Raw genomic sequence first — 105,000 nt, forward strand, 5'->3', positions numbered from 1 at the left:
CGAGGGCTGTTCGATATATATGTAATATGTATTGTACGATGTCTCAAAAGCATTCGACTCAAATAGTGAAATGAACATTGCATCCCTTCAAAGTATTCTCCGCGGTTTGAAATACATAATTTCAATTTCTGAATCCATTTCTGAAATGCGTCACGGTACGCTGAATTAGGTAGACCTCTGAGGCACTGACTGATGGCTGAGCCAAGGGCTTTTCGGGACTTGCAACGACGACCAGATAAAAACTTTTTAAGTTTTGGAAAAAGTCGTATGGGGCTAGATCTGGAGAATATGGTGGGTGTGGCAAGACGGTAACCTTCTCCGACTTCAAAAATTCCTTCACAAGCTCAGATGTATGTGATGGAGCATTATCATGAAGTAGACGAACGTGCCTAAATCCTGACACAGGGCGTCGTTTATGATAATATTTCTTGAGCTTTTTTAATATAACATCTCGGTAATACCGACCTGTGACACTTTTGCCCTTCGGCACCGGAATTGTACGGCTTTACCATCACATGAGAAGAATATGCAATAACGAACCTTCTTTGTGCTTATGGTTCTTTTGGCAACTACGGGTCTTCTACCGTGTTTAGTTAGCCATATTTTGTTTCCAATTTTTCTTACTGGTTCGAAATAGTGAACCCATGTTTCGTCACCAGTAACAATGTTTGCAAATTGTCTTTGATTGAATTTGGGAAACACTTTGAGCAATTGCTTAGCGCGTTGTACTCGTACCCATTGTTGCATTGGTTATCTGTCAGTATATGCGGTATCCATCTGGCAGAAATCTTTCGTACTTTCAAAATACGCTTCAAAATGAAATGCACCCGCGATAGCGATATGCCATCAGCTTTGGCAATATCACGAATCGTGTATCTGCCATCACTTTCAATTATTTCCCTGACTTTTGAGACATTTGCCTTGCCTGTTACAGTCGCAGGTCGGCCAGATTTTGCTGCATCTTTGACGAACTCTGTGCCAGTCAGAAATTTCTTTCTCCACCTACGAACTGTCTCATAAGATACCTTATCAGACCCATAAACTTCCCCCAATTCAGTAAAAATCTGCATTACCGAATGACCGAGTTTTGTGCGAACTTTTATATAAGCTCTAATTTCTTCAATATTCTCAACTCGTTTCCCGACCATTTTTACAACAGTGGTCAACGACTGGCTCTAGTGAAATCACTATAAGTTTATAACTATGTGGAGCTGAAGGCTCGTGTTTATACCGTTAATTGGAAAGGTATTGAATAGAGCTATTAAAGAGTAGATCATCATCCACGACATCGTGCAAAGCGTTATCGCACTGTGGTTCAATACACAAATACATATCGAACAGCCCTCGTATTTACAATCAATCAATCAACCTACTGATAAATTGATTGTATATTGTTTAACGTCCCACACAAGAATTTTTCACTCATATGGAGACATCACCATTGCCGATGAAGGGCAGCAAAATTTAAGGAAATGCTCGGCGATTAATTGATTGGATGTTGTTTAACGTCACTCATATGGAGACATAAGAATTGATAGAAGAATCAATTCATGTTTGTGGTAATAACATAACGAGCTATTGAAAAATGGTGACATAGGATGTAGTACTAAAACCCTCTTGAAATTTTTCTCTCCCTTGGAACAATTATAATTTACGTCGTATATCTTGTAATAAACAATGAAGTTTAATATTCAAATTTTAAAAACATAACAAAAAAACGCCAGATGGCATCACAAAAGACATTAAAAACATGCATCGTTGCAAATTGTCAGTGTACATGTATTAGGAATGGTTGTATCCTACGTCATACTTTCATAGAATGGCTGTATCCAGCTTTATATTTTAATTATCATTGATAAACGTCTTCATCGCAAAGTTTTCGTCCTGACGTTTATGGTATAAATTTGTAATGATGTCGTTTTTCACTGATATTGAATTTTAGGTGGATTTTTCTGTTTTCTAAAAATATGAAGAAAACGAACCAATTTACACGAAATTTTCTAACTGTGTTAAGTGTTTGAGCAAATGGTAGGGAATCTGAATGTTATATTATTCAAACCAGAATTCATTGCGTCATCTGATAGGCTATATAATTCTTAAGAATTATCTATATAAAGAAAAATATAGACCACTTTCTATCCCCTCCTCAAGGACATCTACACTCTCCACAGTAAATTGCCGTAAGGGTTGATTGTACTCTGCGTTAAAAACACGATTGTATCCTGCGTAGGAATGGTTGTATCCAAATGACGTTTGGCCACGGTGAAAATATACCAAACTGAAGTTTTGGGAATTATTTTTGAGGCACTCGTACGCACCACGTAGCAGAGGAATATATCCTAAATCTACCCTCCACCCCTCCCCCGATTTAACGTCTGGAATATTTTTAGGCAATCACAATGTCACAGCAGAAGACTCTGACCCCCCCCCCCCCCCTCTCAACTGCCGATGCTTTTATGTTGTTGTTTTTTTTAAAATTTGTTTTTGTCAAAATTCTTTGAGAAACCAACTTCAAATGTCTCTGGCTTATGGAGGGGGTAGCAATATACTGGATAAAAATAAATGATTTGAGGGTTAAAGACTGATTATTTGCTTTACGTCTCAGAAGGTGGGACATACAGTGTGAAAATTAAGCTTTGCTTTATAGCATTATAATTGCTTGTTTTATAATCAATGATACCTATATTTTCAAGAAAAAATGATGCAAAGATAGTTTAACTTCTATTTTTGATTTTAGAGGCCAATTTTTGCATGTTGTATGTACCAAAAAAACTCACTTAACGGGACAGACACAAGAAAGAATTTTTATCTAATACAAAGAACCACGAAACTTACTTGACACATATTATACTTTATAATGACAAGTAATAGTGTTCTTTTTTATGACATATCCAATGGTATTTAAACTTTCTATATTTATTTGGTAATCATACTCGTTAAACATAGTCTTAAATGCAGACACTGGCAGTATATTTCTGTCAGTTTCAAAATATTGTCAAAATGTTGTACATGATGGCAATAGTATCATTCTAGACAACAGCTGCTAAACCATATCTATATTTGAAACTACATGGTGAGTAGTAGATATTTGGTATAAATGGAAAAAAGCAAAGTAATCAGAAATATAATCACGTAACAAGACAGATGTTTATCATGTTTATTGTCTTTTTTTTTTGTAAGGCAATCTCACATTATGTTTAAAGAATTTTAAAAGATATGTAATAAAGAAGTACCAAGGATATGGAGGCATACAGTTAACTCATATCCAAGATACAGGTATGAATAACCTGAGAAACATATACAGAAAACCCAAAATATACAAAACTCAAAATATTAACAAGCACAGACGGTAAGATCTCAAATTTAAGGACTGGAAACAAGTGTTTTAGAAACTGAGCACTTTCTAACACACTAGTCATGTATATCCTGGACATTTTGATTGAAATAATTCCAGTGATGGGGATAAGAGTAAGAAAATTTGAAAAATCAGTACTCATTTGAGGGTTACATTGTACATGATCCACATTTACAATGATATGGAATCTTTGTTTGACGTTTTATATATGTACCATTCTGGTCACTGTTTATGGGTTTAAAGGGGAAAAAAATGTTTAAAAATACTATTGAATAAGACAGCATCCATTAGAATCTCTATGGTTTGTATTTTTAAAAAAAACAACAATATTATGCACCCCCCCCCCCTCTAAATTTTTTTTCTTGTGCTTTTAAAATTGACAAAAGTATAGTAAAATAAATTTTAAGGGGCAATAAAATAGACAACCCCACCAACAACAAACACCCAAACAATATTGTAAAGCATCGGTGCTTGAATACCAATACACATAAAGTTATATAGCGACAGTGAATGTTTTGTGTTGATAAAAAATATTTATAGTTGCGTGAAATGTCTGGAACTGTTACGTGATGCACAAAATATATATAAAAACAATGGGATTCCGTCAGATATGAGAACAATACAATAATTTTAACATTCTATTTCCATAGTTAAAGCAATAATGATCTGGGATATATTCTGGGAACAATCAAGTCCATTGATTGGCCAACAAAGAATCTGCTATTTTTAATTACCATGGACCTCACATTTATGTATAATGTTGTCATTTTGAATTTGTATTCACTTGTTTAGAAATAAATCCAACTTTTTTTCTGTTTTCACGTAACTCATCTCTTCACGTAACATCACGTAACTCTTAGGACAGACATATTTCATGCTGATCTTGAAATTGTTGTCGATGAAGAGTGTGACGTATTTAAGCAATCTCTAACCAGAGTTATCGTTCCCGCTACGCTTCACTAATAGGTAATGTAGCATAGCGTAATACGCCCTCTGGTGAGAGATTGGTATTTAAGGTAGCTCCATCCTCATGTGACTTATCAATATTAATGGTTAAAAGTGGAAAAACTGTATTAATTTCCACTCAATATAGTTTAATTTAATTAATAACCAAAGAAAATATATATGTTGCCACCTTTTTAAAGATGTCAGACATACAAAAACAGTAGTATACATCAACATCAGAAAATTACACGTTTGCGTTAAACAGAATAATAAAAATAGATAAAAACTTGTTGAAACGACAAAATTTAAATATCAACAGTTTTAAAAAACTGATAATTCATAAATATGTATAGATTAATTGTGGATATTGGGTAAACCAATGTATAATAGACATCCATTAGAGGAAATTCCAGCATAGGAGTTATTGCCCTTGACAACATTATTTTAATCATAAATAATTGATTATCTATGGAAAATATAAACTTTTTCAGTATTAATAGTTTACCAGATTTTTTTATTATATCCAGTTAATAAAATTCCTCCGAAAGATATATTTCTATCATGCGCAAAGTTTAATTTATTAAGATTTTTGCAAAAAACTATGACATCACATGAGGATCGATCAACCTTAAGTTGAAAAGAGAGCCGGAGATACAGACTGCGCTTGAGCAACTGGATTTTCTTGAATATTTATAACATTTTTATGTCATTTGCATAATGAAAGTAGATTTCACGTAACACGAAAATCGGACAGACAATTAGTATATACTTTTTCAAAACGAGAAAATACTCGAATTAGACCTTGGATAATCATACCGTTGTACATATATAAAGAAAACAAGTTGTTCTCGAAATATTACAAGCAAAATACGGCTTAAGGAGAGTTTAATGAATAGAAAATTAGGTGTGGAAGTTGTATACCGGCATTGACAGACTCGCACGTCAAATAAACCATTTACTAAAGTCGATAATTTCGGGTAATACGGAAGAAAATTTTATTTTTTTAAAAAGATGATTTTTAAGACACAATACCAATGTTTTAAAAAACACAGATAATTATGACAAAACTTGGGACATAAAAGGGAGATTTTTGTTGAAAGTTTGTGACACTAACCATGTCCCCAAAAATGTATATGACAGGGATAAAATCGAGCTTCCAGTGTTAATTAAATTAAGACAATTCAAGTCACAACAATAATTTTATTTATTTTATTGAACAAAATTATAACAAACAGGAAAATACCATAATCTATAGGAAAAGAATTGATTTGCATGGTATATACACAGTTTTAATACCCTTGGGGATAAAATCATGTAAAGCAAATAATGAGTCTAAAATGATTTGCAATGCGAGACATGAATTAGTGTTTTGATGAGATGGAGCTGAAACAACTGCTTTGAATGACTCAACTAAGTGTCCAGGGGGAAATAATTCCATTTTTCTGCAGTACGTGGGAATGTTTTACAAGATGGAATATGAAATGAGAGTGTATGCATGATGCGTGACAGTCTGAGGGTTGAATGAGACTGTTTTATGTATGCCCACTTTTTCATTGACAATATCTTAAAGACTACTTGTTAAATGTGTGTAATCAGTGGAAACATAGACGCAACACCTATTTCGTACTGTTATCACCACAGGCACTTATATCGCTTGGGGCCTAATTACTATATATAAGAGTACTCTTATATATAGTAATTAGGCCCCAAGCGATATAAGAGCCTGTGGTTATCACAGATAAGTCGACTATGGCACGCCGTTTTTACATTTATTCCTTTTTTAAAATATCCCATAAATTTTATAAGATATCTTATAAAAGTTATAAGATATATGGCTAACCCTTTTACTATTTCTTCGAAAAATAAGATATCTCTTAAAATTAAAGAGATATCTCTTATTTTAAAGAGATTTATCTTTAAAATGAGATATATCTCTTAATTATAAGAAATATCTCCCTAAAATAGAAATACATTGTATATCTCTTTCACTTAGAGGGTTATCTCTTTCATTTAGAGAGATATCTCTTTTACTTTTAGAGATATCTCTTACACTTAAAGAGATATCTCTTTCAATTAGAGATATCTCTTTCACCTTGAGAGATATCTCCTTCACTTAAAGAGACATCTCTCTAAGAATCAAAGAGAAAGAGATATATCTTTCCAATATTTTTTATTAGTTTGAATACTTAGAATTCTCCCTAAACCGGAAACCCGCCAAAGCAAATCTTACCATGATGGCTGCAATTCCGGGCGAAGATTTTGCGTTTACTGCATGTGAAGTGTATACAGGTAACAAAAACAATGACAATAAAGTGATGAAATATGCGAGCTAGACTGGATTTAGCCTCTCGGCAACTTGATAATGTTACCCCAACCACTTCTTCAACCTTTTCCGCCATTTGTACATTAGAAGTATTTTGATTGATTAAAAAATAGGGTTAAATCATATCAATGACAAGTCAACAGGGAGAAATCCTGATGATCACCGGGGGAAAAATCTAAAGAGATATCTCTACAACCAATAGAGATATATCTCTTATCTAAAGAAATATCTTATTTTACGAATAAATAGTAAAAGGGCTTGCCGTAAAGATACCTTCTGAAGTTTATGAGAGATCTTTTATTCTTTATCAGATATCTTATAAAAGACATGAGATATCTTATGTTTTTCTTTATAAGACATCTTATAACTTTTATAAAATATCTTAAAAACGAAAGTTTAAGATATCTCATGTGTTCTATAAGATATATCTCATAAACTTTATGAGATATCTTGTTTAATGTACTGAATATCTTATAACGTTTATAAGATATCTTATACAGTTTATAAGATATTTTATGATATATCTTATAAACTGTAAATTATATGAGATATCGTAGAAACTACAAATCATATGCGATATCTTATAAAATATATGAGATATCTTATAAACAATCTTTCATAAGATATCTTATAAAAATTATCAGATATCTTATAAAAGTGATCAGATATCTTATAAAGTTTATGAGATATCTTATAACACATATAAGATATATGTTTTATAAAAATGAATTTATAAGATCTCTTCTATTTTTTTATAAGATATCTCATAAATATTATAAGATATCTTGTTTAATATACAAGATATCTTATAAATTTTATGAGATATCGCATATAGTTTATAAGATATCTTACATATTTTATGAGAAATCTTATAAACTGTAAATTATATGATATAACTTATTAAAACTATTAGATATCTTTTTAAAAATAGAAGATATCTCATAAATAGATAAGATATATTTATAGAGGAAAGAATATAGATATGGCATAAAAGACACTGTAAAATGTAAATATAACGGAATATATAGGAAAAAAATATGGAAAAACCTTTGACTCAATAGTGTACGCATTCTTCATGTAAAGGCTGTAAGGCCTATGGATTTGTTTGATCTCTATTTTTCTGAAATCAAATATCAACTTTATGGGGGAGGTTAGCAATATGTCCCCACTTTTCAAAGTAGGGGGCACATCTGTGTTTGTGCATTGCATTTTGAGGTCATGTTATTGAACCTCGTCTCATGAATAATTCAATAAATATTCGACCAATAGCTTGACAAAGAATCAAGGACCAATCACGAATCGTTTTACTGAAGCGTATTCGGGTTTGTAGGCGTCGATCTATGAAAAGTTTAAAGCAATGCAAGCTGTAACAGACGGTAGTTTTTTTGCACCAAATAACACCAATCGGTATAACTAATCTATTCCCCAAGATCTGAAGAAAAACTCAGCAAAATAAACAAGGGAATTTTGCTTGATAGCATACCTACAAAAAGCGTTTCGTATAAACCGCCATTGCGTCGTATACACGGACATGGGCAGGGGCGGATCCAGGAATTGTGGTTACGGGGGCGCCACTTCAGTGAAAGCCAAATGTCGTCGGACCGACGGACATGTCCGGTAATTTGACTCTCGGTCCGGTAAACTTCGTTATATTTTCGGTCCAAATGTCTGGTGACTTTCCGACAACGGTTTCGGAAACTACGCAGCGTTTTTCCCTTTATATAACTGGTACCGATAAATGGTACCATTTCCAATGTCAAAAACCGTTGATTTTTCCCAATTTTGAGACTAAAAATTCTCAATTCACTTGCCGCAAAATAGACCGCTGAAGTCGTAATTTTCTTAGTCTGTTTGAAACGTACGAGTTAACTAAAATGTTCACTTCCGGTATTAAATTGAAAGTACAGATTATGGCAGTGTGTTTTGTAAAGCTACGACGATTCCTTATGTCTCACAACAACAAATATTACCGTAAAAAAGTTTGTAAAGAGATGAATACTTCTTGGTTTGTTCTCTTTTTTCTTTTCTTTTAGTTGAAATTATTTGCCTATACATTGGTAGAAAATTCCCAATTTGTTCGATTTTGACGCTATTTTTCCCAATTGAATGGGTACCGGTACCAGTGGGTAGAAAAAAATCGCTGCTACGTTTCGACTTCCAGTTCCGTTTATATAAAAAAAAACAACTACAAAAACGGCAACATGTTCCAATTAAAATGGAACAGTAATGCAGTCCCCTGTAGTAAACCTTTAAAACGAAAATCCAATGACCAGGAGGCTCAAAGTCTTTCATGTTTTAATATAAAAATAATACTACTTTTTTCGGTCTGGTAAAATGTGATTCGGTCCGGTAATGTTCCTGTGTTTACCAGACCGAATGTCCTGTAAAACATTTCAACATTTCGCGATCACTGCACTTTACGAGGCAGTGGGTCCAGGGCGAAACCCTGGTGGGGATCCAGGGAGCGAAGCCCCGGAAGCTCCTGGATTTTACAGTTTTTATGGGGCTTGAAATATTTCTCTTATTAAGTCATTTGTACTACTATTTTCTATCATTTTAATAAGGTGAAATTAATAAAAATTAAGTTCTCCCAATAAAGTAATTCAAGAAATCAAAGGATTTTGTCATTTATTTCTCCTTGAGTGAAAGAAATTATTGCTTCTTTTATCGTTTAGTACATTTTCCGAAACAGGATACAGCGATTTACCTTAAATTTGAAAATTTTAGGGGGGGGGGGGGCTGCGCCCCCCTTTAAATCCGCCACTGATGGGAACGATAATTGCCGAACTTAATCGGGATGCTGAGACCGAGATCATATGCTAAGACAGAAACTGACGTGAGTAACTACAAGTGTCGTTTGTTTTAAAACATTACATCGTTTCATGAATGACAAGAAGTACTTTAAGTGCAAGAAAGTAATAATTACGCAAATATGCCACTCAAATGAAATTTTGATTGTGAATTTTCTATACATTGGCTTGTTAAATTGTTTACAAATCTGACACGTGCCCAGTGCTTCCGAACTAGTGGCATCCGAGGTCTATATGCACATCGGAGATTACGAGCTGGAATTAATGACAGGATGACAATGATTCATAAATGGACATTTTCTGCTGATTTGACGGGTTTATTGCTGCAGATTCACTCTGATTCTATGAAATTATAGGATTAAACAGTCTTTTTAAAGAATTTATTACTCATAAACTGAATAAAAGTGCGAAGTTTGTGAGTAAAATGTCCGGAGTTTACACATCGATAAATTCTTCATAAAGCATGTTTGATTCGTATAATTCCAATTCATTCACTTTAATTACAATTGCAAAAATTTGAATAGTTTCCCCGCACTATGTTATTTGTTTTCATGGGTGTATGAATACATCGCCTTTTCGGATTTATTGATGTGTAAACTCTTGTTCAGCTTTATTTTTGTCCAATCAAAACAATTGTAATAAATAACAATTTTTTCAATTTATTTGCCGCCAGTCACAGCTTGTATTGCTTTAAAATAAACGAATACCAAATATCAGCGTTAATGGATCTTAGATACTATACATTCTTTATCTTTTAACATCGTTCATAGCCCGCCATCTTCGATTATTCTCCCGTGCACCTCGGTTCCGATATTAGTCGCCCTGCTTTCTCCGTAAATATCCGACGCTCTGCAGGTTGAATATATATGTTCCGATATACCAGTAAAATCTTCATGTTAGCGAAGCCGTCATTTCATTGGTCAAGTGTGAAAGGTGAAACAACATGACCTGAAACATCCGGTTTGAGAAGGTCTAATTTTTAGTAGGTTGAACTACATGTACGGCATCTTTCAAATCAGCCTATCTCAAACATGAAAACGGAAAATATTTTTAAAACATCTTCTCCCTACATGAAACACAAATTTATTTTTACAGGTATTTTGCAAATTTATACCTAAACTTGTGTGTGTGTGTGTGTGTGGGGGGGGGGGGGGGGTGGGTGTTATTATATGTCTACAGACCAAAACACGGCTAAAACCTTCATTCGCATTATTAAGGCTATCAAATAAATCCCCCAAAATGAAGATTAACCATTTTTACTCAATAAAATAAAGAGAAATTTGACAAATTAAATGGTTATTTATTTATTTCAAGAAACATTAAAAAACATTTGACCTTTTTTAAAAACCCTGATTTTAAGGAACATATTTTTCTACCCCCTAATCAAGTGGAGAATTTGTAATTCAAAAGAGCAATTAACCAATTGATGCGGCCATGGCACAAAAGGGGCTCGAACTCATGACTTCCTATTTACGAAGCGAAAGCTCTAACACTGTATAACAATCATTCTGAACTAACTTTTCCTGTAATTTTCATGAAATCTAAAACATTTATTTTAAAACATCTGGACATAATTCTGTTCATGATTTTAAAAACTTTAATCAACAATTGTACAAATATGGCTAATATCAATTTTCAGTATTCGTACAAATATGGCTAATATCAATTTTCAGTATTCAATTTCCTTATATAAACAGTGGCGGATTTAAGGGAGGCGGGGGCCCAGTCGGCGCCCCCCCCCCCCCCCCCCCCCAATTTTTAAACTTAAGGTAAATTGTGGTATCTTGTTTAGAAAAATGTACTAAACAATGTAAGAAGCAATAATTTCTTCAATTCCTGGAGAAATAATTGACAAAATCTATTGATTTCTTGAATTACTTTATTGGGAGAACTTAATTTTTTCCAAAAACCCTTAGAATTTGCGTCATAAATATTAATTTTGCCTCATAAAAATTATAGAAAATAGTACAAAAGACTAAATAGGAGATATATATCAAGCCCTATAAAATCCAGGAGCTTCCGGGGGCTTCGCCCCCTGGGCCCCCACCAGGGCTTCGCTCCCAGACCCCATGCCTCATAAAGTGACGCCCCCCGTAACTACAATTCCTGGATCCGCCCCTGATAATCCTTTGTAAGAGTGGAACGAAAACCCCGGGTGTGATGTTCTTACAGTTGTATAGTATGTGAATGGATGTACATGAAAAATATAAGACCCAGAGCTGCAAATATTTGTGCTGTGAATGATGCAAATGTTACAATAAATTGATTTTAAAATGTAGTTGTTTTCATTAATTGTATCTACTAAAATGTATAGAAGTTGACTCATTTTATGACATTACACTGTAGTAGAATTGAACGGCAAGATTGTATGTTTGAACTGATGATTTGGACTATGTTTGAATTTGTTCGCTTCTCTTTTCCATTGAACAAGTCAATTGTTAAGTAAATTTTTCCTTCGGCTGAATTTTAACTTCATAGTGGTTGTAATCCCCCACCTCCCAACTTTTCAAGGTTGAGCTACGCCGTTGAACGTAGCCTAAATGACACTCTGGCAGTAAGAGGGTCAACAAAGGGCATGTACAAGAAGACATCTTACCTCGTCCCATTTTATGAATTCATTCCCTTTCACCAATGACTCCCGAACCTTAATCCGTTTAAGCTGTATTACATGCTGGTAGAAGCCAATTCTGGCTCCTGCCATGCTTACAGTCAATGTTAACTGGGTAGCTATAGTAAGGGTACTTGAACCTTTACGTCACTGCAACCATTATAGCGACGTCACGTCATTAAATTGTGACGTTATACCGCGAGTTTTACGCTACTGTACCATTCGACAAACTTCGGCTGATTCCGATACCCTACGAACGAGGTGATTCGAGTAGCTACTGTACCTGGTGCATTCCTGCAAACGAATGTTGCTAGCATCTAATATGTCGGCGGAGCTACCGTTAGAGCAAGTACAGCTATATGTAGGCCTATATGAGCGGATCCAGATTTTCCCCCGGGAAGTGGGATCCACCCCATGCACAAACTCCCCGTCGAGGCCTCATTACGTCACAGTGCCTACGAACAAACGAACTCTGGTGGAAGTTTGCCCCATGCATTGTCCATTTACAAAACACGGACAAGTCACGGATGCACGGAAATCGAAAATTTAGTACAAATCACGGATTCATTTTGCACGGATAATAAAATTGTCCGTGGATTTTTTATTATAAAATCAATTTATTTGTGACTTTGAATATACTTTGAATTGTTTTTGTGTACACCACAGGGAATATGTAGTTAGAATTTATTCAGTGGATTGTGACGTCATCATAATTGTTTCGTCACAAAGATTTGTCCGTGATTTGTATACAATATTTCCGTGATTCTTTCATTACATTATGTAAACATGTAATACAAGTATTTTATCATTATTTCATATAAATTCTTCAATTTACAGAATATCCGTAAACTTTATTATCCGTGACTGGAAAGAAAAATCTGTCCGTGATTTGTATGTAATATTTCTCCGATTCCTTCATCCCATTATAAACATGTGAAATTTACAGACGGAAGACTATATTTCTTTCATATTACAAGTATTTTATTGTTATTTCATATATATTCCGTAAACTATGGTATCCGTGACTGAAAAAAAATCTGTCTGTGATTTGATAAATAAGGTCACAAACTACCAGGAAATGGAGGAAAATTCGCCTTCAGAAGCCCATGTTTTAATTTTCAGATTTTATTACCATGGCAACCAATTTTCAAAAATAATGTATATGGTTCTTGAAAGTACACATGTGAAAGATTTTAAAGGTCCATCATGACATCTGATGCTAGCCTGGAAATGGGTCGAGATACACTCAGGCACCTGCCATCCTGGAAGTAAAAAAGCAACAAAAATGAGGAAAATATACCCATTTTCAACCCCTCCTAATTAAAAAAAAAATAAATTTCCCAAGTATAATGACAGATATCAACTTTCAGCAAAATTCCTAACCTTTCCAACAAGGCCAAATTTGCAATAGGGTCCTTGATTCCTTTTCGAGATATTTTACATCAAAGATGCAGCATGCTCTTTTCAACTTACCGTTTAAAGTTAAAGTAGAACTGCCCGCCTAGAAGTCAAACTCTCATACATCTCACAGTCACAGTTTCGAATCCCATAAAAAGGCACTGGATCAATGTAGAATGGTCACCTCCCTATATTAATACAGATATCAATAACAATGAAACTATTTAAATTCTATAGAATACTCTTTTAACATATTTACATTTTACCCTCGTCACTTTAGCTTCGTATTGGCAATTCGCCAGGTATATTGAGACTTAATATACAAGTCACGGATTCATTTTGCACGGATAACAATTTCCCGTGAATTTAAAAAAAAGTGTATTATATGTGTACTGACTTGTATTTGTATTCTGAACATCTGAATTCATAAAGTGAACAGTAATATTTTGTTCCGGAGAATGCATTAAATTTGCAATGCTCATTTAAATAGCGGACGAAATCGAATTTGACATTGCACTGTAATAAAGTTTTACAGATAAAGATATGAAATTGACATTCCGTTTTTAACAAATTTTACGGATCAATAAAAACTATAAACACATTCATCATTATTATTTATTACATCCGTAAACACATAAAATCACGGAAATTGCAAAAACGATAAGTCACGGACGATTTTTTTAAGTCACGGATTCACGGACGATTTTTTTTAGTCACGGATAACAAAGTTACGGAAATTCTCTAAATTGTTCTTAATGAAGAATTATAAGAAATAACGATTAAAATAAAATATTATTCAAGAAATATAGTCTACCGTCTGTAATTTAGTGTAAATTTCGCATGTTTATAACATACAGTGACGTCACAATGCACGGAAAATGTCCGCGACTGGTAGATTCTACTTACATACCCCCTACCTACATGCACAAAAAAAAAAAAAAAAAAAAAAAATTCAAAGTATGTTCAAAGTCACAAATCAATAGCATATTCTATATTTAAAAAAATGCACGGAAAATTTTATCATCCGTGCAAAATGAATCCGTGATTTGTACTATTTTTATCTATTTCCGTGCATCCGTGTTTTGTCAACCTCCCCATGCATTTTTAGGGGTTCAATTGAAACTATTTTACGCAATTGGAAGTGCATACAAACAGATATTCTCTTTAGAGAAGTAGACAGGTATAGCAGTTCCTAGATCCCTGTCCACTTCTCTAAAAATAATAACTTTAATAGGCAAATATATTTAAATTTTCTACCTACCCCATGGGTGGTGAGTTTGGACCCGGCCTCCATCGCCCCAATTATGTGTGCCTGACATCGTCTCTACCAATGGAATTAAGATATATATGTGATTTAAAAGAAAACGGGGGAAATCTGTGGTGTAATGAAAATTGCTCAATAGGATAATAAAAATCATTAAAATATCATTATTGAATGACAAGGCAGGGATTATCCTTTTAAATATTTATCTAATAATCCTTCAGTAAAAAAAAAAATCTTCATGTTTGATCCCCCCTTTTATTGTTGTAATGGCAAATTTCCGCCAGAGTTCGTTTGCTCACAAACCAAACTCTTCCAGCTAGCCATTATTATGGGATATAGCAATTTCATCCCAACGTGTGTATACGCCCACAAACTGATTATTACCTTCTATAGGGCGCAGCCATTACTCGTTTTAATTAGCCAATCAGTGACTTTATCAGAATTTCGATAAGACTCACTTTGAGTGTAAAAACAATATGGAAGAAAGAGTCCATGTTTTTGGGGAGTCGGCGTCTACACAAACGTCGGGATGATCCAGACTACGATTTCTTACGAAATTAGAGGTTGCATCAATTCTATAATTAGAGGTCGCGTCAGCACGTGACCTGTGTGTACACAATGAGGTTGCATCATCAAGCTAACGCTATGTGGGTAGCACGTGACCTGTGTGTACACAATGACGAACTACAAAACCTAGCTATGACGTCATAGCCTACTGCACTATGTTACGAAGGCTATGCAGCAAACTTCCGCCAGAGTTCGTTTGCTTACAAACCAAACTCTTCCAGATAGGCATTATGGGATAGCGATTTCTTAGACCGCATTCTATAATTAGAGGTCGCGTCATCAAGCTAGCACGTGACCTGTGTGTACACAATGCTTAGACCGCGTATATTGTATAATTTCACTGTAGAATGGCGAAAAACATAACGTCAAACGTAAACAACTTTCAAAACAAGAACGTAAACATCAAGTTCATTACTTTACACAATAATTTGAACAGTCTCCCTACTTTTTAATGATCTTTTGATCATTTTATGTTTAAAATAAAATCCATACTTTTATATTAATGCTCTTAATGTCAATGTCTTCAAACTTTTAATTACAAACTACTTCTTTAGTGTTATTTGCCTGCATGATAATCGCGGACTCACAATATACAAATCTTTATATTGTACTGCGTCACATAGGAGAGGTCTATTCGTAGGTGACGTAATGAGGCCTCGACGGGGAGTTTGGGCTATGCAGCTACTGTAGACATTGTTACTGTTGCATTATGGGTTGATATATCTAGGGTAAACAATATGGCGGGAATTTCGATAAACTATTTGCAGCAGATATTTTATTTTGGTACATCATGCTGTCTAATTAAATTGTAAGAAATGTACCAATTGATACAATTTACAGAATATATTCATATCTGCAAAACATTTCTGTTCTCAATAGAAATTGGGTTTCTGATACGGAATGGACAATGACCGGGGCATAGTGTGGACACATAAATAAGCTCCATAATTTTAAAATATACTCCAGAAATGTACATGTGTTTGAAATTGACAGATTTTATAAGCTTGGGTGTCATGTACTGTATTTTTTTTTTTAAATTACGCTCTTTGTCAGCTGGAAATTTTACTTTCACTTTTGCCTCCTAAAGTAATTTTGATAAAACGGTTTTACCATTTCCCGCCGGTAGAACAGCAAATAAATCCTTTCCTTTACAAAAGTTTTTATAAACACTCTAGTTGTAAATCCTTAAGCTAAAACGGCAAATTCAATCTATTACAAATTTCTTCGGTAGTCGTTATTTTGAAGGTGTGTTGAATCAACCAATCAAATTAAATATATACCTAAATTTTGGTAAGCCTCTTTCTGACGTTACAAACAGGCTAGTATCTTTATCAGACTCTCTGCTCTTCGGATATTTACGGAAAAAGCAGAGCGTCTGGTTGTACGAGACTACCGTTTCTACGTTTTTATGACGTAAAGGACGCGTCCGCGTATACTGTGTGACGTCACTGTAGAATGGCGGAAAAAACATAACGTCAAACATAAATGCAGTTCAAAACAAGAACCTCCCTACTTTTCATTGATCTTTTGATCATTTTATGTCTAAAATAAAATCCATACTTTTATAATATGTTGACGGTGCTACCGTTTGAGCGAGCACAGTTACATGTATGTACATACTTTGTAATGTTCATGCTTTGATCAGGTTCAATTTAAACAGTATCTATTAGCCAAATACTCAGTATATGAATGAAATTAGGCATGCAGCAGAAACAACTCATTTTAGTTTTCTCCCAGGGTTTTATATTAAATCATTAAAACACGATGAATGTGATTGAAATATTTTTATACTACATGTATATACAATGTATATATATATACATGTTTTTCTGCTGCTTTCACTGTGACTTGCTTAACCTTTGACGCAACTTTTTTAGAACTGTATGCTCTCGACTGTATGCCTCTATTCTACTTATTTCTACTCTCAATCTTTCCAAGTCACTAATTGTGTGATAAAAATGACCAAGTCTCGTTGCAAACATTTCAAGTTTGTAAAACTATGTGAACAGCACTGCCTTTGAACATAAAACGCATTTCAATATAATGATAATTTTAAATAAATCGATAAATTAAACACTATTGCACATGCATGCGCAGATCCGGCCCACCCTATGCGTACCTATCTAATCATAGTTAAAAAAAATTAAATTCATATAACAATCCCCTTGTAGCAATGGCATGGTTCAGAAGAGAACATTAGAACAATATTTATACAGTGTAATATTGTACATAATCCTAGTTGTAACACCATGATGAAATATACTACTCAAAATTTGACAAGGATCATAGATATTTTTCTGTTTAAAAAATTAATAACTGCATAACTGGCAATATTGTGTCCAAGTGAAATAAAAAACGTCTTCAACAAACTTGCACGTGCATTTCATGCCATGGGAAATGCGTTTCTCATCACAGTTTATGCTTTTGCTACCATTGCACGATTTTCACTCAGGCATCAGTGTCTGATTCTTTCTAAAATTTCAAACTCACTTGAGTGTTTACACTACGTTTATCAACACAATGCCCCCTCAACGTATAAGGCGTCGCCTGACGACAGAACAACTGGGCACATGTATTGGAATGCTTGACGCTGGCTATTCACAACGTGACGTTGTAAATGCACTAAACGCCAGCCAGAGCGTTGTAAACAGGGCCTGGAACCGACAGCAAACTTTTGGTATAGCAGCACACCGACATGGGGGTGGTCGTCAGAGGTCGACAACCCAACGCCAAGACCATTTTGTGGCTCTTCATGCACGACGCAATCCCTTCTGGACAGCAACCAGCCTACGTAACGACCTCCTGAACGCCTCGGGGGTGAATGTGTCCACTCAGACGAAACGGAATCGGCTTCACAATGCAGGTCTCAACTCGAGAAGGGCATGTGTTCGAGTCCCTCTGACTGTTCGACACCGGCGGGAGCGATTGGACTGGGCTGAAGATCATGTCACTTGGACACAGAACGATTGGGTTCAAGTTCTGTTCACCGATGAGTCCAGGTATTGTTTGGACTTTACAGACAGGAGGCACCGAGTGTGGAGACGACAACGTGAACGTTTCCATGATGCCAACATCAGTGAACATGACCGTTATGGTGGTGGTTCCATCATGGTCTGGGGTGGAATCAGCAGGGATGTAAGAACATATCTCCATGTCCTGGAGAGAGGAACAATGACGGGGGTGCGGTACCGGGATGAGATCCTCGATGTTTACGTCAGACCCTACGCTGGTGCTGTTGGCCCTGAGTTCATCCTGATGGATGATAACGCCCGTCCTCATCGCGCCAGGGTGGTGGAGCAGTACCTTCAGCAGGAGACAATTGTCCGTATGGACTGTCCAGCGCGTTCGCTGGACTTGAACCCGATTGAGCATGTATGGAACTTGCTGCAGGTTGCCCTTTCACGCCGTAGAGCACAACCCACGACTTTGGCAGAGCTTGGAAACGCCCTCGTGGAAGAGTGGAACAACCTTCCCATTGGAAACATCCGGATGCTTATTGACATCATGGCTCGACGTTGTCAAGCCGTCATTGATGCAAGGGGAGGCCATACCCGGTATTGACACTTCATCGATTAAGTGTAATGATGGACTATCCCCAAAAACTGTGTAATTCTTTCTCTGGTTTGCTGTTAACTTTTTTGTAATGAAATGCCTTTTGGTGTTGTTATAAGATTTCAAGCATTCCGTATTGATAAAAGTTCATGCCGTTCATGAATTTTCATTCATAACCTGAGTAAACACGTTTCTGAGTTAAAGAGGTATAGCGCATTTGCTGACGATACGGCCGACTCAGAAATCTAAATGGAAAACACCGGTTTCCACTAATAGACTGGCGTGTTATATTTAAATATAAGGCCAACGTTTTTAATGTTTCGTTAACCAAGATAAATAACTGCCGCATTTTAGCATTACTGACATTTATATGAGTCGTTCTTTACTTAATAAACCAATATTTTCATAGACCTGTGCATTCATATTACACAACAACCCTTTTACATATGGCATTACTTAACTCAAATGACTGCAGCGCCTTTAATAGATGTCATAAGTTCATTTGCCTTCGGTTGATAATTCGAGTGTTTAGCTTTGCCTAAATATAGTATGACAGTTGCTACATGAGTTTTTATATTTTCCTTTGAGAAGTCAAACTGTATAACAGTTCTTTTCCTACCTTGACCTATTTTTACTCATTACATGCTGTGCATTTGTGTCCTTTTTCTTGTAGTATTTGTTTAACTTTTCGTCAGCCACAATACGGTTTGAAAATCCTGTGCACACAGGAACATGTTAGTGTAAACAAACGGAACTACAATGATCTCGGAATATATTCCCTTTCTTTAAGTCGTAACTTGCAAATATTAGAAGTTATGATGAAAATGACTAATATGTGTTATAATATATGTATCAAATATTTTTTCAAATATTTGAAGAAGGTAGTCTTTTTTTCTTGTATGATTGTTAGAATAATCAATTCCTTTTGAAACAATAATATTTTAATCATATTTGTAGTTTACAGTCGATTAAACACAATTTGTATTCCATGCCATATTACGTATGCCTAGTGTTTACGTATACCTGTTTTGTCCAAATGGAAATAACAAGTATTTAGATCCGCCAATGTCAGTCTTATTATGACGTACGTCAAAACGTAGACATGACGTCACACTTCATCTTACTCTGCCTTTCGTAAACATTGCACTTCGTTAAACATTAGGAGCTAGGAGACAAGATTAGAATGATAATCCACGTAAGTTCACAATCATAGTCCATGCTGTGAATTTGCGAGATCTCAGCCACTTCTGGTCGGGGGAAACTATTACTATTCTCGGAGGAGGAAGTGCCAGTGGAGTTGCCATACCACCATTTTTTATTTTCCCCGGGAAGCGGATGAGACCAGAATTATTAAATGGGGCATCTCCAGGAACTAATGGGACTATGAGTGAAACAGGTTGGTCAAATGGTGTTATATTCCGTGAATATTTAGAAAACCATTTCTTGAAGTTTGTACCTCGGAGAGACAATGAAAAGGTTCTTCTACTTTTGGATGGACACCGCTCCCATGTTTCTGCTAATCTGGTAGAATGGGCAAAACAACAGGGCATCATCATCTTCATTTTACCTGCACATACCAGTCACATCTTGCAGCCCATGGATATCTCCTGCTATGGTCCCTTAGAGAAAATATACAACAACCTGTGACACAAATTGACGAGGGAGTCCTCTGCTAACATTACCCGATATAATGTATGTGATGTTGCTGGCAAAGCATACACTAGAGCACTTTCTCCAGAAAATATTCAGTCTGGATTCAGAAAAACAGGTATCTCCCCTTTGAATTCTGAAGCGATCAGGATGGAATGTCTGGCTCCAGCAGAGGTGTTCAAACAAATCAGCCCTGATGTAAACTCAACACTAAGTGAAAAGAATACACACAATGATAATGGCAATTCAGATACTGAGGAAGAAGACAGGGGCTTTGTAATGGAATTAGTGAACAAAGAGAAACACTTGAAGGACGTAAAGAGTGATTCAGTTCGCAAGGAGAGAAAAACATTAAGTAAGATAGTGGCAGGGAAGGAAATTTCTGATGGAGTAATTGAGAAAATGGTGGAGCATGAAAGAATCAGAAAGGATCACATGGGGGGGGGGGGGGGGGGGGGGGGGGGGGGGGGGGGGGGGAAGTCAACCAGTGTGAGGAAAGCCAAACCAAAAAAGGAAATTGTTTTCATTGATGACACTCAACAACCAGGGCCATCAGCTATAAATTTGATTTCTGATGATGCCAATAGTGACTCGGACAGTGACACTTAGAACATAGATCCATCGAAGCTTTGTTGCATTTGTCACAGATGGCAACCGGAACAGATCAAGAATTGTGTTTCTTTAGTGTTTACCGGTACCAAATGGGCACAGTGTGACAGATGTAACCACTGGGTTCATTTAATTTACTGCTCACCTGTGAGATTTGTTAGAAGGAATGACTCGTTTTTCTGTCCTCACTGTACAGAAGAGTGATTAAAATGTTTACAATTATCCCAATATGCTTTACCGTTATCATTATATTGATTAAATTTTGTTAATGTTCATTACATTGTTAAAATTGTTATCCAATGTTATTATATTTGTTAACTGAATTTGTTATATCGTGCAATTCCCCATTTATTCATTGTTGCATTATTTTTCATTATAAACGAACCTTTAGACTGCTTTGGCCTTACAGTTTTGTTTATATCTGACGTCACGACTCTGGGACCAGTTTTTCAAAATGGCGTCTCCGCTTCATTGGTGTTTGCAGTGCTCAATTATTTATTTATTAAAAGAAAAAATAATGAAAATGATGTAAAGTCCTACGAAGAAATAGAAGTCCTTTAGGTATGTTATAATAAATTTAGTGTAACAAGTTTAAACAAGCGATTAATGTGGCAAACATCCTTAGGGTAACGACTCATGGACCTCCGAGGATATTTGCTGATATTAAAGAAATAATTTTTTGATATCAAAAAGTCTATTTTTTGATATCAGAAAATTATTTTCTTATATAAGAAATTCGAATTCTTGATATCAAAATACAGTCATTTTCTAAAATCAAAAATTTGATTATTTGATATCAAAGAATCATTTTCTGATATAAAAAATTCGAATATTTGATATCAAAATATCATTTTGTGATATAAAAAAAATACATCAAATTTTCTGATATCAAAACATATAATTTTTGATATCAGAAATTCACATTCTTGATATAAAAAATGTAAGACATTTTCTGATATCAAAAATTCGAATTAAATCATTTTCTGATATAAAAAAAATCATCTTTTCTGATATCAAAAATTCAAACTTATTTCTTGATATAACAAAATATGTTTCCTGATATCAGAAAATAAAAGAAAATGGCGAAAAATCTTTACATGAATAATGAATACTCCCTTGACCCGTAGAAAATCATAGCAGAAAAACTTTGTTATTCGATTTTCATTTGACGTCAGAAGTTTTTTGCAAAATATTTTAAAAATATATTACTAGTAATCTTTTTGCATGATAGAAATATATATCTTTGGTGGGAATTTTATTCACTGAATACAATATTTTCTAGTAAACTATCTGTCATTTAACTGTCGAGGGCAATAACTCGTGCTGGCATTTTCTCTATTGTATGTTTGTTATACAATGATCTGATTTATCTCCCTGATATGTAGCAGCTTTCCATTATCCCCTGCATCTGGTGTTTATGTCTCTCAACTGATTTGATATGCTAAAGCATGTATTGTGTATGAACACTTTGTAAATCGAGACAAATAAGTTAATATCAATGGGGTTTCACCAGTCTCGTTTGAAGTGAACACTTCTTCAGGATCGACCCGTTCATTTCATAGCGACTCGCGGACAAAGCAGTGCTGACCATTGTAGATATGGAAGAATTTGCCATAATGATTTAGATTAACCATTTATTCCCCACATGCATCTACAGGTTCACAACAAATTTCAAGCGGGAAGCTGAAGGTTGTATCATAGGGATCGTAGTTTTATGAGTCTTATTTTCTGATATTAAAAAAAATCGATTTTCTGATATCACAAAATCGATTTTCTGATATCAGAAAATACAAATAATTTTTTTCATATCAAAAAATCATTTTCTGATATCAAGAAATCTAATTCCTGATATAAAAAAATCATTTTTTGAAATCAAAAGATGAAATTCTTGATATCAGAAATACAATTTATTTATTGATATCAAGAATTTGAATTTTTTATATCAAAAATCTGAATTTTTATATCAAAATTTCCAAGTTCTTTTTTGATATAAAAATTCAATTTTTGATATAAAAAATTCGATTTCTTGATATCAGAAAATGATTTTTTGATATCAAGAATTCTTATTTTTGATATTTTTAAATTAAAAAAATCTATTTATATATATATATATTTATATCAAGAATTATTTTTTTATATCAGGAATTGGAATTATTGATATCAATATTTCTTTTTTTGATATCAGAAAATACCTCAAAAATATTTAAACGGCACCTCATAGTAATGAGGCCTCGACGGGGAGTTTGGTTGTAATGATACATTGAAATCCAGTCAGAAACCTAAAATAAATCAAGTTGATCACTATCAATTGAGGCCAAACATTTTCATAGACATGTTTACAATATGGATTTCGTTGATTCCCATGCATCGTCATATGTGCTTGTATGCTAAATTCACCCTTCAACATCTATTAGATCCGCCAATACTTCATATGTATTGTGACGTCAAAACGTAGATACGTAACGTCTTGCCACAATCAGATCACACTCGTCATTTTCCATAACTACGGATATAGCCGAGTAGTTTTGTAAACTGGTACCCTGTTGACCTCGCTTCTCCAATCGGAACTCTTCGAATGTCTCGTGCACTCGACATTGATCTCAAATGTAATACAATGGCATCCATGAGTGAATTTGATGCATTGTCATCTATGACGTAACAGCTTACTGCACTACGTTACGTACGCCATACTAGCAATGCATCAAATTCACTCATGGATGCCATCCGAGATCTATGTCGAGTGTAGCCTGGTTCCGGTCTACCCATAATGCTCCGCACAGTAGCGGAGCATTATGGGTAGGCCGGAACCAGGCTATGTCGATTGCGCAAGACATTCGAAGAATTCCGATTGCTCGCTTCTCTCGTGTACCACCAATCAGGGGGGAACAAGTTTAGTAGTTAAGATGGTATCAGGACAACTTGCCCCCAAGACAAATCGCCCCCTCTTAGGGACAACTCGCCCCCTCTCTTTAGATAACTCGTCCCTTCATACCATACATGTTTACAATTATTATTTTTGGTCTAAATTCAAAAGATGTATTAGCAAAAATTAATAGAGGGCGAAGCCCTCTCACGGCCCGAAGGGCTGTGAGAGCGGAGCTCTCCCTATAGGTAACACGTATATACATGTTTAAAAGGAAAATATAGAAAACTAATGGAAAATTAAACCATACCTATGGAACTTGAAAATTTTGGTCTCAATGGCGTCAATTCGAATACTATCGAGTGGACATGTATTTCTCCATTTTGAATCTCGTGTACCCAAGTTCACGTTATTCTGAGATGTTACATATGTTTGTTTATTTGCTAAACACCGAAGCTGAATATGACGTCACAGTACACTGTTTACATCAGTTGCATAGTGTTTCCCGCGTTCAATGAATAGGCGGATCAAAAATGTCTAAAGTTAGAATACTTTGATTGAACTCTGTCCTCACACGTTAAGTGCTAATATTTCGGGATATTTTTTGTCCTGTTATGGATCTAGATACTAATGCCAATATTTTTTGCTTCGCCCTCAAATACGGTCACGCCGTAAGACAAATCAAATTTATTATGGATAGTAAATACATCACAAACAAAAAGACATGTTCACATCAACACCGAACTTCGTGTCTTTTTATGCAAAACGATAGATTTCAGTGAAAATCCAGTGTTTGGGTTCAGTAAATTCACCATCACTTTTATGAATAAGATGTACAGGGAATTGTCTGTCATTGAGTAAATTTAAAGCCATCTTTACTAATGTATACATAATATGTTTTACGGCGTTACCGTGTTTGAGGGCGAAGCAAAAAAGTTTTGACATTAGTATCTATATCCAAAACAGGACAAAAACAACCCGAAGTTAGCACGCGGACGGAGCTGTATCAAAGCATCCTAATTTTGGACATTTGATCCGCCTATATATTTAACGCGGGAAATATAACGCAATTGATGTAAACAGTACATTGTGACGTCATATTCAGCGTCGTTATTTAGCAAATTTACAAACAAGGCGTTTGAACCACAACAAAAAACATGGCGTTAATTGTGGAGTGATTATATATGATTAAGAAAATAAGATTTACATGCTTTTGCGGATTTTATGTGTAATATCTCAGAACAACATTAATATAAGCCTTTTGGCTTGTTTCTCAATTTATTTCATGTATAAGACATTGTTTGTAAACATTATCGAATTATTTACGAATAAATATTGTTTAAACTAACGACGTGAACTTGGGTAGACGAGATTCAAAATGGAGGAATACATGTCCACGCGCTAATATCCATTTGAAGCTGGGAGTTTTCAGGTCGTATGGGGCTTTAATGAATATTTGAAGGTATGTTTAGACACAAGTATAGTAGGAAAATATGTTAAGAATTTTTTGATATTAAATTTATGAGACAGCAACTCAAGAATACAACGATATAAGGCCTCAACCGTGCGCAGCTTTTTGTGCGCCGTAAATCGAAGGTTTTTATAAGGGGTGGCTCTGTAGCTCTCTGTTATGTCAAAATATTTTTTCAGAGAGCTACAGTTCTGCAGCTAGGATCAAAGGTACTGAATTAGTGCTATTTAAGAAATTGCAAAAAATCGATGGAATTCGGTCGGATTGAAAACATTTTTTTAAAAATCTTTGGTTTAAAATAATAAGTGCTTAAATCCATTTCCTTTTAACATGTCCGGTAATGCAAACCACGATGACACCCCCCCCCCCCCCCCCCCCCATGATAACCAACCATGCCACTTGCTATCAACGACTGAAAAATCATTAATTAATTCTAGTTTTGTTAATCAATCTTAATTAATGTAGCCTCACAACAGCAGTGGAGAGGGGCTGGTATCAATTATGTTGCAATTTTATTCAATGATTATATGTGAATGCTGAAATATCTCATCATTGTGTTACAACTAGGATTATGTACAATATTACAATTTTTTTTTATAGTTTTCTCTTTTGGAACATACCATTGCTACAAGGGAATTGTCATATGAATTTCATTATTTTAAAGATAGGTTCGCATAGGGGGTGGGGGGTGGGGGTTATACATGCCCAATAGTTGAATTTATCGATTTATTTTTAAAATTTCATTATATTGAAATAAAGGCAGTGCTGTTTAAACATAGTTTTACAAACTTGAAAGGTTTGGGCATTTTTATCATGCAATTAGTAACTTAAAAAGATTGAGAGTAGAAAAAAGGAAAGTAAAGGCTGAGAGCATACAGCAGAACAGGTCATGTATCAAAGGTTAAGCCAGTCACAGTGAAGGCAGCAAAAATAAAGTGTATATATAGCATATAAATATTTCAATCACATTCATGTATACACGTTTTAATGATTTTTAATATAAAACCCTGGGAGAAAATTCATGTAATGAGTATTTGGCAAATAGATATTGTTTAAATTGAACCTGATCAAAGCATGAACATTACAAAATATGTACATACATGTACATGAAGCTGCGCTCGCCCAAACGGTAGCACCGTCAACATATTAAAATTGCAACCAGCCACGTAAATGTAATGTAGGGTAAGTTTCACTACTAATGGTTAGGGGATATAGCCACCCCTTTAAGGGGGATGGCTCACTAAATGCCATAGCCAGTCGTGCGGTGGAAATTTAAAAATAAAATCCAGACCAAACACGTAGGGAGAAAGCCTCACTATTGATAGTTTGGGGGGAAGTCTCACTTTATAGCAAGACTTCCCCCTGGGGGAAACCCCACTATATAGCCAGTCTTCCGGGAGGATTCACCATGGGGGAAGTATCGCTATATATAATACCGGCAAAGTAAAGCACATTTGGGTGAACTATAGTTTTACGATTGTGACTATAGTTGGCACGCCGAACTAGGCATAATGCAGCGCACTGCATTGGGTAAAGATTTGGATGAAACTGGGATTGATTGATTGATGATTGTTTAACGTCCATCTCGAAAATATTTCACTCATATGGAGACGTCACCACTGCCGGTGAAGGGCTGCAAAATTTCGGCCTATGCTCGGCGCTTATGGCCTTTGAGCAGGGAGGGATGTTTATCGTGCCACACCTGCTGTGACACGGGGCCTCGGTTTTTGCGGTCTCATCCGAAGGACCGCCCCATTTAGTCGCCTTCTACAACAAGAAAGGGGTACTGTGGACCTATTCTAACCCGGATCCCCACGGGATCTGAAACTGGGATAATTTAAGTTCGTAATCTGAGATCAATTGGATTTGACTTTACGAAATCTCAGCCATATTTCATGATGGTCTTCTGGGTGACAAACATAATTTCTAGACGAATGTGCAGCTGCACTGGCTCGCTATTTAAAAAAATCACTGACCATAGATGTTCGCACTTTCAGCTTCGCCATGAAAGGTGAAGACAACGAACAGTGATCAATCTCAACTCCTATAAGCAATACAAACAAGAGGTACTGTGAGCAATGTTCACTAAGAATATCCCCCGCTTATCTCAATCTCCCAAAGGGTGTTGTTAATAGGTATAAATTACCTCTTTCCTGAGTGTAAAACTATGGTATGCCTTTGTAGAAGGAAATGGAAGATTTAGTCCGAACACAAATCCATGGTATCAACCTATAATTTTGACCTTGAGATCAAAGGTCAAGGTCATGAATGTACATGACACATAGTCTCATGGTGATACACCCATGTCTTATGGTATGACTATGTCCAAACCCTATAATCAGTTTTGACCTTGAGGTCAAAGTTCAAGGTCATATAGAGGTCATGAAGGTACCCGACACATCGTCTTATGGTGATACACTCATGTGTCAAATATGGTATGCCTATATCAAAGAACAAAGAAGTTATGGCCCGGACACGAATCCATTGTAAAAATAAAACCTTTAATTTTGACCTTGAGGTCAAGGTCATATGGAGGTCTTGAAGGTACTTGACACATCGTCTCATGGTGATCCACCTGTGTGCCAAATATGGTATGCCTATGTCAAAGAACAAAGAAGTTATGGCCCGGACACGAATCCATTGTAAAAATAAAACCTTTAATTTTGACCTTGAGGTCAAGGTCATATGGAGGTCTTGAAGGTACTTGACACATCGTCTCATGGTGATCCACCTGTGTGCCAAATATGGTATGCCTATGTCAAAGAACAAAGAAGTTATGGCCCGGACACGAATCTGCACAGACAGACGGATAGAGTGATTCCTATATACCCCTCTGAATTTCGTTCGGGGGGTATAAATAGAGAGTTGGGCAAACACGGACCCCTGGATATACCAGAAGTGGGATCATGTGCCTAGGAGGAGTAAGTATCCCTTGTCGACCGGTCACATCTGCCGTGAGCCCTATATCTTGGTCAGGTAAACGGAGTTATCCATAGTCAAAAATAGTGTGCCAAGAATGGCCTAACATTCAGTATGAAACAATTCAGACAGCATTTGTCCCATTTTCACAAGTCAAGGGTTATTGATTCATTACCTCGCACTAACCCAGTCCCTTGACATCAGTCGCTATATAAAAGTTGGGCTCATCAGACCATTATGCAATCCACTATAAATAAAACATCCAATGAAATCACTGCATCTTGTTGTTATGTACATGGATACAAATGACGCTATCTCATACTGCTGTATTGATAAACACGCGAAGTTGTAATATTTACACCACTAATTACGTTTATTGATAGTAGATAAAGTTTGGAAACCTTTTGCTTAATAGCCATAACTGTGGGCATCAATACACGTGTTTTTATTTGAATCTTTCGCTTCGCGTTGTTATTAATAGAACCGCATTCTCAATGGTTCCCACTCTTTTGTGGAAACAATCATCTTCGCTAGCCAAGGGTTTTCGGTCCACTCCGCTCCCCATATGGGGAGCGGAGTGGACCGAAAACCCTTGGCTAGCGAAGATGGGAAACAATCAGAACGAGCCCAACTTTTTGATAGTCACTGATATCAAGGGTTAGTGCGAGATTACGAATCAATAACCCTTGACTTGTGAACATGCATTTGACCCAATGATAGTCTGTATTGGCAAACTAGATTGTTATAACGACCATATAATTTGCAAAATGTTGACTTTAAAGGAGACTGTTGAAACCCCTGCATCATCAACTTGTTTGTCAGTAGCCTGTCCCGATTTAAAAACTGATCATATGCAGAACAAGCTCTTGCGTATCGAATCAGTTGAGACACATGCAGGTGACAATGGAATATTGATACATAGATATGGGAAGTTGACGAGGGAGAAGCTGAAATCATCCCGTTTATCATAAAGTTGAGTTATTAGTGTGCCGTTAATATCTATTTTCAATAAAATATCTAACTATGAAGTAGAAGTGGATGACTCTGTGGTGTCTTTTATTTCGAGTTCACAGGTATATGTCGAGTCGACATATGAATGAAAATTATTGTTAATAGATAAAACGTCGTCGATATATCTAAATGTCGCATCCCGTGGGGACCCGGGTTAGAATAGGTCCTCAGTACCCCTTTCTTGTCGTAAGAGGCGACCAAATGGGGCGGTCCTTCGGATGAGACCGTAAAAACCGAGTCCCCGTGTCACAGCAGGTGTGGCACGATAAAGATCCCTCCCTGCTCAAAGGCCGTTAGCGCCGAGCATAGGCCTAAATTTGAAGCCCTTCACCGGTCTTGGTCACGTCTCCATAAGGGTGAAATATTCTCGAGCGGGACGTTAAACAATATTTAATTAATCAATCAATCTAAATGTCGCATTGAAGGCCACAGCAAGATATTTTTTCTCACGTAGAAGTTTTGGAATAAATTCTGCTTCATAAGAATATAAAAACAGGCCAGCTAACAAAGGAGCACAATTCGTGCCCATGGGAATTCCAACAGACTGTTGAAAGGCCTGATCACCAAAGACCACGAAAATATTGTCAATGAGGAACTTCAGTATGTTTTTAACTTCACCTTCAGAGTACTTATGCGTGGAATCAGAGTGGTGTTTAGCAAAGTAATTTTTTGGATGACTGATTACTAGATATGAATGTTTCCGTTTTCCATTTTTGTTGAAGAAGCAACTGTCTATGACGTCAAAAAGTTTAGTTTTTAGTTTATCGTAAGGAATGGTCGTCTAAAGTGTTGAAATGTCATACGTTTTAATGTTGTTGATTTTAGAAAAGCTTTGCGATTTCAATTTTACTAAAAGTTCTTCTGGCATATGTCGTGGCATAGTACGTTTGAAGTTTCTCTTTCACAGCTATTAATATTTTCGTGAAGAGCAAAGATAGAGGCTTGGTAGAACACCTACTTGATTCAGCAATGTATCGGTGTTTGTAAGGGTTTTTATGAAGTTCAGGAATCCAGTATAGGTACGGTAACTCATATTCATTCGACCCATTGACTGGGATATTAAACAGGGGTCCGTGTTTGCCCAACTATCTATTTTGTGTTGCTTGTAGGAGTTATGAGATTGATCACTGTTCGTTATCTTCACCTTGCATGTATCTAAAACTGAAGCATGGTTTTGAAGAATTTTGTCTTTTGAAAGGGCAGTTGGAGTATAAGTATGATTACCAAAAGTAGAATTAATCCAAGTTCGTTTGAAATACAATTATAATAATGACCTTTTAGTATAAGTGATTTGAGAACCTCATTTTCAAAACTATATCAACTTCACCAGTAATGACATGTCCATCTGGACTATAGTTGAAAGAAGACGAAGAACAAGAACACGTAGGTGGATCAAATATAAGATGGTCTATATCTAGGCACTGCAAAGTTTGTTTATAATTAAAAGTTTGGATGCAATAGTAGAAGTATATTTGTAGGAAATACAGGATGTAGACTTGAACTTGAAATAAGTTGGAATAGAAGACTGAACTCTTTTATGACGAAAAATGATGCTTATGTTGACGGCATCTATTCCTTTGTTTGTAAATGTGAGCTTAAGGAACTGATGGCATGATTCGGAAGGAATATCACCCATGACCTGCGGTGGGTTTAAAGAGACTGTGATAGGCAACATACATAATCATAGAGTTCAATCTTTATTCAGTTGTTGAAAATTACAAGTATAGACTAGCTGTGGCTTCTTCAACTAACGTATGTAAAACTCTCAAAGGAACAGAGTAAAGTTTTGTGGGAATATGATGAGGACCTAATTGTCTGTTGGTATAAGGTAAAAGTGAATCAAATGTGACATCATTTATACTTGGGTCTTTTATATGAACGATGTCCATGGCTGCGTTTCCGTCTTTGGAAAGTCACATCACATTGACGTTATTTCCTTGTTGACTTGTCACATTCCCCACATCATATACATTATCATTGCATCCATATGGAAATGCAGTACCTAGAATCCCGATCCAGTGATCTTTTCGTTGCCTACGAAAAGGGGTACTTATTTGGATAGGCCATATGAAATTACCTATTTATATATGCATGTTAATGGTCATAGGGGAAAAACGATGTAATCATGGACGCCGCCTTTCGATACATGCATAAGATTTGTTTTTCCCCCAGACTTTTAAACCTTTTGCCCCGTATATTTTGACACGATATGTTTACATCATGGATACAAAGAACCAAACGATTTCTTAAGCAGATTTTATTGAAAATTCCCGTTTTGAGAAACTATTTCTCACGTTATGAAGATCCCTACTAAGATCTAAATAGATAAAAATGATAAAATAACCATTTCCACAATGAAAAGTTCGAGGCGTACAACTTACTCACTTTTATATACTGAATTTCTCTTACCAACCTCAAACTATTTATCAACATACACTGTAATTACGCAGCTGACTGAAATGATAAGTCCAACCTTTTAATGAAATCCCAATGGACACCATCAACATAATGCAACTTCTTCTAATAAAACTGTATTCAATGGAAACATCTCGCCACATTTCTGTCATTCCTTGAGGTATGTGGAGTTGTAGAAAACAACCAATTAAATTCGTTAACATACTATAGCAAAGTCTTTGTCAAATCAAAAGAGGACCTCGGAAGAACTGATATTATCACCCACAAAATAAATACTGGAAAATCAAAACCAATAAAGCAAGCCCCCAGACGAATACCTCTTGCAAAAAGATGAAGCACAGCATATACTCAAAACAGAAGTTACAGTATTAAACCATCAAAATAACCTTGGGCCAACTCGATTCGCCTTTGTATTCCTTTTTGAAAATTGAATAGTGTAACTATCAAAGACTTGTATTCACTCCTAAGGATTGATGATTCTTTAGATGCCCTCCAAAAATCAAAAAGATTTTCGGTATTGGACCTTCAAAGTGGATTTTGGCAAGCTGATCTGCACCCAATCTGATTAAAATACAGATCTCTCAAATAGGCGCTATTTGAGAGATCTGTGTTTTAATCAGATTGATCTGCACCCATCAGATAGTGGGAAAAACAGCCTTTGTAACAATTTGTGGTCTTATGAGTTCCGGACTATGCCGCTTGGCCTTTGCAACAGTCCTTAATGAATTGCATCTCCAAAGGACTCCAATGGCAGATTTGTTTGATATACATAGATGATATCATAGTTTCAAAAGATTTTGATACTTACCTCGAATTTTACAAAGAATAGGAGATGCTGGTTTGAAAATATCTCCAAAGAAATGTAAAATCTTTTTTTTTAAAAAGTAAAATGTTTAGGTCACATTGTATCAGAGAGTGGAATTGCTCTAGATTCTTAAAAGAGTCCATTAGAACATGGCCCAACCAAAAACTGTTAAAGAGCTTCACAATTTTCTTGGAGCCGTATTTTAATACAAACACTTTATCAGAGGATTTTCTACAGTTGCTAAACCACTCAACAAATGAACAGAAAAAGTTAGCTCATTTACATGGACCTCTGAATGTGAAGATATTTTTTCAAAAACTCAGAAATGCACCTGCAACTTCACCAATTTTAGTTTATCCTGATATCATACACAGTTGCTTCTTCAACAAAAATGGAAAACGGAAATATTGACATCTAGTGATCAGTCATTCAAAAACTTGCTTTGTTAAACACCACTCTGATTCCACGCACAAGTACTCTGAAGTTGAAATAAAAAATATGCTAGAGTTCCTCATTGACAATATTTTCGTGGTCTTTGGTGATCAGGTCTTCCAACAGTCTTTTGGAATTCCCATGGGCACGAATTGTGCTCCTTTGTTAGCTGACCTGTTTCTATATTCACATGAAGCAGAATTTATTCAAAAACTTCTACGCGAGAAGAAAAAATCTCTCGCTGTGGCCTTCAATTCGACATTTCGATGACTTTTTGCCTATTAACAATAATAACTTTCATTCATATGTCGATTGGATATATCCCTGTGAGCTCGAAATAAAGGACACCACAGAGTCATCCACTTCTGCTTCATACTTAGATATTTTATTGAAAGTAGACATTAAAGCTGACATGAATTAATAAATACGTACACCTTTCCCATCTTATCCGCCATATTTCTTTCAGGTAGCCTAATTTACTCTACCCGTATATACCCCAAATGTGATTGTCACACCTGAGTGATTTTTCTAGGTGGACTCGACCAGTGCACATCTCCGATAGTAATATATAGGGAATGAGAAACAAATAAAAGAACATTTTAAAACATTATGCTTTGCTCAAAATTACAAAATATTGATTGTATACTAATGCAACATTCTGGAAGTTTAGATAAGTTAGACAAAAATGCAAAAAAAAAAAAGAAGCTTTTCTTGCATACTTGTAAGTGCATGCAAGTATTTGCATTTTCTAATAAAATAAATGCGGATAAATCATTTGCCAATTACATACTGATAGAATGGAATAGGCAAAGGGCATAAAATATATTATTTATATCAATTCTTGCAAAATAAAGGTACATGCCATATGCATAATATGCAATGCACAAGGTATAATCGCCAAAAAAGTATCAAATACGGGCGTCTATTCAACAGGTATCGGAGATGTGCACTTACCGAAAATATTAGATTCTCTTTATTCTGATAAATCCACGAAACAAAATGATAAACTCCATTTGTATCTCGTTAGAACTTTACAACACGTTCTCATTCCATTATACAGACTGCGACACACTTCACCCGTGCCAAACAGTGTGTCTTCAATCAGGGGAGATGTCAGAGTAGAAAATTTTTCCTGTATTGAATGCTTGTCTGGTCGAGGTTTTGCAGTTTATAGAAATGGGGAATCTAATATCTGGTTGGATATATTGCGTGCACAATTCAAAATTTCTCGATGATCATATACAAACTTGGATATACAAATAAGGGTATAATGATCGAAAATATACATCTGTGTGCAAATGCGTGTATTACATTTGCAATACATAATAAACAGTTCATTACACAAAGACACATATGAAAGGAAATTTATAAACGAAAATATAGTTTTGTTGTCTCTTTTGGAACCACATAATCATTTACGGTCTCTGTATGTCCATATTCATTGAGAGAGAGAGAGAGAGAGAGAGAGAGAGAGAGAGAGAGAGAGAGAGAGACCGTCCTACTTCGATTTATAATATATCATTTCACAGAAGGAAAGAAAATTGATCACTTATATAAATGTAAGCTTTCAAGCATTAAAAATTTCCAGCTATTTAAAAATTTGTGATTGACAATATACAACAGGGGAAAAAATGGAAAATTGGATTCTTCAAAATAATAATTAAAAAAGATGAACGAAAACAGCAATAAAATAAAACAAAACACCCAAACAAACCAAGATGTTTTGTCCGATGTTCAAAGTCCTAATGTGGGGAGAAGGGTTAAAGAGTCTTTTACTTTGACTACCTCAATAATTTCCCCCTACACTTCATTTTCTGCAATCGTTGGGGGTCGGATGGGGTGGTTAGAGTCCTCTACTATGAGTGCCTCATATCTTCATTTTCTTAATTGGTGGTGGTGTGTCTTCTACTATTATATCAGAACTTTCAAGCTGGGGGGGTGGGGGGGGGGGGGGGTGTTGTCACTCAATGTATCTTTTATTTGCATTACAAACGAACAAAAAATGGATATTGTTATTAAAGGTGGGTGACAGACACTCCTGTCCTCTCCCCTTGATGTTTGATAGCGACGCATATGATAAACTCGATTATTACATTTTGCATTAGTACAATTTGCGTCGAGTTAGACGCAGAATGTAATAACGCAAAATGGCATAGATATACAAGATCTATTGAGCGCCAAATTAGCATAAAATGAAGAAATTGAAAATAACATTATTTAAAAATATGTTTAATTTTTAATTAATGCGTGCTTTAAATGAATCAAATAAATCTGTATTATCAATTAATGAGAGCAATATTGAGTTACTAGTACTGTTCTCTTTTTATTGAATTAACGATATCATTTGTCTTAATAAGAGCACGATTATTACAAGATCATCGGTTCTCTCTCTCTCTCTCGTCGTTATCTCTCACGTTATCTCTCTCTCTCTCTCTCTCTCTCTCTCTCTCTCTCTCTCTCTCATCCCATACACTCGTACAGTGTTGTATATGCAAATTTATGTACCTAAATGATTTCCTGATTTATAAATCTGCAATACTCTGACCAGTAAATCATATGGTATAAGGATTCATGCACAATACAGGGTAAATATTATACTCTGATATTTCCCCTGATTGAAGATAGCTGATCGGCACGGGCTAAGTGTGTCGCAGTCTGTACAATGGACAATGTTGTTTACTGTTGGAATGCAAATGGAGTTTATCGTTTTGTTTCATGGATTATGCAAATAAAGGGAGTTTTACTACTACTTAGAGTATTTTCGACAAGTGTACACGTACATCTGCGGTCCTTTACAGATATTACGAGTAGGCCCAGGTAAATAGTCGTCCGCATTCGATGCGTTTTCATGGCGAGCATACATGCCATTTTTAGTAGTAGTACATAGTAGTACAGTAGTATCTATGTCTTTGCCTTTTACTTGAAGTAATTGTGAATGGTATAGATTGTATACTCTTTGCTTATTCCATTTTATCAATAGATAAAAGATGAAATATTTCTCCGCATTTTTGTATAGTTTTGACATATTTACTGCAAATGTACGCACGTTCACGTAAAGAAAAGGCATTCTATATATATTTATCCAAATATATATATTTAGAATGATTTACTACTGTACGATATGTTTATTATAATTTTGAGCACTGCGTGGTGTTCCAAAACGTGATTTCATTTCTTTTTGATGTCCTATAAATTAGTATCGGAGATGTACGTGTTACCTGTCGAAGCTACCCGCACAGGTAAATCGAAGACACTGATGTGAAGTGAAGCGTAGCAAAGCCCGTCCCCTTATATACCATGCGAACCCCGATACATATAACAATAGAAATTCCAACTAATATGGCGGATTAGCAGAGAAATATGGCGGACAAATAGAATTATACTATATTTATTAATTCATGTCAGCTTTAACGGCAAACTGACAACTCAACTGTATGACAAACGGGATGATTTCAACTTCTCCATCGTCAACAAAAAACTTTAAATCTTGAACAGTGAATGGACAACTTAAAAAAAATGTCCCTCTAATTGCAGATATATTATGCATTACTACTTCTTTGCAGCTGCATCTGCAAGCTTGTCAAGAACACTTGTCAGTCCTGAAAGCACTTTCATCTGCTCTTTGTGCATCGTCTCTGCACGTCGTCTATCCTCTTCCTCCTTCGTTTCTCTGTGTAATATTTAAGAAAATCTATCAACTGAGATGCACCTGATGTGCGATGATGCTTTCTTTTTCTCTCCCCTGACTTCCCTTCATGAATTTGCTTTTTATTATCCTTACTTAATCTTGATTCTTCATTATTGTCAGCTCTATCACTGCTACTACTAGGACTTAGTTCTTTGGTATTGCTCTTCTGGGTTTTTTGGTGTAGAGGTACTTGTTGAACTACTTTCTACAACAAAAGCTGGGTTTGTGGAATGACTGCTTCCAAATATTTCCTCCATTTCAGATGCAAATTCGTATTCCTTTCTCTCGGACCTGTTCTTTTTTGTGCATCCTTGTACTTTCTGCACGATGAAAGCACTGTTTTAAATCTTCCTTCCACTTTCTGGCTGTTGAATGTTGATTGCGTTTCTGCATTGATCACTTGGCAAATATCCATCCATAAAGTTTTCTTCTCTGGGCTGGGCTATTGAATAGTGAATATCTCTCTTTATATTCATTTAATAGGAGTTTGGTTCTCTCTTTAGTCTAGGAACATAAGGAAGTGGCAGCCTCTCCACAAGGTTTTGGCTCCTCTACAGAATTAGAGGAAATTATGAACATATAATTCAGTAACTCCAATAGGAGACACTTTAAAATTTTTAAAGTGTTGTTTATCATTTTTCTTAAAGTTTTTCATGAGAATGAAGCTCATGCAATCTTTATAGTATAATAACACTGTAGGATTTGTTTTACAGATTAACAGGGTTTCAATGTGATATTACATGTATGTTCTTGTTTAGTAGATGAAATGAAATAAAAACAAATCATTCTATTTCCTTGGTCTATTCATTTCAATATTTGAAATTAATTGCAATTCGGATCAAAGAAATATTTGATTTTATCCCAATAAATAACACTTAACAAGACTTTACAACTGTGGCATCAGATAAAAAACAATTTGTAAAATTCCATTGTTTTGTATCACTCAGTTTACATATTTCATGATGAACAGATGAATATAAACTACACACTTACCCATTTTAGTCTCACCAGATTCTTCCTGTTCCGTGACTAGCTGAAGTACTAAGTTAATTGTATTGGGATCTAACAATAAAATCACATTGTAAACAAATTAGGCTACGTATAAAATCAAACATTTTTTTAAATGATAGTAAAAAGAGGGGTTTGAAACTTAATTTTAATGATGGATATAATATATACCATTATTCTTAAGGTTTTTCAGTCTCATCATCCAGTTTTAAAACAACAGTGTTTCCACTGTCCGTTGTAAATGAAACTGTGTTCGCTGGTTGATTGTCACTGCAATTACACAACAGAAAAAATGCTACTTAAAAGAATTATCCTTCAAAATTACAAAAATATTTTTTGCAACTGTATTTTGCTTATAATTTGGTTTATTTACAATAATAAAAGTTCTCAAAGTTTTCACCCACCTGCTCGACGCCATACCGGAATGCTATTCTTCCCTCTTTGGCGCGGGAGGCTGAGAAGGCTTTCTAAGCTTAACATACCAAACCAATCGAGTAGACAGAATGATTATTCCGGAATAAGAAGAGTGCGCCCCAGGTGAAACACCTGCTATGATGGTGTTCGGACGATAATTAGATTTACCAAATGACATGTTGTTTAGAAATTGCACTTGTGACCAAGACATGTACTTATTTAGAGACATTCTTAGAGAATGTGTGGAAAATCCATGACTTAGCACGAGAACAAATGACTAAAGCTAGTGACAAGCAGAAAAGGCAATATGACTTTAGATCTACCGGCAACACATTTTCAGTGGGAGAAGCTGTTTGGTTGTTCAACCCCTTTTCGGGAAAGGGAAGTCCTCCAAGTTGAAATGTAAATGGGATGGGCCCTATTCAGTGATTAGTGAATTACCTGGTTTAGTTTATCAGATTCAGAAAGGGACCAAATCTTTTTCAAAAGTAGTCAACATGAATAGGTTAAAGCCTATTTGGGGAAAGGTTCGAATATGGTTTGTACCCCCTGTCCCGGCTACCTAACATGGCTACGTCAACAAACGAAATCATTTGAAGCTGGAAGTTTTCAGGTCGTATGGGGCTTTAATGAATATTTGAAGGTATGTTTAGACACAAGTATAGTAGGAAAATATGTTAAGAATTTTTTGATATTAAATTTATGAGACAGCAACTCAAGAATACAACGATATAAGGCCTCAACCGTGCGCAGCTTTTTGTGCGCCGTAAATCGAAGGTTTTTATAATGGGTGACTCTGTAGCTCTCTGTTTTGTCAAAATATTTTTTCAGAGAGCTACAGTTCTGCAGCTACCCCTGTCCCTGCCCAGACTCGTTCACGACAGAAGTAGTTCCATGACCAGGATCTAGTTTTTGAACTTTTGATAAATATGGAAGGAACCTAGATGAAAGGTGAAGATAATGAACAGTGATCAATTTCATAACTACTATAAGCAATACAAAGTAGATAGTTGGGCAAACACAGACCTTTGGACACACCAGAGGTGGGATCAGGTGCCTAGGAGGAGTAAGCATCCCCTGTCGACCGGTCACATCCGCCGTGAGCCCTATATCCTGATCAGGTAAACGGAGTTATCCGTAGTCAAAATCAGTGTGCCAAGAACGGCCTAACAATCGGTAAGAAACATGTCAGACAGCATTTGACCCAATGATAGCCATCATAGGTTGTATTGACGAAGTAGATCGTTATAACGACCAAAGAATTTGCGAAATGCTGACTTCAATCGAGACTGTTGAAACCCCTGTACCATGCAAGGTGAAGATAACGAACAGTGATCAATCTCATAACTCCTACAAGCAATACAAAATAGATAGTTGGGCAAACACGGACCCCTGGACACACCAGAGGTGGGATCAGATGCCTAGGAGGAGTAAGCATCCCCTGTTGACCGGGATCATCAATTTGTTTGTCAGTAGCTTGTCTCGATTTAAATACTGACTATACGCAGATGGACTTATTCATATCAATTTTATTACTTTGGATGCATTGTTTTTAAAGAAAATATTGATTAAGAAATAATAAATGTTCCCTTTGATGTAAATATTCTAAATTTCCATTACCAGGGAAAAGATAAATTTATGTAAATGAAGATAATTTACTATAATATGTTCTCTTTTCGTCTTTCCAGCCATGTCGAGATTCCGGTATAACGATATCACTTATGCTTGTGCCTTGCCATTGGAATATTAATTCCAATGTCAGAAATGTGGGAAAAGGTTTCCGGAGAAAGCGAAACTCCTCCAGCATATTAGAACTAGCCATGGTGAACGACTAACGTGTAGAGTGCCAGGATGTGGTTAGGAATGTTCGAAGTCAAGAGCCTATGTCTTTCGGAAGTATGAAGAGATGCAGAGAAGACGCTCCACCCGGCGACCACGAGTCAAGTATGTCAACATTCAACCGCCACCTTCAAAGCCAATGACTACGACTCTGGATTCCTCATATATATACCTGTAGCGATTCCATCTACTGAAGTAGGTCTACACTAAGATCCCAAATTTGAGGCCATGAGAAACAACCTTCAGATGTCAGTGGTTGGATGGACGGAGCCGGACTACCCATTTCTTCCATTCCTGGACTCGGAAGAAGTCACGGTGCCAGATTCATAGGACCAGCCAACTCCCATGGAAGCTACGACCATCCAGACAGAACCACGGTTTGACCTGTTACCATGGTGGATTCTGAAGTCCTGACAGATGATCGGATCCCTCAACCAGTCACCATGTAGTTGATGCCTACACTGAAACCATGGAGGTATCAATCATCACCACTGCCATGGAAACAGATCCATGGGACCCCAGTTGTTTTGCAGTTGACCCCGGTTTCGCTTTGCAAATGTTCCCTGTTTGCTTATGGAGGGAAACACGGCAACGTTTCTTCAGGCCAAGCGTATAGCAGCAAAACAACATTCCCACAAATAAAAATGTAGGATTGATTGTATGTTGCTCGAGATTATTTCACACTCATATAGAGACGTCACCACTGCCGGTGAAGGGCTGCAAAATTTAGGCCTATGCTCGGTGCTTATGGCCTTTCAGCAGAGAGGCGTCTTTATCGTGCCAAACCTGCTGTGACACGGGGGTTCTAACCCGGATCCCCACGGGCATCACTGATATTTATATTCCTGGATTCTGATAATAATAGAAAATAATAAATATGTCAAAAGAGACCTTTGTTAAAAGTTATTTCCTCTGGTTACTTTCAAGTGCAAATAGATGAATCCGTCCATTTCCCAGATGGAAGAAGGTACTTACTCTCTGAGACCTGAACAAGGGATTCCCGTACCTTACAGACAAAAGAGAGGGACACCCAGACATATTGAATTCTCCATGTGAAAATACATTTCGGGGCGAAATTTCATACTTATTTCAGAATTACTGAACAAGGAAAAGTAGCCAAATTCAATGCTCTACGATGATTATGAAAATAATATTTGATGAATAACTTGATAATTTGAATAGGAATTTCAAGGGACTCGTTTGTTTTATTTACTGTCTAACAAAACGTAACTCAATTGATGCTCGTGTCGCGGTAGGAATTGGCACGTTAAAGGACCCTCACTGCTCAATGGCCTTGAGTGTCGAGTAAAGGTCTAAATTTGAAGTCCCACACCTACATCTATATATTTCAACAGTGTCACCGCTGCCTGGCTATGGGAAGTCCATACTATAGTATAGGCAGTCGTCGTTCTTGCCAAACAGTGCACAATAACTCGTCAAGGTCATTTGACCAAATTCAAAGTTATTATGATTCGAGAGGATAAATACTAAACAGTGGTATTTGCTACATAGTTTGGGACTATAATTGTAATTCAGATATGAGGTCCCATGATTAATTGTGTGTTGTTTAATGTTCCTCTCGAGAAAATTTCAGTCTTATGGAGACGCCACCGGTGTTTCAAATTTGACATTTACTTTGTACTCAAGGTCATTGAGCAGTGACACCAATATTTTGAATAATTCTCGGGCCCCCCAGAAATCCAAGATGGCGAGTGTCGTCCCTATACTTTTTTTTAATGTACACATGATACACCTTTTTTAAAACCTCGAAAACAGCGGATTTTGTGAAAGTTAATGGTAAGAAAGCAAAATTCATTGCCTTCAACAAGGCTGTGAGAATAATACAGTTTGGGTGAAAGGTAAAGATAACGAACAGTGATCCATCTCATAACTCCTGTAAAGCAATACAAAATAGATAGTTGGGGAAACACGGACCCCTGGATATACCAGAGGTGGGATTAGGTGCCTAGGAGGAGTAAGCATCCCCTGTCGACCGGTCACACCCACGGTGAGCCCTATATTCTGATCAGGTAAACGGAGTTATCCGTAGTCAAAATCAGTGTGCCAAGAACGGCCTAACAATCGGTATGAAACACCTCAGACAGTTTTTGACCCAATGAGAGGTTGTATTGACGAACTAGATCGTTATAACGACCATAGAATTTGCGAAATGCTGACTTCAATCGAGACTGTTGAAACCCCTGTACCATCAACTTGTTTGTCAGTAGCTTGCCTCGATTTAAAAACTGACCATACGTAGAACAGGCTCTTGCGTATCGAATCAGTTGAGAGATATAAACACCATATGCAAATGATAATGGAATATTGCTACACAAACATGGGAAGCTGACAATGGAGAAGCTGAAATCATCCCGTTTGTCATACAGTTGAGTTGTCAGTTTGCCATTAATGTCTACTTCCAATAAAAAAACAAGTATGAAGCAGAAGTGGACGACTCTATGGTGTCTGAAGTGAAATAACTATATGCTAACGGGCTCCAATATATTTATAAAAATAAATGTTCTTGTTTTACGTTAAAATATGCATGATTCAACTCATTAACATTTGTAATAATATGATTTGAATGTTACGCAGCACATATTTCGCCACAAACGGTACATAACTCCAAGCTTAAGCTTGAGGTTTCCTCATTAGCTGAATTTCGCATAGGCATTGGCCCCGTCCATAGTTTAACAGATCTGGAATTATATGGGCGACAGTAGGTACAGTTTCATTAAAAACTTTTTAAATTCGTATGGCGATAATTGTACCTTATAGCGATGATATTTTAAGAAAAAGGTTAGCAAAAATTTTACCAGAGCCTCTCTATCACAGAAACCTGTTGGAACTCAATGACCTATCTGGAATAGCTCGCTATATACAAAAGACGATGCTACGGGATTTGGATGCATTGCCCACTGTTTTAGGGACATAAACACGTCCTCAACGTCATCTATTCTAAATAGAGTGTATTCGATACATTTTGCAAAATGACTTGGAGACCGTTTATCAGATCATCAGGAAGCTTCGAGACGATCGAGGGCAGAACCAGAACCAACTAGTAAAGACAAAAGACGACATATCTATCGCAGAGGAGCAGCTCAAGTTTGAAAGGTAGAGGGGACACTTTCGACGGAACCTAAATCGATCGGAGCCCTTGATCCTCGCCGATATTGCTGAGGTGGAGGAAAATCTAAATAGTGAAGGGAGCCAACCACATACTCAAGAATGGCAAGGCTCCGGGACAGGACGATGTAATCGCTGATATGTTGAAAGCAGAACAACCGGAAATTCCACGCACTCTCAAGCATATCTTCCAGGACGTTTAGGACAAGGAAGACATACCTGATAACTGGAAGGGCGCTACCGTGAAGTTACTTAAGAAAGGAAACTTAGGAAACTGCTACAACTGGAGAGGCATACTTTTGTCTCTCACCAGCAAGTTCTCCAGCCGCATCCTCCTCCAGCGCATCATAAGAACAGTTGACTCCTTACTACGCCAAGGTTCTAGAAATGACATCCATGTATCGACCACATCTTTGTCCTGAGACAGATCATAAAACAGTCACATGAATGGAATAGCCCGCTATATATGGTATTTGTTGACTTTGAGAAGGCTTTCGACAGCTTACATCGTGTCTCACTCTGGAAGATCATTCGCCGCTATGGCATTCCATAGAAGTTGGTCAGCATTATAGAGTCCCTTTATGAGAATTTCGAGTGCCAAGTCATCCACAACTACCAGTTGACAGAGCCCTTCAAGGTGTACACAGGGGTCAGGCAAGGATGTATCCGATCACCACTGCTGTGATCCTTGTGAATTGACTGGCTTTTGAAACGTGTCACTCAGGGTGTGAGATAGGGAATACAATGGACCATTACCCCAGTCTTAAAGGACCTGGATTACGCGGACGACCTGGGACTGCTGTCTAACAGATACCAAGACATCAGAGTGTCTTGGTGATATAGCCAGCAACATAGATCTCAGGGTCAACGACAGGAAGAAGCAGGTATTATGTAAGAACGCCTCAACCAACAATACGGTCATAGTGGAAGTCCATTGGAGGACGTGATGGAATTGGTATACTTGGGCAACAAGATGACGACAGATAGTGACTGTGATCAGGAAATTAACACCCGGATCACCAAAGCCAACCAAACTTTCTCTATGCTCAAAACCGTCTGGAGATCCACCGGCCTCAGCACTCACACAATGGTCAGAATCTTCAAAATCAATGTTCTCGGCGTCCTCCTGTACGGCTCAGAATGTTGGAAAACCTCTACTACCATCGAAAGGAAGCAATAAGAATTCCAGGACAAGTGCCTGCGGTGCATCCTCCAGATATTCTGGCGAATTGTCATCTTCAATAAAAAATTATATTGCAAAGGCTCCAGAAACGTTGCTGGCGATGACTGGGACATGTCTACCGCATACCATTCAATTCGCTCCCCAGAGTAGCTTTACGTTGGACACCCCAAGGGAGGAAAGACAGAGTGGCCAAAGGAGACTTGGAGGCGAACTGTGGACAAAAGCCTCAAGGGTAGAGGACTCAGCTTCAACACGGCTTCCGGAGCAGCTGCAGACAGAGTTAAGTGGAGGTCGCTTTGCCATCACCTCATGCACCAACCGGCGTAGAGAGGAGTGAGTGGGTGGCAGGCTACTGACAAACAAGTTGATGGCACAAGGGTTTCAACAGTCTCCTTTTAAATAAGCATTTCGCATATTCTAATGTCAATATAACGATCTAGTTTGCCAATACAACCTATCATTGGGTCAAATGCTGTCTGACGTGTTTCATACCGATTGTTAGGCCGTTCTTGGCACACTGATTTTGACTACGGATAACTCCTTTTACCTGGCCAGGATATAGGGCTCACGGCGGGTTTGACCGGTCGACAGGGGATACTTACTCCTCCTAGGCACATAATCTTACCTCTGGTATTTCCAGGGTGGGGTCAGGTGCCTAGGAGGATTAAACATCCCCTGTCGACTGGTCATAACCGCCGTGAGGCCTATATCTTGATCAAGATTGATCACTGTTCGTTATCTTCATCATTCATATACATACATACACACACATATATGTATATATCAAAGACCGTGTAGCGTGTGGAAGCGTGGCGAGAGTTCCTCGTAATCGAAAGCAAGTTTTAAGACTTGCCTAGATGGTCGAGCTGTATAGCGCGCTGGTTACATGCTGCTAGGAGAGTTGGGTCCGCAGGTCGTGAGTTCAACCCCGGATAGGGGCGGAAGTGAGTATCTAATAAAAGTGAAAATTTCTGTGCTTTATATATATATGTATATATATATTTGTGTGTGTGTACATGCAGTAATGCTTGATTTTTAATTTGTATAAAATTATGTTATGTTGTGTTTCATTTACAGTGTGAACAATTCTAACCCCCCCCCCTTTTTTGTGGGTCTTGTGGATTAATGCAGCTACGGTAATGGAGACATGTACACATGGAATCAAGATCATGCGTTTATATATTTCATCTGTCGGTAAAACGGTTAGCATGGTCAGAATAGACAATTCCCACCTGTGTATGCTCACAGACTTCGAGGAAAAGTGTTTTAAAATATCATAACGTTGAAAGACGTGGTAACGCGAATGTAGGCATAATTATGCGGAGAAAGAGAGGAATGCCAATCCACATTGTTTTGGGTACTCATAATGAAATTTTGTTCAAATCAAATATGGTAATCTGGACCCCGCACCCTCGTGTGTAATGGAACCTTTCAATATAAATTCTGCGTTGTGCAGGCACAGGGGCTTACTCCTGTTAAAAAGAAAGTGTGAACAATATATATATTTGAAAATATTGTTGATGAGAGAGCAATAATTGAATTAATACGCGCATCAAATCAATTATTGCTCTCATCAATTCAAATAATGCGCGCATTAATTCAATTCGTGAGAGCAATAATTGAATTGAAGCGCACATTATTTCATTTGATGAGAGCAATGATAAATTTGATGTGCTCATTAATTCAAATGAAGAGAGCAATAATTGAATTGATGATATTTTCAAATGATTAAAAATATCTATGATCTTGAGTTTCTGTTAATTTGGTGTTCGATACGTTTTAATCCACGTAAATTAAGGGGTGAGATCAAAAGATCGATATCGAATAAAAATATTAAATTCAAGTAGTTAGGGGAAAAGGGTGGGAGGGGGGTGAAAACCTCTTTAATTTGTGAATAAACAGTAGAAAAGGTATGCAGAGTGTCGTTAACCTTATACTCGTTTTTTTAGCTCACCTGAGCTGAAAGCTCAAGTGAGCTATTCTGATCACCTGTTGTCCGTCGTCTGTCCGTCTGTCTGTAAACTTTTTACATTTTCTCCAGAACCACTGGGCCAATTTCAACCAAACTTGGCCAAACGTAGCTGCAGAACTGTAGCTCTCTGAAAAAATATTTTGACATAACAGAGAGCTACAGAGCCACCCCTTATAAAAACCTTCGATTTACGGCGCACAAAAAGCTGCGCACGGTTGAGGCCTTATATCGTTGTATTCTTGAGTTACTGTCTCATAAATTTAATATCAAAAAATTCTTAACATATTTTCCTACTATACTTGTGTCTAAACATACCTTCAAATATTCATTAAAGCCCCACACGACCTGAAAACTCCCAGCTTCAAATGATTTCGTTTGTTGACGTAGCCATGTTAGGTAGCCGGTCAATTCGAATCCTGATTAATTTCCATACTTGCACAATAACGTCTAGATGTGAACTAATATCCCCACAAATATTTTAGCTAAATATTTTAAATCATATATCATCCCAGTGCCTTTAAATAATAATTATTCAAATAGCTAAACTCACGACAATGCGGCTTTCATTAGTCTGGTCCGGTCTCCATCCCTGTCACACGAGTGTTAAGGACTTTAGTAGCATTTTCATGAATCAAGAGCTTATTTTACCTTTAGAAAAACTTTATTTTTTAATTTCTATAAATTATTGGTATTGATAATAAATGAAGAGCGAATATATAACATATAACGAATTTTATGAATATATACCAAAAACAACAGGGTACGAACTGATCCGGCTACCTAACATGGCTACGTCAACAAACAAAATCATTTGAAGCTGGGAGTTTTCAGGTCGTGTGGGGCTTTAATGAATATTTGAAGGTATGTTTAGACACAAGTATAGTAGGAAAATATGTTAAGAATTTTTTGATATTAAAATTATGAGACAGTAACTCAAGAATACAACGATATAAGGCCTCAACCGTGCGCAGCTTTTTGTGCGCCGTAAATCGAAGGTTTTTATAAGGGGTGGCTCTGTAGCTCTCTGTTATGTCAAAATATTTTTTCAGAGAGCTACAGTTCTGCAGCTAGGCCAAACGCATCCTTGGGTAAAGGGCTTTCAAGTTTGTTCAAATGAAGGTCCATGTCCCTTTCGAAGAGAAGATAATCACAAACATGCAAAATTAGGGTGGGGTCATTTAATAACCTTCTTCTCAAGAACTACTGAGCCAGAAGAGCTGAGATTTACATGAAAGCTTCCTGACATAGTGCAAATTCATGTTTGTTAAAATCATGGACCCCGGGGGTTGGATAGGGCCACGAGGAGGGATCAAAGTTTTACATACAAATATATAGGAAAAATCTTTAAAAATCTTCTTCTCAAGAACCACTAAGCCAGAAAAGCTGATATTTACATGAACGCTTTCTAACATAATGCAGATTCAAGTTTGTTCAAATCATGGCCCTCGGGGGTAGGATGGGGGCCACAATAGGGGATCGAAAGTTTTACATACAAATATGTACGAAAAATCTTTAAAAATCTTCTTCTCAAGAACCACTGAACCAGAAAAGCTGAGATTTACATGAAGGCTTCCTGACATAGTGCAGATTCAAGATTATTCAAATCATGGCCTCCGGGGGTTGAATGGGGCCCCAATAGGCGATCAAAGTTTTACAAATAAATATATCGGGAAAATCTTTAAAAATCTTCTTCTCAAGAACCACTGAGCCAGAAAAGTTGATTTTTACATGAAAGCTTTCTGACATAGTGCAGATTCAAGTTTGTTCAAATCATGGCCCCCGGGGGTAGGATGGGGCCACAAGGGGGAATCAAAGTTTTACATACAAATATATCGAAATCTTTAAAAATCTTCTCGTTTTTTACAATATAGTATTGTTTGCGTTTTTATGGGATCAAGTCCACGTGTTCCAACGTAAGGGTAATACATAAAGTAATATAACATGCGATAACAATTTCCAAAGCTTGAAAAACTTTATTTCTTCATTTGATAACATACTTTAGATAGAACGTACTAATGCACGGTGCCGTCAATTCTAAATATGCCAGTTTACGATACTGACTAGGTACAATCCATAACATTTCATTTCTGGTTTATATCTTCGAGTGCAGCCATAAGCAAATCCTTCGCCATCTCCCATGATCTGTTTGATAACTTGTCCTTTTTTTAAACTGAGTTGTTTGCTGCTCTGAGCTTTATAGTTGGTGTTGGCGATTACTCTTATGTCACGCATTCTTCCAATATCGTTGTTCATTACTAAGTAATCCCCTTCTGCTTTTCTGCAGGAGGGATTGTCTTCTTTCGCCTTGCTTATTTCGACCTCATCAACACAGAATCCCTTGACCTTGAATGGATTTGGTAGACGACAGTAAATCTCGTCTGGTAGTTTTAAAAAGTTTCTATGTCATCTTCCGAATATTCTGTCACTAACGGTGATGGGACTTTCATGATTAGTTTGCTTTTTAGCATTGTATTGATCAGCATTTGTAGGAGAGGCTATCGTGTTTTGAGCTGTGTGAGTACTTTTCTCTAGTAAGTCTTGCTGTCCACGGGGTAAAGGATGAGGTGGGACTATTTGTATCTTCCTGGTCTCTGTTCCCTCCCCTGTAACATATGAATCCAGATTTGAAGGACTGGTCACCAAAAACATGTCAACCCCAGTAACAAGCCCCGCCTTCTTGAGTCTTGCCTTTTCTTCTGTTTCAATCCAATTCTGGTTATGAATTGCCAGAATACCAATCTCTTGTTGGCTTTGGAAGGAGTTAGATATCTCATTTATATTTTCACGAATTAAGTCATATGGCGGAACGATATGTTTCACAAATTGTGAAATTACATCAGGAATCAAAGTAAATTTGCCCTTGTCTAATTCTTTGAGCTCTTGAAACATTGTCTGAAGAATTTCTTTTTTACTACCAATGAATGAACGTAATTCTGCCTCAGCTTCAATACATGCTGCAGAGGTTGTTTCAATGCGGTTTTTGATATCTGACATCTCTGTGTTCAAGGAATCTACCTTGCGTACGCTCTTGGTAGAATGTCTTTTGCTGCTCTTGGAAAGCTTTCTTTCCATTTCGATTAAAAGGGCTTTCATATTGTCTATCAACTGCTTCTGTTTGTTGACAGTGTTTTCTAGATTATGCCGCTGTTTGTTGTATGACGTATTAACTTTACTACCTACTCAAAACATAACCACAACACCTCAATACATAGCATAACGCTAGCCACGCACGTTGGAGGCCGTACACATTTATTATATTTAATCACAAATATGAAAAACACACCAATGTACAATAATGTTCCATACACAATATACAGTAATACTCCACACACAATATTCAGTAACGTTAATAAGCGGCAGAGTAACTTAGTTTTTTGGTTTTATAGATAAGCCTGCATGTATCTTTAGTTTTATCTTTATCTCTGCACGACCTTGCGCTTTCTGTATCTTTTTCTCGTCTTCCGAATCCGACGCTAACGGGTTTTTAATGTACTCATCCACCGCTCTCCAACCTGCCTCCGAGGAGTCCGCTAGCCTGATAAGTTTTTGCCTATTATTGACTAGTTCCACACCTTCCGAAATGTTCTGCTTGGCTTCAAGAACACGGTCTTCATTTAACTCCTCTGTCGCTTCTTTCATCTTGGTCAAAACTTTAACATTGTGCTTGAATTGTTCCTCGTTCCCGCGCTTTTTAAACTTATAGCCATCTGATAGCACGTGCTCGGTTTTCGCTTCTTGTCTATCGGATAAAAGTTGTTGGTTTTCACTAATATGTCATTGAACTGCGTTAAGCCTTCTGTCCAAGATTTCTGAAAAATTATTCAGCATTTCGTTGTTAGAACGTTGAAGCGTTTGGTTAATCTGAAGTTGCACGGCCTCTTCGTCCATAGTTTGTCCTATCTTCGTGAAGAGCGGCTAGAAACTGACCAGCCTTACAAACTTGTTTCCTGTTGTGACCCTATGCTACCTTTCTATTGGTCAATAATGGACTAAACCCCCTATAACAGAGCACGTTACTGTAACGTGAATACATCATTTTCCCGCTTTTACTAGCGAATCGCGGGAAAATACAATTAAATTCATCTTCTGTTTCTGTCAGCCTTCTATCCCTTTCCAGTCAAAGTAATAATTGCCCATCTCATGAAATGTGAAGATAACGAACAGTGATCAATCTCATACCTCCTACAAGCAATACAAAATAGATAGTTGGGCAAACACGGACCCCTGGACACACCAGAGGTGGGATCAGGTGCCTTATAGGACCATAACAATTTTCATTTTCTTTCCTAGTCTATAGGATTTTTTAATTTGGCCACTGTTCGTTATCTTCACTTGTACGTTTCAGGTTGTGGCAGTAACCTACATTAAAAAGGATAGCCAGAAAAAGAGGAATAATTATAAAAATAAAAGAAAGAAACTGATCACATTTTGGATCGAGTTTGGTGTCTGCAGTCGAACGTTTGGCACCCGAGGCTGTGCGAGTGCAAGCATTATCAGTTTTCCGGAATTTAAAAAAAAATATTTTTGGATGTACTTGCAGATATTCATATTATATTTGTACATCGCTTTGCCATAACAAGTTACAGATCAAGTTCGAATTTCATGTTGGTCTGTTGATTTTTCACTAAGTTATGGCCCTTGGACTTTGAAAAATAACACGAATTATTAGTTTTCCAGACTTTTTTTATGTGCTTGCAGATATTCATTTGATATTTGGTACATCGCTTTGTCATTATAAGTTACGGATTAAGTTCGAATTTAGTCTCCGTCCGTTGATTTTTCATTAAGTTATGGCCCTTTGACTTAGAAAAATAGCATGAATTGTCAGTTTTCCTAACTTTTTGTTTGTTTGTTTGTTATGCTTACAGATGTTCATTTGATATTCACTACATCATGATGATTGCTTTGCCATAACAAATTACAGATCGATTTTGAAGTTTTCCTGATCTAGTATTTGTACCTGAATAGTACATGTAGTTGATTTCCAACCATTCCTATCCTGGTTTCCCAATCTTCCCTTTTACCATAACCTTAGTCTCATAATGAAGGTAACCGATGACGCTAACATTTTATTTAATGGCTCGTAATAAAAAAGGTACTTTGCAAAAAAGATACTCTATAGTCCAAATTTGCTGTGATTTGATGCATAATATGAATATCTAAGAAAACATGCCTAAACGACTCAGATCGACGTTCTATTTTTTTGAATAAAAGTAAGATGCCGAAAACTGCTTGTCATAGGGTTTTTAATTCAACTGATTTTTCGGCATTCCTCACGACAGAAAACGAAGGGAACTATTGAATTTAGCTAAGTACTTCGTTACTAGCTTGAAAATACGCATGTATATTTAATTGCCGTGATAAAATTTAGAAATTCATTTCAAAATTAAGGATTATCTCCCTCGCGCATAGCTCTTATCCTTAGACGAATTTGACTCCACTTTTTGGGCACAGTTTTCCCCTATAATAGCTCTAAAACTTCATTGTTATTTCGGATTTCAAACATTTCGGTTGAGCATCACTGAAGGGACATTATTTGTCGAAATGCGCATCTGGTGCATCAAAATTGGTACCGTATAAGTTTTACATTCAGAAACCATCATCTGTGACGTCTATGTATAAAATGTTAACTTTTGTACAGTAGAATTGCTTTTGGTGAACACGGACAAGGGGCCGATTCCAATAGCTATTTTACCTGATCTTTTATATTTCAGAACAATCATATTGATGAGTACTTTAGTACCCTTTTAAAATTTCTACCTGAAGGGATTTTATAAATTGAAAAAAAAAAATATTTTTATGCTTAACACCAGGAATCAAATAATTGATAAATATTCATCTCTTTGACCACACAATAAAACTAATTCTGTTTTAATTGGGTTAAAATCACCACCATTTAATCCAGACAAACTTTTTGAATCACTTCACTGTGAGACGCAATCTAATTAAAATAAGATCCTATGATCCGCTCATCGACTATCGCTACATATAGCTAGCTAGATAGCTACCTATGTGTAGCGATAGTCGATGATCGGATCATAGGATCTAATTTTGATTAGATTATGTGAGACGCTCCATCAAATATTCTTTGTGTGCGTAAGAAAAATACAAATTTCGCTGTAACTTGTAGAAAAGGTTTTAGTACATGTTAAAATTGGATTATAGTCAATATAAATGCAAGAAAATTGTAAAGAAACTACTCTACTGAAACCTGGTACACAATAATAAGATTTTAAAAAAAATGTATTAGAAGGTATATTTGTAAATTACGGATGTCTGTATGGCACGCCGTTTTTACATCTACTCCTGTTTAAAGATATCTCATCTATTCTATAAGATATATATAAAGTTTATGAGATATATTGTATCCTTTATAAGATGTCTTATAAAAGATAGGAGATATCTTATGTGTTTTTCTTAATAAGATATCTTATAAAACATATAAGATATCTTACATGTTTTATAAGATATCTCATAAATTAACTTTTCATAAACTTTATGAGATATCTTAAAACTTTTACAAGATATCTTCCAAGATATCTTACATATTTTATTATAAGATATCTTATAAACTGTAAATTATATGAGATATTTTATAAAATATATGAGATATCTTATAAACTTTCTTTTATAAGATATCTTATAAAAGATATAAGATGGCTTATGAAATTTATGATATATCTTGTAAAAATTCATCTATGAGATATCTTATAAATCATATAAGATATCTTTATAAATAGATAAATAAATATAAATATGACGTGCCATATATCTGCTCATGAATTAATGATTGAAGTTGGTAGGTATTCTGGTATTACTAGGAATGAACGAATCTGTAACAAATATAACTCCGGTTCATTAGAAGACAAGATTCGTGTTTTAATTCAATGTAAAAAAAAATTGTTGATGAAAGAAAACCGTTTTATGATGCGATAAAAAAAAAAACTGTACAGAATTTTAGTACACTTAAATGATAAACAAAAATTCATATACATATTATGTTCTGAAGAGCCATCTATTCTAAATCTAAAGTTCTGAGAAATTTATTTTGAACAATAAATGCAATTATTAACAACAGTGACACTGTGTTCAAACTATGCGTCATGTATTCACTTATTTTACTTTGCTGATATATGTATACATAAATTTTCATGCTGCCCTTCGAGGGCCCTTGATTGGAAATAGTTCTATATCCTCTAGATAAATCCCCCACTGCAAGTTATTGCATGCAGAATTAAGTAAATAAATCATTATCAAAACAATTTTTCTTTCTAGTGTAGAGGTCAATCTTTCTAGTGTAGTGGTCAATATATTTTTCAATATATTTTTACCAATATGGTAACATGGAGAGCTAGTTTTTCACGATTTCAGTGTAAATCAAGATCATATTTGCTTTTTGGAGATATTAGGTGAATCTGCACGGTAATCTAAGTCTTTACCACGCTCTATTCGATGCTCACTTGTCATTCCGACAAAAAGAGATAAATTGACTGAAACAAAGCGGGAGAAAGAAAATGAGGAAAGCAGACAGTTTGGAGTTTTTGAAAAATCTTCCCTACAAGTTAGTTGAACAACTTATGCCGTTTCAAAGGGATGGCATACGATATGCACTGGAAAAGAATGGAAGGTTCGTTTTTTTTAAAGCATTCCTTGAGCTGAAAAGCTGAACATTGTACATAGGCCTATTGCCGTATTTTTTTTTTTTTATACAACTATTAGTAAATCACAGGACACAGTACCGTACCCCCCCCCCCCCCCCTGAGAATGTTAACCCCCGGGTCTCTTGCGACTTTATTTAGTCAACCATTCGTTTATGACATATTTTTGGTCCATCCTATGCTACAACTCCGAAAATAAACGTAAACAAACATTATATTAACAATACCACACCTGACTATTATAAACATTCATGGGGTGGGGTGGGGGTGCTGTGTCCTGTCCTCAAGCAGTTATTACATAAGTAACTCAGAGGTTACTGTATGCTTATGAAGATCGGGAAAACTAAGTGAAGTATATGGTTATCTTTTTCTATTGTAGATGTCAAAAACTGAATTGTTTGCAACTGTGAAGTGTTTGGTTTGATTAAATATTATTGAATAAAATTAATTTATGGGATCATTTTTTATTATATACTGGACGGACTAGTGAACATCAATATTCACTAGTCCGTATGGACTAGTGCTTGAAAAAGTTAATTTCGAACCCTGCTCTGAAATCTTTAATGTAGGGATTTCATGTGTTGTATATATGGAAAGACCTACATTTCACACCATGATTTTTTTTTTTAGCTTGTGACCTTGTATCATGGTTATGTCATGTTTAGATCACTGTAGCTCAATAACAAGCATTGCGATCCCATTTTTTCTATTTGATTTCCAAATTCTCCTTCAATGTAGAAATGAAAAATACACTTCCAAAAAAATTGACATTTAATACTCCAAACCTCAGTGTGAACCTTTTTAACTAAATGGTTCTGCTACAATATTTGGTTCCAAAAGTTATGAGTTCAAGCCTGGGCAGGGGCAGAAGTGCATATCCACTTGGAGCAAATTTTTCTATGCTCTGTTTTAGATATTTCTTCAATTAGAGCAGTTGTATTTTTGTGTTTCTATGCTGTTTAGTTGCTTTAATATGATTCTTTAAGTTTCTAGAAGTGGAAACGAATTAAATCCAGAATACATTGTTATGTATATACATCCGATGATCGAATATGAAAAAAAAAAATTGATCTTTGAAATTGGTAGCTTTTTTCGTCAACAATTGATGTTTTCTGATTATTGGTACAACACTGACCAATAGAACCCGTGGGCCTCTTGTTTATAAATTCTATTAACAAAACTGCTGTTGGTGTGTATGTTTTATCAACCATTGGTTTTTTTCTTTTAGGTGCCTTATTGCTGATGAGGTATGCTATTTCTTCACATTTTAAAGTAAAAGTTTTTACCTGGTATATTGTATTTCTTAAAGGACTATATATCTAAAAGGGTCCCTAAAATGATCTACAATTTTTGAAAACAGAATTTGGTTTATTTTGATGAAGCATGTATGCATATCTTTCTGATCTATGTTTAGCTCGCATAAGCTGAAAGCGCAAGTGAGCTATTCTGATAACTTTCTGTCCGTCATTAGTCTGTACGTCTATCCATAAACTTAGCATTTTCTGCTTCTCCAGAACCACAGGGCTAATTTCAGTCAAACTTGCCAAAAAGCATGCTTGGAAAAAGAGGATTCAAGTTGGTTAAAATGAAGTGGCACTCCCTTTTTGAAGTGGAGATAATCAAGAATAGTAAAAAAAAAAATAAAAATTTGTGGCATCCTTTAAAGATTTTCTCCGTGGCCGAATGGTTAGAGCACCGCGCTCAAAATCACACGGCCTCTCACCTCTGGTCAGCGCGGATTCGAATCCCGCTCACGCTGGTAAGTGAGAAAGTTTCCCAGTTTACTTTCGGAAGGTCGGTGATCTCTTCCCAGGTACATTGTATCTGGGTTCTCTCTTCCACCAATAAAAAACTGGGCGCCACCAGATAACTGAAAAATTGTTGAGTGTGGTGGAAAGCAGCAAAACAATCAATCGAGCAAAACAATCTCAAAAACCATTGGGCCAATTTTAATCAAATTTGGCACAAATCATTCTTGGGTCAAGGGGATTCAACTTTGTTCAAATAAAGGGCCATGCTTCCTCCATAATCAAGCAAAGGCAAAAATAGGGTGAGGTCATTTAAAAATCTTAAGAACCACTAGACCAGAAAAGTTGCAATTTATATACATGTAAATGCTTCTTAACATTCAACTTTGTTCAATTCATGGCCCTCAGGAGTAGGGTGGGGGCACACTAGGGGATCAAAGTTTTCTATGCTGATATGTAGGGTAAATCTTTAAAAATCATTTTCTCAAGAACAACAGGGCCATTATTAATCATGTCAATATGCAAGCATTTCCAGGTAGCACAGATTTAATTTTGTGCAAATTGTGGTCTCTAGGGGTAGGGTGAGTCACAATAGGGGACCAAAGTTTTACATAGGAATATATAGGAAAACTTTTCAAAAAATTTACAGCAGGGCCATGAATCCTCATATCAATATGCAATCATCCCCAGATAATGCAGTTTGTAGTTTATTCAAATTATGTCCCTGGGGGTAGGATGGGACCACAACAGGTGATCAGTCTTATATTGCAATATATATAGGGAAGCATCTTTAAAAATATTTTATTCAAGAACAGCAGGGCCATGATTTAGTCATATGAATATGCAAGGATCTTCTGGTAGTGCTAAATCAAGTTTGTAGTTTGTTCAATTCAGGGGCCCCAGAGGTAGGGTGGAACCATACTAGGAAATCATGATCAAAGTTTGATATGGAAATATACAAGAAATTAATGAAAACAAATTCTTTTCAAGATTAGCAGAACCACACTAAATCATATCAAAATTGGAATTTTTCTAAGCTCTATGGATCCAAGTTTTTATTATGTACCCTGGACTAAGGACTGTGTGTGTGTGTGTGTGGGGGGGGGGGGGGGGTATTGTTTTTATCCTAACTGTCTAAAATTTGAACCTTGATCATAACTTTTAAGTGGTAAGTGGTAATTGAGCTTTCACGTTTCATATGTGTATTCCTTGTGGCTAGAACTTTCTTTTGGTACCAAAGTTTTAGAACCTTGTGCATTTGACCTACTTTAAGAAAATTTAACCTAGGCAATATCTCTTGAAACTATTTAAGGTAGGGCTTTCATATTTTGTATAAGGATTCCTGATGTCGAGAAACTGCATTTGATGTCATAATGTTTGACCTTGTGACCTTGACCATGGAGTTTTACCAAAATTTTAAAACTTTAAATCTAAAGTTTTACCTGCTCATAACTTTTGAATAGTGAGTGATACGTCTTTCAGATTTCATACATGCATTTATTGCGACAAGACCTTTATTTTTAGTACCAAAGAATAAGATTGTAACATTAATCTTGGATTTTCACTGACTTTTAAGAAAACTATCCTCTAAACTCTTTAAGGTAGGGATTTCATAATTTGTATATATGGAAACACCTTATATTTCATATGATGGTGTTTTTTTTATAACCTTGTGACTTTGTATCATGGTTATGTCATGACCCTATAAGGCTAGGTTGGAATCACAATATTTTTTCATGGAAATAAAAATTGCAAAAAAAATCATTTAAAAATCGCAGTAGCTGAACAGCAACAGGGTTAAGGTGATTCATGTGGCCCATGGGCCTCTTGTTTTAAAATTAAAATGTCGGTAATCTTAAGATGTCAAAAATTCTTACGGCAACTTTTCTTAGATTTTCAGAATTTCAAGTCAAATTAAAACATACATTTCTTTTCTGCAAATATATAATGAACGTTATTGTTACTACTTATGTAATGTATAGAAATACATGAATTAATTTTGTTCAAGAAGTGGGTGTATCTTTTTGAAATATAAAGTAACTTAAGATAACATTTTCATTTTAAAAAATATGGCAAATGATAATATGCTTCATTTCTGAAGTCATATTACATGAAATGGTGTAAAATTGTGATGATGTATAATATTACAGTTTTGTTACATAAGTATTGAAGTTTAAGAAATGTATATTTAGAATTTCAAAGATAACACTTGCATTTAAACATTTTTAAGAGGCCAAATATGGTCCTTAACATATGCACTTTAATTTGTTTGAAAACCAGGATCAAGGCGTTACCTGCAGTAACTGAAATTTGACCAATTATTTATTGAAACTTGAGTGCAATTTATGCCACTTATTTCTAAATGAATAATACAAAACATCAACACTAGAACCATTTTTAGGACAAAGTAATTATTAGGTGTACTAGCTATGAATTATGTCTTCCCTTCCCAGAAGGGGGACATATTGTTTTAGTGTGAATTCTTCTTCCGCTTCTCATTCAAAGTTTTTCTGGGCCATAACTTTTTAGTGAGCTTTTCTGATCGCCTGTTCTCTGTCATCTGTCCGTCTGTAAACTTTTTAGCTCACCTGAGCTGAAACCTCAAGTGAGCTTTTCTGATCGCCTGGTGTCCGTCATCTATCTGTCTGTCTGTAAACTTCTTACATTTTCGAATTCTTCCCCAGAACCACTGGGCCAATTTCAACCAAACCTGGCAAAAAAGCATCTTTGGGTGAAGAGCTTTCAAGTTTATTCAAATGAAGGGCCATGCCCCCTTCAAAGAGGAGATAATCACAAAAATGCAAAAATAGGGTGGGGTCATTTAAAAATCTTCTCAATAATCACTGGGCCAGAAGAGCTGAAATTTACATTAAAGCTTCCTGACATAGTGCAGATTCGAATTTGTTAAAATCATGACCCCTGGGGGTAGGATGGGGCCACAATATGGGATCAAAGTTTTACATACAAATATATATAGGGAAAATCTTTAAAGATCTTCTCAAAAACCACTGGGTCAGGGAAGTACAAATTTACGTGAAAACTTCCTGACATTGTGCAGATTCAAGTTTGAAAAAATCATGGCCCCCCAGGGGTAGGGTAGGGCTACAATAGGGGATCAAATTTTTACATGCAAATATTTAGGGAAAATCTTAAAAAATCTTCTTCTCAAGAGCCATTGGGCCAAAGATGTTTACATTTGCATGAAAGCTTCATGACATAGTGCAGATTCTTGTTTGTAAAAATCATGGTCCACAGGGGTAGGTTGGGGCCACAATAGGGATCAAAAGTTTTACATGCAAATATATATAGGGAAAATCTTTAAATATGGTCCAAGGTGACTCAGTTGAGCAATGTGGCCCACGGGCCTCTTGTTTTGGTTGTGCTTGTGATGATATGTTTGAAACTTGCAGTGTAGTTTCAGAGTGGCAAACTACAAATCAAATTTTGCAACGTTTGATGAGCAGTTATGAAAGAAATTCATTTTTATATTGTTACATTTTTATATTCATCAGGATGGGGATCATGTGCCGATGGAAAGGCTGTCTAAGTAGGACATCAGAATTTGACAGCCCCAGTCAAAGAAACTTGGTCACTGATTATGTAAATAGTGACATCATCAATTTAACATTGCAAGCTCATTAATCGCAAAAGGAACATATCAATGAAAATATCTATCAAATCTGTTAATCACGGAGTAGGTTTTGAACCTTTTTTCGAAATTGGCCTTTGAACAGTTGATAGCAAGTAGTATTACGAAGTCATAAGTAATTAAAATGCAAATATGAATGTTATATCAGTGTTTTCTTTGTGTTCCATTTGCCCATTCGCTTGATTATTTCCCCCATGTTTTTGTGTGTGCAAAAATGGTGACCTAAATTTGATGTGAACTGCATTGAAACTAGGCAAATGGTATGTCACAGGATGTCAAAGTTCTGAGTTTTTATCATTATAGTTATCAAACCCAGATTTACTATGTGACATATATATAGGATATATGCTATATGTTTGTAAATTGAATTTAATAATTATATACTTCTGAGTAAGACTATTTCATCTCTGACAAAAACTACATGTGTCAACTGTATGAACAATGAAACATCAAACTGTATGAACAATGAAACATCAAACTACAGGTAAACATGGTAACTTGGTACCAATGTTTTAAGCCACAGTTCAAGGTCAAACAACATTAATAAAATGTACATTCTCTCGTCGAATATTACATCTGTCAATGAATGGGGGCACCTGTAGGGGACATGTATTGCTTATGCAATACTCTCAGAATGCTTGTTTATAATATCATGCATTTCTATAGACACACAAACTAATGTCAATATATATTATTACATCAGATGCATACATGTACATACTTTATTCCATTGCGTAATATCAAAGTTCGCTGTTGGATTAAATGTTTATGAATTTCAGATGGGTCTTGGGAAGACCTTACAAGCACTCTCAGTGGCATACATCTACAAGGCAGAGTGGCCCCTGTTGATTATTGTCCCATCTTCCTTGAGGTTTTGCTGGGTGGAGGAGATTGAAAAATGGTTTCCAGATACTAGTCCAGAAGACATCTTCATGGTACAAACAGGAAATAATGCTAGGTAATGATGTAAGACTGTAAGTTCATTGAAGAAATAAATTTCATTTTAGAAAATACTTTAGGGTATGAACTGCAATGCTTCATGCTGGCATACTTCACGAATAGGGCTGAGTATTGGTCAGAAAAATTGGATACAATATGATATCAAATTTAATGATACACGATATATTGGGTTTTATTATTTTTCAATGTAAAATCAAACAGATAACAACAAAAAATAAAAACATAAAACAAGTTTTCCTTTGTTCTTCTTCCTGAAACAAAGTAAAGAAAAGAGAATTACAATCATTCACTGAACTTCAATCAAAGTATATAAATTCACGACTTCGTGCAGAGTAGCAACTTTTTTTTTTTCAATGTCACTAAATCTGATTAATTATCTCATTAGGAATTGACGCCGTTACGAAAGTTAGAAAATCATATGCACGTACATATACATAGTCAACATCTCTGGAGGCACGAGTTGTCTAGCTGCATTTATGAAAGGTGAAGATAGCAAACAGTGATCAATCTTGTAAATCCTATAAGGAATACAAAATAGAGAGAGTTGAACAAACACAGACCCCTGGATATACCAGAGGATCAGGTTATTTAATGCAATGTTGTGATGCCAGTGCAAATGCAATATCAACACATGAACCTTGCGTTTTGCTTGTTTGTTTTGTTTTGTTTTTTGTTTTTTTTCATTGCTGATGTAGTTCCAGCATTTCGATTTTTTCGATGACATTTTGCATAACTAATATTAGGAAGGTAGATCTCGATCAAAAATATTGAAAGTTAACCCAAATACACAAAGAAATGTATTGGTAGATGTATCAAAGGTTATGTATCGATACTCAACAAAGAACTAAATATCGATAGATATCGAGATCTCGATATATCGGTGCACCCCTATTCATGAAGTGTGTTAATGCTTCATAAAAAGTATTTCAGCATGGAGCATTGCAGTTCATACCCACAGGAATTTCCAAAAATGAAGTTTATTTCTTGTATATACATTCTACTTCTATATCTTTTGGAATTCCCAGCTGTTAAAATAGATATTCTATATTTATCAAGATTCATATTTACAACTGCATCGTGTTCATGAGGAAATGGCCATCATTACAATTTGTAAGGATATTAAAGGCAAAAACATTGGAAATGTGGATATTGTAGAATGTATTCCCATTTAAGACTGAAGTGAGCATTTCTAAGGCTATTATTGTTATCATTAGTGTTGTTGTAAATATAAGTTATACTGGCATAAATCTAATAGAATGTTACAGAAAGCATTGATACAGGCCATTCATTATAAAGATACTGTAAATGAAATTAATGAGTATATGCTTGATTGATGGTGTGTACATATGCTACCATCACTTCTAGAGCTTGAGAGTGAAGTGTAATATACAAAGAGAATATTGATCATAGAAGGCTAAAATGCTTTTGATCTGTTGAGTTTGGTTTGTTTAAGTAATCTTCCTCCCCCCCCCCCCCCCCCCACACACACACACCTCCCTTCCCTAGATACATAGCTTGGTTTTTGAATTGGCACCTGATGCATAACAGAAATAAAAACTTGGGGCAATCCAAGAATATGAAAAGTAATTTACGACATTTCTTTAAACACATAAAGTAAGATCTATTTATGAAACATTTTACTTAATGTCCTAAATAAATGATTTTTTTTTTCAGTGGGATTCAGAATCGGAAGATTGTCATTACTACTTATGGTCTGTTATCTAAAACCACCAGCAAAGTTGTTCTTGAGGCCCTTACCAATCAGAGTTTTCAGGTAGTGATAGTAGACGAGTCCCACTACATAAGAAACATTAAGACAGCCTCCTGTAAAGCTATCAGTCCTCTGATCAGGAGTGCCAACAGGCGTATTCTTCTCTCAGGAACCCCATCGCTTTCCAAACCAGTAGAGGTAAGTCACTAAAAGTCAAAAATGGATTTTTAAGAAAGCTTAATGTTCGAAATCTTTGATATTGTCATATGAACATGATAAACCATCCAATTACAAAATATGCACTTCACTTACATAACAGCTTTTCTCCCAAATTGATGCTATCTGCCCTAATACGTTTGGTAGTTGGTGGACATACACTGCACACTTTTGTGATGCCAGGATCCAATACATCGGCAAAATCCGGAAAAGAAATGTGGAGTAAGAATTTAGCTACTTATACAACTTGGTACTTTTGAAGGTTTTGGATTTTTACTGTAAAAAAAGTCAAATTGATTTCTTCTTTATATTTAGATATACTGGTCTTGGCTCACCTTTTCAGTCATCTGTAAAACTTTCACATTTTCGATTTTTTTCTCAAGAACTATTTGGTCAATTTCAAGCAAGCTTACCACAAAGCATCTGTGGGTAAAGGGAATTAAATCAAAATCTGTATGAAAGCTTCCTTATGTAACGGGAGATTCTTTAACTCTGATCCCAAGGGCCAGGGTAAGGATACAATATGGGTTCTTTTTTTACATAGTTTTACATAGGAATATATAGGAATTTAAAAAAAAGATTCTTCTCAAGAACTACTAGGGCATAAATTGTAAAATTAATATGAGAGCATCATAATCTAATGTAGATTTAAGTTCGTTCACACCATGACCCCAAGGTTAGGGCAAGGCCTCAAAAGGGGTTCAAACCTTTACACAGGATCATGTATGAAAATTCTTATGAAATCTTTACTAGACCACTTTAATATGCAAGCATTCTTATGTATAGGATAGATACAAGTTTGTTCGCATCATGATCATCAGGGCAGCAGCAAGGCTGCAGAAGCAGTTAAAGTTTCACCTAGTAATAGTTAAAGTTTCACATAGTAATATGTAGGCTGCAGGAGCAGTTAAAGTTCCACATAGTAATATGTAGACTACAGAAGCAGTTAAAGTTTCACATAATAATATGTAGGCTGCAGGAGCAGTTAAAGTTTCACATAGTAATAGTTAAAGTTTCACATAGTAATACATTGTATGTAGGCCACAGGAGCAGTAAAAGTTTCAAATAGTAATATGTAGGATTTGAAAAATAAATCTTCTCAAAAACAAGAATACAATATTTCAAAGTGATGTGTATGTATCCATATGTAATGTAGATTCAAGTTTGGTCACACCATAACCTCCAGGGTTAAGGATGGGGATCACAGTTTTACATTCAAATTATCATGCAAGCTTCTTCATTTAGTGTAAGTTCAACTTTGTTTATACCATGACCCTCAAGGTTAGGACAGGTCCACAAGGGGGGGGGGGGTGCATAACTATAACTGTACATATAAATGCAGTAACCCAGATGAATTATATTGTCCATGTGCCGCTTGTTAAAAAAAATGATGTACAAAGGAAGACAGTAAAATTTATAGAATTTCGTGCCAACACAATAATCTGTATAGAATTTCTTTTATCAATATCATTGTCATAGACTAGTGATTTATATGATATGTTCAAAAGTTATGGAATTTATCATTGTGACAGTAATTCATGGAAAATGATTATAATTTTAGATTTATACAATTTCTTACTAACATAGTCACTTAGTAATATCTTAAAAACTTATAGATTTCTTACCACCATGCACCATACTACTTCTGTCTGAGTCAGAACTTTGCAGTGGAGACACAAGAAACTCATACTCGGTTATACATGACCCCTGGGGTAGGATGAGGTCACGACCCCCAGGGTAGGATGAGGCCAAGACCCCCGGGGTAGGATGAGGCCATGACCTCTGGGGTAGGATGGGGCCATGATAGAAGATCAAAAGTTTTACATACAAATATATAGGAAAAATCTTCTCAAGAACCACTGGGCTAGGAAAGTACAAATTTACATGCAAGCTTTCTTACATAGTGCAGATTCAAGTTTGTTAAAATCATGACCCCTGAGGGTAGGATGGGGCCACAATAGGGGATCAAAGTTTTACAAGCAAATATATAGGTAAAATCTTTAAAGATCTTCTTCTCAAGAACTACTGGGCCAGGAAAGTAGAAATTTACAGGAAAGCTTTCTGACATAGTGTAGATTCAAGTTTGTTAAAATCATGACCCCTGAGGGTTATAGTGAGGCCACAATATGGGATTCAAGTTTTACATGCAAATATACAGGGAAATTCTTTTAAAAATTTTCTTCTGAAAAATCACTGTGCCAAAAAGGTTTACATTTACATGAAAGCCTCCTGACATAGTGCAGATTCAAGTTTGTTAAAATTATGCCCCATGCCCCCCCCCCCCCCCCCAAGGGAAGGTTGGGGCCAAAGAAGGGATCAAAATTCTACATACAAATATATAGAGAAGATCTTTAAAAATCTTCTCAAGAACCATTGGGCCAAAGAATTTTACATTTACATGAAAGCTTGCCGACATGACTTGCAGATTCAAGTTTGTAAAAATCATGGCCCATGGGGGTAGTTTGGGGTCACATTAGGATCAAAGATTTACATGCAAATATATAAGGAAAATCTTTGAATATGGGCCAAGGTAACTGAGGTGAGCAATGTGGCCCATGGACCGTGTCATTACGGATACAGGTATTGCCCTGAAATCTAGTCACAGGCTTCCTCTTTGAGGAATACGAGTTCAGTTTGCATTTCAGCTGGATTGGTCCATCCTTTGATTGGTACACTATGACCTACTTTAGGAGTAGAAATAGGTCAAACAGATTTCCGGGATTTTTTTTTTTACCATTATGGATACAGATATTGCCCTGATATTTAGTCAAAGGCTTTCTCTCGGAGGAATACAAGTTCAGTTTGCATTTCAGCTGGATTTGTCTATTCTTGACCTACTCTTGGGCTAAAAATAGGTTAAACAGTTTTCTGGGCTTTTTTTCATTACATTGATACAGATATTGCCCTGATATGTAGTCAACATGGTCAAAGGGTTCCTCTTGGAATAATACAAGTACAGTTAGCATTTCAGCTGGATTGGTCCATCCTTGACCTACTATAGGGGTAGAAGTAGGTCAAACTGTTTTCTATATTTTTTTTCGGTATGGTCACAGGTATTGCTCTGAAATTTTGTCACAACCTCCCTCTCAGAGAAATACATAATCAGTTCACATTTCAACTTAATTGGTGCACCATGACCAACTTAGGGCTAAAAGTAGATCAAATGATTTCCTGGCCTTTTTCTCATTATAGATACAGATATTGCATTGACATTTTGTCACAACCTCCCTTTCAGAGAAATACATAATCAGTTCACATGTCAGATGTATTGGTGCACCATGACCTACTTTAAGGCTTTTCTATTCAGAATATGTGTTGTATCAATTCAGAGTGCATAATATGCTTCCAGGTTGAATTTCACTGTCTGACGGGTGTACATGTATGTTGTACCGTTTATGGTACTCTTGCATAGATAAAGATTTTTTTTTTACATTCTGGAGTCTACTGCAGAACTGTCATGTAGGTTTTGATGGGCTGATCACAAGTTTAGACAAATATGGCAAACATACAATGAACATGGAGAAAATAAGTTTGCTTTCAATGTACTTCTTTCAAAAATCAGTTTTTATACGCCCGTCGAAGACGGGACGTATTATGGTATGGCTCTGTCCGTCTGTCTGTCTGTCTGTCTGTCCGGACCTTGTGGGCAGGATACAGACTGAACCATAAACCCTAGGACTTTACAACTTGGTACATTTGATCACCAAGATGAGAGGAAAATGCCTATTGTTTTTCAAGGTCAAAGGTCAAGGTTGTAGTATCACTTTAGGAAAACCTTGTGGGCAGGATACAAACTGAACTGTAAGCTCCAGGATATTAGAACTTGGTATATTTGATCATCATGATGAGAGGAAGGTGCCTATTGTTTTCAAGGTCAAAGGTCAAGGTCGTAGTATCACTTATTAGGAAAACCTTGTGGGCAGGATACAAACCGAACCGTAAGCTCCATGATATTATAACTTGGTATATTTGATCACCATGATGAGAGGAAGATGCCTATTGTTTTTCAAGGTCAAAGGTCAAGGTCGTAGTATCACTTTTTAGGAAAACCTTGTGGGCAGGATACAAACCGAATCGTAAGCTCCAGGATATTATAACTTGGTATATTTGATCACCATGATGAGAGGAAGATGCCTATTGTTTTTCAAGGTCAAGGTCGTAGTATCACTTTTTAGGAAAACCTTGTGGGCAGGATACAAACCGAACCGTAAGCTCCAGGATATTATAACTTGGTATATTTGATCATTACGATGAGAGGAAGGTGCCTATTGTTTTTCAAGGTCAAAGGTCAAGGTCGTAGTATCACTTATTAGGAAAACCTTGTGGGCAGGATACAAACCGAACTGTTAGCATATTTATGAAGTAGCGCATTCTAAGGCTATCCCTCTTTATATCTTGATATCCATTTCTACAAGCATAATAATGAATTAGCTCACAGAGGACAGTGCTAACTTCACTAAAATATGAATCCCACTAAAATATGTTTTCCTTGAGCAAAATCTACGGGCGTATTATGCCACGTTGGCGTTGCTCTTGTTGAATAAATGTTGAATTTGCATGTGATCACTATGTATTTAGCACACAGCTGCAACATCAAAAAAGATCACTCGTGACCTGAACTTAGACCTGAAAAGGGGGTAAATCCTTTTAATTCTATGGATTGTGCACACCCCTCACTTTTTGTTTCCAAATTCCTGGGGAAAAACTGCACACAGTACATAATAGTTTACAACAGATTTCTTTATACTGTTAAGATAAATTCTGATATCAATCAGTGTCATGAATGTGTTATGGGATATAAAAGACTCGTAGAATAATGTTATACCTAAATAAAAAAGTGAAAACACCCATTTTGTCATCTATTTTAATCTTTTCAGTGGAAAATTCCATTGATTGAAAGAAATCCAATATATATTGTACATCATTAGTTTAAATGCTGTATACGCACTCACTTGTCTAGTTTGTTGGGTATGTGGAGGTGATAACGACAAAGCCATTATGCTTGAATTATCACATTTTTCATTGCAGTTATAACCTCCACATACTCAACAAAAAAGACAATGATTCTTTTAATATAAACCTTCATTAGTACGAGTGTGGAAAAGGAAATTCCACCGAGGGGACAAGATTCGCATTCTAGGATGAGGCTTTGCCGAGTCCTAGACAGCCAATCTTGTTCCAGAGGTGGGATTTCCCTACGAGTAGATTATGAAGGATTATTTTTCTCACATTTTACCTGCAGTTTAGTGCATAAATTTAGAAGCTTTGAGAAAATTAAAGATTATCAAAATCCTCATTTGAAATTCAATGCAAAAACTAATTAGATAGGCAGAAAGAGCATACCCGAAAATGGTTTACACTAAAAGTGTAAACTAAAAACACCAAGGTTGTCCACCAGAAAGTATACTGCATTAGAATAAAGAAAACAATGCAAGATATTTTTATTTCACCATGTAACGTAAATCTTCACTGTGTAATAACGTAAATCATAGAAAATATATGACGTCACAATCAAATGACGTCACGACAGTGTGAGACAGAAAAATCTCACATGGGTAAAGTCGATCTCACACTGATGATAATGTGAGAAAGAAAACTCTCACATGGCTGTCTCACATGGGTAAAGTCAATCTCACACTGGTGGAAATGTGAGAAATTTACATCCAGTTGTAAGTCGTGGGGAAATTAACCCATTGGAGTTTCTAAGGGTTTTCACAGAGAAAAGAGTTGGAAATGTAAATATATAAGAAAATTCAGGGCAATACACAGCCCCATCAACTATTGCACATGATAATTTTGTAAAGATTAAATTCTTCCTATTTAGTGGTGCAAGTAACTTGGAGGAGCTTCAGAAGAAGCTGAAGGATGTTTTAATGATTCGCAGAATGAAGGACGATGTCTTAACTCAGCTGCCAGCAAAACAGCGACAACAAATATTGTTTCAACTCAAAGACTCTCCTGTCACCAAGGTAAATAATCACAAAGGACTGGTATATGATGTGCACCGAATTTGGAGCCTAACACTACTATCAATTATTTGAAGCAGCTTATTTTTTATAACCAAAGATTTTATGCATTTCTTTTTGATATGTTATTTATTTGTATTTATTTTTATTCTCTCTCTCTCTCCCCCCCCCCCCCCCCCCCCCCCCCCCCCCCCCCCCCTTGAAAAAGAGGGGACATATTTGTTTTGCACTTGTTGGTCGGTCTGAAGAGCAAGACTTGTGTGCTCAATGTCTTGTAATAAGAAATTTTGTCATGACAGACGTCAAACTTGGTGCACCTTAGGGAGTAGATGACCCCTATTGATTTAGAGGTCACATGGTCAAAGGTCAATCCATTCTGGACATAGGAAGATATTGTCTGCTCAATATCTTTAGAATCATTTCCTTGATTGACACTAAACTTGGTACACTGGTACATCCTAAGGATTAGATGACCCGTGTTGATTTGAGGTCACATAATCAAAGGTCAAGAGTCAATCCAATCTTGACATAGGAAGATATTGTCTGCTCAATATCTTGAATTGTTTTGGCACCACTATCAATTAAATGATACATTTGTATAATCCTCTTTAATTTTGCACCATGGGGGCATACATATTTCTGAAACATTTCTTGTACTACATGATTTTTTAAAGATTCATATAGATTATTAGAAAAGGAGTAAGATTTGTTGTAAATATCATCATGGTTTTGTCCCACATGAAAGTTTGTAAGTTTTCTCATACTGTAGACATATTTTTTATAGACCTGTCTTTAGACTGGATGTATCACTGGACAGTGATGTCTGTATGTCTGTCCATCCATTTGGTTTTTTTCATTTCTCTGTCACATATCAAGCTTAAAGTTGCTATGGCTATGTGCCTTTGTGGGTCACTCTAGAACATGTTGCAATTTTTATTCATTTGACCCTTTATTCAAATTTTTTTATTGAAAAAAATATGCTATACATAGTGGACATCTGTTATCATATTAATATTACCCACAAGCAATCATGGTGCTTTATGTCTAAATCTGCTGGAAAATCTCTTGAATTCTAACACAAATTAAAATTCAGTTGTACTTTTATAAGAATGCACATTATACCTGTATTCTTATACATGTATATTCCACTTGTGTTTTCTTTGTCATTTGGCCATTCAATGCTACAGGTGTGCCACCCACTTGTGTAGTCATTATTTCTTTGACACTGGACATTAGAAATGTACTGTACAATAAAATCTATTTACTTTTTCCATCAGTTAATCTGTAACATCCTTGACACCACTTGAAATCTATGGATAATGCTCATTACTGCACTTGATTCAAGCATCTTAGAATGTCTTTTTTCATCCTAAAATCAAAGTGTTTAATTTCATGCATATGAATCCCTGGAATTTCGTACCTGTGGACAAAATGGAAATTATCAATCCGTGAATTTTATCCTGAGGAAAATGAGCATGTCTATGGTATTAAGTGGCCAAAATAAACACTTTTCATCTATAGTTCTTTTGTTTGGACACAGACTGTTCTTTTTGCATGTGTATATTTAGCAATGCCACTGGAACGACCTGTTTCTATCTTTGTAGCTTTATTGATTTTAAAAATGTACCAGTAGATTAGATCTATATTATGACCAAATAAAATCTCAGCAGAATAGAAATGGTAGAACATTTCAGATGAAATGTATCATGTTTTGTTCGAAAGGATGGTATTAAATAAAAGATGATTAAAAATTGACATTTCAGAGCATTGAGAAGACATTCCATGAACTGAAGTCTTCCATGAAGAAAGATCATTGCCAAGTTGACAATGTATATCGAATGGCAACCAGTGATGGCTTTTCTGGCAACACTCTCAGCCTGATTCAGAAACTATATCAACTCAGTGGGGAGGCCAAGGTATGATACTGGTGAATCTTTTATCTGCCCCCATAATCGGAGATTCGGGGGTCATATAGGTTTTGGTCTGTCCATTTGTCTTTTTGTCTTGATTGTTCACAAAAAACTTTAACATTGGCCTTAACTTCTGAATGCTTTATATAATAGGGCCTCCATATTTCACATATGTAGTCCTTTTGTCAAGATCTTTCTTTAGGTAACAAATTCTTTTACCTCATAACCTTGATCTTTTAAATAAAGAGTTGACTTTTTATACTCACGGCGAATAAAGTTTTGGGGTATACTGGAATCACTTTGTCCATCTGTGTCCGTAGACATCATTTGTCCAGATCTTTAACACCAAATGAACAGATTTCATTAAAACTTTATGTATATCTTATATGAATAATGAAGTTGTGCACCTGCTATTTTGATTTAGATATTTTGATATTCAAGGAAATATTTTATGTCCCAGAAATCAGTGATCAGAGAAGCATATTTTGTTTTGTCTCTTTCTCTCAGCAGCTTTATCTTGGTCAGAACTTTTAAACTGTATGTTGTAGAGACTTTATATGTGGTCAAGGTCATTGTTATGTCAAAAGGTCAGGGTTACTTATCGAGGTCAATGTAAAATTTGCCACCGTTGAAAAAGGCCACACATAAAGGCGATTTGTTTCAGACATATTCATACATCTTGTTCTTTGTTTTTTTATGTGCTGGGTTTTTTTTTATAGATTGGTGCTGCAAGAGAATATGTAGCCATGTTGTGTGACAGCAAAAACCTAAAGTTTCTGGTTTTTGCCTACCATCATGCCATGATGAATGGCTTACAGCAGACTCTGATGGACCATAATGTCAAATTTATTAGGATTGATGGTGATACTAAGCCATCTGATAGACAGCTCTATGTCCAACAGTTTCAATCTGACCCAGATACTAGAGTAGCTATACTAAGCATTCTAGCAGCAGGAGTGGTTAGTATGAATTTATAAGGGACTAGGATATGTCTTTCCTTATGTTTAATGATTTTGAAATGGATTTAATCAACATTCACAATTGTGAAACAGAATTTCTTTGAAAAGCTATTTTGTTGCTGATGTTGATGATAATGTAAAGTTTGTATATATTCTGTAGTTTGATATTTATTACGCTACTGAATATTATAAATTTTAGGGATTGACTTTTACCAAGGCTACTCTAGTAGTGTTTGCAGAGATGTACTGGACACCAGGGGTATTAATCCAATGTGAGGACAGGGCACACAGAATAGGACAGACCAGCTGTGTTTCTGTGCACTATTTAGTGGCCAAAGACACCATGGATGAATGGGTGTGGTCTGCAGTTTGTAGAAAGGTAGTTATTACTGCACAGCTGGTAGAATGATAGGGCCTTGTTTCTTCATTGTTTCATAAGTGTTAACTCCTGAACTTTATTCCATCTTTAGAAATATTGAGGAATTGTCACAGCCACATAACACAGATATCACATCACCAAATCTCACTTAGTTGTTGGAAGTTCCATAAAGTCTTATTGCAGGGCATGCTGTCTTGCTGAAACTTGCCAGAAACACAACATAGTCGTCAGTACCCATTACAAAAGTGATACAAAAATATCATGATCTTCATTGTATCCCAGGATCAAAGAAACCAATATCCCAAATGCAATAGGAGGGATCAATAATTACGAGTTCCAGATCTGTGGAATTACGCGTGTAGTGTTACTTATAGGAGATGGTGCACATTCACAAACATTACAGCAATCAATTAATATTGACAAACTAATATACTAGGTTAGCACTGGTAAATGCATTATGTAATTGTTTGTATTCATAAAATCTGCAGTAGGCAGAGTTCACAATGGTTCAAGTTCGTAATGGTAAGAGTGGGTTGTGTGCAGACTTCTTCAGCAACACCTTTACTTTGTAGATTAGCTTTTTGTTTGTTTTTAATGAATTATATAACTTAGGAGGTACTCTACCTCATCATAATGGCTGACTTCCTTTTAAAACATGGATGAAAATATAAATATCGGCAATGTTTGTCCATTCATCTAATAAATTATTGCCTAGCTGAGTAGCTCAGTAGGTTAGCATATCGACTGCTGAACTGTAGATCGTGGGTTTGAGTCCAGCAGGGGTTTTAAATTTTTTCAGATTGTTTTCTATTAAAACTGCATTTTTTGACTGAATGAATTAAATTTGAAAGTTTTCAATTTCATAATGTTGTACACTGAGTGGCCAAAAGTATTGCAACAAACATGGCTGACGTCATCACAATTTTACTCGCTTCAAATTTTATTTTTATTGCTGACGCGTAACAAAGTAAGCTTGGGTCGTGATGTCAGGTATGCGAATTAACTAGGGTACGAATTATATGGGGAACCGTTTGTAATTCAAAGTAGCAGACGATTTCCGGTAAGGTATCGAATGAAAACAATGTCGAAGAATGAGAGAGAATTGTCAAAGGACCTAAAGGAAAGGATTGTAATTCTAAATTCAAAGGGATTTAATGACAACAAAATTAGTGAATCATTGGGAATCCATCGAAGCACTGTTGAACGAGTTTTGAAAACATTCCGTCAAAAAGAAAGTGTTAAAAACGATCCCCGGAGAGGAAGGCCCTGAGTGATAGATGAGAGGGGTGATCGGAAACTTTATCGCTTTCTGAAAACTAACAGAAGACAATTTCTTCAAGACATTACATCAACTTTGAATAGGAATGAAGGTACAAATGTGTCCATGAGAACTGTTCGTCATAAGTTACACCAGGAAGGATACAGGAGGGGCAAAATTCAGAAAACGCTTACAATCGCTAAAGTCAACAAACAACGCCGAATTTTGTGGTGCCGAGGAAAAGACATTGGAAACCTGAACAGTGGTAGAAAGTTATTTTCTCAGACGAAACACAGGTAGTCATTGGACAAAATAACTCTGTAAGTTTGTGGAGAAAATCGTCCGAGAAGAGGAAACCTTACCGTCTGAACCAACGCAAAACGCCCGTGAGAGTAAGTTGTATGTTTTAGGGGTGTATTACCTATTATGGTATTGGTGTTCGTGTACCTGTTGATAGAAATCTAAACTCAGCAAGGTATATTGAATTGCTGGATAATCACTTATGGCACGTTGTTAGCAAAAATTTTGGAAATCAGCAATTTATTTTCCAAGACGATAATTCCACCCCCACTCCTCTAGACAGACCAATACTTGGAAATAAGAAAACGGTATTCCAAAATTCAACTGGCCTGCACAGTCCCCGCACCTTAATGTCGTTGAAAATGTCCGGCGTTGTATCAAAATCAAACTGTCCTGTGAGTTTGATGATATTAAAAACCGGGATGACCTAATGGCTGCAGTGACAAAAATTTGGAATGACCTCTCTCAAACATATATCCGTAGCTTCCATGCTTCAATATCTTCAAGACTACGACAAGTTATTATTGAGAAAGACTTTGCAACAAAATACTAGAAAAAAATGATAAATAAATAATGTTTATTTCATTGAAAGTTGGTTTTTTCCATGCAGCTGTTATTTACATTGTGATGACGTCAGCCATGTTTGTTGCAATACTTTTGGCCACTCAGTGTACATAGCCTCCACTTTTCATCCATATCAAATTTCTCTGGTGTAGCATACCTCATTAAGTGATTTGGAATAGGTTTAGTTTGGAAAGACAGAACATGACTTATTGAACTCAAATGAAAGTAGAATAAGTTGGAAGTTTCATTAAGCAAATGACTCCGGGTTTCAGTGGCAAGAATGTTATCATGCAAGAAGATATACAATATTAAAAAAATATTTTAAAAATGGAATAAGATAAGAATTAGAGTTTTACTGAACCTCTAGCAGGACGGAATATTGGTGGTGATGTGACAATATAGATATAACACCTGAATCATGTGCAGATAAAGTTGAACCATAACTCAATGGTTTTGATAATGGATGAGTCTTTAGCTTTCTGGTCTGTCTCACTTAAACTTTAAACTGTCTCGTTGACAGGCGCGGATCATCAGATCAAACTCTGTGATCTGATGATTCGCGCCCGTCAACTCGACGTGATCTGACTCTTCTGATCGCCTGTCAACTCGACGTGATCTGACTCTTCTGATCAAGTTACTGGAGTGATAATATATATAGATCCAACAGTTGAGTTTCTTTATGAAATTCCTGTAGGTTCAGGAAATTGTGTTCATCAGATATGCATTTTTTTGTTGTTGCTGTAATGCATTTAGACCATCGTGACCACCACTACACTGAATGGTCAGAAACAAGTGATGCAGGCAGACAAAGGGAATAAGTACCAGGTGGATCTCCTCTCAACGGCCGATGTCTACAAGGCACCATCTGCAGAAGAGGCAGCCAACACAGATTTTGCTGCCATTTTCTCATCTCAAAAGGTGATACATGTAGCAAAATAAAAGTGCTGTCAAAACCCAATCTAATTAAAATTAAGATCCTTTGATATGTGTAGCGATAGTAGATAAGCGGATCAAAGGATCTAATTTTAATTAGATTGTGTCAAAACCGTTTGTGTAACTTCAGAGTTCGAAGGGTCTTTCGTAATGGATACACATACATTAATCAAGAGGTTAAAATTTTATCTCTTGATGATTTAGACTTCGGTTTATAAGTAGTGATTGTAAAATACTGTACATGTGACTTTTAGTGACGACTGAGGACACTTGTGTTTCTTTGATAACCGAAGAAGTCATAATTCACTTTATGATATATATCTATCCATAATCCGTGCTTTAATACTGTAAAATTCACAGTGTGATCCAACTTTCCGGATCACTACTGAATCCAGATCATGTCTCTCTGAAACTGACGATGTCACAATGCATCAACACACATTTTTTGTAAAAAATGATTGAATGCATCACAAACAAAACTGTGTACACAAAAAATAATTTCTCTTTATGTTTGTTTTTGATAATTTGGAATACATTTTATTTTCTTATAAACATGGATTTAATAATACATAAGGGGGTATATAATGAATTTGTCATTACTACAGTAACTTGATCAGAAGAGTTGGATCACTTCTCACTGACAGGCGCGGATCATCAGATTAAATGCGAAGTGTCTCGTTTGATCCCCACCTGTCAACTCAATGTGATCAGATTCTTTGGATCAAGTTACTGTAGTAATAATATATATTGACTAGAAGACACAAGAATGTTCTCTTTGTGATTGTAATTTGTGGACTACATGTATGTTGTTACAAGTGAGAGTGAAAAGTCCACCACTGGAACAGCTGGGGTTTCATTGTGACATTTTCATTTTACAAAATTCAGTTTAAATTGTCAACAATATCCAGTATAAATTGTCAACAATATCCAGTTTGAATTGTCAACAATATCCAGTATAGATTGTCAACAATATCCAGTATAAATTGTTAGTCACTTGACTTGGAAGACACATGAATGCCTGTTATGTGGTTGATGTATATTTTCAGTCAAAGGATCAAACATCGATTTTGGATTTCATAGATAGTGGTAAGAAAAGGAAAAGGAAAGATGGGTTTTCTGTCAGTAAAGGAGAGAAGTTACTGGACAGTAGATCTGACTCAGAGGACATAGTGGAAATCTCAGATAGCGATGATGAGAAGAAGTCTTATTCACAGGGATCTTCAATGAAAAAGATGCGTAAAACTAATTGTAAGAAGAAAAGATTGTTTTGGACCAGAGAGGAAAATGATGAGGAAAATGACTTTGTTTCTGAAAAGCCAAAATTGACCAGACAAACTTCACAGATAAAACAGACACACTCATTGATTGATAATTGGGGCTGTGCAAGATGTACATTCCAAAATCATGCTGATCTTCCCTGTTGTGAAATTTGTAATACCCCAAAACACAAGAAATCCAAGACTTTGATTTCTACTCAAGAATTGCCAGATCCAAAGGTCAATGACAACCACACTGAACAACAGGGAGAGTTTGGTGTGTTAAAATGTGACGATGACTCTTGTATTACTGAAAGTAATTCTGAGTTGTCCAAGTCTCCGGGTTTGTACTCCACTGTCTGCCTTGTAGATTCACGTTCTGTAACTAAAGACATGTTTTCTGACCAAAAAGATAAAAAGATCAATATATGTGACCATTCAGAGGGAGAAGGCTTCAGTGAGGAAAAATGTGTTGAAAGAAATCCTTCTTCAAAATCCGACCAAAAGCAAAGGAGGAGTTTTTTCTTGGAGACTTACTCTCCAGTAAACGCAGATGTTGATCAAAGCAGCCATTCATCACAGAACTCTACAAGCAGTGACCAGTTTTCAGCAAGTGTACAAACTTCTCAAGATAAAGATGTCATGGTGGAGAGCAGTAGAAACATGAATCAGGAGATGACCTGTAGTGAAGATACGACCAGTAGTGGACAGGAGACGATAGATGATCAGGAGGTGACCAGTAGTGGACAGGAGACAATAGATGATCAGGAGGTGACCAGTAGTGGACAGGAGATGATAGATGATCAGGAGGTGACCAGTAGTGGACAGGAGACAGTAGATGATCAGGGTATTGAGGACTCACTACAACCAACACCAAGTGACAAGATGAAACAAGATGTTTGTGACATTACAAAAGAAATACATGATGATGAATGGGATCAAAATGCTGTGTCACAAGGTAGGAGTAATATTTATGCTTTCCTTTCATTCCTTATATCGTGATTGAAATGTGAAGATTTATTATTCCCTCTCTGTGGAGCCTGAGAGGAAGAAGTAATGCAGTGGTATGTTTGGTTGAGTGAGTGCATTTGTAATGCCAGTGTGAGGTACACTGAGTTTGATGTTGTGAATATAAGTATGCGAGTATTAGTGTTGTGAGGGGATACTCCACTTTGTGGTGCTTTTATTTACTCTATGAATAACTTGTAAGATTGACAGTTAAGGTTGCTGGTTATCCTTAGTTTCTTCCTCTCTCTCTCTTTTTCAGGATTGACTATTGGTGATGAAAGAAAGAAAAACCAATTTAAAGTATTAATTTATTTCCCTTCTTGTAGGTGTTACTAAGATTGAAGATACTGTCATTGTAAAAGATACTTCTGCCATTCCAGTGTATAAAAGCTTTTACTACAAGTGCAGTGCATACACAAACAGAATATACCTATACAATGAGGTATGAATTTTAAATGTAATTTATATAGATAGCTCAAATGCATTGGGCACCAGGCATTGCCTATGTAAACCCTGTTTATACAGGATACAAAGGTAAAACATAGCATTAAATTTTGATAAATTTGAATCATTATACAGTAAAACATGGTTATAATGAACCTCCAGGGCCAACATTAAACAGATCGTTATAACTAAACTTCATTATACAGTAAAGCATGGTTATAATGAACCTCCAGAGCCAGCATTAAACAGATCGTTATAACTAAACTTCATTATACAGTAAAACATGGTTATAATGAACCTCCAGGGCCAGTGTAAAACAGATCGTTATAACCAAACTTCATTATGCAGTAAAACATGGTTATAATGAACTTCCAGGGCCAGCGATAAACAGATTGTTATAACCAAACTTCATTATACAGTAAAACATGGTTATAATGAACCTCCAGGACCAGCAAAAAAACAGATTGTTATAACCAAACTTCATTATACAGTAAAACATGGATATAATGAACCTTTAGAGCCAGTGTAGAACAGATTGTTATAACCAAACTTTGCTATATCTGATATTTTTTATTTTCCTCTCATAGGGGAATAAATGTCAATTTGCAATAAAGCATTAATTCGTTTTAAGCATGTTCAATAAAAGCGTGTTTTACTGTATTGGAGAGTAACAGATACAGATTAAGGAGCTATCAGATATTTTTATGTTCCTGTGACTAGAGTATATCTCCTGAACTATATAAGGAAGGTCTTTCATATTTCATATAAATATTCCTTAAGACAAGACTTTCATTTTATACCATGATCTTTGACCTTGTACCTTGACTTTGAAGTGTGACCCAAATTATAAAACTTTAACCTTGCTCATAACTTTTAAATGCTGAGTGATAGGGTTGTCATACAGTGGAACCCCGTTATTACGTTTTCCATTTTGTCACGGTAAAATAACGTAATACCGGGGGCAACGTAATAAACGTTCCCAGTGAAATCCGTTAAAATTATCATTTGGAAATTGTATATCGTCCGTTGGTACTCCGTGAAGGGGTGTGTGAATATATCTTTACTGTTTCTTTGTTTAAAAGACTATGATACTTTGTTTTATTTACATCTTATCTTTAATGTCCGTAATTCTTCATGTTCTTATCCCTTTTCTTTATTTCGGTGTAGGATACATAAGGATGTTTTGATAAACGTTGCTTTTTCTGCATTCGTTTGGACCGCCATTTTGTTCAACTTTAAAACAATGCGTTCATGTAAATTTCTCTCAATAACTCGTTCCGGTTCGTATTCAACATTCGTATTAAAAAAAAATAACAAAACATCGTTTTTATTAAGTTCTCTAATTACACAATACACAACACAATAAAAAAAATCCCACCCAAAAAACAACAAAACTATAGACACAAAACGCACACGATACCCAACACTTACACACTTCTCACCAACGGTAAACATGCATGGAGAACAATTTAAGCGCAATCCACATATAAAAAAATATAATGATGCACGAATATTTCATTTATAACGCTAAATGATGGCACTAAAATCACGTGCGCATCATGGGATTTTAAAATATTCACTGAGGTAAACGCCGTGCACGAATCGCCTGATAGATTGGTGTATGTATGGACGAGATTTACGAACACCCAAGCTACATGTCCAAACAATGAACATTTTTTTTAATTGAACACCTTTAGTCACCTATGTCCAAGCAGTTACCCAAGCTGTTGTAACATTGCTACGATAAATCTTGTCTTTCTTGTTTCAAAGCTGTCCGTAAATAGAGTTTTAATAGCGAAGGTAATCACACTATGCTGAACACGCAGGTGGTTGAGAAATTATTTCTTTGATTATCAAAATATGCAAAATGAAGTAAATTTCATAGAGTACAATGTCTAAATAAACATTATTTAATTGTTTATCACTGGCTTCTATACGGGGTATTCACCTGTATTGATGTTGCTAGATCTATCGAAGCGTGATCAGTCAAGCGTCTCTAATCCCCAAACAGACCAGGAAATATACGTGGTGACTGCCTCAAGCAGTCAAGGTGTGAATGGCTTATTATTTTGAGAATCACTATTGAATAATTAGGGGTTTATTACGTTTTTGTCGGAATTTTTACAACGTAATATCGAGTCCCGGCATTTTAGGACAACGTAATAACGAGGTCTATTTTATATAGGTTTGTTAAGAAATGGTTTTGTGCTTTGAAATTCCAACATAATATGCGGACTAACGTAATAAAGGGGGAACGTAATAACGGGGTTCCACTGTATTTCATTTGTGCATTCCTTTTGACAAGGCTTTCTTTTGGTACTTGATTTTTGACCTTGTTGATTGTTTCTTTGTAGCCACTGGAGGCAAAGGGTTTCAAAAACACATTTTGTTATGGTATGAACTATTTTTAGAGAGAGAGATGAGAACTTTTTTTTTTTTTTTTTTTACATACACCTACATGAAAACATATGCACAAACAAGCAGATTAATCCAGCCATATGTGTTAATATAGATTTATACCCATGTACCTGTCCAATGGTAAGTGAATTTCTTTGGGATATGGTATGAATTTGGTATCTGCTGACTAGAACAAGCTACCAGGTTCATGAATTTACTTATAGGTGTTCAGGAAAAGATGTTGTAGCAGACTGTTAAATGCATGTGATTGAAGTTATGATATCATGACTATGTATTTAAACTTTAACTTTTAGAATGGTGACTCCCTTCAAGCCAACTTTATGCCATTGGATGTGGAAATGAACAACCAAGGGAACCTTCCAGATATCCTGTTACTTCCACAAAATTTTAGACTTGTGCAGAAATTCATGAGAGAGTGGAATAGGTAAATATTAGATATTAAAAGTACTGAAACCATCGCCAAAGTATATGTGATTTTCCAACAGTAAAACTTGATTGTTCTTATTCTGATGTCGTTCTGCCAGGATACTAATTAGTGGATAGTTTTGATATGTGTATTGTAGGATTGGATGCAGTCTGTGGAAATGTGTACTTAATCAGAGTACTTAAAACTGCCACACCAGAGTAATTAGCTTTAGAACAATATTTTGTAAAGATTTTGTATTTCTTTGTCTTATTTACACCGCAATACCCTCATTTGTTACATTTTTCACATATGTACCTGCAGTTTTCCACATGAATATACCTGCACTTTAAGAAATTTTGGGTCTGTCTGTCACACTTTCTTCTCCCTCAAACTCCTCTTTTATTCTAAGCAGTAACCAATTCATCTTTTGAAATATAATAGGTGATGTCCTGTAGGTATGCAATAAGATTTTGGAACTTTTAATTTAACCCTGGGGGCAAAATTGGGTAAAAATAGGAAGGATTTTCTACAGACAAGAATATCATCAATTAATGAAATAGAAACATTAAACATTCTGTTCAGTTGTTTCATTTTAAATACTGTCTGCAACTACTAGAACTAGGCCTAAAACTGCAACTTCTGCAACATGGTGAATTCATACGATGACTTTGATATTGGAAGCGAAGAAATGGAGACGACTTATATCTATAGGACTTGATGATGATGATAACCAGTTGTTTCCAGGCAACAGCATTCATAAACTGCCATGACTCAGCATGAGTGAGGCTAGTTTTGAGGCCCAAAAATTTATGTAGACCTATGTCAGGGGACCGTTGCGAGTCTTCACTAAAATCCTACGACAGAAATCTCTCAAATGAACAAAAACTATCTATCAGTTCGTATTTATTTTCTCTTACTGAAGGTAAGAAAAATAAAGAAGCCAACTTACCTGCACTTCATCTAAATTTGTCCTACATAGCTTCAACCATGAGTCATAATGATGAACATGTCATTTTTCCCTTCCAAAACTTGCAAAAACCTGACCAAGAGCTTAACATTAACTTAATCCACCTATCCACCATCAATTCTCTCAGATCCTCTGAATTTCTGTCAAAATTTGTATTCAGTAATTGTGTTTCCAACTTCAAATAGGCCAACGCCACAGTTTCCACATCACAGATCACGACCAAATCACATCACGGATGTAGTTTACTCTGCTCTTCTTGTCTTTAATTCAGTTGACTTTACGCTCAAATTACCTTTATTTTACACCAGTTTTGTATTTTTTAACCTTCTAAATTAAATATTTATATCTTATATTCTCTTAGATTTTGTTCCTAATCATTTATTTGATAAAAATCTAATGAACTATATTTTGTGTTGAATGATTGTTATTTCGGTCATCTGCTACATAATCATGGAAGCTCGGTAAGAACACAAATCAAATAGAAATATAGATATAAGAAATAAGATATCATTTTTGAGTGTTATTGGGATATGGCATAAAGCTGGTACGTGATCAAATCTACGTTACAGGATTTGATCATGTGACCAACTTCATGACATATCCCAATAACACTCAAAAATGATATCTTATTTCTTAAATGACAGGTGTTCACAGACCAGTAAATTCTTTTTAAAATGTGAATGAAACAAGAACATCATATAAAATAAATTATTCTCTTCTGTCCTATTTCAGTTTAACAGAAACTAAGCGCCGACTGATAGTGAAATCAACCAAGCTCTTTGACAGTCCCCTTGATGCATATGAAGCTCTAAAAAGCGACAGAAGCACAACTACTATCCGTCACAAAACAAAGGTTTCTTGCCAATATATTTGTTTATGTACTTGTCGACAGAAATTTGATTGTAGTGATATTCAATTTCTAATAGTCATCAATTGAGTTTATGTGTACGTAATTGCTTGTTTGATACCATAGTATACTGTAGATGTGATTTTTGTTCTGTGTGGTGCGAATTTCCACATTGTCTGTAGTCTTAAACTTGTGGACTTTCGTACCGGTGGATTTAGTTAACAGAACACTGATCATGTGAGTGAAATATATTATGTCAGAGACTTTGTGTCATGATATACAATTGTGGGCTGTGTAGCAGGGAGACATCACAATATATTATGTCAGAGACTCCGTGTCATGATATACAATTGTTGGCTGTGTAGCAGGGAGACATCGCAATATATTATGTCAGAGACTCCGTGTCATGATATACAATTGTGGGCTGTTTAGCAGGGAGACATCACAATATATTATGTCAGAAACTCTGTGTCATAAAAATAAATCTAACATTTCTTGACTTGTGCCATATTCATTTTTTAAAACATCAACTAAATCATAACAACTTTTTCTGCAGAAAATTCGAATAAATTTTTAATGGTTTTTGAGGGATGAAATCAATGTTACCCTCAACTACATGCACTATTTTGTTTTAAACTCAGTGTCATACATCTATAAGCTGTATATGTTAAACAAAGCAAACACTGGTTTGAGGCAGTTAAACAAGCATTAACGAGACGTAAAGTTTTTCGATCATGGCGTCATGATAAAATGAAGCAAAAACATAACGTAAAGTGTAAACATTTCCGTAACATATTTCACAAGACAATGTTAACATCAAATGAAATGCAGAATTGCTTTAGAGAGTTCTCTTTCTTGTGCCATTAAAATTTATCATCTAAATTGTCACCCTGCGTGTGAGGGAGACATCTGTTACAACAGTGAAAACGGTACTTGTACGTTGTAAATTTTTGTGTATTATTGACTATTTGTTTGTCTAAATTATAAAAATTTTAAAAGATACTAATATAGCATTGAATGGGTATACGTTTTCTATAATCTGTGTGAATTTCAAACATAAATGGATTTCATGGAAAGTTTAACAGGACCATGATGTAATGTTAATCAGTTTTTACTTGATTTTAAGGGGTGGTAACTCTTCTCTGCTCTTAACTTCCTACAATGACAAGAACCCCCACATGATTTGGACATACTTGTATTAAAGGTCCCCTATGTTAAGATTTTAACAAGTATGAGAAAAATTCATTGACAATTTCCCCCCCCCCCCCCCCCCCCCCCCCCATGCTATTGTCCTGCCTATCCTTGAGTTCAACCATAAATCCATATTTTAAATTTTAAAAAGGGTTTTGCATAAAGAATGGTGCTGATTAAATATTTAAATTATTGACATGTATGATTATGAATTCCACTTGTACACATCCCATATCTATATCATTATTGATTTATGTAAATATTTTATGTCATTCAAAATGTCTTGAATTACAAGGTATGTTCTTCAAAATTAATGGTCAGATTGGGACAAATAATTACTCCCTGATTAAGATGTGTTTTTGTGTAAAACAAAGTTTTTAGCAAGTTGTGATCAATACCAAGCATGAGAGACATGAAAACTAACTACTTCAATCTTGATTAACTTTAATGCACTAGATTAATTTATTTGTCTAGGATATTCTTTCTCTCTTTGTTCGTCAGATATTCCGAATTAAAGCTACTACATATGAAACATGTAGGAACACTGCTCGCTTGCACTTTATTATGCCAGTACATGTAATTATACATTTCACAGTCCCTGCCTCCATGCAAATGTCACTTTCCGCCATTTACCTATTAACACAGCTACTATTCGAGTACTACTAGCAACGCTGTGCTACTGCATGGCCTTGCTATTTATAAGACATGATCACATGATTTGCGCAAAAGCCCATTCAAACATTTATGATAGAAAAATACAGTATATAGTTGTAAAAATAAAAACAATTACAATGCTTTCTAAAAGCAATAATTGCAGTTAAGAATATACAATTCACACCAATCCTAACAGATTGACTATTAATTTGTTATAATAGTGCTGAATTGAAATGCTATTTAAACAATAAAATGTTTTCTTTGTTGTTTCATCAGGTGATGAAGGTAGCTAGCATTGCAGAAAAAACAAGTGGGTTATGTAAAATTTTTCTGCAATGATTGCTACCTTCATCACCCAATGAAACAAAGACATTTTATTGGTTATATTTATATTTTTATGTATTGTTTGAAAATATAAACTAGATTTAAGTACTAAAATGTCATATGGTTGACCCATTTGTTATGTTAAACGGATCAGCCATTGCACCCTTTGACCTTGATGGCGCTCCATATTTTGTAATGATTACGCAGACAGATGGTACTAAAAAAAACGGATCGAACTAGTTTGCAACAAACATACATTCATTGTTGCAGATGAAAGCAATGTCAATTTCAATAGAAATATAAGAGAAAAGATTCAGTGAATGTTAATATTTAGGTATAAAGAAACAATCAAAGATAATCATTTGTACCACATACAGATCTGTGGAATTATAATCTTGCAGACTAAACTGAGAATACAGATCTGTGGAATTATACCCTTGCAGACTAAACTGAGAATACAAATCTGTGGAATTATAACCTTGCAGACTAAACTGAGAATACTAATCTGTGGAATTATAACCTTGCAGACTAAACCGAGAATACAAATCTGTGGAATCACGACAACACAGACAAAAGTACATCTACAGTATTCTGTTCAAAATCATTACTTTGGACTGAATATTACTTTTTTTAAAAATCTTGGGTTGTCTTTTTCTCTTCATCAGGAAGACATTGCAACTGAGTCACTAGCAAAAGCTGATGAAGTGCAGGGCGATATCAGAGTTGTTAAACGATCGTATCACTCAGAAACCAGCTTATTACAGGTATACAAGAATTAACTGAACAGAGCATTTTATTGCCTCAGATCAGTCAAAGTTTGCAAGCAGATTTCTTTTCTTTATAGGCTACCACGTCAGATGGAATTCCAATATGTTTGAATTGCAGTAAGCCTTGTGACAATCGCCTGCTCAAGAAAGAGACCTTGAAAAGCGTAGAAACTGCTTGGGCAACCAGGTTTTGTTCACAGATTTGTATGGACAAATACTGGGTATGAAGAAATCTAGATAGATGTTTCATTGAATACTTGAAATGCAAAGTCACTAATAGACTGTTCAGAATCTAAGCATAGTTGCTGACCCTAACTACCTATTTTATTGTGATTGGTAGTTGTTCATCGTCATCCATCGTCTGCTGTGTATTAATATTTGAGCAAAATGAATTTCTTCTGTGCAAGTTCATGGCCATTGTTTTAAAATCAGATTGGGTGTGGAAAATCTTTAGGGTAAGGGGAACTAAAATCTTTGGGGTTAGGGGAATTAAAATTGTGAATGTCTTGGTCACTGTATCCCTTGGGGCTGAAGATTAGGATCAGAACCTTGAAAATGAATGAAATCTTTTAAAATCTTCTTTACTCAAGAACATTTTGGCAGACAAACTGTGTGTATAGTCACTATGAGCAAGGAAGCCTCTGCCAAAATTATGGAATTTCAGGGGTTACTGTGCTAGGATGGGTTTATGTGAAGCATAAATTCCCATAGTGAAAATGCATCGGATGCACTCCATGACAGCAAACAAGAAATTGAGCATAATTATAGTAATAATGAGGAAAGAAGCCTGTACTAAAATTGTGAAATCTTTAATAAAAATCTTCTTTACTCGGGGACACGTAGCAAACTGTGTTTATAATCATGATGATCAAGAATGCCTCTACCATAAATGTGAATTTCATGTCCCCTGGGTCAGGAATTCTGGTACTAGAGTGGGTGTTTTGGATTATAATGAAAATGCATTAATTCTTTAAAAAAAAAATTCTTCTTTACCCATGCACACCTTGAAGAAAAACTAAATGCATGGTTTTTATGAAGAGCATGGATCCCTACATACCAAAATTGTAAATTTAATTCATGACCTCGAGGCCAAGGGTCAGGCTTTATAGTGGGCTTAATGGGTATACAGTGAAAATATATTCTTCATTACTTCTGTTTTGTAAAGATATACTGTATACATGGATATAAAAAGCATGTAGTTGTGTGAACTAAAATTTTGAAATTCCCTATCCATGGGCTAGAGGATATTTACTCTTGTGACTTTGACTGAAGTTTTTAAAGATCTGACTTATTGAATATCACCTGAACTATTTGAGATAGAGCTTTCATATTTTGTACACATATTTCTTATGGCAAGATATCATGATCTATGACCTTGGTCTTCTCCAGAACAACAAGATCATGTTAGTCATCAGTGTGGAGGCGTCTGTGTTTTGTGAATTCAGTTTTAGTTATATTGTGATCATTTGGGGCTACGTTGAGGCCACAATATGGGGTCAAAGTTTTCATGGGAATAAAGATTGATTTAAAAAAAAAAATGGCTGAACAACAGCAGGGTCAAGATGACTCAAATGAGCGATGTGGCTGATGGGCCTCTGCTGTTCTTCTGCTTCTTTTCCTTCTTTTTCACACTTAAAAATGTCTGCAGCTGTTCTTCTTAACCCTTTGACAGACTATAGATATCCAAAGATATGATAGGCCAATGTATCTAGTTGTACAGAAATGGTTTTGTTTTCAGATTGAAGTGGTTAGGGCACATTGGGGAGAGGGGGGGGGGGGGGGGGTATAACATAGAACTCTATGGGGGAATTATTAATTTCAAAATTCAACAGATATAACTAGACAAATATGATAGCTAGAGTCCTGAGGAAATGAGAAGTTAATGACTGGGCCTTCTAACTAGTATCAAGGTCAAGAAACTCCAGTGACTTTGACTTCTAACCATGAATTTTAAACTGGTGTAACTTTAAAATGGGGACTAATGGTGACGTGGGATCTTTAAAAATGATAAGAGAATGATAGGACCTACAAACTATTGAACTTGAACATAAAACTAGTATAACTTTAGAACCATAATTGATAGACATTGAATCTACAGAAATGATGAAGAGGATACAAACTAGTATCAAGGTTGAATGACTCCAGTGACCTTGAATTTTGACCTTGATCATGAATTCTCGTATTACTTTAGAACTAGGACCTATAGGTACTTGAAATCTTCAGAATGATTAGAGGATGAAAGGATTTACAAACTAGTATCAAGGTCAAGTGACTCCAGTGACCTTGACCTCTGACTTTAGAACATGGAATTGGTATTACTTCAGAACCAGGTCTAATAGAGACATGGGATCTTTAGGAAGGATGATCTAAAATTAGTATCAAAGTGAAGTGACTCCAATGACCTTGATGCTGAACATAGAAGACCTGGGATCTTCAGAAATGATTAGAGGATACAAACTAGTATCAAATGACCAGTGACCTTGATGATTAAAAGTTATATTATTTTAGAACTGGGACCAATACAATCATGAAATCTTCAGAAATGATAAAAGGATGTTGTGACCTATAAACTAGTATCAAGGTCAAATGACTCCAGTGAACTTGACCTCTTACCTTGAACATAAAAAACTGATATAACTTCAGAATCAGGTCTGATAGGGACCTGGGATCTTCAGAAATGATGAGAGAATGATGGGACCAACAAACTAGTCATTCAGAAAACTTTGGCAGATTCTGGTACCCTACATCTAACCTTGGATGTTTGACATGAATTGATATGTAGATACGCCTAACATTTGTAATGCGGTCGTCTATTTACTTTCCTGGAAAAACTGCCGCTTTAAGAAAGTAGATACAGTGGAGCCTCGTTAATCCGGACACTTTGGTTCCCAGCAAAATCGTCCGGATAAATGAAGCGTCCGGATAATTGAATCGCATATTTTCTATCTTTACATAAGTAACCAATATATGCCTACTTTATTGATGCATAGTGAATTAAACACATTCTATCATTGGATTTGACCATTTGCATTAGTAAATAAATTATTATGATGTTAACATTTACATGTATTTCAAAGCACTAAAATTTAATGTACCTGTTCAGTGTATTTGTTTGTGCTTACATTGTACATATATATGAGCCCTACAAATAAATATACAAAACTGTTTGCCGTATGCACTAAAACAAATAATGAAGCACTTTATGTAACTACAAGTAAATGAATCATTAGTAACTAACATAATAATTTACACTTCAAACATTTCATCACATTTTTACTTCTTAACGAGGCCGGTAATTTCCATCTGTTATGATTGATGGCGGTCTGTTAAAACAATCTTCATCATCCAATGTTGATATAAACATTTCGTGATTATCATGTCAGTTGACAACATTCTTTAACCAAAATTCAATCTGCCAGAGTTTATATTTCTTATTCTATAATTATCCAAGATAATATCGGGAGAACAAAAATCATTTTAAGATCATAATTTCAAGACCTACTACTGCTTTGATCTAGCCACGAGCACCTATTATTTTCATGATGCGATAATAACGGAACAAAACTCGGGTGAAACTAACATTACGGGTACATACAAAATTTAATTGTCATTTTCCTTAAAATGATAATTTTCTCACTTCTACCCAGAGTTTAAAAATTCGAAAGCAATAAAGCTCTACAACATCGTAACAAGAATCAATCGTACACAGGTACATTCTACGTGTGTGACATTCTAAATGTTAAAAACTTACTACATATACATGTGCATGAACATGCATGTATATTTCACTCTAATCAACAGTATAAAATCCAGAATTTAGAAGTATAATCTACACTCTTTAGATTTGCATAAGCCGATAATCAATTTACGAATCAGTACAATTAATATGTGTAGCAGTTAAAAAATTATCATTACGGCATGATGTTTAATTTATTAATACTATTAGGCTATTGATCAAGACTATAAAATAATATGCTACAGATTTAATTACAAGATCCAACACTACATGCAATAAAGACCTTATGTGCGAAAATTGGCAATACAATGTCTTGATCGGCACGTGCTATCTAACTGACATATCATCACACACCACCTAATTATAGGGAGGTATTGACAGGGTACAGGTAATCGCTTCAATTAGACAGTTTGGCTTGTTTTCTTTATAATTGACGCCTTGCTAAAATTGTCCGACACAGACCTTCCCTAAACAAAATTACCGTCCAGATTAACGGTATAATTTTCAATATATAATAACGTTTTGTAGTAAAAAGTGACCGTCCGGATCCGGAACACGAATTTCCGGATTAATGATGCAAAATAATGTATAGAAATTCCGTTCCCTAGAAAAATCGTCCGGAAGGTGAAGCGTCCGGATTAATGGCGTCCGGATTACCGAGGCTCCACTGTATCTAAATGGCTTTTTAAAAAATGAATTTATCGAGTTTGCCTTAGAAAATTATCCTCTATTTCGAGAAAAAAAACAATTCTCTCAGAGAAACAGTTACAAACATTAGGAGTGTTATATGTTAAAATGAACAGAATTTCACGGGAGCTGTCAGTAGTTCCAGTTGATCAGTAACGTTATACGTCACTGTATACGTACTATAGTGGAAAAAAATCATACATCCGAGGTTAGATGGGGTCGGCCGAGGTGATCCGAGTGCAAATTAGTATCAAGATCAAGTGACTCCAGTGACCTTGATTATAAAAACCTGTATAGCTTTAGAACTGGGACTGATAGAGACATGGGATCTTCAGAAATGATGAGAGGATGTTGGGATTATAAACTAGGATTGAGGTCAAGTGACAGCACTTTTGCTAAAGGAAACAAAGGGATTTTTTGAAAAACATTCAGAATCAAGGTCTTTGTGATCTAGATTTTTAAATAGAATTAAAATTGACATGGATTTTGTGCAAGGGGTTTATTAATAGGGGAAGGGGTAGTAATCGGAGAAAGCCCACTTTTATACAGCCAGTACTTAATTTGGGAGACTTTAAAATCAGCAGATTATAATCATATCTTGTTGATCTTTTGATCTCACCTCTTATTTGTGAAAAGATAATGATTTTCAGAAAGCAATTTATGTGTGTGTCTCAGTCAGCATTTTCAATTAAAAGCAACATTTGGTGTGTGAAAAATTATAAGACTGCATGCAATGAATCATTGATTTGGATACTTGAATGTTTCTTTTACAGATCCAAACTAACTCCAGTTATTGCAGAGACCAGGTGTATGAAGCAGAGCATGGAATCTGCCAGATGTGCAACTTTGATGCACACTCTCTGTACAAACAGATAAGGTAAACTTAACAATCCAGGGATGCACACTCTCTGTACAAACAGATAAGGTAAACTTAATCTGAGGGATGGGCATCCCTGTCTAACTCTTACAACATTTAAAGACCCATTTCTTGACTGTACAGTGAATGAAAAAGTAGTCAGGACCTAATCAAAACAGGTGTTATTTACCTAGAGTGGCCATGGTTTGTCTATGTGCTAATTGCTGTACACAAGGAAATATCATATTTTGCTGAATATACATGTAATATGCAGGTTTTTTTCAAGAATGTTTTGGTGTGAGAAATGTGTGCATATACCACAATAGGATTTTGGCCATTTTTTTTAAAGGTGAAACTTGGCAGTACAGTAATGTTTCACTCGGAGACATAGCCTACATAGATACTGTACGCTTTTTCACTTTGTTCATCTATTCACAAGAGTTTAAAATTTTATCAATAAAGTCAATTTAATAGTAGAAATTCGATCTCAAGAAAATTACTACTGAAACAAAAAAAGTGTGGAAAATGTGACCCTCCAATATGTAAATAATCAAATCATTATGAAACAGCCAAAATTCATTGGATCTTAATATTCTTCAACTCGTAAGCTACCATTCAAGCATGTGTACACAATGCCTTGTCACATGCTAAAATAAAGCTAGGTTGAAAAATAATTTTGCACTAAAAAGTTTTCCACTATTCAGAATGACTTATGAGGGTGATTGGTGGGGGAAAAATATATTTTGGATAAATTATTGGTTCTGTATAAAGATAATTTCATTCTAGAAGGGGGGTATGTACATAAGATCTATACAAGCTATCCACACTTGAGGTGACTGATTGATGGTGATGTTTCCATATGAGTAAAAAATTCTTGTGTGGGATGTTAAACAATATGCAATCAATTTATCAGTAGGTTGATTGATTGTTTTACGTCTTGTCAAGAATTTTTCACTCATATTGAGACGTCACCAACTGCAGGTGAAGTACCACAAATTTAGATCTAGGCTTAGCGCTCAGGGCTGCAGCAGTGAGGGTTATCTATCGTGCCAATGCCTGCTGCAACACGGTCTCTGTTTTAAAGGTCATATCCAAAAGACCTGTGGTTCTCGCTTCTAAATGACGAATTTTTGACGAAGGAGCAATCACTACCTATTTTAACAATTTAGGTTTGACGCGGCCATGACACGAGCGGGCTCGACCTCCCGTCTATGGCGTGAAAGCTCTACTACTGAGCCACTGTGACCGATATCGGCAGGAAATCCCAGCGAGCATAGTACAGGGGTGTATCCAATAATTGCGAAGGGGGGGGGGGGGGTTGTCACTTTATTAGTTTATTAGGCAGGGGGCAAAACCCTGGTTGGGGCCCAGGGTGGGAAACTCCTGGATTTTACAGACTTTATAAGGCTTAAAATATGTCTCCTATATAGTCATTTTTATTATTTTCTGTCATTTTTAATAAAGTGAAATTAATGAAATGATGCAAATTTTAAGGGTTTTTGAAAAAATGTAAGTTCTCCCAATAAAAGTAATTCAATAAATCAAAAGATTTTGTCATTTATATCTCCGAGAGTGGAACAAATTGTTGCTTCTTTTATTGTTTACATTTTTCTAAACAAGAGACCACGATTTATCTTAATTTTTAAAATTTGGGGGAGGGGGGGGGGGGCGCAGTATATGTATATAAAACATCATCGATAGCCATGGTTACTGAGTCTGGTAGTACCTACCCTACCTCAAAACGGAGAAAATAGGCTTGGCTTGCGACGATGGTATAACATAAGTTCAATTTGGTAAATGAGCAATATCTATCTCAAACTGAACAATATTAGGCCAAATGGTCATCATAAAATAACATTTGGATTATATTGATTGGATCTTGTTTAATGTCCCTCTCGAGAATTTTTCACTCATATGGATACATCACCAATACCGGTGAAGAGCTTCAAATTTAGGCCGATGCTCAGCGCTTAAGGCCATTGAGCAGTGAGGGTTCTTTAGCGTGCCACACTTACTATGACATGGGACGTACGTTTTTAAGGTCATCTCTGAGGACCTGTGACAGTCACACCTGATTCTGAGCATTTGTCGATGGAACTGTTTTACAGCTTGGGTCTGTCACGATCAGGATTCGAATCCCGACCTTTTGCATGCAGCTCTACCTCTAGCCCACCGCGGTGGTTTGGAAAGAATTAGTATAGCTAATGCATCTATATACATGCATATATAAAGAATGAGATGATAACCCACATAACGTACATATGGAAAACATCCACAACAATAATCGCTTGGAACTGACTTTTTTTCTATAAATAAATGATATCGTTATCTGGATTCCCAGGTTACTTAACCCTTCTATTGAACATGAAATCACACAAGACACTACTGATTTGCCATATGATATCAACTTTAGTGTAATAATTTTTTTTAAAAGTTTAATTGTGTAAACAATCAATGCTCTTTATAAGGAGAAATTTTAATTGTTTCGTTAACTCAAGCACAGAAAACCATTGGAAACAATCTTCTTCATAGCTATCAATCTTAATATCAATATATCATTTGAACCAGAATTCATTGCATCACCTGATAGGCTGTATAATTCTTAAGAATTACCCATATAAAGAAAACTATGGGCCAATTTCTAACCTTTCCTCACGAACATCTACACTCTCCACAGTAAATTGCAGTAAGGGTTGGTTGTACTCTGCATTAAATACACGATTGTATCCTTTGTAGAAATGGTTGTATCCAAATGACGTTTGGTCACTGTTAACATGTCATGATCAAAAGTCAATTAAAATATATATTTGTTAGAAACACAGAGGATATGCAGAGAAGAGTAGATATTCTTCATTCCAGTAAGTTTGACAAGCTGAATCCAAAACAGAAAGAGAAAATAGTCAAAAATCCAGCTGCTGGACAGGTATGAATTGGGTTTTTACAGAAACTTCAATACATGTAAAGGCAAACTTTGATTGATTACTGGATTTGTTTCATGCAAATTCTGAAAAAAGTCATGGAAGAACAAAAATGATTTTTATACATCCTTGTCAGTCATTGTGTCCTTGTATACTTTGAGATCTAGAATCATCACTTTCACAGATGCTTATGATGGTAAAGGTGTTCTTGACAATAATGTAGGTGGCAGTGACCAAAATTATGAATGATGTGACCAAATGTATTGAAACCTTGTTAGGCCTAGAATCATCATATTCCATTTGATGCATATAAAGTGAAAGGTTTGTTGTACCTGAAACTGGGTCAATGTGTGACCATATAGTAAGAAAATCAAGATCTTGAAGAATTTTCTTGCAATGTAGTTTTGAGAAGAAAAATTCAAACAGATTTTTTTTAACCCATGCAAGAACATTAGGAAATTCAAAAATACCCAAAAGTTTGAGTGTACTTTTAAGGTCACCTGAGTCACTTTGCATCAACAACAATTGAACATATTTAACTTTTTCTTGATAACTACCATTCCAATTCTTTTTCATATTTGGTATGAAACATCTTTGGAACAAGGGGAACATAAATGGTAAATTTCAGAATGCCTGTACCCCTAAGCATTATGGGCGGGGCAAAAATTGACCTTCACTAAAATTATTAAAGGGAAAGGCAACCCTAACCACATATTTGCTTTTATGAATAAAGTATTACTTACTGATATCGTAATTGACAGTCTTTAACAACAAAAATCCTTGATTAACAATTAAATCAATATTAATCTATCATGCATTTTAAATTGCCCGCCGCTAAGAGAGTGGCCATTGAAGTTTAATTTATGACGTCACACCGTCTATTCCAGTTTATTTCATCAGCAGCACTGTAAACATGACAAGTCACGAACAGTTAGTTTGGAGCCATATAGATTTGAGCCCGTTCTTTCGCAAGAAGAAATTGAGAAAAGAAGACGTTCGGTCGAGTCGTAGACAAGGCAGACGGTAAACGTTCTTCATACAAATGTCTTGAACCTCAACTTGTCATTACGCAAATGATGGATCCCAGTTTACGTAGCCTTTTCTTTTCAAATGACTTGGTTGAATCAGGAATTTCGAGAGAAAAAACAAAAAAAAAAACCTTTATTCACATCTCCCCTTGGTATTAGTGTAATTAATTGCTTGCCAGGAAGGCATCAACCTATTTATTCGTAAAATCTACCACATGCACAACTTTGATGATTTCACAGGTGCTTGGGTTCAGGACACCCCCACCCCCACCCCACCCCCCCCCCCCCCCCCCCCCTCATGCATGTCAACGTCTTGCATACCCATAAAGTCCAAAATACATGTAATTCAAAATAAGCCCTTTTAAAAAAAATACCCTCACTGGTTATTATAAGTTCTGTTATAATAACCAGTGAAGGTATTTTGTTCAAAGGGCTTATTTTGAATTATTTTGGACTTTATGGGTATGCAAGACGTTGTTAACATGCATTAGAAATATTTTCAAGAAAAAAATAATCAAATCAACTCATGTAGCTTATTCGGAGGGGGGTCCTTTACCCAAGCACCTGTGTGTGATCTTAGAATCTCATCAAAACCGGAACAGACGGTGTGCCGTCAAAATTATTGATTTTTGTGGTCTTGAATACAAAAGAGTTGCACATCATGGCAGCCTCTATAGATCGCGGGAATTTAAATTTTTGACATTTTCAAATTAGTACTGAAGCTTATCTAGGCCATATATCAACAGAATTGTATGACAAATCTTTATCATATTAATCCTATCATTTATCATGTAAAAATCTTTTGGGTTGCCTTTCCCTTTAACTTCATGATCCCAGGAGTAGGGGCTTTGGTTCCAAGGTGGGGCCAAATTTATCATATTGATTAATGTCTTTATCATTTAAAAGACTACTAGTACTTTAATTTTGCTGATACTGTATAAAAACTAAATGCATATTTTGGAGAACCAGAATCGGATGTAACGATAATGTGATTTTTGCAACTCCAGGGCTCTGACTCCAAATATCAAATGTATTAAATTATGTAGAGTTTTTCATCAGCTTGGGGACATTTATGTTTTAAGAACACGTCTTGTTTTATAATGCTGCTGAATATTAGAATTTAGCTTAGATTTGAGGAAAGTATTATATTTGATAGCCTTTGGGGCTTGTGAGACTTTTAACTAACGAAGGTGACTGATAAGGTCTGTGGACCTCTTGTTGCTAAATACTGTGGAATCATTTTTAGCTCACCTGAACCAAAGGTTCAAGTGAGCTATTCTGATCACAGTTTGTCCGGCGTCCGTCTGTCTGTAAACTTTTCACATTTTTGACTTCTTCTCCAGAACCACTGGGCCAATTTCAACCTAACATGGCCAAAAACATCCTTGGGTGAAGGGCTTTCAAGTTTGTTCAAATGAAGGGCCATGTCCCTTTCAAAGGGGAGATAATCACAAAAATGCAAAAATAGGGTGGGGTCATATAAAAATCTTCTTCTCAAGAACCACTGGGCCAGAAGAGCTGAAATTTACCTGAAAGCTTCCTGACATATTGCAGATTCAAGTTTGTTCAAATCATGGCCCCCGGTGGTAGGATTGGGCCACAAGGGGGGATCAAAGTTTTACATACAAATATATAGGGAAAAACTTTAAAAATCTTCTTCTCAAGAACCACTAAGCCAGAAAAGCTGAGATTTACATGAAAGCTTCCTGACATAATGCAGATTCAGGTTTGTTCAAATCATGGGCCCCGGGGGTTGGATGGGGCCACAATAGGGGATCAAAGTTTTACATACAAATATATAGGAAAAATCTTTAAAAATCTTCTTCTCAAGAACCACTAAGCCAGAAAAGATGATTTTCACATGAAAACTTTCTGACATAATGCAGATTCAAGTTTGTTCAAATCATGGCCCCCGGGGGTTGGATGGGGCCACAATAGGGGATCAAAGTTTTACATACAAATATATAGGGAAAAACTTTAAAAATCTTCTTCTCAAGAACCACTAAGCCAGAAAAGCTGAGATTTACATGAAAGCTTCCTGACATAATGCAGATTCAAGTTTGTTCAAATCATGGGCCCTGGGGGTTGGATGGGGCCACAATAGGGAATCAAAGTTTTACATACAAATATATAGGAAAAATCTTTAAAAATCTTCTTCTCAAGAACCACTGAGTCAGAAAAGCTGATTTTTACATGAAAACTTCCTGACATAGTGCAGATTCAAGTTTGTTCAAATCATGGCCCCCGGGGGTCGGATGGGGACCCAAGGGGGGATCAAAGTTTTGCATACAAATATATAGGGAAAAACTTTAAAAATCTTCTTCTCAAGAACCACTAAGCCAGAAAAGCTGAGATTTACATGAAAGCTTCCTGACATAATGCAGATTCAAGTTTGTTCAAATCATGGGCCCCGGGGGTTGGATGGGGCCACAATAGGGGATCAAAGTTTTACATACAAATATATAGGAAAAATCTTTAAAAATCTTCTCAAGAACCACTGAGTCAGAAAAGCTGATTTTTACATGAAAACTTCCTGACATAGTGCAGATTCAAGTTTGTTCAAATCATGGCCCCCGGGGATAGGATGGGGCCCCAAGGGGGGATCAAAGTTTTGCATACAAATATATAGGGAAAAACTTTAAAAATCTTCTTCTCAAGAACCACTAAGCCAGAAAAGCTGAGATTTACATGAAAGCTTCCTGACATAATGCAGATTCAAGTTTGTTCAAATCATGGCCCCCGGGGGTTGGATGGGGCCACAATAGGGGATCAAAGTTTTACATACAAATATATAGGGAAAATCTTTAAAAATCTTCTTCTCAAGAACCACTGAGCCAGAAAAGCTGAGATTTATATGAAAGCTTCCTTATATAATGCAGATTCTAAATTGTTAAAATCATTGCCCCCTGGGGTAGGATGGGGCCACAATAGGGGATCAAAGTTTTACATACAAATATATAGGAAAAATCTTTAAAAATCTTCTTCCCAAGAACCACTGAGCCAGAAAAGCTGAGATTTATATGAAAGCTTCCTGATATAGTACAGATTCTAAATTGTTAAAATCATGGCCCCCGGGGATCAGATGGGGCCACAATAGGGGGTCAAAGTTTTTTGTTTTTTTTGTTTTTTTTCCGTTTTTTTTGTTGTTGTTGATATAGTGCAGATTCAAGTTTGTTAAAATCATGGACCCCGGGGATTGGATGTGGCCTCAAGGGTCGCATCAAAGTTTTACATACAAATTTTTAGGAAAAATCTTTTAAAATCTTCTTCTCAAGAACCACTGAGCCAGAAAAGCTGAGATTTATATGAAAGCTTCCTGATATAGTGCAGATTATAAATTGTTAAGATCATGGCCCCCGGGGGTCGGATGGGGCCACAATAGGGGGTCAAAGTTTTGCATACAAATATATAGGAAAAATCTTTTAAAATCTTCTTCCCAGAACCACTAAGCCAGAAAAGCTGAGATTTATATGAAAGCTTTCTGATATAGTGCAGATTCAGGTTTGTTAAAATCATGGCCCCCTGGGGTAGGATGGGGCCACAATAGGGGATCAAAGTTTTACATACAAATATATAGGAAAAATCTTTAAAAATCTTCTTCTCAAGAACCATTGGGCCAAAGAAGTTCACATTTACATGAAAGCTTTCTGACATAGTGTAGATTCAAGTTTGCAAAAAACCATGGCCTCCAGGGGTAGGTTTGGGGCCATAATAGGGACTACGGTTTTACATGCAAATAGATATGGAAAATCTTCTGATATGGACCAAGGTGACTCAGGTGAGCGATGTGGCCCATGGGCCTCTTGTTGAAAATTTGTGGGGCCAATTTGCATAGATTGTCAGTATTTTACAGGTTTGTTGGGATGTAAATTTCTTAGATGTGGTTTCTGTACTTTAAAATATTTAATCTCCACCCTCATGTGAGCTTTTACAAAATCTTTATTTGATAAAACTTTGAGCAAGATAGAAATATACAATGTGTGTTTTGGGGGAATTTTATTCACTGGATGAAATTTTAAAAAAAGGTGGGAAAAAAGGTGAACTATTGATGCTGAAAAAGTTTATATTTTCCATAAATAATCATTAATAATGAAAAAATGTTTCAAGGGCAATAACTCCTATGCTGGTATTCTCTAACAATACCTTTGGAGCGCGATAAAAAAAAATTCATTGTCGGATAAAAATCTAAATTTGATTAGTTTGGGTTAAGTGGGGTTAAAAACTCCCGTAACTTAATTAAGTATGTCATCTGACATGGATTACACTTTAGTGGAAAAAGACAAGTTACTGTTAAAAAGCACATAATTATAATAAAGGGTCAATTGTAAGACTTCATATTCTATGACATTTATATAAACAATTATGTGAGTATATAATCAGAGGACTTGACATTTCAGGATACTGCTTTTGTAGGTCATTGACTGCTCAGATTTTCACATATTATGACACAATGTAAACTTCACAGTCTTTTGTTAGTATTTTGGTGAAATTAATTGATGCCTGATATGATCTGGCAGACATAGACGATGCAAGTTGTAGTGTAGGAACCCTTCCTCTGTAATTTGATATTGAAATAATGGTAGTTATCATTTAATCTATTTTGTCAAGGAACGCTTTCTGACAGGCATACCATGTTCTAGTTTGGGGAACTTTATTTTCAATATTTAAATTTCCAAGGTTCTTTACAAATTGTAGTGATAGTCATTTCCTCATGAATGGAATGCATTTATGAACAATGTGCTTATGAATCTTAATAAATATAGTACACATATTTCAATGGCTGAGAAGTCGGACAGAAATGAAAATAGAATGTAGATATTTTTAAGAAATAAATTTCATTTTTGACAATAGATGAGGGTATGAACTGCAGTGCTTCACACTGGCATTACATTTCATCACGTGCTAACAGGCTTCATAAAGTAGTCCCAGTTTATACCCTCATGTATTTTCAGAAATGAAATTCATTTTTTAAATGCACAGTAATTCATATGAAATTATTTAGTATATCATCAGACTGATGCTATTTTATATCACCCACAGTTTTGGCACGTTGACCACATTCGCCCAGTGTGGGAGGGAGGTGGACAGTGTGATATTGACAACTTTAGAACACTGTGTGTGCTCTGTCACCAGAAACTTACAGCACAGCAAGCCAGGAAAAGAGCAACCATCAGGAAACTTGGGGTGGCCACTGGAATGGCAGACATCACAGCATTTTTTCAGCCTATAGGAAACTAGTGTCGATAAAACAACCGTATTAACTTTTATAAGGAACTGGAATATTGCATGATTATTTTTATTTGTATTTGAGATTTTATTGTGCATGTATTGGTATTTGAAAAAAAAACAGGTTACCAAAAGTGTTATCTTTGGTTGTGAATTATTTTCTGAATCCAAAGATACCAAGAAGCAATCTAATTGAAAGTAGATCTTTTATGCTCCACGATATTGATATGTTGCTATATAAAGTGTAGCGATCAAAGTGAGCGGATCAATGGAGTTCTCACTGCAAGAGTTGCCTCTCTTGATCCCTGGAAACGCTCTTCGAATATGATTTTATAGCAAGATATTAAATTAGCATTTTATGTCTTTCTTTTTTTTTAAACTGGTGATTGGTTCGTGAATCCCCTACAGCTCTTCAATCTGGAATTTTTCAGAATCCGTTATAGGTAATTCACGAGATACTAGAACCAGGAAGTGACCTGTTGGTAACACGTTACTATGTCCGGGTTTACTACAAATGCAATTTAAGATGCTTTATATAATTTGTACAAATGGATTGTGCAATTTATGAACATCGTTCCACAATATAAATGCAATAGGGGTGGGGGTGGGAGTATATGTTTTAGTCAAAGCAGGAACGTGTCTATTATTTAAAGGACTGACGGGACGAGAGTTTCGATGAATTTTACGCCATTGAAGCTAATTGATGTCAAATTGCCTGCCTGAATACCTGTGACATATATACATATTGGTCGCACACAACTTGTGCTCCTTATCACTTGTGGTATAATGCTAATTTTTAGAACTTGTTTACGGTGTGTGTGTATATGTTTGTATATATATTATGTATTTATGTGTGTGTATATATATGTGTGTGTGTGTGCTTCAAACTTTGTCCAATTTTTTTTTTATCGTACTGCAATTTTAATCCATTGTAACATACAGTTATACCAGTAGTGGTTTTTTGCTTATAATCACGGATTATTGTATTAACTGAACTTAAACACGGCGTTGGTATGGACAAAAGGTCGCATTCACGCCCGCCCCCCAAAAGGGTTAAGATAGGATTTTGTAACCGTTCATTAACGTAACGAAGGCATTGGTGTGACTGGAGTTCGTAATGAACGTACAAAACTCGGATGTTGAGGGGTTACGTGGTTTGCAAACCATCCTTCCCCATTTACGGTCTCCACAACCTTTTTTGAGAGGAGAAGGTACTAACTTGGGATGCAATCCCGGCTTTTAATTGTTTGGGTTTTTTTTTTTTTTTTGATCGACCTCTGCTCTGGCTTCCGTTTCTTTTGATTTGCATTGAATCACAATTTCTCGCGCCTTTCCGCATGTTTCAACAAGGTCCGAGAAAATGTGAAATCTTGCGTCTCCATGGCGAAAAGTCCATGGTAACCTAAACTGAAGACACGAACTGATTGTGAATTCTTGAAAGTAAAACTTACGTGACAGTCAGGCACGTAGCATCTGTGCAAGCCTGGGCCTGCATATATTCCCACTTACCCACCCTGCTGGTACCTGTAGGTAAATGTTACTTAGCAGAAGAACGCCATAAAAGCGAAATAATATTTATATTTGTAATGACTTTAAAACAAACAGTTTTATATAACGTTACTAAATAGCATTCATGGATCTTGGAGTTGGGAATCAGGATCCCGCATGATATCTGACTTCAATACATAATTGTAATATGGTGAATAAGAGAAAAACTTACCGCATTGACAGGTTATTCCATCTCTGAAATGAAGTAAAAATTTCGATCTTGTGCATGAATGGATGGGATTCGATGAAGTCGGAACAATGTTATTCTAGAAAAAAATAAAGTGAAATCTGGTTAATTCTGATATACGTATAATGTAGGGGGGGGGGGGGGTCAAAGTGCAATGGAAAGCCATAGGAATTCAGTGTGGCGAATTCATTATCATTTATTTGGATTCTTAAGATACTTTTTAAATTTTTTTTACTCCTATTCAGAAGCAGAGACCATTGAAACAGGTTTTTTGTTTTCAGTCAAAAACTTCCCGACTGCCAAAAAACTGGGTCAAAGTTCTATGCTTTTATCGCATGTAGAACTACCATTTTAGTATAGATTTGTTTCTGAGAAAATCTTTCAAATGTTGATATAAATTGTGTGACAATTTGTTATTGATAAAGGTGTTACTTACTCGTTTGAATTTTCCCTTATGTTGACTTTTGTCGCCATTTTCCCGGGTAATAGTCATGCCAAAGTCACGTGATTATGGTACAGCGATGTCTGTATGTCCGTTCAGGGTTTTCTGTTTCTAATTTCATTTCTCTGATACATATCAAAGTGAAACTTGCTATGGAGCTTCTTTGTGGATCACTCTCCATCATATTGCAATTTTGATCCATTTCGACCTCTCTTGTAAGAGTTTTGCCCTTTATTTGAAAATTATTGTTATATGGAGGGTACATGATTTGTCCGGTTAACTCCTCCCACAATTTTCAACTGACGACCATCTTGTTTTACAGAGTGTTTGTATGAGTATTTTGAGGATGTGCATGTGGCAAGGATTTTGATTGTCTTCAATTTTTGAGAAAATTACAAGTTGTTGAACTTAATCAGTTTTGAGGAAATATTACATGGGGAGTACATGATTTGTCCAGTGAACTCCTCTCACAGTTTTCAAGTGAGAACCTTATTTTACAGAGCGTTTGTATAGGTATTGAAGGTATGCACGTGACAAGGATTTTGATTTCCTTCAGTTGTTGAGAAAATTACAGGTTGTCGAACTTAATCAGTTTTGAGGAATTGCTACACAGAGAGTACATGATTTGTCTGTTTTTTTCTTCCACAGTTTTCAAGTGAGGACCTTCTTATTTTACAGAGTATTTGTATGGGTATAGAAGATGTGGGCGTGACAAGGATTTTGATTTTCTTCCATTTTTGAGAAAATGACAGGTTACTGAACTTGGTTAGTTTTTAGGAAATATTGCATAGTAGAAGAGTACTGTACATGATTTGTCTTTTATTTTTCCTTCCACAGTGTTTAAGTTAGTACATTCTTATTTTACAGAGTATTTGTATGGGTATGGAAGATGTGCAATGTGGCAAGGATTTTGATTTTCTTCCATATTTGAGACAATTACAGGTTATTGAACTTGGTCCGTTTTAAGGAGATATATTAAATGAATGGCATGGTTTGTACTTTTACTAGTAACTCCTCTCACAGTTTAGAAGATTGGGACTTTGTTAAAAAAAGAAAAGATATGCATAGTGCAAGGAAATTCATTCTCAACATTTTTTAATTTTCTTTGATGTTTTAAATATTTACAGGTTGTTGAACCAGAAAAACACCGTATGTAAGCATTTTCACGGGCGTATTATGTACCGTTTGATGTACTTTTGTTTTATTTGGGCATAGACGACTGAATTTTTTTATTTTTGGGAAATGATGTGTAGGTCCGGCTTTTGTGCTACCGTTGATGTTACGCCCCTGGTTGTATTTAACTACATTGAAAGTAGATGTATCATTGTGAAATTTCATTTCCTAGATCTAGAATTCTTCGTACTTGTCCAATCAACGAGCTGAAACGGTCATGGAACATGTGGAATATAGTTTTCTTCAACGTAATTGATCAGATTGACATTGTGACATCAATGTTATTGTTTAGTATGATAAATTGATATTGTGAGTTGATAACTTTCATAGCAAAGTCATTGAATTTCAATTTATTTCTTATTGATCATGTTGAGTTCATCCTGACTTGTAGGTTTTTAACTGCATATTTGTATTGTAATGAAATGAAAAGAAAGTTGTAATTGTTCTATATATGGCTGCTTTACCTATAAAATTCGTTTATTCGTGTTATTCTCAGAGTTTATAACATCTTCCCGAGTCGAGGTTTCTGATCCGCTCCGCTTTATATGAAGCGGAGCGGATCAGAAACCTCGACTCGGGAAGATAGTTTATAGAAATATGCTTTGTAGATACCAGCAAAAATTTCATTTTAACCTGTTTTGAATCGTACATGACAAATAAGGCATAGTCATTGTTGGCAAAATAGAGTCAGATAAGAGGTTTTAGGCTCCTGGCAACACCTGACTAGTTGACTCAAGATAAGGTTGCATGATCACATTGCCTACTATGAGAACAAACTGTCCAAAGTAGGATTAATAAAAATCGCAGTGCTGATGTGGCGGTATTTGTACGCGTGTGTGGATTTCCATGCGTGGAAGACGCATAATATTTAGTTATTCATTACGGCAAAGTCTTGAATTTCAGAGAGGAAAAAAAAATTGTTCAATTGGTATTTCTCGCCCTTTCTTCTCATTTCCAGTAAATATATTTTTATCCAACTTGACAGTTGGATATACCATCATTTAATGTTTTTGTTGGTTTTTTGGGGTGGATATTTACTATGAGGAGACTGCCTTGACAAGCAATATTTATATTAATTTGTAATAACTATAAGTCTGATTAAGAAGTGTATGCCCTATCCCATCTTCACAACTCAAGGTTTATTGATTCGTTACGTCACACTAAGTGCGAGGTAACGAATCAATAACCCTTGACTTGTGAAGATGGCCCTATCCCAATTTTGCATGAAAAAATAATATGCTCTGTAACCAAACCTACTTATACCCCACGCAACGAGTTGCGGAGGGCGTTTTTGACCCGTCCGTCAGTCCCTTTCTTGTCGGCACAACTCCTGAACAGAATTTCGGGAAACTTTGTAGTTAATAAAGACACATTGTAGATATGCATATTCCCAGAAAATTCTGATTCAATAATTTCTCTGGGAGTTATGCCCCTTTCGAACTTAGAATTTCGAAGCACGTCTGTCCTGTTATTGTCAGCACAATTCCTCCGAGACCGCTCAACAGAATTTCGTGAAACTTTGTAGTTAAAAGGAAACACTGCGTAAATGTGCATATTCCCAGGAAATTCTGGTTCTTAATTTTTTCTGGAAGTTATGCCCCTTTTGAACATAGAAATTTGCGCCAAAACATAATATTTTTAACAACTTGTGTCAAACCGGTTTCACTGACAGAGTTCTTGAAAACTTTTTTCCCTGTCAGACATTTGGACTGATAACATATAATCTCATCAGCCCGAATAATATTTTATAGGCCCGAACAATTTCGTGGAATTTCAAGTTACAAATTACATAAAATTAAATAATGAATAGAAATATAACCAAATTCACTTTAATCAGAGTTTTTGTAGCGAGTATGCTAGCAGATCTAACATCTAATTTTAAGAACTCCATTAAGGTAGTACTCTACATCGTCATAATGGCTGACTTCCTTTAAAAACATGGATGACAAAATCGATATCAGCAATATTTGACTTTTCCTTTTCTATTTAAATACCTAGCCAAGTAGCTCAGTAGGTTAGAATACCGACTGCTGAACTGTAGGTCGCAGGTTCGATTCCAGCAGGGGTTTTAAATTTTTTTCAGATTACCTTCTACTAAAACTGTATTTTTTGACAAAATAAAGTAAATTTGAAAATTTTCAAATTCAAAATATTTTTGTACATATCCTACACTTTTCATCTACATCAAATTTCTCTGGTGTAGCATACCTCCTTAATTGAATATTCTTTAATTCTTAAGCAAAGTGTTGCAGTGAATGAGCATGCAATCAACACACAGATTAAATATTTACTGCGACACCATTAACAAAATTATAAATAATTTAGGTCCCAACAGATATCCTTGTGGTACACCTGCATTGATGGCTTATTTTTATACGCCTCTTGTTGAGTTTTGTTAAATAGGCCTAGGTAATCACAAAACCGTTGCAAAATATTCCGAGATTGAACATGATATTGTCATTTTAATCTATTGTGCTAT

General features: G+C 35.9%; 1 protein-coding gene, 3 long non-coding RNA genes and 1 pseudogene across 4 annotated transcripts; 1 reads left to right on the forward strand and 4 right to left on the reverse strand.

The window, feature by feature from the left end:
- Window positions 1-13,136: 13,136 nt before the first annotated feature.
- On the reverse strand, window positions 13,137-13,514 carry LOC130054551 (uncharacterized). The gene is made up of 2 exons (XR_008802838.1): window positions 13,425-13,514; window positions 13,137-13,303 (listed from the first exon to the last, which is right to left on the reverse strand). It is a non-coding gene; the product is annotated as an uncharacterized LOC130054551 (long non-coding RNA).
- Window positions 13,515-36,369: 22,855 nt separating this feature from the next.
- Window positions 36,370-38,218, reverse strand: LOC125651903 (uncharacterized). Its single transcript, XR_007361377.2, has 4 exons — window positions 38,098-38,218; window positions 37,865-37,963; window positions 37,679-37,747; window positions 36,370-37,236 (listed from the first exon to the last, which is right to left on the reverse strand). It is a non-coding gene; the product is annotated as an uncharacterized LOC125651903 (long non-coding RNA).
- An 11,220-nt stretch (window positions 38,219-49,438) lies between these two features.
- LOC125652800 (uncharacterized) lies at window positions 49,439-50,178 on the reverse strand (annotated as a pseudogene).
- A 3,531-nt stretch (window positions 50,179-53,709) lies between these two features.
- On the forward strand, window positions 53,710-99,303 carry LOC125650961 (DNA annealing helicase and endonuclease ZRANB3-like). The gene is made up of 19 exons (XM_048879548.2): window positions 53,710-53,854; window positions 55,114-55,132; window positions 60,062-60,240; window positions 61,917-62,151; window positions 62,273-62,391; window positions 67,994-68,138; window positions 69,899-70,051; window positions 70,765-71,004; window positions 71,204-71,383; window positions 74,259-74,423; window positions 75,485-76,652; window positions 77,029-77,144; window positions 79,858-79,988; window positions 81,670-81,790; window positions 84,619-84,717; window positions 84,798-84,941; window positions 89,917-90,020; window positions 92,814-92,922; window positions 98,986-99,303. The coding sequence occupies exons 1-19, from the start codon at window positions 53,742-53,744 to the stop codon at window positions 99,181-99,183; spliced, it is 3,738 nt and encodes a 1,245-aa protein (XP_048735505.2). The 5' UTR covers window positions 53,710-53,741; the 3' UTR covers window positions 99,184-99,303.
- LOC125650962 (uncharacterized) lies at window positions 60,673-62,514 on the reverse strand. Its single transcript, XR_007361196.2, has 3 exons — window positions 62,266-62,514; window positions 62,001-62,159; window positions 60,673-60,760 (listed from the first exon to the last, which is right to left on the reverse strand). It is a non-coding gene; the product is annotated as an uncharacterized LOC125650962 (long non-coding RNA).
- Window positions 99,304-105,000: the final 5,697 nt, after the last annotated feature.

This window comes from Ostrea edulis, chromosome 5 (genome assembly GCF_947568905.1).
Source record: "Ostrea edulis chromosome 5, xbOstEdul1.1, whole genome shotgun sequence".
NCBI lineage: Eukaryota > Metazoa > Mollusca > Bivalvia > Ostreida > Ostreidae > Ostrea > Ostrea edulis.

What these genes read in the sequence shown, in the direction of transcription:
- LOC125650961 (XM_048879548.2), top strand. Translation starts at nt 53,742, where the DNA reads ATGAGGAAAGCAGACAGTTTGGAGTTTTTGAAAAATCTTCCCTACAAG. An exon ending in AACTCAGTGGGGAGGCCAAG is followed by an intron (nt 70,052 to 70,764) that starts GTATGATACTGG and finishes TTTTTTTTATAG; the next exon opens with ATTGGTGCTGCAAGAGAATA. An exon ending in TCAAAATGCTGTGTCACAAG is followed by an intron (nt 76,653 to 77,028) that starts GTAGGAGTAATA and finishes CCCTTCTTGTAG; the next exon opens with GTGTTACTAAGATTGAAGAT.